General features: G+C 40.0%; 1 protein-coding gene across 3 annotated transcripts; it reads right to left on the bottom strand.

Annotated features, from left to right (window-relative positions):
* Nucleotides 1-31083: 31083 nt before the first annotated feature.
* Nucleotides 31084-69622, bottom strand: ATP6V0D2 (ATPase H+ transporting V0 subunit d2). 3 transcript variants are annotated; one of them, XM_070748007.1, is made up of 9 exons: nucleotides 58656-58706; nucleotides 52605-52772; nucleotides 51069-51240; nucleotides 40919-41097; nucleotides 39313-39392; nucleotides 37130-37207; nucleotides 36261-36437; nucleotides 33777-33854; nucleotides 31084-31671 (listed from the first exon to the last, which is right to left on the bottom strand). In XM_070748007.1, the coding sequence occupies exons 2-9, from the start codon at nucleotides 52645-52647 to the stop codon at nucleotides 31510-31512; spliced, it is 969 nt and encodes a 322-aa protein (XP_070604108.1). In that variant the 5' UTR covers nucleotides 52648-52772; nucleotides 58656-58706; the 3' UTR covers nucleotides 31084-31509. The 3 variants fall into 3 exon arrangements, with proteins under 3 accessions (XP_070604108.1, XP_070604109.1, XP_070604107.1); XM_070748008.1 differs by lacking the exons at nucleotides 52605-52772; nucleotides 58656-58706 and adding an exon at nucleotides 69558-69622; XM_070748006.1 differs by lacking the exon at nucleotides 52605-52772 and having other exon boundaries at nucleotides 58656-58844.
* Nucleotides 69623-128482: the final 58860 nt, after the last annotated feature.

Here is a 128482-nt window from a genome sequence, read left to right as displayed (position 1 = left end):
AGCTCTTATTGCTACAAGGAAATCCTTAGCTCTGAGTATTTAAATGATTGAATGGAGGCATAAAAATACAGTATGACGTAGGGAAAAAAATTATCTCTCCCACCTCCAATTTTTTTCAGTATTTTAAATTTTATCTCAGATTTATCTCTACTGGGATACTAATAATAATGTAGGGGGGAATCATCATGGGCATACAATGCAGTGAGAACAAAGAATAAAGGGAGATGAATATTCTGTCCCTGTACTTTTTCTCCACGGATTAGAAAAATCTTGGCCAGATTCTTAATGATAACACATCAAGTGTTTACACTTTCAGCAGGGATACAATAACCTTGGCAAACAGCCTCCAAGCGGTCAATTTGCAACACAGAATTTTTTATCCAATGGAATGCTAAAATCCAATATTTTCTCCAGTTGATAGAAATGTCCTTGATCTTGTTCTTTCTTTAGACTTTCTTCCAGGAGCTCAGTCCTGGTCATAACAATCCCTTCTCCAATTTTCTTCTATACTAATGCCCACATTTATCTGAGATAGAGTACTTGGCTCAAGGTTATCCAGTGGGCTTCCTTGGCAGAAAGTGGACTTGAAGTTTATGATCCTTATCCAATGTCTTCACCACTGCACTGCACCAGCTCTCTAAAAGGGCCCTCCGGATAAAAAGCTTGACAGTTCTTAAGGCTAACAATGGCTATGTCTGGTAATCTCACTTGATTATCTCCAGCATCAGTTTCCTTGGCAGGCCATAGGATTCACTTTTAGACTGACCAATAACTTTGAACAACAATTTGCTTGGGTAGTATTCCACTTCATTTGAGCCTTGCCACCGTTTTATTGTTATATTTTACATAAGGTGAATAGACCTTATGCGAATTAATTTATATTTCGGTATTTGTTACATTTTTATAAAATTTCACTATAAACTGTGTCATCCATTTCAAGCTTCAGTTCTGCTTGTCCCCTAAAAATGGTGCTTAAATAAATTTATTTTATTTATCATTTATTTATTTATTAGATTTGTATGCCACCCCTCTCCGGAGACTCGGAGCGGCTCACAAGAGGAATATAAAATACAAATCCAATGATTAAAAACAAAACAGTTAAAAAACCTTGATTAAAAACACTCAAACAAACCATACATAAAACAAAGCGGCCGAGAGGAATCAAAGGTGGGTTTTTAGAAGTTTGCGAGGAGGGTGGGGGCAGTCCTAATCTCTGGGGGGAGTTGATTCCAGAGGGTCGGGACCACCACAGAGAAGGCTCTTCCCTTGGGTCCCACCTGATGGCATTGTTTTGTCGACAGGACCCGGAGAAGGCCAACTCTGTGGGACCTAATCCGTCATTGAATTGTGAAATCAACCTCCTTAATCCCCTACCCCCTGAGCTAAATTGGGCTAAACCAGCTTGCCTGTTGGAACAATACTAATGATTATCCCAACATCAGACTAAAGGTATTTATTTTATTGCCTTCTTTTCTCTCAGCTTTCTTTAAAAAATGTTCAAGGCCTACAGACAATCCCACATTCACAGGCCACATTCCCCAACACTGGAAAGTAATCCACACAGTTTGCATCTTTAAAAAATCCTGAGCATCAGCACAATTTATTTGTGGATATCTGTTGTTATTACAATGATAAAAGATAACTGTGGTTTACTCCTAAAATGTTAGGGGGACAGGGTAAAGAAAATGTGTGGATGTGTGATGGAAAAAGGGGGAGGAGGAGAGAGACAGAGAGAGAGGAAGAGGCTGCTATCTTGCAAATTACCTGGACATAAAGAATGAATTCAATAATACAGTACTTACGCCTGGATAACCATGGCCCAAACTGAGTTGCTGGTGGTCATGCAGTATTTCATGATCTCTTCTGTAACATAGACAGTAAGTGGACATTCCCATCAAACCAGTATGACCAGTTCAAATACCAGTTTAGAAAGAGCAATAATGGGAGTAGAAGGAAGGATTCTGTTTCCAGTTTAGAAAACTAGAAGACTGTCACAAATTTTCTCTGTGTGTGTGTTTTAAAACTAAGGAAGTCTTTGCTACGAATTATATAATATTTATTGCAATATGCTGTTCAAGGGAAAAGAAAAGGAAGTGTGCCGATTAACAAAAAAACAAGAAGGAAAAATGCTGATGTCTAAACGAAATGGCTAATCGTTTCCTGTTTTATGAATGTTTCAGAATGTTCACATAACATAAATATTACTTTTGTCTACAGAGTCTGTATCAGTAGAAGTTAGGAAGACACACATGCCTCCTCAAAACAACAGACTGAAATGCTCAGGCACAACAGGGAGTTTGTGTCTTGCAGAGCCTCCAGTGAGTGTTGACAAAGCAATTATTCTGCCTTCTTTTTTTAAAGTGTCTCATTCCACTTGATGAAAATGGCCTTGCCTTAAAAATCTTGTCAGAGGAGAAGAACAGTTTAAATAAATGTGAATGGGTGGAGCATATTAATCCTACCCTTGTTTATGTAAGAAATAGGCCAAGGGATGTGTCAATGTCCTTTCATTATCCAGTCCTTTCCATTATTCTGTAAGCCACTGGGTTTCTTATCCTTCCAATAAAGTCTGAATCCTCAACTGCAGGAAAAATTATATCCTGTTTAGCATGGCAAGGTTGGGAACTGAAGAGCTCAGGTTGGCATACGTGTTGGTAGAACAGGTTTTTACTTATTTATATCCTGTCTTCATAATTTTTATAATTAAAACATATCTAACACAGGGTTGAGCTGAGAGAGAGTGACTGACCCAAAGTCATCCAGCTGGCTTCCATGGCTAAGGCAAGGCTATAACTCATGATCTCCTGCTTTCTAGCCTGATATCTTAATTACTAGACAAAACTGGCTCTTTTATAGGCCCCAGAACCTGCTGGATTTCACCCTTAGTAGTACAGTGATACCTCGTCTTACAAACGCCTCGTCATACAAACTTTTCAAGATACAAACCCGGGGTTTAAGATTTTTTTTGCCTCTTCTTACAAACTATTTTCACCTTACAAACCCACTGCTGCCTCTGGGATGCCCCGCCTCCAGACGTCCGTTGCCAGCGAAGCACCCGTTTTTATGCTGCTGGGATTCCCCTGAGGCTCCCCTCTATGGGAAACCCCACCTCGGGACTTCTGTGTTTTTGTGATGCTGCAGGGGAATCCCAGCAGGGGAATCCCAGCAGCGCAAAAACAGGTGCTTCGCTGGCAATGGAAGTCCAGAGGTGGGGTTTCCCATGGAGGGGAGCCTCAGGAGAATCCCAGCAGCGCAAAAACGGGCGCTTCGGCTGAATTTTGGGCTTGCACGCATTAATCACTTTTCCATTGATTCCTATGGAAAACATTGTTTCGTCTTACAAACTTTTCATCTTAAGAACCTCGTCCCGGAACCAATTAAGTTTGTAAGACAAGGTATCACTGTACTGCATTATGCAGCAACAAAGAAGATATACAGTGGTCCCTTGACTTTCGCAGGTCCGACTTTCATGGAAAGGCTATATCACGGGTTTTCAAAAAAAATAATAATAAAAAAATACTCCGCGGGTTTTTTGAACACCACGGGCTTTCCTGCGGCCACCTGATGTACAATCCTGTGCATTTTAACTCTCATCCTCCCCCCCACCACCTCAGCTATCCTACTTCTTTAAATAAAAGCTCTGCTTCTGCCCCAGACTGCCGATCCCTCTCCTTTAATTCTCGGAGCATTGGTAGGCTCCACTTGAATCCGAGCTTTACTGCCACATACCGCCACCGCCTCTTCTTTCCCCACCCACCTAAGCCTTCTCCCTTAGTGGTAGCGTCCGATCTCCCAGCTGACTGGCCTGGAATCCTGGCTTCGAGTCCTGGCCTGGATCCCTCTTGCCTTGAGCTTCCCTTTCGCCTGCCCTGACCCTGAGCACCGATGCTGCCGCTGCCACCATGGGAGACGCCGGCAGCGAGCACAGCAAAGCCTCCAGCTTGCTGCCCCATTGCCCCTGCGGGTTCTAGGGCTAAGTAAAACTAGGTATGGAGGAGGGAGGCGGAAGAAGGAAGGAAGGGAGCGTCTCTCCTTCACAGAACGTATCCCCCGCGAAAGTCAAGGGACCACTGTATATCTCTCTCACTTCACTAGGCAAACTCCCTCCCACTCATCACCAACTCAACTGCTAGTCAGTTGCTGTTCAGATTTACTGAGTTTCTGAAGCATAAATCATGAGTGTTGATTTACAACTGTACTCTCATGCTGCCTAAAGCCGAATTGTCCTAATTTACCTGTACCTACTTTGCTAATGTTTATGTTTATTTCAATATCTACTACCTTGTATATATTAGACAGACAGACAGACAAACAAACAAACAAACAAATAAATAATAAAATAATGTCAGTGCTCATGAAACAGAGATGAGTAGAATTTATCTTTCACCATTCTAAGGGAACTTATAAGGACCAGTCTGATCTCACTTTATGAACATTATCTGACTACATCGCAGACAGAATAGTTGGTGAAGTACGCTGATTATATCTATGGCAAAGTTGCATTGTTCTAAGCAGGGGAGGAGAAGAACTGTTTTAATGCAGACATGGCTTAGGTTGGCTTAAGGACACCTCAGATATGTTCAAGGGAATCAGATGAAAGCAACCTTATGGGGTTGTGGCAGTGAAAATAAGCTGGCAAAGCATTTTTGTACCACAGCTAGATGCAAGTGAGAAAACAAAACAGGTTTATCTTTTTTTCTGCAGTTACACGAATATTGATGCAACTTTTTAAACTTTCAACAATTGGTTGCAATTGAAAATGCACAGCAGAAATAAATTAGGGACATAGACTAAGCCAAGAGCAAAGAAAACCATAAGAGAAAAGAAGAATTTGAAGCCAAATCATTAAATGGTAAATATTCCTCTCCCTCTGTCTTTTTTACCATACACTCACCTATGAGCTGAAGTTCTAAGTTGTGGCGAGTTTTACTTTTAACCACTGAGGCAGCCAATCTTGTCTGAGAGGTATAATTATGATTGTGATCAGTTGGATATGTCTAATGTATTAACCATCTGCTAAAGATTTTTTTCTCTATCATTACAAGATTTACATTGTTTCTTGACTGTTCCCAAAAAAGAGGACCCTTTTATAAATAATAATTAATACTTTAAAATAATGATAAATATGGAAATACAAACAGCTGAAACATTAAAAAACTGAAAATGGTACTACAATTAAAAAATATTGCATATATTATAATAAATGAACTAAGTGCAACAAAGGAAAAAACACACATAACAAAAACAATCCTTATACAGTCATACCTCGTCTTACGAACCTAATTGGTTCCAGGGGGAGGTTCGTAAGACGAAAGGTTCGTAAGACGAAACATTGTTTCCCATAGAAAACAATGTAAAGTCAATTAATCCGTGCAACCAAACCCCCCCCCCCGCAAAAAAACGCTGCCGCCCGGTTGTCACCTTTTAAAACAGCCTGGGGGCTTCTCAGCGACCTCCCGAACGCCGAACGCCAAACCCGAACTTCCGGGTTCGGCGTTCGGGAGGCCGCCGAGAAGCCCCCAGGCTGTTTTAAAAGGTGACAGCCAGGCGGCGGGTCTTCCCAGCAGCCTCCGAACGCCGAACGCGGAAGTTCGGGTTTGGCGTTCGGCTTCGGGAGACGGCTGGGAAGCCGCCCGGCTGTTTTAAAAGGTCACAGTCGGGCTGGGGGGCTCCCCAGCAACCTCCCGAACCCCGAACTTTTGCCGGACTTCCGGGTTCAGGGTTCGGGAGGTTGCTGGGAAGCCCCCCAGCCCGGCTGTCACCTTTTAAAACAGACGTGCAGCTTCCCAGCAGCCTCCGAACGCCGAACGCGGAAGTTCGGGTTTGGCGTTCGGCTTCGGGAAGCTGCTGGGAAGCCGCCCGGCTGTTTTAAAAGGTCACAGCTGGGCTGGGGGGCTTCCCAGCAACCTCCCGAACCCTGAACTTTTGCCGAACTTATGTGACCTTTTAAAACAGCCGGGCGGCTTCCCAGCAGCTTCCCGAAGCCGAACGCCAAACCCGAACTTCCGCGTTCGGCGTTCGGAGGCTGCTGGAAAGCCGCGCGGCTGTTTTAAAAGGTGACAGCCAGGCTGGGAGGCATCCCAGCAACCTCCCAAACCCCGAACCCGGAAGTTCGGCAAAAGTTCGGGGTTCGGGAGGTTGCTGGGAAGCCCCCCAGCCCGGCTGTGACCTTCTAAAACAGCCGGGCGGCTTCCCAGCAGCTTCCCGAAGCCGAACGCCAAACCCGAATTTCCGTGTTCGGCGTTCGGAGGCTGCTGGAAAGCCGCACGGCTGTTTTAAAAGCTGACAGCCGGGCTGGGAGGCTTCCCAGCAACCTCCCGAACCCCGAACCCAGAAGTTTGGCAAAAGTTTGGGGTTCAGGAGGTTGCTGGGAAGCCCCCCAGCCCGGCTGTGACCTTTAAAAACAGCCGGGCGGCTTCCCAGCAGCTTCCCGAAGCCGAACGCCAAACCCGAATTTCCGTGTTCGGCGTTCGGAGGCTGCTGGAAAGCCGCACGGCTGTTTTAAAAGCTGACAGCCGGGCTGGGAGGCTTCCCAGCAACCTCCCGAACCCCGAACCCAGAGGTTTGGCAAAAGTTTGGGGTTCAGGAGGTTGCTGGGAAGCCCCCCAGCCCGGCTGTGACCTTTAAAAACAGCCGGGCGGCTTCCCAGCTGTCTCCCGAAGCCGAACGCCAAACCCGAACTTCCGCGTTCGGCGTTCGGAGGCTGCTGGGAAGCCCCGCCGCCCGGCTGTCACCTTTTAAAACAGCCAGGGGCTTCCCAGCAGCCTCCCGAACGCCGAACCCGGAAGTTCGGGTTTGGCGTTCGTAACACGAAAAAAGTTTGTAAGAAGAGGCAAATTTTTTCTGAACCCCGGGTTCGTATCTCGAGTTGTTCGTAAGACGAGGGGTTCGTATCTTGAGGTACCACTGTATCAGTTTAGTATCAACATGGGATTATTCATTCATTCTTTCATTCTTTCATTTGATTTATATGCTTCCCAGCTTCTCAGGAATAATTAATTCAGTTGTTTCAGTTCTTAAACTTGTCACTAAATCTACACCATATAAATATGTGTTGCTTTATCTCCTCATTTTTTAGAATATACAGTGATACCTCGTCTTACGAACCCCTTGTCATACAAACTTTTCGAGATACAAACCTGGGGTTTAAGATTTTTTTGCCTCTTCTTCCAAACTATTTTCACCTTACGAACCCACCACCACCGCTGGGATGTCCCACCTCCGGACTTCCGTTGCCAGCCAAAGCACCCATTTTCGCGCTGTTGGGATTCCCCTGAGGCTCCCCTACATGGGAAACTCCATCTCTGGATTTTGCGATAATGCAGGGGAAGCATCAGTAGGGGAATCCCAATAGTGCGAAAACGGGCGCTTTGGCTGGCAAAAGAAGTCCGGAGGTGGGGTTTCCCAGCAAGGGAAGCCTCAGCGAAATCGCAGCATTTGCCATGCTGCAATTTCGCTGAGGCTTTATTTATTTATTAATAGAGTTGAAAGGGACCGTTAGGTCATCGAGTCCAACCCCCTGCCTGAGCAGGAAACCCTACAGCACCCCAGCCAAATGGAAGTCCAATCTCCTCTTGAAGGTGTCCAGAGTTGGGGAGTTCACCACCTCCCCTGGCAGGCAGTTCCATGGGTTGATCGCTCTGACCGTCAGGAAGTTCTTCCTTATTTCCAGGTTGAATCTCTCCTTGGTCAGCTTCCAACCATTGTTCCTCATCCGGCCCTCTGGTGCCCTGGGGAATAAAGAGACCCCCTCCTCACCGTGGCAACCCCTCAAGTATCTGTAAACTGCTATCATGTCCCCTCTAGACCTTCTTTTTTCTAGGCTGTCCATGCCCAGTTCTCTCAATCTCTCTTCGTAAGTCTTGGTTTCGAGTCCCCTAACCATTTTGGTTGCTCTTTTTTGCACCTTCTCCAGAGTTTCGATGTCTTTTTTGTAGTGAGGTGACCAAAATTGGATGCAGTACTCCAGGTGGGGTCTGACCAGGGCATAGTAGAGTGGTATTAGTACAGTACTTCCCTGGGAAACCTCACCTCCAGATTTCCGTTGCCAGCGAAGCACCCGTTTTTGTGATGCTGGGATTCTCCTGCTGGGATTCTCCTGCAGCATCGCAAAAACTCAGAAGTCCGGAGGTGGGGTTTCCCATGGAGGGGAGCCTCAGGGGAATCCCACCAGTGCGAAAACGGGCGCTTCAGCTGCCAAAAGGGGTGAATTTTGGGCTTACACACATTAATCGCTTTTCCATTGATTCCTATGGGAAACATTGTATCGTCTTATGAACTTTTCACCTTACGAACCTGGAACCAATTAAGTTTGTAAGACAAGGTATCACTGTACTTTCCAAAAATGGAAAACAGACTTACATCTCTCAGCTACAGGCAGCCTTGGGTAAAGTGAACTTTTTCACTTAGGAATCAGGTCACGCTCTAGTATCAAGACAGCATTAGCTACACTTGTGGATAACATTTGGATATGGATGGTGTCCTGTTGCACCCTCAACTTTGACTGTTCTACAGGTCACCCAAGTAACAGCTTTGTTGCATAAGCTGCACTTCCAGTTGTTTTCTGAGGACCATTCAAGCTGCTTGTTAAATAGAGCCATGCATGGCACAGGGCCAGGTGTACTTGTGGGACTGCCGCTCCCTGAGGGTATTTGCCTATCTTATTAAGTTACTAGTGTGGGTGCAGTCCTTAAATGTTGCCATGTAGTGGAATCTCAGAAACATGTCTTCTCAGTGGCTGCCTCAGTTCTTTGGAACAGCTTCCTGCCAGTGATTAGAAGAACCTTTACTTTTCAATATCTCCCTAAAAAAAAAAAGACAGATAGAGAAGGCGGAGGCAGGGAGGAAGGTGGGAGGGACGGAGTGTCGCGGTTTGTAGAATTGATTAAAGTCCGTTAGAACCTTAACCCCGCGGAGTCGATGGATAAAAGCCTTAGTCATTTGTTCAAAAACAAGATATCTTTATTATAAAAACAGAAATAAAACATGTCTCGAGAGACAACTCAAAAATACGTCTTTACATAATGGAGGATAGAAAGAGAAGAGAGAAGAGGATTGATGAAGAAGGAAGTGAGCTGGCAGGATATTACATCATAATAGGAGGATCTTAGAAGGCACACACAGTTAACTCTTTCATTACTAAATGTCTCTGAGGGGCTGGCAAATATTCAGCATGACAGGGAAGGAAGGAAGGAGGAAAAAGAAAGAAAATAAATAAATAAATTTCCATTTTCTAGTTATTATTTTCTAGACCCATTTATTTTGTAAGGTTGGTTATTCCAGTTGTTCATTTCACAGGTTTGCAACTAATATTAACTTCCCCTTCACTTCCTTCTGCAATTGCTAAGGCATGAAACAAGAGACTCAAAAGAGATCCTCCCTAACTTCTCTGCAAAAGAGATGACAGGATAATTTGTACTATCACACTTGCAAAAGTCTGTCAAGTCATCACGTCATGTTTCCTAACTGGAAAGATCTACCTGGGAAGGCTGTGGCACTTACTCACAGAAGTTAAACATGTTCTGATTATTACATGATTATGACACTTTAATTGTGATACTGTTGTGGATAGCTCTGGCCCAGCTCCTGCCCCAAGGACTGTGGATGTGGGGAAGACATCCACTTGCTGCAGGCCTGTTTTGCCCCCGGTGGAATCTGCTGATGAAGGCTCCTCTGACCAAGAAGACATGAGTGACAGGGAGGAGGAGAGTGGGGCAGACAGCTCAGAAGGAGATCAAGTATCTCTCTCCTCCTTGGATTCAGAACAAGAGTTAATGATACAGCCACGCATGCAGAGAGCGATGCATAGGCAACAACAACTGAGAGATTATTATCAAAGAAAATGAGGCCACCTGTGGTTGGGTGGGGCTGTGGTAATTAGTGAGGCTGCTGTAAATAGTAGCCTGTGGGTTTGGCCATTGTGGAGGATTATCTGATCATTTTGTTTCTTGACTGCTTTACTGACTTTGACTTTTCGTGTGCTGATTTTTCCCCGCTTTGAAACTAAACCAGAGCAAAGTGTGTTTCACTTTGTGAAAGGACTGTGAATTGCCTCACAGCTGCAAGCTAAGTATCACAGAACTGATAAGGGACTTGTACAAATTACAAGTTTGTTTGGAGACCAGTGCTCTTTGCTATACCAAAAGAGGGCTTAGTTTAAGTGACTTTTCATTATAAAGAACATTATTTTGAATTTTCAAACGTGTGTGTGTCTGAAATTTGTACCTGTGAATTACTGGGAGAAGTCTACCAGAGAGACCGACAGAACAGATACCATCCAGCGTTCACGAGATTAACAGCTGTTCCCCAGACAAGAAGTACAAAATACATACTCTCTACTTACTCCCATTTTTGGAGGGGTCTTCCTGAAGATAAGTGCTTACTTTTGCCAAATGCAAGATGCCCCATATCCTTTCTTTCCAGGTGGGAAACTTTTGTTCTTTTGGAAACTGCAAGAAGGTTTCCAGTGGGTACAAGAGAAACATGAAGGAGCTGGTGGTCCAGGAGAAGAAAAAAGACAGCTAAGATCCTTTTCCAACCTTTGACTAAATATGGACTTTCCTGAAGAAAGTATTTCCATGTAACAAATGGGCACAGAGTCATATGCTTAGTCAAATAAGATAAAGCTAATTAAAAACTATGTTGACTTTATTTTCATTCTTTTTGTTCATTTCAAGATAATGGATTGTCTCTGGTGGCTATTACCTTCATATAAATTCTGTCCTTGTGTGTAAACTATAAAGATGCAAACTGACACCTTTATATATCATTGGTTTTAAGTAGAAGATAATTAGCATCATCTAAAGATCTGCTCAGACCTTTAGCTTTTACTTTTTATTATTGGAGGTTCTTATAAAATGCAGTGTGATTTACTAGCTATATATGTTTATTTATTCAATTATTGTTTTGTGTGTAAATCTTGAAGAAAATTGTCTGATACTTCATTGATTTTTTAAAAAAAACGATTCAGTTCTCTTTACTTCTTGTGTAACTATTCTATTTCCTCATAAAAGAGGAGACACTGATTTCACCAGTCAAATTTCTCAGTATTCCAGAACAAAAAATAGTGCTATAGAAATACATTAGATTTCCTTTCCATCGTATTTCCTTTTAGTTGCTAGTAAGTTGCACAAGTCTTAGGAGCCCTATTTTCTTTGAATATAGTTGGTGGAACCCAAACAACCATCTTCTCCTCTTTTTCCATCCCTGTCTCCTACCCCTTTGGGTGTGTGTGTGTATGTGAACTCTTGAACCATTTCCAATAACAGGTGAGGGCTATTGGAAATGGTTCAAGAGTTCACACACACACACACACACACACACACACACACACACACACACAAGGCTGGGGTTTTTTCTCTTTGTTATTATTTGGGTGCTTTTTACCATATGCTTTAAATCAAGAGTCATTTCTCTCTTTCTCTCTCCCCCTCTTGCTCTTTCTCTCTCTTTTTCTCACTTTCTCTCCCCCTCTCTCCCCCTCTCTTTCTATCTCGCTCTGTCTGTTGCTCTCTCTCTCACATACACACACACACACACTCTCTCTTGTTTTCTTTCTCTCTCTATTGCTTTCTTTCTCTCTCACTCTTTCTATCTCTCTTGCTTTCTTTCTCTCTCTTGCTATCTCTCTCCCCCCCTCTTTCTCTCTCTCTCTCTTTTCACTTACTTTCTCTCTCCCTCTTTCCATCTTGCTCTGTCTGTTGCTGTCTCTCTCTCTCTCTCTCTCTCTCTGTGTCAGCGAGGGGGCTACGAGAGTGCTTTCTCCAAGCGCTTCGGGAATGCCCGCCCTGCCTCTACTGCAGCCCCCTTGCTGAAAGCTCGGGACGAAAGCGCCCCCAGCAAAGGGGCTGCGAGAGGGGCCGGGTGGGCATTCCCGAAGTGCGTGGAGAAAACTCTCTCACAGCCCCCTGGCTGGGAGCGTGGAGGAGAAGGAGGAGAAGCCGCAACAGCCACCGCCACAGGAGATGTCGTGCCCCCAGGCGGGAGGCGGAGAAAGCTGGAGAGGGGGCAGATTGTATGGGTGGGGGGCAGCGGCGAGAGGCCAGGGGCGTGAGGGGGCCAGAGGCAGCATGGGGAGATGGGGGTGGCAACGGCTCCGCGGCTGGCAGGGGGATGGGGAGCACGTGCAGCACCTCCGCACTTTTGTCACTCCCCGTCCCCAGCTCCAAGGCCTGGCTCCTTGCGCACCCTTGGAAAGGCCTGGCCCCTGCGCGCAGCTTACAGGGAACAGTGGTCCCAGGATAATGTTTCAGGATCCAATCTGGGTCAGTCACCAGGACCAGAGGTTTTGTCTTCTAAGCTTTTGGGCTTGTGCTGGAGCCCATCCTCAACGTAACACATTCTGACGTGAGAGAAATTCCCTGAGGAAGGGCTCCAGCACAAGTCCCAAAACTCGAAAGACTAAACCTCTGGTCCCAGTGAGTTTGATTTGTAATAGGTGCATTACTTGGAGCCTGACACCTACCATATTTTTCGGAGTATAAAACACACCTTTTTCCTCCCTAAAAGAGGCTGAAAATTTAGGTATGTCTTACATGCTGAATGTAGCTTTTTCTGAAGCTTTCCCCCCCAGCCCTAACTAGGTGCTAATAATCTTCCCAGCTCTTACCTTGCAAGTTATTTCATTGTTACTCTTTGTGAAGAATATTTTCCAAGCCCTAAGTCTTTGCAGGGTTTTTCCATTGCTCTAACTTGCTCCAAATGTTCCTTTCCAGCCCTAACCAGGTGCTAACGATGTTCCCAGCTATTACCTACTTGCAAACTCTTTCAATGTTACTCTCTGCGAAGAATGTTTTCCAAGCCCTAAGTCTTTGTAGTTTTTTTCATTGCTCTACTTGCGCCAAATGTTTCTTTCCAGCACTAACCAGGTGCTTACAATGTTCCCAGCTCTTACCAGTCTGCAAACTCTTTTATTGTTACTCTTTGTAAAGAATGTTTTCCATGCCCTAAGTCTTTGCAGGGTTTTTTTTTCATTGCTCTACTTGGTCCAAATATTTATTTCCAGCCCTAGCCAGGTGCTAATGATGTTCCCAGCTATTACCCACTTGCAAGCTCTTTCAATGTTACTCTCTGCGAAGAATGTTTTCCAAGCCCCAAGTCGTTGCAGTGTTTTTTTTCATTGCTCTACTTGCTCGAAATATCTATTTCCAGCCCTAACCAGGTGCTAATGATTTTCCCAACTCTTACTGGCTTGCAAGCTCTTTCATTGTTACTCTCTCTCAATAAGTTTTTTTAAAGCCCTAACCAGGAATAAAATAATATGCTGAAGCTGACCAGACTAAGAATGCTAGCCAGACAAATATCTGATAAGCAGATTCTTTCCCCTATTTTCCTCCCCAAAAACTAAAATACGTCTTATACTCTGAAAAATACAGTACCTAGATTGGATCCTAAACCATCTCTTTGATATTTGTCATGTTTCTAACATCTCCCCTTTCTTTCCCAGATTCCAAAATTATCCTTACATAGACCTTTGGGGGGGGGGGGAACAATAGACCCCCCCAAAAAACCTCCATTTTATACAGTACCTGTCCTGAACCCATTTCTTCTCTTCACCTATAGATAAACAGAACTTGCAGGTTTCCAATGGAAATTTACTGAGCTATTGGAATTTCCCCATGTTAGGAGTTCTGGCTCAACCCACTTCCCAACTTCTGAATCCTTCTCCCAACCCAAAAACATATTAAGGTTTTGGAAAATTACTTTTTAGCAGTGATATGCTACTCTGCTGACTTTATAGCTAATCTTTTTACAGTTAGTTTTTTTACAAAGCCTCAAGAATCAAACAGGGCATGAATTGAGGAGAAGGAATGGTGTTTGCATGCCTTTTATTTTTGCAGCAGCCTATTTTATCAGTTGGAAGTAAACTCATCTTATTTGGAGTGATTTGAATTTTGAGGTTAGCAGAGAGATGAATGACTTTAAACTATAAATGATGGTGCTGAAGAGAATTGAGTTTGTTCAAATATTTGAAAACGTCATTTAAAGTACTCGTCCTATTCTTATATCCAAGTGCACTTTCCAATCAAGAGACACTCAAATGGCAAAGAACTGTAGGGTTTTTAAATCATTTTGAAAGCATGGAGCAAGAGAGAGCTTAGTCTTCAAAGAACAAAAAGCTTTGCAGTTGTTTTTTTTTCAAATGCTTTATTGTGAATCCTCCCGGAAAATAATTCTAAATTCCCAATACAATGTTTAATAAATTGTTGACAAGCTGAGCTAAATTTACTAACTTCAAAAAGCGGAGAGAGAAGATTTTCCCAACCTGACTTCCTCCAGATGTTTAAAATGCAATTCTTAGGATTCTCAGAATGTTCAATGGATCTTCTGAGAATTCTACTCAAACATCTGGAAGGTGTCAGATTGGAAAAATCTTCTATAATGATACTGAAATTTACTGAAAACAATTTTATATATATACATTTTCATTATCAGCAAAAATATATTACACTTATAGATTATAATTGTTGGCTATAAAAAGCTTATCTGCCTTGGAATATGGCCCCTGGCAAAAGGAAGCTGTGATGCTCCTTCCGTATACCTGGGTGGCTCGACAAAATATCACACATAACCCTTACCTGGTATAAGCTGATACAGGAGATGATCCTGTAGCCTAGAGACTAAGGCCACTGCCTTACAAGGCAGAACCCCAGTGTCAAAGTTCACAGGCTTTCATTAGAAATCAAGGTAAATATGAAGGGATTTGAAAGCATTATGAGAATCTGATGTAAACATTTCTTCTTCTTCTTCTTCTTCTTCTTATTATTATTATTATTTATTAGATTTGTATGCCGCTCCTCTCCGTAGACTCGTGGCGGCTCACAACAATAACAAAGACAATGTAACAAATCTAATAATTAAAAAAGCACTAAAAACCCCATTATTAAAAGCCAGCATACACACAAACATACCATGTATAAACTATATAGGCCCGGGGGAGATGTCTCAGTTCCCCCATGCCTGACGGCAGAGATGGGTCTTAAGAGCTTTACGAAAGGCAAGGAGGGTGGGGGCAGTTCTGATCTCTGGGGGGAGCTGGTTCCAGAGGGTCGGGGCCGCCGCAGAGAAGGCTCTTCCCCTGGGTCCCGCCAAACGACATTGTTTAGTCGACGGGACACGGAGAAGGCCAACTCTGTGGGATCTAATCGGTCGCTGGGATTCGTGCGGCAGAAGGCGGTCCCGGAGATATTCTGTATCTGTATCTTTAGTATCTTATTAAATTTATATAGTAATTGTTGAAATAGATTTTGGTCAAAATTAAAGCCAACTCAGTAAAAGATTGTATTTAATGCCAAGGAGAAAAGAGCTTGTAATTTCGAGTTATCGGATGAGCATAAAAACTGGGGACAAAACAAGCTTATTCAACTGACATTGAATGAACACTCAGTTGACATTTTCAGAAATAAGCTTATTTTTCAGCAGTAATGCTAAAACATTAAAACATAGTTCTAAGTAAGCCCTAAGAAGCCTTAGAGTAGGCGTAAAATATATCTAAAAGCTGTCTCCTGGGATATCTGACCAGCTGGTTTGAGCTGGTATTATTTATTTGTTTATTTGTTTGTTTATTTAGTTATTTAGTTATTTAGTTATTTAGTTATTTAGTTATTTAGTTATTTAGTTATTTAGTTATTTAGTTATTTAGTTATTTAGTTATTTAGTTATTTAGTTATTTAGTTATTTAGTTATTTAGTTATTTAGTTATTTAGTTATTTAGTTATTTAGTTATTTAGTTATTTAGTTATTTAGTTACTTAGTTACTTAGTTATTTAGTTATTTAGTTATATGCCGCCCGTCTCCATAGACTCGGGGCAGCTCACAGCAACAATAAAACAATGTACGACAAATCTAATAATTTAAAAACACTAAAAACCCCATTATTAAAAGCAAACATACACACAAACATACCATGCATAAACTGTATAGGCCTGGAGGGGATGTCTCAGTTCCCCCATGCCTGACGGCAGAGGTGGGTTTTAAGGAGTTTACGAAAGGCAAGGAGGGTGGGGGCAATTCTAATCTCCGGGGGGAGCTGGTTCCAGAGGGTCGGGGCCACCACAGAGAAGGCTCTTCCCCTGGATCCCGTCAAACGACATTGTTTAGTCAACGGGACCCAGATAAGGCCAACTTTGTGGGACCTAACCGGTCGCTGGGATGCGTGCAGCAGAAGCACCTGGTTCCTTCAATGAAGCAATTATGACTCAGGAGGTGTGCTTTCTCTAGAATGAGATTCTCTCTGAGTGTAGATGCAGTAGATATCTCCCAGTGAAGAGCTACCAAACTTTTTACTACCAGACTGTGGGCGTGGCTTACACAGGACGCCCTGCATTTTCTTTCAACTCTTTCAGTGCAAATTGGGTGCCCTGGGGTGGAGCTCCATTTTTGCTACACCACTTCATCCCCCTCATCCTGGCAGCAGCCCACCCCTGATATCTCCTTACTAAATGTCTTGCTTTATGATTTTTACCATCATTTTTTTCTCTGACTGTATATTTATTCTTTTTTTATGTTGTGAGCTGCCCAGAACAAATTATTACCTCCAACGGTACAATAGGATGTATGCCACTGCTAGTGCCTACTATTGTACAGAGTGATCCTAATGCTGCTGTTGCTTTAATGTTTCCAACAATAGAATTTAGAATCAAGTTTCTGCTTGGAAAAAAAAACTTGAGAAAAATCTCTGTTGATTAAAAGGGAAATGTGAAAGACAAGATTGAACATATGCCTTTCCTGAAAACACTAATATCTACAGGGCTCTGCGGCAGAATTGATCACAATGAAGAGTAAGCACAATGCTTAGGGAAAGAGAATGAAGGTTGTCCGTGGCCTTCAAAGAGGTATTGAATGGAAAGCAGAAACAGAGCAGGAAGAGTGAAGAAGAGAGATTATAAACCTTGTGGAGCAATGACTGTTATTCTCATTATCTTGTTTCAGAATCAACTCCTACCGGTTAAGCCCCTTAGATCCCACTGGAAGTCCTAGGGAATGTTAGGATTTATTTGATCTTGCGCTTAGAATGTTCCTCCCTTTATAGTGGAAGAAACTACGTTATAGTATTTATTTGTTTGTTTCTTTGTTTTGTCAACAATTGCAATGAAACAGGACACATGAAAAAAATGGCAGAAATAAATGGATACAAAGAAGCAAAACATAGCCGCAAACGCTCATAAAATGAGTACAGTGATACCTCATCTTACAAACGCCTCGTCATACAAACTTTTCGAGATACAAACCCGGGGTTTAAGATTTTTTTGCCTCTTCTTACAAACTATTTTCACCTTACAAACCCACCGCCACCGCTGGGATGACTCGCCTCCGGACTGTCATTGCCAGCGAAGCACCCGTTTTTGCACTGCTGGGATTCCTCTTCATGGGAAACCCCACCTCCGGACTTCCGTTGACAGCGAAGCATTGTTTTTGCGATGCTGGGATTCCCCTGCTGGGATTCCCCTGCAGAATTGCAAAAACACAGAAGTCCAGAGATGGGGTTTCCCATGGAGGGGAACCTCAAGGGAATCCCAGCAGCGCAAAAACGGGTGCTTTGGCTGGCAAAGGGGGTGAATTTTGGGTTGCACGCATTAATCGCTTTTCCATTGATTCCTATGGGAAACATTGTTTCGTCTTACAAACTTTTCACCTTAAGAACCTTGTCCCGGAACCAATTAAGTTTGTAAGACAAGGTATCACTGTACATACAAATGGGTACAGTAAGACAGGGAAAGCAGGCACGCTGGTGCACTTATGCGCGCCCCCTTAGTGACTTTTTAAGACATGTGTAACATCCATGGCAGACTGTTTAAGGTATGAAGGTTACAGAAACTAACAACAGGATCTGGTATAGTGTTCTAGACATTTATTATTCTACTGCAGAAGTTGTAGTTTCTGCAAATAAGATTAGAGAGGATTACATTTAGTTTGTATCTTTTGATAGCCCTAGTGTTATTGCAGTTGAAATTAAAGTAGTTGTTAACAGGTAAGACGTTAAGGTAGATACTCTTGTGTACTAAGCTTAGGTTGGAATGTAGATAGTGTACTTCAAGTTTATCCCAGCCTAAAATTTCAAGTCTACTGGAATAAGGAATTTTATTGTGAATAGAAGTGTTGAATACTCTTCTTGTAAAATACCTCTGGACATGTATTTTCAATGTATTAATGTTGAAATAAGTGTGGGTTCCAGGCAGGTCAGCAGTATTCAAGGATAGATCCAAAGTTTTCTGGTTGCTAAGATCCAAGAAATCCTTGACTTGTTTAACTATAATTTGTTAAATAAACCAAATTTTGCTAGATATAGTTTACAAAACAAAATGATTAGATTGGCAAAATCAAGCAAAACCAAATTGTAACTGTGTGATAATGCAATTGTGCTGTGTAGGCAAACATGTACTTTTTCCCAAGCGGTGACTCACACATTCAAAAAGTTATTTCCTTGTTTCAAAAGTTCGAAAGAAAGCATCCAAATCATGGTTCAAGGCTACAGCTGAGTAATTAATAATTCAGTCCTGCTTGAGAAAATGGACTGCCTGCCAGATCCTGACTAAACCGGTTATATAATCTAGCACAGGGGTCTCCAACTATGGCAACTTTAAGACTTATGGACTTCAAGTCCCAGGAATTCTGAGAGTTGAGGTCTACAAGTCTTAAAGTTGCTAAAATGGGAGACCCCTGTACTAGCATATCAGACTCTCCAGCCAGACGGTATTAAAATTAGTCTGCATCATCAGAAAGAATTATGGATTATATTGATTAATTGGCATATATTTCATTCTCAAGCCTGAGACAAGAAAGAAAACAGCTACTGGTAAAGAAAAAATCTAGGCCTCTGGCAGTGCAGGTCTGTTCATTCAGAGAAGAACCAAGACAACTTCACATTGTTTAATTGTGTCTGTGGAACAGTCTTCCTTTGGAGCTTCGGGTAGAGGAGAATTTTCTCTGCTTCTGCAACACACTAAAGACATTCCTCTTTGATTCGGCAGATTAAAACATCCTTGTTCTGGGGATCAGCAAGAGGGAAGAGATTGGAGAGATTGGGAATAGTTTTAACAAGGTTTGTGATTTTATTAGATGTGTTCTAGTTAATTGTATGTATTGTCTACTGTCTGTCTTTGTTAGTTGAATATGGTTTGCTGTTAAAAGGGCATTATAAATAAACATATTATTATTATTATTATTATTATTATTATTATTATTATTATTATTATGTCAATACAACACAGCAAACGAGATCACTATGCTGGATTTCGTATTTCATCACCAGTCGGGCGCTTCCCAAGCACCTAGGACTGCGTGATGTAGCCGCGAATTATGTTTGCCGATCCCAGTAAAGCGGCCTTTTGCAATTGACAGATGGAGATTTTGTCAATTCCGATGGTTTTCAAATGTCCGCTGAGATCCTTTGGCACTGCACCCAGCGTGCCAAGTACCACTGGGACCACTTTCACTGGTTTATGCCAGAGTCGTTGCAGCTCGATTTTTAGATCTTCGTATTTCACTAATTTCTCTAGCTGCTTCTCCTCAATTCTGCTGTCCCCTGGGATTGCGATGTTGATGATCCATGTTTTCTTTTTCTCCACAATCAGGATGTCTGGTGTGTTATGCTTCAGAATTCGGTCAGTCTGAAGTCAGAAGTCCCACAGTAGTTTTGCTTGTTCATTTTTGACCACTTTTTCGGGATTATTATTATTATTATTATTATTATTATTATTATTATTATTTATTAGATTTGTATGCCGCTCCTTTCCGTAGACTCGGGGCGGCTCACAGCACAATAAAAACAGTTTATAACAAATCTAATAATTTACAATTTAAAATATTAAAAAAAACCATTATTAAACAGACATACACACAAGCATACCATACATAAATTGTATAGGCCCGGGGGAGATATCTCTGTTCCCCCATGCCTGACGACAAAGGTGGGTTTTAAGGAGTTTGTGAAAGGCGAGGAGGGTAGGGGCAGTTCTAATCTCTAGGGGGAGCTGGTTCCAGAGAGTCGGGGACGCCACAGAGAAGGCTCTTCCCCTGGGGCTCGCCGACCGACATTGTTTAGTTGACGGGACCCGGAGAAGGCCCACTCTGTGGGACCTAATCAGTCGCTGGGATTCGTGTGGCAGAAGGCGGTCTCGGAGATATTCTGGTCCGATGCCATGAAGGGCTTTAAAGGTCATAACCAACACTTTGAATTGTGACCGGAAATTGATCGGCAACCAATGCAGACAATGATCCCACCAGTTCTTTGCCACTGGGAAATGGTAGTTCCGGCACAAGTTCCAGTGGATCATCTGTGCCACAGCATCATGTCTATGCTTGTAGTCAGTCTGTGCAATCTTTTTGCAGCAGCTGAGTATGTGATCGATTGTTTCATCTGTTTCTTTACAGAGTCTGCATTTTGGATCGTCTGTTGATTTTTCAATTCTGGCTTTGACAGCATTTGTTCTAATGGCCTGTTCTTGTGCCGCCAGTATTAGTCCTTCTGTCTCCTTTTTGAGTGTTCCACTTGTAAGCCATGACCAGGTCTTTTCTTTATCCACTTTGCCTTCAATCTTCTCCTAGAACTGGCCATGCAATGCTTTGTTCCGCCAACTAACTTGTTGTTGTTGTTGTTGTTGTTGTTATAAATTTTGTTTTCAGGCGGTGAATATTCCACACAATTTGTGAAGTGAATCTAAAGCATGTGTTGTTTAGCATGTTTCCCTTTGAGAGTGAGGAATTCTTGAAAAATAACATTCACTCCTACTGAAAGCTAGACTCACTCAGATTCATCCAGAAGACCATGGATTTCATCAAAGGCAATCTGAAAAAGAATTCCAAAGAATGTTCAGGTTTTCTGTCACGAACTCTCGAGCACGTTTTTCTCCATAATGCTTAGATTTCTGAATAAAAAGGCTTGGGTCACAACCCTTTTTCCAGCTCAGATTCTTCCTGTTGTCAGTGTTTTTGAAAACGGTATGGGAAGAAATTGATAGGGTCAGGCTAGGAAAACATTATCCCCTTCGGCCAGTTGTTTTGGAACTTCATGACATACCGGCATGTAATGCCAAGTGATCTCTTCAGCATATTTCCTATAGCACGAGGCATGCTGTAGGAAAACAACCCTTTTTGACAGCAGCACAGAAGGCCTGTCACTTCTCTTATTTCCAGGGTTGAGGCCACTTGGATGAGGATTTCTAACTGAGGTTGCCAAAATAGATTAGGGTGGAGAATAGCGAACGGGGAATTCCATAGTTTGCTATAGAAAGAACAAATGGAGATATACGGTATTCAAACTACATTCATGCTGTCGAATTGTGTACATTCAATGTCCGTAGAATGGTCATGATCTCTTACAGAAAGGAGGATTGGAATGGGATTGTTGAATTATTTTGTTCATTATACCTTCAGTTGAATATCACAACTGGACTGACTAGATGTTGATTCTGAAGTTTGGGGTCCTAACTAAGATTCTACAAATCATCGAGTTGCTATTATTATTATTATTATTGTAATGGTTGGTCATACAATCAGACACATATTTAGGCTTGATTTGTCCTTTTTATTTATTTGTTTATTTATTTATTTATTCATTCAGTTAGTTAGTTAGTTAGCTAGTTAGTTAGTTAGCTAGTTAGTTACTTTGTCCAATACACAATGAGATTTTGGTGGGTATATATATATATATATATATATATATTTTTTTTGCTGAATTTGAAAATTAAGGGAGACTAGGATAGATCTATTTCGGTCTTATTTTGGCCTCATCAGCTAGCCATACCCACTGGGACTTGATACACATAGTAAAATACATGATGAAGGTTATAGAGAAGATACTCATAGTAAAATATATCCATGAAAGAATAGAAAAGAAGATATAGTAATAGAACATATCAATGAAAGAATAGAAGAAGAGATATAGGAATAGAAGAAAGGTATAAGAGATATAGGATAGCAATAGGACAGGGGACGGAAGGCACTCTAGTGCACTTGTACTCGCCCCTTACTGACCTTTTACCCATTTGTTCTTTCTATAGCAAACTATGGAACTCCCCGTTCGCTGTTCTCCACTCTAATCTATTTTGGCAACCTAAGTTACAAATCCTCATCTTCCCAAGAACCTGGGATAAGCAGATTCTGTTGTTAAAGATGTTATAGGATGCAAGCTGTTCCAAGTAAAACTGTCTTTTGTGATAGTGATTTTGTCAATGCCAATGTTATTCAAGTGGCGTTCCAGATGCTTTGGCATTGCACCCAAGGCATCTATTATTACTATTTGTACTATCCTTGTTTTCTTTTGCCACACTTGTTCTATTTGCAGATCTATTCCTCCCACCCTGCCCCCAGTTCTTTCTCTTCTATTCTGCTGTATCCAGCTATTGCAATGTCCACTATACAGACTTTTTTTTTTTTGCCTTTCTTATTAACAGTTAATCTGGAGTGTTCGTGTGGCAGATGCTTGTCTGTTTTTTTAGCTTTTTTAGTTGTCTGTTACTTTGTCTGTTTTGTGGCCCCACCAGTTTTTGCTTAAAGGCAAGTGGCATTTCTTGAAGATATTCTATTGAATTATTGTTGCTACTATATCATGCTATTGTTTGCAATCAGCCTGTGCAATCTTCTTGCAGCAACTAACAAAGTGGTCCATTGTTTCTTCAGCTTCTTCGCAGAGGCAACTTTTGCTGTTGCTGTCTTTTCAACTCTAGTTTTATTTTATTTTAATTTATTTTATTTGTCCAGTATGTACTTGTAATATACAAAGATATATTTGTATGTATGCTCAAACTGCCCAAGGAGCTGCTGATACAGTTCTACAGAGGAATCATTGATTCTGTCATCTGCACCTCTATAACTGTCTGGTTTGGTGCTGCAACCCAACAGGACCGACACAGACTTCAGAGGATAATCAGAACTGCAGAAAAAACAATTGCTGCCAACCTGCCTTCCATTCAGGACCTGTATACTGCACGAGTCAAAAAGAGAGCGGGGAAAATATTTACTGACCCCTCACATCCTGGACACAAATTGTTTCAACTCCTACCCTCAAAATGTCTCTACAGAGCACTGCACACCAAGACACAAGAACAGTTTTTTTCTGAACGCCATCACTCTACTAAACAAATAATTCCCTCAACACCGTCAGACTTTCTACTAAATCTGCACTTCTATTCTACTAGTTTTTCTCATCATTCCTATCACCCATTTCCTCCCATGTTGACTGTAGGACTGTAACTTGTTGCTTATATCCTAAGATTTTTATTAATATTGCTTCTTCATTGCTTATTTGACCCCTATGACAATCATTAAGTGTCGTACCACATGATTCTTGACAAATGTATATTTTATTTTATGTACGCTGAGAGCATATGCACCAAGACAAATTCCTTGTGTGTCCAATCACACTTAGCCAATAAAATTCTATTCTATTCTATAGCATTGTTTATATACATAACATGGGTACTGATAAGAGGGAACAATTGGACAGGGACGATAGGCACGCTGCTGTGCTTATATGCGCTTTATATGCATCTGTTCTTAAGACCTGATGTTTAGCAGCCCTTCTCTCTCTTTCTTCAACTTTCCTTCTCTTCGCCACTGCCAGGTAAAAAAAAAAAATACAAGGGCCAAAAGCAGTGATGGGCTACCAAAAATTTTACTACCACACTATGGACGTGGCTTATGCATTTTGTTTCAACATCTTTCAGTGCAAATGAACCGGTCCATCTGGGATGGAGCTCCAAATTTTGCTGCCGGAACTGCATTCCTGACTGTTCCCATAGGAGCCCACCACTGTCCAAAAGTAACATATCCACAGACATATATTGAGGGGGAAAATAGTCTGTAGCCTGTAAAAGAATCTTCCCAAGTTCCAGGATATATCTTATACATATTGTATTTTTCACCTTATTTTCGTTGAGAGACACAACTGAAAAATTGTGTTGCTGAACATTTACTGGCTACTACCTAATTTTACTATGCCCATGAGGAGGGGTGGACTACGAGCAGAGAAATGGTGAACAGCTGCATGCAGCTGGCAGTGATGGGTTACCTACCAATTATATATACTATACTACCAGTATAATGGTATTTTCCCAGACATTGTACCTGTACTATTTGTGTGAGTGTGTGTGTGTGTATTTCAGTATTTCAAACAAGACTGATCATATTTAATTTGCACTTGTCTTTCCAAAGGGAAGTGAACAAACCAAATCTCATATCCCATCTGCCTAGAACATTAATTATGTAAATTAAGAAGCATAGAACTTACATTGTTAGCCCTTTAATTTTTGTACTCAGCAATTACATACCGATGGGAGATTTAAACTCTTCAATGTTTCCTTGCAAGACTGGTGCATATCCGCCCGGCCCCCCAATGATAAATGGAGCAGCCCACTGGTGTCCTGTTCTTTTTCTTTTCTTCCCTCCTCTCATATCACTGATGTCTAAGTTTGTAAACTTGTTCTTTGCTATGATGATGTCAGGAGTGTTAGGACTCTGTCCATAACAGTTGGATTGGCAATATATATTAACAAGCAGTATGTAAGCAGTATGTAAGCCCTTCATGGCACTGGACCGGATTATCTCAGGGACCGCCTTCTGCTGCACGAATCCCAGCGACCAGTCATGTCCCACAGAGTGGGTCTTCTCCGGGTCCCGTCAACTTAACAATGTCGCTTGGCGGGACCCGGGGAAGAGCCTTCTCTGTGGCGGCCCCGGCTCTCTGGAACCAACTCCCACCAGAGATTAGAATTGCCCCCACCCTCCTTGCCTTTCGTAAGCTGCTTAAAACCCACCTCTGCCGCCAGGCATGGGGGAATTGATATACTCTTTCCCCCTAGGCCTTTACAATTATATGCATGGTATGTCTGTACGTATGTTTGGTTTTATAATAAGGGTTTTTAACTGTTTTAGTGTTGGATTATTATTATATGCTGTTTTATTGCTGTTGTATGCCGCCCCGAGTCTGCGCAGAGGGGCGGCATACAAATCCTAATACTAATACTAATAATAATAATAATAATAATAATAATAATAATAATAATCAGTGTGGTCGGGCGGTAGGAAAAGCCAGTAGGATGCTTGGCTGCATAGCTAGAGGTATAACAAGCAGGAAGAGAGAGATTGTAATCCCGCTACATAGAGCGCTGGTGAGACCACATTTGGAATACTGTGTTCAGTTCTGGAGACCTCACCTACAAAAAGATATTGACAAAATTAAACGGGTCCAAAGACGGACTACAAGAATGGTGGAAGGTCTTAAGCATAAAACATATCAGGAAAGATTTATTGAACTCAATCTGTATAGTCTGGAGGACAGAAGGAAAAGCGGGGACATGATCGAAACATTTAAATATGTTAAAGGGTTAAATAAGGTTCAGGAGGGAAGTGTTTTTAATAGGAAAGTGAACACAAGAACAAGGGGGCACAATCTGAGGTTAGTTGGGAAAAAGATCAGAAGCAACGTGAGAAAATATTATTTTACTGAAAGAGTAGTAGATCCTTGGAACAAACTTCCAGCAGACTTGGTTGGTAAATCCACAGTAACTGAATTTAAACATGCCTGGGATAAACATAGATCCATCCTAAGATTAAAAAAAAATAGTATAAGGGCAGACTAGATGGACCATGAGGTCTTTTTCTGCCATCAGTCTTCTATGTTTCTATCTGAATATGTTATTTCTCAAAGTAAACCTTAATTCAAATTAGCATATATGTGTGGTTGAGTAGTTATTTACAACTAATTTCAAGATCGAGTTTCTGTATGCACAATCTTGGTAGACAAGGATTACATGTTCTCTAACCAAAGAGAGCAAACATACCTAATATTTCTTCCTCTAACTATTTCCCCCACCACAACAATCTCTTGAGGTATGTGGGTCTGAGAGAGTAAAGAAAGTCATCTGGCCAGCTTTCATGCCTAAGGTGGGAGCAAAACATATTGTCTCCTGGTTTCTAGATCAGTGCCTTGACTGAAATGAAGTGAGACCAGACAAGCACTCGGTAGACGGTTCCTTTATTAGCTCTTTTTGAAAGTGACATTCAGCATGGAACTCGTCTGAGCTGTCAGTGGAAAATACAGCTCTATTTATACTGTTTGTGGCTCGCGCCAAAAGGAACTGTCATGCGTCTGAGCCAATCAGACGCGACCTTGTTTTATTTTATTTGCCCGGAGACAGCATTTCTCCTCAGTTAGACTTATTTACATAGACTCAACATTGACCACCTTGCCAAATTAGCTGTCTTCCCCAGTCTGTCCTACCAACTCACCCCCAGGAAATTTCATGTGGGATAACTCAATATAATAAGTGTTATCCACCACTGTTTCTTCAATATTATTTCAATTGACAAAAAATGGGAATAATATAAATGAAACAGTAGCAGATAAGCTTTGTTACATTGAGTTAGACCACAGGGATTTGTCCCACAGCACGTTGACTCAGTGAGATAGCCTTGACAAGATGGCTGCAACGAATGGGCCATAGCGAGTTGTCCTAGCCCCCATGGTGAAAATATCAGAGTAGCATATCTGACTAACCATCTGTCTGGAACCCACACCACATCTCGAACATCAACACCCTAGAAAACGTCCAAAGATACTTCATCAGAAGAGCCCTTCACTCCTCCACTCGAAACAGAATGCCCTACAAAAACAGACTATCAATCCTAGGCCTAGAAAGCTTAGAACTACATCGCCTAAAACACGATCTAAGTATTGTCCACAAAATCATATGCTGCAACGTCCTGTCTGCTAATGACTACTTCAGCTTCAACCGCAACAACACAAGAGCACGCAACAAATACAAACTTAATATTAATCGCTCCAAGCTTGACTGTAAAAAATATGACTTTAGCAATCGAGTTGTCGAAGTGTGGAACTCATTACCTGACTCAGTAGTGTCAACCCCTAACCACCAACATTTCTCCCTTAGACTATCCACGATTGACCTCTCCAGGTTTCTAAGAGGTCAGTAAGGGGCGTACATAAGTGCACCAGTGTGCCTTTCGTCTCCTGTCCAATTTGTCTCCCCTTATCCCATATATCATATATCTTTCCTCCCTTTCATATATCTTCTCCTCTATTTTCATATCTTTTTCTTTATATGTAATACTTCATGCCTATTCTCCTCAATATGTACTGTGTATTGGACAAATAAATAAATAAATAAATAACCTCTGTTTCCCCCTTGTCCCACAGGAGGGGCTGGGGGGGGAGTTTAATTCTATCTCAAAGAATTGAGGCTTTCTCCCCACTGTTTTTGAACCTTTACATTGGAAGGAAGGAAAATGGAGGGCCTTCCATCTTGTCTATATTAAAAGAAGAATGTATGAAACATTTCATTTTCTTGAAGAGAAATAAAACATTAAAACAAGGAAACTCATAATTCACATTTGCAATGTAATCCAGCTTGTCCATTGAATCTATTAAAACATGTTTTATTTCATTAAATGAGGAGGAAAAAGAAGTTTTCTTATAGACTGGTGTATATATTTAAAATTTTGATTCTCTTTGAAGTCAAATTGGAATTCTGATAACTTAATGAACTCCCCAGTGTAGCCTACAGAATGGATGAATGGATGATGGTTTTTCAATGTATTTGTGTATACAGTATATGGGCATGGAGATTTTACACATACTCACAAATTTAAAACAGGCAAATCTTCACACAGAAGAAAAACTGAAACATTTGTGTAGAGGATATAGCACTGGATTTCTGAACAATTTATTTATTAGCTATTAATCGAGCAGCAACAAATATTTATAATTCAATTATGTTAAAATTATAACTATATTTTATACACATTGCAACTTTTTAAAACAGCAATTAAAACTCAAAAATAAGATTCAAAAATAGTATTAAGGAAGTTTAAACTTCTCTTGTGCGACATACAGCGCCTTGAAAGGCAAGCAAATGCCAAAGAATGGGGTTGATTTTGTCTTTGTGGTTTGCTATTGACTCTGATTCATAAATAGGGCATTATAAGAATCTTGACATTTAACTCAAAGCCTACAATATAATTTGATTCTTTTAATGAAATACAAGTGCTTTAAAAATATGTTTCTTTTCCTCTCTTTCCTTCATCTGTAATGGAGTAATGTCCTCCAGTAATGACATTTCTTAGAACCAGCTGTAATATTAAATGCATTTTGAGAAATGCAATACAACTTGTTGGAAGTACAGACTGTAATATTTATATGCAACTCATAAACAGTTAAACTTTTTTCTTGACTATTCGGATCCACAGGAAAATTGCAGCTCTGAAGCTGCTATTTGACTGGAAGGAAGTTCTTCATTATAATTTTGATAGTATTCGATATATCAGATTATGCTACTTTAAAAAGAAAGTTAGCTAAATCAAATCTCTCATATAGTTTAACCTTCAATACATAAAAGCCTTCAGTCTAGTTATTGCTTCATATTTCTATATAGAGAGGTTGTTGTTGTTGTTTTTAAAGAGAATAACTTAATACACAAAGATAAGAAATATTGCTTGGAGACCACACAGTAAATTCTGAATTATCTTTGGAATATGATTCACAATTGATAATTAATGATACTTGTAGCTTAATTAAACATAAAAGCCACTAGTTAATAATAGAAGGCTGGTAAGCCTAAGTATCCTTTCTCTTCCACAAGAGTCAAAATTAGAGGATAGCTTTCTTTATATGTATTCAAAAGGCTTTCTGGGTCAAATTGGGAGCATCTTTGTCAGAGAATCTACAATAATTATACTCCAAACATTTATTTAGGCTGGTGCTTTTGTCCTTGTGCTAGGGCAAACACAGCGTGACCTGAGCTGCCTTCCCTCTATAAATACTGGTGGGTGGGTGTGGAGTGCTGGCTCAGCATACATCAATTACATCAATGACCCCAGGTGTTACCCCACTGACTCACCAGGAAGTTTCAACACAGCTTACAGCTGCTGAGCCAGGACTCCACACCCACCCACCAGTATTTATAGAGGGAAGGCAGCTCAGGTCACGCTGTGTTCGCCCTAGTACAAGGACAAAAGCACCAGCCTGAAGATGACGAGTGGGAAAATCAGTTTGGCTGTTTAAAATTATTACATATTGCAGTTATTGCATTAAATGGATAATTTTTTGTGCTGCTCATTAAGGAGGTACCAAGTTTTCCACAGTGTTATCACAACTCTTGGGTGTCAACATGAATCCTCAAAAGGATCAAATTTGGCACAATGATGCATAAAATAAAGGCAGATTTTAAAATAATTACTGTGACATAATAGAAACAGCATCCATCTTGACAAAGTATGAAAGGCTGGTGACTGGTGTGCCTTTGCTTGCTCTACAACGGAGGGAATGTTCATGGAGTTGTAAATTTATTTATTTATTTTATTTATTTGTTTGTTTTTTCAAGTATGTATTGGTGGTATATAAAGATATAACAATGTTTATATACATGTGATACTAGTAAGAGGGAAACATTAGGACAGGGGATGGAAGGCACACTGGTGCACTTATGCATGCCCCTTACTGACCTCTTAAGAATCGGGAGAGGTCAACAGTGGATAGTCTAAGGGTAAAGTTTTGGAGGTTAGGTGATGATACTACAGAGTCAGGGAGTGAGTTCCATGTACAGTGTTCCCTCGATTTTCGTGGGGGATGCGTTCTGAGACTGCCCGCCAAAGTCAAATTTCCGCGAAGTAGAGATGCGGAAGTAAATACATTATTTTTGGCTATGAACAGTATCACAAACCTTCCCTTAACACTTTAAACCCCTGAATTGCAATTTCCCATTCCCTTAGCAACTATTTAGATTATTTCTCACCATGTTTATTTATTAAAGTTTATTTAAAAAAATATTTATTAAAGGCAGATGAAAGTTTGGCGATGACATATGGATGTCATCAGGCAGGAAAAACCGTGGTATAGGGAAAAAATCCGTGAAGTATTTTTTAATTAATATTTTTGAAAAACCGTGGTATAGACTTTCCGTGAAGTTCGAACCTGCGAAAATCGAGGGAACACTGTATCATCTACTCGGCTATTAAAGTCGTATTTCCTGCAGTCAAGTTTAGAGCGATTTACTTTACATTTGTATCTATTGTGTGCTCGTGTGTTGTTGTGGTTGAAGCTAAAGTAGCCGTTGACAGGAAGAACGTTGTAGCAGATAATTTTATAGGCTGGAAGTTTTTAAGAAGAGAGATTGGACAACCATTTATCTGAAATGGTAAAGGGTTTCCTGCCTGAGCAGGAAGACCTCCAAGGTCCCTTCCTATGCTGTTATTCTGTTCTGATCTGTTCTACTCTACTCTGAATTTGGAAATCTTGGTTTCTACTTAATCTATTGCTGAATAGATTCCAACATCATCTGGCAGTGCTTCTTGTAACAGCAACCCTAGAGGAGAACTCTTACCATTATGCAGAACTTCCATTGCACCACTCTGCCATCAGTTTCAATTTTCTGAGCATACCCGCAGAAACCTTTGCTCTAGCTGCTAATTATTCACAAGCATCTTCAGTTTAAAGTACAGTGATCCCTCGATTATCGCGAGGGTTACGTTCCAAGACCTCTTGCGATAATCGATTTTCCGCAGTATAGTGGTGCGGAAGTAAAAACACCATCTGCGCATGCGCGCCCTTTTTCCATGGCCGCGCATGCGCAGATGGTGGAGCCGGGGCAGCGATGAAAGTGCGGAAACCGACAAAGATTGCTTTGAATGTCGGCTGCCCCCGCCCCCCCAGCGCGTCCGGCACCCTTGCCGCTACCGCCCGCTCGCCGCTCGCCCCGCCCGCCCGATCCACCCCTCTCACCGGCTTTTGGACACGGGTCCTCCTGCAGCAGCGCTGCCGAGCAGATCAGCTGCTGGGCGGCCGAAGAAACCTTCCCTGGGTCTTCCCCTCTGCCCACACAAAGGGGAAACCCCGATCTTTGGCTCCTCACTGCTGCCCGCCCGCCGCTCGCCCGCCCGCCCGCCACTCGAGAGCAAGAGATAGAGAAAGAGAGAGAAGGAAAGAAAGAGATGAGAGAGGGAGGAAGAGAGTGTGAGAGAGGAAGAAGCAAGATAGAGAAAGAGAGAGAGAAAGAAAGATGAGAAAGGAAGGAAGAGAGTGACGTCATCAGGTGGGGAAAACCGCGGTATAGCAAAAAAAACGCGGACGTATTTTTAATTTATTATTTTTTGAAAAACCGTGGTGTAGCGTTTCGTGAAGATCAAGATCGCGAAAATCGAGGGATCACTGTACTACCTAAACTGATTCTTATTTATCTTTTCAAGTGGCGCTTGCCTTTATATGGGAAATCAACTTTGACAGCTCTTTAAATGGATGGCTGCCTTTTGTAAAGGAGGATATTTGAAACACCCTAATCACAAGCTTTTGTATTCACTTTACATTTGTTGTAATATAATAACTAAAATAAATGCATAAATCATGCCATGCATTGTTTCACCTGAGCAGATCTAACATTTGGGAACAACAGAATGCTACAATTTCTTCCTAATGGCCAAATATGTAAACAGGCTAATTTTTGAAGAATAATTTAGTAAACAACCCTTAATAAATGACAACAGGCATCATTAACAATCAATTTAGAATATAGGGATGTAGTTGTTGATCTTTGTTCTGTGCCTTTGAGAAATGCATTCAGCAATCCATACAACATTTCTGCTCTCTTGTTCCTTCAGTTTAACGTAGGAATAAAAAACTCCAAAATGAAATTGACTATTAAATGCCAGCACGTTCATCTTGACCTGTACAAAAGGAGAGAGAGAGAGAGAGAGAGAGAGGAGAGAGAGAGAGAGAGAGAGAGGGAGAGAGAGAGAGAGAAATAGAACTGGTTATCTGTAAATCATGTCTTTCCCTCTTCGGAATTCAAAAGAGATTTACAAATGGCAGTAAACCTAAATGTATTTTCCTTTTGATTTGCTTAGTAAAAGCTGACCTAAGATGTTCTGTTCGGGTCTGTGAAGCCCGGATTCAAACTTTGAGACCCTGTAAAAACTTTTCCCTGCATATCTGAAACTTGAAATTTCTTGGCTTTGCATCATGTCAGGGGTTCTCTCTATGATAATTTTTTTTGAGGGGTGGGGGGCTTATTTTTTGCTGGGAAAAAAAAGTCACCAATCTTCTGTTCCCAGGTCTCCCTGACCCAGACCAAAAATTCTTTATTTTAGGTGTTTATATTTGGTCAATTTGAAAACTTATTTCCCTTGGAAAGTAGTCTGAACATTTCTGCACATAAGAAAAATATAAATGAACTGAAAAAACTAATGCTTATTGTTTTATTTTGCACATAAAAGCCCGCCCCCCTTTTTTGTGATTTTTTTTTCAATTTATAGATAGTTTAGCCTGCAAAATGCATTCAATTTTACTAAAGTTGGTGGGGGGGACGGGCTTTTGTGACCAAAATAAAAATATAAGCATTAATTTTTTCATTTCAATTTTCATTTCATTGTGTGCAGCAATGTTCAAACTAGTTTCCAAGTGAAAAACGTTTTCAAAAAGACCAAATATAAGTACCTAAAATGAACAATTTGCGGTCCGGGTCAAATAGACCCGGGAACTGTACAAGTGTGAGTTTTATCAAACAGAACAGCAGGGTTAACTATATCTGAGCATATGTGGCAATGCTTCAAATAGCTCAGAGGATCATCAAAAACAGCAGCATTCACAGAAGGGGCAAGGAGGGCAAAACTGTCAAAAACAGCATTGTGGTATTGTACTACTTGCTCCAGCCCTTTTCTATGTGAACTGTGACATTATCCCTGCCTCCTAGAGATGTAATTTGTGACAAGACATTCTGATACTGCTTTCATCATTCTGATGAAGAATGACAAGTTGTATGCCACCTATCACAAAGATTAAATATATGTCTTTTTTAAAAAAAATATTAGAAGCAAGGAAGTTTGTGAACCTTAGAGCAAAGTTCACACCAAACTTTGAGTCCCATATCAGAAAGGCCCACACTGCAAAAGAGGGTGGGTGCACCAAAAGATATTTAAAGGATGGGTATTACATTTAGTAATTAATTAATAATAATTTATTAGATTTGTATGCTGCCCCTCTCGGAGGACTCAGAGCGGTTCACAACAAACAATGCAATATAAAAATCCAATATTAAAAACAATATTTAAAACCCTTATTAAGAACAATCATGCAATCCAAACAAATCATACATAAAGTGGAACAGCCGAGGGGCATATAAATTTCCCCATGCCTGGCGACATAGGTGCATTCTCAGGAGTTTACGAAAGGCAAGGAGGGTGGGGGCAGTCCTAATCTCCCGGGGGAGTTGATTCCAGAGTGCCGGGGCCACCACAGAGAAGGCTCTTCCCCTGCTTTTAATGTATTAACAATAGTGTTTATTTATTATTAATTTGATCTGTATGCTTCCCCTCTCTGAGGATTCATATACCGCTTCATAGTGCTTTTACAGCCCTCTCTAAGCGATTTACAGAATCAGCATATTACCCCCAACAATCTGGTTCCTCATTTTATCCACCTCGGAAGGACGGAAGGCTGAGTCAACCTTGAGCCAGTGGTGAGATTTGAACTGCTGAACTACAGCTACCAGTTAGCTGAAGTAACCTGCAGTGCTGCACTCTAACCACTGTGCCACACCGTCTCTTTAATTAAAACTAAAGTTAATTAAAATTAAAGACGTGAAATATTTACATTAAAGCTTTTCCAATGCCCCTTTTCCCAACCTACTAATCTTGGAAAACTTTTTAAAAGTCCTTTCCTAGTCTTGGGTACATCCACAGAACATGTATCTGTTGGGAGGACAAATGTCTCAGAGTACATTGAAAAGAAAGAGTTTGAGAAGACGGTGTTTGAAAGGTGGATCAGATCTTACCTCAAGCTCAAAAAAAGCATCTTCCAAGGTTTTATCACCTGTACCACCTCCAACCATTTCAAAACAAGCCTTGTACTCCTGAAAGCACAAACAGCCATTAAATACAGTATTCTGTAAAACATTCACAAATTGTTTCCTTTTGCTTATATGTGATCTTGGTAAATCAATTATTCAGTGCATAGTTCTACTTCACATATTTTACAAATTTCAAAGCATGTTCCTTCCCCCCCCCCTTTTCTCCCCTTTCCTAAAATACTCCTTCAGAGAAAGTTTATAGAGGTCAGCACTCAATGACAATGCATTTGTATGTATAAGTTCTTGGATTCAGTTCTAATACCTTCAAACACAACTGCTCTTCAGTCACCATAAACAGAATCCAGCTAGGTGGATTGCTGTCCTGATTCAGTTTAATGTGTGTTCAATGAATCTTTTATGGCAATATCATCATTACATGGACTGGGCTCACACATCATGCTAACCTATAGTGTGCTTGGTTTTGTTTTTTGTTTAATATATAGCATAAAGCCAGTCAACATGATGAACAAGCCATGCTTATAATCAGGGTGTTATTATTCTGATATTCAAATAATTCTGATTTATTCAAGACATTAAAATGAATAACCTAGCTTCGTGTCAGCATTCCTTATTGCACATACAATAACAGAAAAACACAGCTATGTGAAATAAATTTGTTTTGCAACTATATCTTTACTACATCATTTTATTAAATAATTTTGATAATTTATAATTTTACAAAAGAACATAAAAATAAAGCCTTACGGTAAAAAAATACTTTATCTATTCCAGAAAATAGAATTTCCTTTTCTTTGAAGCTAATATACGTAAGTATTCTTACATTATGTTCAAATAACTAGCTCTTATAATCAGGTTCTAAATGTTCAACAACTGGTTGAGATAGAAAGCAGTACATTTTTCCCCCTGAAAGCAGGATATCTATCCTCATATTTTTAAATTATCTACTGGCCTAGAATCCTAAAGTGACTGTTTATAGGATTTGGGGTTCATTCCTGTTTGCTTTGAAAACTTGAAAAGAAAAATAACCTGAGTGTTATTTTTCAACAAGAAAAAAAATAAGTTGATGAAGAACCTATCAGTGAGCCCCTCAAGGTGTCAGAGTTCTTAAAACTTTATCAGAATTACATCTTGCCTTTAACTTAATAATTTAAAGTGATGTATATAGCACTCCATTCTATTTTTCCTATTACCTGTACAGTTGATAGAAAACGTCAACAGCATCAAAATGCAGGTGATCAAAACCATGTCATTTTTAATGCACCGTACGTTAAGAAGAGGTGTGGCCACAATTACCCAGTTTCATCCGTTATTAAGACGCTCTTCTTCTCTGGATGTCTCCTCCCATAATCCTCCCCTCAATTATATATAATAATAATAGTAATAGCAATAATAATAGTAATAATAATAATAATTATTATTATTATTATTATTTATTGGATTTGTATGCCGCCCCTCTCCGCAGACTCGGGGCGGCTAACAACAATAATAAACACAACATGTACAATCCAATAATAAAAAACAACTAAAAACCCCTATTATAAAACCAAACATACACACAAACATACCATGCATAACTTGTAATGGCCTAGGGAAAGAGCTATCTCAACTCCCCCATGCCTGGCAGTATAAATGAGTCTTGAGTAGTTTACGAAAGACAGGGAGGGTGGGGGCAGTTCTAATCTCCGGGGAGAGTTGGTTCCAAAGGGCCGGAGCCACCACAGAGAAGGCTCTTCCCTTGGGGCCCGCCAAACAACATTGTTTAGTCGATGGGACCCGGAGAAGGCCAACTCTGTGGAACCTTATCGGTCGCTGGGATTCGTGCGGTAGCAGGCGGTTCCAGAGGTAATCTGGTCCATTGCCATATAGGGCTTTAAAGGTCATGACCAACACTTTGAATTGTGACTGGAAACTGATCGGCAGCCAATGCAAGCCACGGAGTGTTGAAGAAACATGGGCGAATCTTCCATTACTGTATTATAATATCCTTTACTATATTATAACACTAATTATAACATCACTGTTTTTATCAGCAGTCATTCTCCTAGAACAATAATATTTTGTATCTCAGAAAAGCAAGAACAGCAAATGGAAATAGCAATCCCCACCATTGGCCAGAGAGTTCCAGGCATTTGCTTTAATGAAGCAGGTTCAATGTTATTCATTTGCTTTGTTTAGAATCTGGTATAGCCAGTGAAGAGCTACCACAATTTTCACTACCACACTGTGGGCGTGGCTTGTGCAGGATGCCCTGCATTTTCTTTCATCTTTCAGTGCAAATTGGGTGCTCTGGGGTGGAGCTCCATTTTTGCTACCCCTGTTCCATCCCATCTGGGCAGCAGCCCACCCCTGGATATATCCAACATGTAAGATTTTTAAAATTTGCCAATATGTACCCTAAAGTGGTAGAGATAGAATGTTTTTATCAGGCACAATTTGGAAATTACATACAGCATAGTAGTCCGCCACACCCTTCACTTGCTCATAATCCTCAGTCTTGGCAAGCATATCTAAGCCTTCTGGATACAGTCTGCCACAAGTTGGATACAGCGTCTGTCTGTCTTCTTTACTTAGTTCTGTTCCAAATGAATTAATGGTGATAATAAATGCCCGCCGGTCAGCTTCAAACTGAATAAAGTAAAACATATGACAATTTTACATATATTAAAAGAATCATTCATAGATGCATAACTGTTACGCTTAGTATTAGCAATCTACTGAAATCCTCTCTGGCTTGGCAATATTGAGTTTTTAAAATTGTGGGGTTTTTTCACCTAGTTAAGCTTTCTGCCCTAACCCTAATACTTTGTCAATAATATAAAATTAGGTAAATACCTTTTCCACCCAACTGGGAACTCACATTATTTCTTAGTAATGTAACATATTCCAAAGGAAGAATTGAAAGAGCAGAAATAAAGTTAGTTCTGTGCAGAAATATCTATACTTTTATCAATGAAATATTTCAAACCTTACTTATTCAAAAGAAATGCAGTTCAGGAAGTGATAAGTGCCTTTTTGAGAAAGGTGATTGTGGGTGTGGACACTTGCATACGCGCATGCTCTTTCAGCACCCAAGGAAAAAAAGGTTCGACATCATTGGTATAGACCAGTGTTTCCCAACCTTGGCAACTTGAATTCTGAGAATTGAAGTCCAAATATCTTCAAGTTGCCAAGGTTGGAAAACACTGGTATAGACTCTCCTGCCATGGGCAGGGTGTTGGACAAGAATACCTCCAAGGCTCCTTCCAACCCTACTCTATGTTCTAGGATAGCTAAGGTGAGAGATGAGATCTGAAGAAGAAATATTAATTTTTTCTTACCTCTAAAATGGGACACATTATATCTGCTGTAGTGCCATCTTCTTTTTTGCAGAATGCATAAAAGGCCTCAAGATAGGACTAGGAAATAGAACAGAAAATTAACAATATCTTTGAAAAACACTCTTTGAAAGATTTCAAATATGATTTAACCGGAGTTTTTAATTTTGATGCAAGTCCGGGACAATGGGAAAACTATGAATGCGTTATATTGTTTACTGCAGAATGAAAGTAGGGTGAATGTGTTTCTCCTACCATTAAACTTATAACTCAAAAAGATTTTTGTAGAACAAGACACTGAAGAGAACTGGATGCATCTCTCTGGTCTACTTTCTATTTGATTTGATGTGATTGCTGCTAGCAATCTTGGATATGATTTGAGAAGCAAGACATAGGCAGGGGTGGGCTGCTGCCCGGACAGGATGGAACGCATTGGGGTAGCAAAAATGGAGCTCCACCCCAGACCACCCAATTTGCACTGAAAGATGAAAGAAAATTCATTTATTCATTCATTCATTCATTCATTCATTCATTCATTCATTCATTTGTATGCCGCCCCTCTCCGTAGACTCGGGGCGGCTCAGAGCATACAATGAAACAATTCATAACAAATCTAATAAATTTAAAAACTTTTAAAAACCCCATTATTGAAACAGACATACACACAAACATACCATACATAAATTGTATAGGCCTGGGGGGGAGGTGTGCCTCAATTCCCCCATGCCTGAAGGCAGAGGTGGGTTTTAAGGAGTTTACGAAAGACAAGGAGGGTGGGGGCGGTTCTAATCACTGGAGGGAGCTGGTTCCAGAGGGTCGGGGCCGCCACAGAGAAGGCTCTTCCCCTGGGACCCGCCAGACGACATTGTTTAGTCGACGGGACCTGGAGAAGGCCAACTCTGTGGGACTTAATAGGTCGCTGGGATTCGTGCAGCAGAAGGCGGTCCCGGTGATATTCTGGTCCGATGCCATGAAGGGCTTTATATGTCAAAACCAACACTTTGAATTGTGACCGGAAATTGATCGGCAACCAGTGCAGACTGCGGAGTGTTGGTGTGACATGGGCATCCTGCATAAGCCACTCCCACAGTGTGGTAGTAAAACCTTTGGTATAGGGATAAGAATAAGTTATTCTCAATCATCCAAGTCATGCTTGATGCAAAGGTGTTTGAGGGTTTTCTCCCCAAAAGGCAGCTGACATTCTTGGGTGTTTAAATGAAGTCAGAAAAATATGATATACATTAGACCAAAGACATACTCATTCTGTCTTCTCCACATGTCCTTGCCTAAATTCTATATGTTGGATCCTATTCTTGAACTGAATGGCTTTTTGTGTGACAGATAATGTCATAAAGTGGAACAGAAGTCACAAGGTGTTGTGGTTCCGTCTGAGGCCCCTCCGGGAACGGCTGACCTTCTGTCGGTTTCCAGCTCATAGGGAGAGGCTGAGGAACAGGAGGTGCAGACAGACGAGGAGGAGGAATCCCAGGCTGAAGAAGAGGGAGGACAGCCAGAGTCCCACCAGGGGGATCTCTCCCCAGCAAGCAGCCTGGATTCCTTAGAGGAAAGTGCACAAGCCATAATTGATCTGCGACAACGAAGAGCTACTCAGAGACGGAATCAATTGGCTAAATACTTTCAGCATTAAAGTGGCAACAGCTGGGTTTGGGTGTGGTGCTCTTGGGAAAGGCTAAAAGGCAGACCCACCCTTCCTGGCTTGTGGAGTTTTATCTTTGAGAGTCGTGGGACCTGACTGTGAACTTTGGCGTCTTGGAATCCTGGTTTGTGCCTTTGACTATTGAAACCTTGAGGGGGGGGGTGCCAGCAAGAAGCTTGCTGTATTGACTGGACATCAGGACCCTGTTGTACCGTATTATATCCTGTCTGTTGGGAAGAACAGGTTTTCCTCTGTGCTTATTTTTTCCAGTTATAAAATACTTTTGGCTTTTACCAGAGTGTCTGGCTGTTTTTTCCAGTTGGTGTTGAGGTCTGGGGGAACCCAGACAGAACACAAAGTATCTTTGGGTTTTTTTGCCAATGCCAGTAATATATACATCTATTTTATTTGTAATCTTTTACCTATATTTATATTATACCGGTGATAAATCTACCACTTATTTTAGTATTCTTAATTTGTATAGATTTCTCTTCGCAAGAGAATTCAACAGAATTCAAGTGGGGTTTACCTTGTATAGTTTGTTGCGCATGAGTTCAATATTCATTTCATCCAGGTCATTTTCAGATATGCAGTCTTGAAAAAAAGCAGCTGTAAAGAATAATATTTAAACTATAGACCAAATTTCAAAAAAAAGTTCCTTTATTACATTTTTAAAAACAGGTTCAAATGTTAAGCAGTTTTTCTAATTATGAAAAAATAGAAGAGAAAATAGAAAAGCGACATGATTATGGAGAAATGTTAATATTAAATTCCCAGAAGAATTGTGTCAAAATTAAAATTGCAAATGATAGCCATAGCTTCCTGGGATGCCTTTCTGAAATACTAGCTCACTATGGTTGGCTCTTGTTGTTGTTAATGATGACATTGATATAAGGAAAGTGATACATTTTATAGTGGCTAGGACAGTGATTGTGAACCTTTTCAGCACTCTGAGTGCCCAAAAGGGAGCATGCGCATGTGCATGCTCATCTGGGCCACAACCCAGAAGAGAAGCTGCCCAGGGCGTATATGCGTGCCTGAAAATGAACTTCTGGTTTCCGGCATGCACATGCAGCCAACTAGTCTTCTAGGTTTCTTAAAGACAACTATATTCAGACCCTGTTTCTGGAATTGGCAATGTGCTACAAACACCCAACCCTGTGATGGCAAACCTATGGCATGCATGCCTGAAATGGCACACATAGCCATGTTGCCTGGTACGCACGGCATTGCCCGTTCCTCTTCCAGGTTTCTGGCACGCATGCACAAACATCAATTATTTATTTATTCGATTTTTATGCCGCCCTTCTCCTTAGACTCAGGGCGGCTTACAACATGTTAGCAATAGCACTTTTTAACAGAGCCAGCCTATTGCCCCCACAATCCGGATCCTCATTTTACCCACCTCGAAAGGATGGAAGGCTGAGTCATCTTTGATTAGCTGGCCAGCATGTATGTTCACACAGCAAAAAGAAAGACCAGCTTTTCCAGTTTCCAGCACTGCCACACGCAGGAAGGCTAGCTGATCACTTCATATGCATGCTTGCCAGAAACCCTGAAAAGGAACGGGTGATGCCGCTTGTGGCAGGCAACATGGCTAAGTGTGCCACTTTGGGCACACATGCCATAGGTTCACCATCACAGAAACTAGGGTATTGGCAGCACATTGCCAATTCCAAAAACAGAATCTGAATATAGTTGTCTCTAAGAAACCTATATAATTCTCAAATTATGGATATTATTGCAGAACGGGTTAGGAAAAGTGATAGAAAAGTTTTCAAGTTCAAGTTCCGTGGCTGGTATATGTATATCAGATTTGAAATCTTGGATATTGTTTGTATTTTTCTCCTTTTAACTGATTTACTATAATAAAATAAATGCATAAAAAGCAAGTTTTCGTGCCAAGGGTTATACCGTGTGATCTACTTAGCTAAAGGATGTGTAAAAACTATTGAATATTTTTGCTTTCCCAGCACTAAAATGATATATGAGCAGTAATCACCAAGTAAATCAGAGCTTAATCAGTGATGTTCATTTTGATGTGCCACATTTTTTTTAAGGAAGAAGTTATAATAGGAAATGTTCTCTTCCGTGGGAACATACTTAGAAATCTATGACAAGATTGAGCGACGTACCTAATGGTGTGTCCACCAAGATTGCATTGAAGAGCTCTGCAGGGTTTGGAGCAATGCTGACAGCTTCCATTTGCTCGAAGTTGCCCAAAGGATGGCACTTAAGAACCAATTCATCTATGGGTCTTTGGCGCAAAGTACCAGTAATCAGGAGAATCACATTATCAATCATATAACTATACCTAGTATGATAAGATAAATCAGTCAAAAGGTTTTATTGCATTCTCTGAAAAATATTTTAAAATCCAAGAATCAAGTTAATGTTAAATCTAATATCTTGGGCTTTGTAGCAGAACGTTAATTTTCCTCTAAGCAGGGATCATATGATAAAATGGAAATAAAATTTTGTTCACAATGCATGCTACATTAAACAAAATGACAATATCATCTAAAAGAAATCTGTTTTGCAGAGCGTAGCACATTAAGAAGTGGGAAAAGTTCAACTCTTTTTACATTTCATTATCTACATGTGGATTTTGTAATCCTCATTCTTCCTCGTCTCTCTTATCAGCCATTCTGAAATTTACAACCTCCAAATATTTTGGACCACAACTCTTACCAATCCTGGTCCTACCGTGTTTCCCCGAAAATAAGACAGTGTCTTACTTTCTTTTTACCCCCAAAAGCCCCACTACGTCTTACTTTCGGGGTATGTCTTACATTGGAAAAAAATTGAAAGGGTCGCATTCCCGAAGGCATCTCCCCAGAGTCCAGAAGGGCAGCCACGGGACAGGAGCCTCGTGAGCCCTTTTCCAAGTTCAACCTCAGGGCTCCAAGCGGCGTACACGCGTGGAGCCACAGACGTGTGTCGGGGAAGCGTGTGTCTGGAGGGGAGGAGCCGCTCTGCGCAGTTGGGCAGCCCCACCTGCCTGCCGGAAAGGAGGCGGGCGAAGGAGGGCGCAGCTCCGGCCGCTCGCCTCGGAGCTGGTCGGCCTCGCTGGCCGCTTGCAGCCAAGCCTCGGCAGGACTCGGTTGCTGGGACGAGCGCCTTCGCTGCAAGCCGCCGCCCGCTTGGCTCGCTTCGGACCAGCGCCGTCCTTTGCTTTGCCAAGCCAGGGAAGAGGCGGTGGCGCCGCGGTGAGGCGAAGGCGAGGGGCGCGCGGGGAGCTTGGAAGCGACATCATCGGGCTCCCCCCCCGGCAATACCCCCGTGTTTCCCTGAAAGTAAGACATATGTCTTACTTTCAGGGTACGGCTTATATTAGCCGACCCCCCTGAAACCCCCGATACGTCTTACAATCGGGGGTGTCTTACTATTGGGGAAACAGGGTAGCAACTGGGATGACAGTACTTGGAATAGGTCTAGGAAAAGAATGTTACTTTATATTGATAAATAGGAGACACATGCTACTGACTCTTATTAATAAGTCACATAGCAATGTGTCTGAAGACACATCTCTGCCTTCTTCTTCTCTGGGTGCTAAGTCATTTGGGTTAAATATTTAATTTTTCCTCTTAAAGTTATTTATTTATTCATTCATTCATTCATTCATTCATTTAATTTTTATGTCGCCCTTCTCCTTAGACTCAGGGCGGCTTACAACATGTTAGCAATAGCACTTTTGAACAGAGCCAGCCTATTGCCCCCACAATCCGGGTCCTCATTTTACCCACCTTGGGAGGATAGAAGGCTGAGTCAACCTTGAGCCAGTGATAGGATTTGAACCGCTGACCTACAGATCTACAGTCAGCTTCAGTGGCCTGAAGTACAGCATTCTACCTGCTATGCCATCCCGGCTCTTAATTAATACATTTTATAAAGAAGATGTATGCAGACTTTCCCATTTTTACATAGGACAAGAAGGCTAGATTGGTGATGTTAGGGACTTATCATTACTAGTGATGGGCGAACCCAACGGTGTTCGGGTTCGGCAAGTTCGGACGAACTTTACGCAAAATTTGGCCAAACCCGAACCAAACCCGAACTCGAACCCGTACGGGGAATCCCTCCCACGAAGAGATTCCGGGGGCGGAGCTTTGACATCACCGGCAGGTTGCTAAGGACGCCAAGGTGATCACTTCCTGGATTCCATGGAATCCAGGAAGTGATCACCTTGGCGTCCTTAGCAACCTGCCGGTGACTTCAAAGCTCTGAACACTGAACACGACCCCGAACTTTGCCCGAAGTTTGAAAAAAATTCGTGTTCGTGTTCAGCATACCGAACACCGCAAAATTTGGTACGGACCCGAATTGTGCGGGTTCAGTTCGCCCATCACTAATCATTACATTCTAAGAAATGAATTATCAATTAAAATACATTTATTTAATTGCAGAACTATATATTGCTGACTCCCAAACACACACTCAGCAAGTTGCAAAAATACAATAAAATCTACTTCCACTAAAGCAGAATATCGAGTCCAAAATTACATTGGCATCCCAGCAAGCATATTAAAACACATGGAATATTTTAATTTATGCATCTCACTTTTTATGATATTATATTAACTCAAATTGGTGAATAAATCCAATACAACTTCCTCATCCTATTTTCTTCATAACAACAGCCCTGTGAGGTGGGTTGGACTGAGAGAAAGTGACTTGCCCAAGGTCACCCAACTGAATTTTATAGTGAATTTTATTTACTGCAAATCAGGAAAAAAAAATCAATTACTAACAAATGACTTGTCCGCGTGTTTTGAGGCTCCGCATTAGTGTATTAAACGATCCTATCAAGTAATTTATATTGTTTTTCTTTGAATGAGCATTACATCATTCTCTTTCACACAAAACACATATTTTTGGACAGCAGTCATTTATTTCAATGGAGCTTGAAAGTGCTTAACATGCTCCATTTCTATTTAAATTTATTCAAAAGGCATAGAATTTATTCACCACACAACAGCAGCAACAGCGGTGAACCTTTTTTGGCTCGGATGCGAAAGGAGTGCACGCACGCACCATAGCGTGTGCGCCAGTGCCCACATCCACAATGCAATGCCCTTCCTCACGCATGCACACAATCCCCATGCTCCCCCTTGAGCATGTTTTCTCAGACCTCATTGAAGCCTCTGGACTTCTGGTAGGCCCATTAGACTTTTTTTCGCTTTCCCCAGGGTTCATGTGAAAAATGGACCAAATGGAAGTTCATAAACTAACTTCTGGTTGGGCAGGTAGGCCCTTTTCCTGAAGCCTGGGGAGAGCGAAAATGTCCGAAAAAAAGCACAAAAAGCAGAGCTGACGTAGAGCAATGCCTCGCGTGCCCTTAGATATGGCTCTGTGCGCCACCTGTGGCATTTGTGTGCTATAGGTTCGTCACCACTGGACTATGGGAATCATTTGCTATAAATTTATTTCCTTAAAAGTATGCAAATGTTATCACATGAAATAACATGTTGTTTTTCTGTACACACAATTATCATTATTTTTTATTTATTTTGTCAAGTATGTATTTGTAATGTGCATATTTATTTATTTATTTATTTATTATTATTTATTTATTTATTTATTTATTTATTTATTTATTTATTTATTTATTTGATTTGTATGCCGCCCCTCTCCGAAGACTTGGGGTGGCTAACAACAATAAAAAAGACACTGTAAACAAATCTAATATTAAAAACAATCTAAAAAACCCCAATTTCAAGAACCAATCATACATACAAGCATACCATGTATAAATTCTATAAGCCTAGGGGGGAAGGAAAAAATTTCAATTCCCCCATGTCTGATGACAGAGGTGGGTTTTAAGGAGCTTGCAAAAGGCAAGGAGGGTGGGGGCAACTCTGATATCTGGGGGGAGCTGGTTCCAGAGAGTCGGGGCCGCCACAGAGAAGGCTCTTCCCCTGGGTCCTGCCAGACGACATTGTTTAGTCCAGGGGTCTCCAACCGCCGGTCCGCGGACCGGGACTGGGCCGTTGGGGGTTTTCAGCCGGTCCGCGGCGCCAGGGCCCCCTCGGCCTTTCCGCGCTGCCCACCGCCCGCCCGATTTGCCCCCTCTGCTCCTCTGCCACCTCCTGCCTTTCACCGCAGCTCCTCCCGCACCCGGAACGCACGCCCTGCCCGCCTCACATTTGCCGAGAGGACTTTCGCCCCGGGCTCTCAGCAAGGGGGCTGCATGAGAGGCGGGGCCGGCGGAAGGTGATATTCAATGTCGGGGGCGCACGGGTGGTTTTGCGCGCGCTCCCTATCTCCCTGCTAGCCCACTCGGAATACTGTATTCAAAATAAGAAAAGCCTTCGCCGGCAAAGGCTTTTCTTATTTTGAATACGTATTCCGAGTGGGCTAGCAGGGAGATAGGGAGCGCGCGCAAAACCACCCGTGCGCCCCCGACATTGAATATCACCTTCCGCCGGCCCCGCCTCTCATGCAAACCCCCTTGCTGGGAGCCCGGGGCGAAAGTCCTCTCGGCAAATGTGAGGCGGGCAGGGCGTGCGCGCGTCACCGCTGAGAAGAACGGAGAGAGAACGAGAGTGAGTGAAAGCAACAGACAGCAAGATAGAGAGAAAGTGAGAAACAGAGAGTGAGAGAAAGGGGGGGAGAGAAAGAGATAGCAAGAGAGAGAGAACAAGAGAGAGAAAGAGCGTGAGAAACAAAACAAGAGAGAAAGAGTGAGAGAGAGAGAAAGCAAAAGAGACAGAAAGAAAACAAGAGAGAGAAAGTGAGAAGAAGAGAGAGAAAGAGGGGGGGAGAGAGAGAGAAAGAGAGAGGGGGGAGAGAGAGAAAGAGAGGGAGAAAGAGGGAAAGGGGGGAGAGATAGCAAGAGAGGGAGAGAGAAAGAGAGAGGGAAAGGGGGAGAGAGGGGGGAGAGAAAGAGGAGATAAAGGAAGAGGAGAGAGAGAAAGGAAGAGAAAGAAAGAAAGAGGGATAGAAAGAGAGAGAGAGTGAGAGATGCTCAGTGAGCCTTTCTTTGAAGTTGCCTTTCTTTCTTTCTTTCTCTTTCTTTCTTTCTTGCTCTTTTTCTTTCTCTCTTTTACCTTTCCTTCCTCTATTTCTTTTCTTTCTCCTTCCTACCTTCTTCCCTCCCTCCCTCCAGTCCTTCCTCTCTTACTCTCCCCTTTCATAAGTTTCCTTGCTTCCTTCCTCTGTTCCTGTCCCTTCCCTCTTTCCTTCTTCCTTCCTTCCTTCCTTCCTTTCCTCCCTTCCTTTCCTCCCTCCATTTCTTGCTTTCCTTTTCCTTCCTCCCTTCTTTCCTCCCTCATTCCCTTCTTTCACTCCTTCCTCTCTTACTCTCCCCTTTCACACCTTTCTTTGCTTCTTTGCACCCTTCTTCTATTCCTGTACCTTCCCTCTTTCCTTCCTTCCTTCCCACCCTCCGTCCATTCATTCACCCATTCCTCTCTTGATCGCCCCTTTTACGGCGCCGCTGACAGCTAGCTCCCCCCCCCCACCGGGCCATGGAAAACTGGTCTAGCTGAAAGCCGGTCCCTGGTGCAAAAAAGGTTGGGGACCTCTGGTTTAGTCGATGGGACATGGAGAAGGCCAACTCTGTGGGACCTAACTGGTTGCTGGGATTTGTGCGGCAGAAGGCGGTCCTGGAGATATTCTGGTCCGATGCCATATATAACATTGTTTATATACATAAGAAGGGTACTGATAAGAGGAAACAATTGGACAGGGACGGTAAGCATGCTTATGAACGCCACTTGTTGATCTTGTAGGCTTGTTACAGATTTTACTTTGATAGAATCAGAAGGGAGTTAGGTTCTAAATCACTCTATCTCAATAGGCATTTTCAGCAAAGGAACCCAAAACATTGGTGGCAATTCAGAAGACAAAGTCATGTTGTTGCCTAAGATAATGACAGATGACTCCCAGTCTCCAGTCTAAGTGCATGTTACTCAAAGTCACTCAGTTACTCTGACATTTGAGGAGAACAAAAAACCTTCTATGCTGTGAAGATGTAGCAATAATGAACACAACTAACACATCATTGTTCTTTTTTAAGCATCAAAATTAGCTGCCTAAGGGGAATGTATATAAGCTAAAATCAGTCACACTGTTTTTCAAGGAAAGGTCTTTAGAAGACATTGTAGATCCATCTCTGCATCTGTTAATTAAAATAGATAAATAAGAAAACAGAGGCTTTAGAAATGTCTTCGCAGATTGCCATATCTCCCAGAATTCTTGTGGATGCATAGCATCATAATAAAAAATCTAGCATAAAGGCAATCTGATTTGAACTTGGTGGTGATTTGAATTTGGCAATGTTATAAAAATGTCTTTCCTTTGTCATAGCTTTTATTTATTTTCTGTCTATCAAATAGCTATGGAATTCCTAGATAGTTCTCCATTCAAGTAATTTATCAAGGTTGGCTCTACTTACCGTATTTTTCGGACTGTAAGACGCACCGGTGTATAAGGCGCACCAAGATTTCTAAGAGATAAGTAAGGGAGGGGGAGTTTTTGTCCTCCACTACCCCCAGGACCATTCTGCAAGCTTCCAAACCCTCTGTTTTTCACAAAAATGGGAGTGTTTTTGCCTTCGCCCAGCCCCCAGGAGCATTTTGCAGGCCTCTCAAACCCTCTGTATAGCCCGCTCTCTACATGGAGCTACCTTTGAAAAGTGTTCGGAAAGTTCAGATCGTGCAAAATGCAGCTGCGAGAGCAATCATGGGCTTCCCCAGGTATGCCCATGTCACACCAACACTCCGCAGTCTGCATTGGTTGCTGATCAGTTTCCGGTCATAATTCAATGTGTTGGTTATGACCTATAAAGCCCTTCATGGCATCGGACCAAAATATCTCCGAGGCCGCCTTCTGCTGCATGAATCCCAGTGACCGGTTAGGTCCCACAGAGTTGGCCTTCTCTGGATCCCGTCGACTAAACAATGTCGTTTAGCGGGAACCAGGGGAAGAGCCTTCTCTGTGGTGGCCCCGACCATCTGGAACCAGCTCCCCCCAGAGATTAGGATTGCCCCCATCCTCCTTGCCTTTCACAAACTTCTTAAAACTCACCTCTGCCATCAGGCATGGGAGAATTGATACATTTCCCCCAGGCTTATATAGTTTTATGTATGGTATGCTTGCGTTGAATGGTTTTAAATTAATGGGTTTTTAGATACTTTTTAAATATTAGATTTGTTTATTGTATACTGTTTTATTATTGTAGTGAGTCACCCCGAGTCTGTGGAGAGGGGCGGCATACAAATCTAATAAATAAATAAAACCGAACAGGTTTTTCACCCATGTTTGCAAAAAACAGGGCACACAGAGGGTTTGGGAAACCTACAGAGTACTCTTGTGGGTTGGGGGGGGGCAAAAACGTCCCATTTTTGCAAAAAATAGCCCATTTTTCACCTATTTTTTACAAAAATGGGGTGCACAGAGGGTTTGGGAGGCCTGAAGAGTGCTCTTGGGGTTTGGGGGAAAGCAAAAACACCACTGCTTTTGTGAATAATGGCCCATTTTCACCTTCTTTTTTTACAAAAATGGGGTCCGCAGAGGATTTGGGAGCCTGTAGAGTGCTCCTAGGGGCTGGGGGAAGGCACCTCCCCTTTTTGCAAAAATTGGGAATTGTAGGCGGGGCTTTTGGAGGCCAAAATGGCTGTATTCAGTGTATAAGATGCACAATTTCAACCGTCTTTTATGGGTGGTGGTGGTACATCTTATACTCCAAAAAATATAGTAGTTTCCAGAATGCTAGCATCTCGAAGCAACTTTGCCAAATGAAATACAGTGGAACCCCGACATAAGAGCTGCTCTACTTAAGAGCAACTCGAGATAAGAGCTGGGAGGGGAGAGATATTTTTGTTCTACTTACAAGCCCAAATTCGAGATACAAGCGCCAAGGAGCTGTCTCCTGAAGCCAAACGCTAACTTCCGCGTTCGGCTTCAGGAGACAGCTGCGAAGCGGCGCGCGTGTTTTAAAAGGTTGCAGCCGGCCTGGGGGGCTCGGGGGGGTGCTTGCAGCTTTCTTTCTTGCTCTTTTTCTTTCTCTGTTTTACCTTCCATTCCTCTATTTCTTCTTTTCTTTCTCCTTCCCACCTTCTTCCCTCCCTCCCTTCACTCATTCCTCTCTTACTCTCCCCTTTCATAAGTTTCCTTGCTTCCTTCCTCTGTTCCTGTCCCTTCCCCCTTTCTTTCTTTCTTTCTTTCTTTCTTTCTTTCTTTCTTTCTTTCTTTCTTTCTTTCTTTCTTGCTTGCTTGCTTGCTTGCTTGCTTGCTTGCTTGCTTGCTTGCTTGCTCTTTTTCTTTCTCTCTTTTACCTTCCCTTCCTCTATTTCTTCTTTTCTTTCTCCTTCCCACCTTCTTCCCTCCCTCCCTCCCTTCACTCATTCCTCTCTTACTCTCCCCTTTCATAAGTTTCCTTGCTTCCTTCCTCTGTTCCTGTCCCTTCCCTCTTTCCTTCCTTCCTTCCCACCCTCCGTCCATTCATTCACCCATTCCTCTCTTGATCGCTTAAAGCCGGTCCCTGGTGCAAAAAGGGTTGGGGACCTCTGTCCTATAGGATTGGGTGGCAGAGAAGTTGAACATATGTAAATTTAAAAGTTTAAGAAAGTTTACAAGTTAAGTGAAAGAAACTTCATTATTCATTTATATGTACATGTACATTTCTTCATTAAAAACATGTCTTTCTGCATAATTTAGACTAACTTTGTGAGTTTTTTGAGGGCTGGAACCAATTAAAATTATTTACATTAATTCCTATGGGGAAAAGTCGTTCGAGATAAGAGCTGCTCGACTTAAGAGCCCAGGTCCGGAACGAATTAAACTCGTATCTCGAGGTACCACTGTATGAACAAAGTCTCTTGGCCTAGCATTTGCATCTTTAACTTTTAGATGGAAACTATTAATTAATAGTTTATTATCTCATTTTTATAGCATTCAGAAGTGGTTACAGCAGTAATACAAAACAATGGTAACTAATTGTTATAAAAATTAATATGTGCATAATAATAACAATAACACATGATAAAACATTTTATCTCAATTTAAAGTGGAACAGCGAGTAGTAAATGTTAATAATGAAATACTACCATCCTTGCTTGGGCCCCAAACATATAAAATACTGGTCTACTTGGTTAGCTAAATGTTGTATTTCTTAATTGGGTCATCATCTTGTATTATCTAAAAGTGCCATATCAGGTACCCAGAACATTACAGTAATGCAGTGATCAAGTATCCCTAGCATGTCTACCTCAATCCATGGTGCCAATGCCTGGCATGAAAGAGGAGATTTGTTGGCCTTTAGCTCCTTTTGAGGTCTTGTTACAACTGCCAAGGCAAAGGCTAAGTCAACCGTGTGAATGCTTACAGGGCATAGTATAAGACTTGCTCACAATGCTTCCTAGCATGCTGTCTACGTGCTACAGGGTGGACGGTCATATCTCGGAGATATACTAGTAGATCCTGCATTGAACAGGATGAGTGCTAAGCTTTCTTCTACCTCTGTGATTTCTATGTTATGAAATTTCAATCAGTTTTTACCAAGAAAGGAAGGTCAACAAGGTTAAAAACTGTCTGGCGTTTTTTATGACTCATCTTTCCTACTTAGGGAAATATTGCTGTAATAACACACACACATAAATTCTAGTGGGGAAAAAATGTTGCAGTTCTGTTTCTGATTTTTAAATAAGGCTATCCAGCTTAGTATCAAGGTATCCAAAGACTAGTAGATGACAGCAAAGAGATACAGAAGGCTATCTAGCTGTTGTGTGGCAACATAAAAATGCTCTATTGCTAAATGTTTATTGATAATGTACTCTATATGTTAAACTGGAATATGAGTAAAACTACTAGTTTGGATGGAAACATTCTGTATTTTGCTTGACCATTCCAACAGTGTGATGCTACCTAGCTAAGAAGAAAACGTTTGTGAAGCGATTTGACTAAGAATAATATGGGGATTTTTATGGCTAATATTTAAACAGCAACAGTATATTTAAGAATATGTATGCATGAGATAGCTAGTTTTTAAAAAATAAATTCTAAAATAATTTTCCTTGGGCTAACTTCTGATGAATAGATTAACATGTTCTTGCTGGTTTCTGGGCAACAGACTGGAGGATTTTGCCATGATCTTTTGCAATGTTTTTCGAGTGTCCTACTCTAATCTACAACACCAGAATTTTCTAGTTGTTTTCCACCACATAGTCACCAGATCTGTTCATGTTTTTTAAAAAATGTCATACTTTTCAATATTATGACGATATAGATTTTAGCTGCTCTTCATAGCTCACCAGCACAATTTCAGGAAGTAACTTCACTTACGTAACGTAATTTAGAAAAGTTGAAAGCGGTTCAAAGGCATGATTTCTAAAATACTGAAACTCCGTCAGCAGTTTGAGTTTTAGTTTGTCATCAATTGTAGAGACAGTAAGAGGACCAGTTTCCTTGGCCAAGAAGTTTCCATAATCAGTGGTTTGTAAGTGTAACTTTAGATCTAAAATAGAATTGAAAAGATGATAACAATAAATGTATTGTTTTCAAAGAAATTAAGTAACAAATCATACTGATTTCCCATTTCAATTACTTGTATACAGTTGCACACATTTATTTTATTTTTTTTAAACATTTCCTAGATCTAAGCATCTCAAACCATTAATCATCATGATACCCTAAAATACTACATATTCAATAACAAATATAGCATATTCCTTACAAAACAGTGGGAAGGAATATTTTCACATTTTATATTGGGAAAGCTTTGGTGAAGAATATATTTTCAACAGATACTTTAAAGATCATATATTGTAGTAGGCATTTCGGGATAGAGGAGTGTTCCAGAGTGTAAATGTTCTATGTTTACTTTTAATCTCCATCTGGCTATCATCTAAATCATAATTTGTTTAGAGATTATAAATCTGGATTTGAAATCAAATCTAAATTTTGTAAATCACAATTGGCACAAATAGTTTCTGCTGAATTCAAAAGATAAAGTCAGTATTTATTAGGGATGTTATTCTCTTAAGAAGCCAAAACCTGAAAGCAAAATTTATTTATTTATTTATTTATTTATTGGATTTGTATGCCGCCCCTCTCCGGAGACTCGAAGCGGCTAACAGCAACAATAAAACAGTGTACAATAGTAATTTAATACTAAAAACGATTAAAAAACCCATTAATATAAAAACCAGACATACATACATACATACCATGCATAGAATTGTAAAGGCCTAGAGGGAAAGAGGATCTCAATTCCCCCATGCCTGACGGCAGAGGTGGGTTTTAAGTAGCTTACGAAAGGCAAGGAGGGTGGGGGCAATTCTAATATCTGGGGGGAGTTGGTTCCAGAGGGCCGGGGCCGCCACAGAGAAGGCTCTTCCCCTGGGTCCTGCCAAGCGGCATTGTTTAGTTGACGGGACCCGGAGAAGATCCACTCTGTGGGACCTAACTGGTCGCTGGGATTCGTGCAGCAGAAGGCGGTCCCTGAGATAATCTGGTCCGGTGCCATGAAGGGCTTTATAGGTCATAACCAACAAAATGTGTTCTTAGCCCCACATCCTGGTTTACAAAAGCCTGGATCCTAACTAGATAGAAATGTTATTCTTTGAATAAGTCAGCAAAACTTACTTCATATGGCAATTATAATTTCTCCTTAAAATTGCCACTAGATTGTAGTAATGAGAAAGTCTAACTCAGGTATCGTCTAATAATGGCTATCTGGAAGTATGCAGCTGACATCTACTATCCCAGATTATATATATAAGGGGCAATCATTATAACTTGAGTTTAAGCAATTTAATCATAGTTGACATTGAATTCAATTTCAGTTCACTGCAATTTATTTACCATCCACTTACTTACCTTGATTCAACTCCCTTTTGGTATAGCAGCCCTTGCATGCCATAAAATGATCCAGTTCAAATTTCTAGACGGTTCCTAGAGGTTGGACTCTAGGGACTATATGCATTCATTGTTCCCAATACTCCAAATTGGAATTATTATATGGGATTGCCATTTGTCACTAAAGTGCTAACCAATATAAATCCAGATATTAGATATGGAACAATTGTTTATATTTTATAAAATTGTTATTATTATTATCATCATCATCATCAACAACAACAACAACAACAACAACAACAACATGGCACAGTAAATGAGATCACTATGTTGGATTTCATATTTCATCACCAGTCGGGCACTTCCCAAGCACCTAGGACTGTGTGATGTAACGGTGAATTATGTGTGCTGATCCCAGTAAAGCGGACTTCTGCAATTGACAGATGGAGATTTTGTCAATTCCGATGGTTTTCAAATGTCCACTGAGATCTTTTGGCACTGCACCTAGCGTGCCAAGGACCACTGGGACCACTTTCACTAGTTTATGCCAGAGTCGTTGCAGCTCAATATTTAGATCTTTGTATTTTGCAAATTTCTCTAACTGCTTTTCCTCAATTCTGCTGTCTCTTCAGATTGCAATGTCGATGATCCATACTTTCTGTTTCTCCACAATCAGGATGTCTGGTGTGTTATGCTTCAGAATTCAGTCAGTCGGAAGTCCCACAGTAGTTTTGCTTGCTCATTTTGACCACTTTTTCAGGCTTAGGATCCCACCAGTTCTTTGCCACTGGTAGATGGTAGTTCTGGCATAAGTTCCAGTGGATCATCTGTGCCACAGCATCGTGTCTATGCTGTGTGATCTTTTTGCAGCAGCTGAGTATGTGATCGATTGTTTTGTCTATTTCTTTACAGAGCCTGCACTTTGGATCATCTGTGGACTTTTCAATTCTGGCTTTGATAGCATTCGTTCTAATGGCCTGTTCTTGTGCAGCCAGTATGAGTCCTTCTGTCTCCTTTTTGAGTGTTCCACTTTTAAGCCATGACCAAGTTTTTTCTTTATCCACTTTGCCTTCAGTCTTCTCCAAGAACTAGCCATGCAATGCTTTGTTCCACCAGCTGTCCATACAACATTAAGTTACAGTTTTTCGGTACTGGTCCTTAGTTTGCTTCACCTTGAGAAGCTTCCTATTGTTGACCTCTATCAATGCTGCCTCTTTGCTCTCCTTCACATAGTCAGCTAATGCATGCTTCTCTTCTTCCACTGTCTGCCTCACTTGTAAAAGTCCTCTGCCACCTATTTTCCTTGGTAAATATAGCCTGTCAATGTCACTGCAGGGATGCAGTGCATGATGGATTGTCATTAATTTTCTGGTTTTCCTGTCAAAGTTGTCCAGCACTGCTTGAGTCCAGTTCACTATGCCAGCTGTGTACCTAATGACAGGTATGGCCCAAGTGTTTATAACCTTGATAGTGTTGCCACCATTCAGTTTACTCTTCAGATCTTTCTGGTCCTCTGGATGTACTCTTTGCTGATCACAGTTTTCATATGACCATGCTTGATATTATTCAATTGCAAGATGCCCAAGTATCTGTAGGCTTCTGACTGATGGTTTGACCATTTGGCATTTCAATGCCCTCACTTTCAGTGATTTTCCCCTTTTTCAGTGCCACTCTGGCACACTTATCCAGACCAAATTCTATGCTGATGTCATTGCCGAAGATTTGCACAGTGTTGATTAGTGACTGTATCTCATTTTCTGATTTTCCGTACAACTTCAGGTCATCCATATACAACAGGTGTGAAATTTTTGGTGAATTCCTAGCAGTTTGGTAGCCTAGGTTTGTTTTCTATAGGGATTATAGCAATGATGAATAGCAATGGGGACAAAGAGTCCCCCTGGAAGATACCCCTTCTGATGTTGATCAGTCCATAGCTTTCATTCCCAACAAAAAGCTCAAGTCTTCCAATATTTCATCGCCTTTTTCTATGAATTTCCAGGCATTTTATGATCCAGCTGTGTGGCAGTGAGTCAAAGGCTTTCTTGTAGTCAGTCCAGGTCATGTATAGGTTTGTTTTCCTTTTCTTACAATTCTTCAAAATCATTTTATCACTTAGGAGCTGGTCTTTCGTACCTCTGCTTCATCTTTTATTGCTCTTTTGCTCCACTGGCATGATGTCATTTTCTTCCTGAATTCTGTCAGCTATGATATCTGTCAGCAGTTTGAGCATAGTCAGCAGGCATGTTATTGGTCTGTAGTTTCCTGGTATGGCTCCTTTCGCTGCGTCTTTCAATATTAAATATGTTCTGCCAGTTGTAAGCCATTCACTGATATTTCCTGTCTGCAGCATTTTGTTATTGTTGTTGTTGTTGTTGTTATTTGTTATTATTATTATTATTTGTTGTTATTATTATTATTATTATTATTAATTATTAAAACATGAAACTCAATCAACTGAACATTTAAAGATGTATCATGAATACCATTGAGTGGTGCTAATACGGGTTACTGCCAGCATCCTAGGTATCAACCAAATGTTTTATATTTCTTCTTCTTCTTCTTCTTCTTCTTCTTCTTCTTCTTCTTCTTCTTCTTCTTCTTCTTCTTCTCCTTCTCCTCCTCCTCCTCCTCCTCCTCCTCCTCCTCTTCCACATCCACCTTATTTTTATTTTATTTTATTTTTATTATTTCATTACTCATTTATTCCCCAAGCAGTAAAAAATTTATAGCAGCTTTTCAAAAAGAAAACTATGTACATCTTGTTTTTCTTTTTTTTTCATTAAAAAAATGCTTCAATCCAAGCTTTACATGTAACAAGATCAGAGCAAAGTACTGCAAAGCTGCTGTCATGTTGAGACACACAACCTATTGTATCATGTCAGTACACCATAGTTTATAAGTGAAGATTTATTGCAGAGCCCACTATGAGTGTGAGCTTAATTAATAGGTTTCAAAATATTTAGGCTTTAGGAACACAGTAGGCAATAATAATTTTGCATGCCTCCTTTTATTTCTATCAATTTCTACACAATTTCTGGAGACTAATTTCTTCAATTCTAGGACCAGTAATTTCCTCTTTCCATTACAATGAGAGTGAACACTCCAGTTCATTAGTATTATTCTCATAATGATGGTTGTTGTTTGGCTGGATCAGTTTTCCTAAGAAAAATCAAAACTTTTGGAACTTCATTCTAGTAGGGAGGAAGAGAGAGAGAATAATTTTACGCTAAATAAATCAGAAAAATGTATCAGAATGTATCAGAAAAAAGGTGATGTTGGAAATGTGTGAAGAAATTGGGTTACTAGATTGGTGCCGTAAATATCCAGACAGCTGTGAATGACAGCAACACATTTTCTGTATGTCTTTATTGATATCTAGCATCATACAGTCTTTCAAGGTTAAATCTAGCTGTCACTTTATGTCCGCTAGGCTAAAGCCTGCCAATATAAACTAATCAGGATTGTATGCTAAACAAAGGGCTGCAGAATTAAAAACAGTGCTTTGTTGGTAAAACATTGTGAAGATTATAGCCTTATCTGCAGAAAAAGGGTGAGACGTGAAATAATCAGAGGCATAGGCCCTCCATATTTGCTCCCTAATTTATTTATTTTCTTTCTTTTCTTTTTTTTAGATCAAAACAGTAAATAGATGAAACTCTAAATGCAAGATTCACCTGGAGTTAATCACCTCTCAGACTGCCCTGAAGAATTCAGAAAGATCAGGATCCAGAAATAACCTATAATGACCTCAAAACATGAGCCTGTTGCTGTATTCAAATGACTCTAATTGCATTGGAAATTTAAAATACCATAAATATAACACGCACAATGCATATCTAGTAATTTTTAGTCATGCACATGATCACATGAAATAAATTAGTAGGCATTCCCGCATATGTGACTTCTTGTTTTAAGTTATTACATTTGTATTAATTATTCTAGAATTGCTTTAGATCCATCTATAGATTATATGGAACCTATATTCCAGTTTTCTTTGGAAGTATTGAATGGAGCCCACCCATAGTTTAATATAGTCATACTGTATATTAGATTTTTATTTGTTTGTTTGTTTGTTTGCTTATTTATTTATTTATTTATTTATTTATTTATTTATTTAGTCAAGTACACCTTTGTAATATACACAGATATAACATTGTTTATATACATAAGATGAGTACTGATAAGAGAAAACAATTGGACAGGCATGGTAGGCGCGCTGGTGCGCTTATTTATTTATCTTAAAAATCTAACCCTAACTCTATAAATCTGTTGCAGCTTCAAGACATCCTAAAGTATAGCCAAAAATGTTAACAGATAAATGTTTATGCTTGTGAATTCAAAAAAATAGTTGTAACATTTTAGTTCTACTTAATGTAGATAACACTGGTCAACACAAAAAAAATCATCAGCAAAAGTATTATGTCTGTTTTATGGAGTTTGATGTGCTGATTCCAAAAGTATGCTTAGTTTTGCTCTATCACATAAAGCATCTGATAGAAAAGCATTTTTGTTATTATGTTATTTCTGGTAAGTAGTTTACTGTTTTCTTAATGTCGCCAGTATATTTCTTATACCTTATAATAATGATGCTGCTCCGTGGAAACTTTTCCTGCTACAGAAAAACTATATATATATTTGAAATCAGAACAAAAAATGATTCAGAAAAATACAAGATCAACTGCGATGATTACAAAAAGTATTTTTTTGTAGACCTGTGTAATGGACTTGCCTACTAGTATGATTAAATATTAGACTATAGAAGTGCATATCCTCATTATTATTATTATTATTATTACAACTGCATAATAGCAGCACAACCTAGTAGAATTCATAATGTAACCCAAAAAGTTTACCAACTTTTTTCTCAAAGTGATTTCTGCCTACATCTTAGCTGTGACCTATTTATTGGGCAAAATAAATAAATAAATAAATAAAATAAATAAAGATCTGTGACCCAGGTTTTAATTTTGCTAATTTCAGTGATATATCCAACATTTTTAAAATCAAAGTTTAATCTAATGCCAAAATAAAGATGTTTTCCTTGCTTTAAGATAGATAATATAATTTTGCATGGCACGGGGTCAGGTTATTTACAGAACCATCTTCGTCCCATTACATCAGCGCAGCATCCCACCTAATCGGGCAGGAAAGTTATGTTGCAGACCCCATATATTAAAGAACTCCAACTGGTGGGATCCAGGAAGAGGGCCTCCTCTGCCATTGCCCCCATGCTATGGAATATTCTCTCCCCAGAGGTGAGGTAGTCCCCCACTGTCCTGGCCTTCCAAAAAGGAAGAGAAGAGACAAGGCTCTATGGTTTCTGAGGCACACCCAAAGAAGCATGCAGCTTTCAGGTCAGTCCTCCCACCCTTTGCTTTTTACCTAATTTTAATCTCTTGCCTATCTATCTATGATAGATAGATAGATGATAGATAGATAGATAGATAGATAGATAGATAGATAGATAGATGGATGAAATAGAAAATGATAGGTAGGTAGGTAGGTAGGTAGGTAGGTAGGTAGATAGATAGATAGATAGATAGATAGATAGATAGATAGATAGATGAAATAGAAAATGATAGATAGATGGATGGATGGATGGATGGATGGATAGATGGATGGATGGATAGATAAGATAGATAGATAGATAGATAGATAGATAGATAGATAGATAGATAGATAGATAGATAGATAGATTAGGTAGGTAGGTAGACAGACAGACAGACAGACAGATGAAATAGAAAATGATAGATAGGTAGGTTGCCCTAGTCGTATGTGCCAGCCGGCTGATAGATAGATAGATAGATAGATAGATAGATAGATAGATAGATAGATAGATAGATAGATAGATAGATAGATAGATAGATAGATGAAATAGAAAATGATAGATAGATGGATAGATGGATGGATAGATAAGATAGATAGGTAGGTAGGTAGGTATATAGGTAGATAGATAGGTAGATAGATAGGTAGATACAGTAGATAGGTAGGTAGGTAGGGAGAGAGAGAGACAGACAGACAAACAAATGTCCCCAAAGCCACAACACTGAACTTCAACGTAACGCAACTCACCTTCCAGGGTTTCGCACTGCACTAAGTTAACATAATCAGAAGCTCTCAAGATCCCAGCTTTAAAGCCTCGGACCAGTCCTTCTAGATAGCCATGATCCACATTGAAGAAAAATTCTGAGTTGCCTGGCATAATGGAAATCTCTCCGTGTGTAGAAGCTTCTGAGTTCTGTGTTTCTCTTCAGTAGACGATCACCAGAAGGAGCTAGAACTGGTTGGGTTCAAAGTGAATTATTTCTTCCTGCTTCATTGTTTCCAATACAAACTAGCTGTGGTTTTCAGTGCTTACACAACATGAACCTACCAGACAGCACCCTAAATTTTTCCTAGAGGAACTGGACATTTTCCTGTATAAGGGATATCTGTGCAAGGCTAACAAAGAGTAGAGACAAAGCAAGGAAGCTATACATTTTTTAAAAGTAGCTTGGATTTATCTAACAAGAGATCTAAAAATTGTGCACAATGTGGTGCTTAAAAATATAACTAAATCGGTATATCAGTGCCATAGGTGGCAAGCAGAGCCATATCTGCGGGTAGGCAAGCTGTTGCCCTAGTCGTACATGTGTGTGCCAGCCAGCTGATTTTTAGCTTGCAGAGGCTCTAGGAGGGCATTTTTGGCTTTCAGAGAGACCCCTTAGGGATGGAGGAGGGTGTTTTTACCCTCCCCCAGCTCCAGGGAAGTCTTTGGAGCCTGGGGAGGGCGAAACATGAGCTATTGGGCCCACCAGAAGTTGGGAAACAGGCTGTTTCCAGCCTCCAGAAGGACTCAGAGGGATGGGGGAAGCTGTTTTCGCCTCCCCCCGGCATTGAATTATGGGTGTGGGCACTCGTGCACGTGCAATAGTGTGTGCACAGTCTTTCGGCACCCAAGGAAAAAAAGGTTCGCCATCACTGCTGTATATTATTTCTCCTACTTAAATTCTTGTGTATGTAACCTTTAATTCGTGAAATGGTGTATCATAGGGGAAAACTTTGTCAACAAAGGTATCTCAAATGGCCCAGGAGGGAAAGAAGAGAAAGAACAAGGAACAAGGAAAAAGAAAGGCCCACACACCAGCAGTGGGTTCTAAAACCCTTTACTACTTGTATTTATTTATTTATTTATTTATTTATTTATTTATTTATTTATTCATTCATTCATTCATTCATTCATTCATTCATTCATTCATTCATTTCAATAGACAACAATACACAATGAAGGTTACAGAGGTTATACTCGAGTAAAATATATTAGAGAAAGAAGTGAAAATTTTCACAAACTCCTAGCATTCCCATGACCTCTTCAGCCCAGTTGGCATGTCTTACACATACCCATTTACAACTGGGTTTCAAAAATTTAACATGTAAGAGAATCATCACAAATATTATTTGATTTCATAATTGTAACAATTAATGTAATGTGTACTCATGAGCAAATTACAGGTGTTTAGTTAAATTTATTTTATTTTTGTGTTTCTATGGACTGAATTCAAAACGATCCAAAAATAGGGAGGAAATTTGTCTTGTTGACATTAAGATCTGTTTTATGGAATATACTGTACTTACTATCACTTTTTGGATGTTGTTCTTACATTGTGAATCTCGCCAATATTGTATGTAAGGCATGATTTATGACATAAATTACTATATGAATTCACTTAATCATGTTTTTAACATAAATTATGGTTAAGCCAACTATGGATTGAATGAAAATCTGCATTTGATCTTGTAACTGCAAGATTCTGCCCAAACTATCTCCCTACTCTACAGATCTTGATAGGTCCTAATAAAAATTCAATTAGAGAGCAAAAGAAAACAATCAATATAAGATTTATTCTTTTTATGTTATTTTAATATTTAAAAATACCCACTTTTGATTCAAACCTAGCATGTGTGATTAGTTGTTTCTGTTTTTTCCTATGATGTTATGAACATTCATATCTATGTTGCCATTTGTCCTACTTGGGAAAAATTAGATAACATAGTTTATAGTTTATAGTTTCTTATAGTTTAATCAGATTTGTATGCCGCCCCTCTCCGCAGACTCGGGGCGGCTCACAGCAACAGCAATACAAGACAAATCCAATATTAAATTAATTTTAAGAACACCACAAGTTAAAAACCAATCATACACACTAGCATACCATACACAAATTTTATAAGCCTAGGGGGAAGGAACATGTCAATTCCCCCATGCCTGACGACAGAGGTGGGTTTTAAGGAGCTTACGAAAGGCTAGGAGGGTGGGGGCAACTCTGATATCTGGGGGAAGTTGATTCCAAAGGGTCGGGGCCGCCACAGAGAAGGCTCTTCCCCTGGGTCCCGCCAAACGACATTGTTTAGTTGACGGGACCCGGAGAAGGCCAACTCTGTGGGACCTAACTGGTCGCTGGGATTCGTGCGGCAGAAGGCGGTCCCGGAGATATTCTGGTCCGGTGCCATGAAGGGCTTTATAGGTCATAACCAACACTTTGAATTGTGACCGGAAACTGATCGGCAACCAATGCAGACTGCGGAGTGTTGGTGTGACATGGGCAAATTTAGGAAAGCCCATGATAGCTCTCGCAGCTGCATTCTGCACGATCTGAAGTTTCCGAACACTTTTCAAAGGTAGCCCCATGTAGAGAGCGTTACAGTAGTCGAGCCTCGAGGTGATGAGGGCATGAGTGACTGTGAGCAGTGACTCCCGGTCCAAATAGGGCCGCAACTGGTGCACCAGACGAACCTGGGCAAACGCCCCCCTCGCCACAGCTGAAAGATGTTTCTCTAATGTGAGCTGTGGATCGAGGAGGACGCCCAAGTTGCGGACCCTCTCTGAGGGGGTTAGTGACTCCCCCCCCAGGGTGATGGATGGACAGATGGAATTGTCCTTGGGAGGCAAAACCCACAGCCACTCCGTCTTATCCGGGTTGAGTTTGAGTCTGTTGACACCCATCCAGACCCCAACAGCCTCCAAGCACCGGCACATCACTTCCACTGCTTCGCCGACTGGACAAGGGGTGGAGATGTAAAGCTGGGTATCATCTGCATACTGATGATACCTCACCCCATGCCCTTGGATGATCTCACCCAGCGGTTTCATGTAGATATTAAATAGTAGGGGGGAGAGGACCGACCCCTGAGGCACCCCACAAGGGAGTAACCTAGAGGTCGACCTCTGACCCCCCACTAACACCGACTGCGACCGGCCAGAGAGGTAGGAAGAGAACCACTGAAGGACAGTGCCTCCCACTCCCAACCCCTCCAGCCGGTGCAGAAGGATACCATGGTCGATGGTATCGAAAGCCGCTGAGAGGTCAAGAAGCACCAGGACAGAGGATAAACCCCTGTCCCGGGCCCGCCAGAGATCATCCATCAGCGCGACCAAAGCAGTTTCCGTGCTGTAGCCGGGCCTGAATCCTGACTGCTGAGGACCTAGATAGGACCTGTTTTTCATAATGTGTGAACACCAGTTTGGAGGACAAAGTAGATTAAAAAAAATAAAATTGTGAAAAGAAGCAATTCTGTTAATAAAAGAGAATATTTGTAGCCCATGCTTGAATGTGAAGTCCCTGGTGTTCTCTGAGCTCGGTTGTTTTCTTGGAGACATTTAATTACTCATCTAGATAACATCTCCAGCACTGAAGATGTTACTTAGTTGGGTAATGAAACGTCTTCAAGAAAATAACTACACTCAGAATACATCAAGGACTCCACACTAATGTTATTCTCTCAGCACAGATCCAACCTATTTCTCATTGCAACCATTTCCCCCATCTCAAAACCCCCACTTACCTAATTATTCATATATACATTGTTCAAAAAAGTAAAGGGAACACTCCTATAACATATCCTAGATCTGAATGAATGAAATATTTCTATTGAATACTTTGTTCTGTACAAAGTTGAATGTGCACAACAGCATGTGAAATTCATTGTCAATCAGTGTTGCTTCCTAAGTGGACAGTTTGATTTCACAGAACTTTGATTTACCTGGAGTTATATTGTGTTGTTTAAATGTTCCCTTAATTTTTTTGAACTGTGTATAAACCCGAAATAGATTTATAATAGTCTCCCTTCCTTTTCATTATCAGCAAAAATATGTTACACAGACACAGACACACGCACAGACACACACGATATGTGTGTGTGAGTATGTGTGTGTGTGTAACATGTATGTGTGTGTCTGCGTGAATTTATATTACAAAACATACACACACGTATGTGTGAATGTATTATATATATATATATATATATATATATATATATATATATATATATATATTCTAATTTTTAATATTTCTATTGTATCACCCTGGTATATTGAAGGAAGGTCACAGCTCCTTCCTTCAATATACCAGCGTGATCCAACAGAAAAAAACATATAGCCCCTCCCTGGTACAAAGCTGAAGGGATCAGATCCTCTAATAATTTTTTTCTCAAGTAAAATCACTACTACAGTATACAATAAACTGAATTTTACTTTTTCCATATGACCAGTAGGGGTCTCCCCAACACCGTGACAAAACCTCACAAAACACTGGATGGAAGTAATGAGGAAGAGTTTTAAAATCTGAGCTGTTTCTAATCAAGAAGCAACTTGCTTTGATTTTATATATATTTCTCTGTTTCCTTATAACGTATTCATTCCCCGACCTCCCACCCCCATCACAGTGTTTTCTGTCTGGGGAAAATGGTGTTGGCAAAGAGCAGGTGACAAAATGATCTCTGAGTAATCGGTGCTTCCCACACAAATATATGTGGTTTGAATCAGGAGAATCAAATGGAAAATGAGGGTTTTTTTTTTTTAAAAAAAGCATGTTTCCGTGGGACCTATTTATTCATCATAACTGAAAAAGATGCTTACACTAATTTCTTTTTGAAAGAGAACAGATTATGAATTGTTTTAAGGAATCAATAAAATAGATAACTTGCTTGTTATTAAACAAGGTTACACCATGTGTTGGTGTAGGCTGCTTTAACATTTTTCCTTAGCATGTTTTCAGTCAGAATAAGGGAGAGAAGACCTTGCTAAATGAAGATTTTGCTCATTGCACCAATATTTTTCTAAGCTCTGCAAAACTAACATGCAAAGTCACCCCCTGACGCCTAACAGGATAATGGAAATACTTCAGGCAGCACCTTAAGGAGGGAAAGCAGGTGGGTATAAAGTTTAACTATACAGTGTTCCCTCAATTTTCGCGGGTTCGAACTTCGTGAATAGTCTATACCACGGTTCTTAAAAAAATATTAATCTAAAAATACTTCGCTGGTTTTTTTCTATACCACGGTTTTCCCCCCCTGATGACATCATACGTCATCGCCAAACTAATAATTTTTCCAAATAAATAACAAAAAAAATTAATTATTGTTAATAAATAATTATATTTACAAATATCAGGATCACTAAGTGTCTTATTCAATGGTGAGTACCAGTAATAATGGTGAGTAAATTATTGTTAAGGGAATGGGAAATGGTAATTTAGGAATTTAAAGTGTGATACTGTCCATAGCCAAAAATGGTGTATTTACTTCCGCATCTCTACTTTGCGGAAATTCGACTTTCACGGGCAGTCTCGGAACGCATCTCCCGCGAAAATCGAGGGAACAGTGTATTATTAAAATGTGCAGTGGATAATTATTAAAAAGCATGTTGGGTTGAGATGTTCTGCAGTCTTTCAAAGTAGCCACTGCAATATGAAACCTCTACTTGCTGACCGGCCCACACTTTCACTTATTGCAAAGGCATGCAACTCTGCCAATAAACTATTAGACATGGTTAAAAGAAAAGAATAGGACAAAGCCCGAAAGAAAAAAAGCAACCACAAAGAAGGAGGGAGGATCATGCTTGGCGGAGGGGTGCTCAGTCTGCTTCCCTCACCCTGGCCCAGCAGCTCAGCCGTCCAGGCTCGGTGGAGAGCGATGAGAGCAGTCTGCATTGGTTGCCGATCAGTTTCCGGTCACAATTCAAAGTGTTGGTTATGACCTATAAACCCCTTCATGGCACCAGGCCAGGTTATCTGCGAGACCGCCTTCTACCGCACGAATCCCAGCGACCGGTTAGATCCCACAGAGTTAGTCTTCTCCGGGTCCCGTCAACTAAACAATGCCGTCTGGCGGGACCCAGGGGACAAGCCTTCTCTGTGGTGGCTCCGACCCTCTGGAATCAGCTCCCCCCGGAGATTAGAACTGCCCCCACCCTCCTTGCCTTTCCTAAACTCCTCAAAACCCATCTCTGTCGTCAAGCTTGGGGGAACTGATGCACTTTCCCCTTGCCTATGTAATCTCTGCATAATATGACTGTATATGTTTTATATACTGGGATTTCTTTTTAGATTTTTATAATATATAATTGTTATTTTAGATTCTAATTATTAGATTTGTCATTATGTATTGTTTTTATCACTGTTGTGAGCCACCCCGAGTCTGCGGAGAGGGGCGGCATACAAATCTAATTAATAATAATAATAATAATAATAATAATAATAATAATAATAATAATAATAATACTGTGCTCCTGAAGGCCACGACTCGTTCGGGGCAGCCACCATTGACTCTCTGAGAGATGCTTGTGGCACAGGAGGGCACAGCAGGCCATGCGGCCAGAGCGCAGGGGCACTATTGCTGCTGTACATGTGCTGAAGCTGAATCTTGCCTGAACATCCCTCACACAGCAAGATTTCAGTGAAAATCGCCAATTTCTCTGCTTCCACGCATGCCTGGAGTGTGCATGGCCAGCTGTGATGCAGCTCCATTTCCACCGGTGGAACGGTGTACCACCCCATCCTGCCTACTGCCCACCACTGACTATTGCTATAAATTTGCAGGACACTAGTTTGCAGAAAACATTTTTTAATACAAGCAATGCAATTAAATATAACGTAGGTGGCTTTCAGAAACTGTTGGTTTTCTGCCCCATCACATACAAGTAGCCCTCGACTCCCAACCATTCATAGTGACTTTTTGAAATTTTACAATGGCAGTGACAAAACCGCTTACAACTGATCCTCCTAATGTTATAGCATTAGCCTGATCATTTGATCAAAATTCAGGCGCTCGGCAACCAACATGTACTTATGATAGTTGTAACGTCCTGGAGTCATGTGATCACCAATTGTAACCAAGCAAAATCAATGGGAGAGGGAAGCCAAATTCACTTAAGCCTGCATAGTTGGCTAAGAAACCATGGCAATTAAGGTCATAATATTCGGCATGATTCACTTAACAACCACCTTGCTTTGTAGTAGAAATTCTGGTTCAATTGTCATTGTAAGTTGAGGACTACCTGTATGCAGTAGCAGATTGCACCTGGATCAGGGTTCCGGTAGCGGAAATTGAAACGTGCATGCACCTCCATGCCCCTGACCCGCATGCCTGTGTGCCTATGTGAGAGTTTGCTTCTGCGCATGTGCAACAAGTAAAATATTGCGCAAGAACATTCTCACGCAAGAGGTTTTGCTAATTTTTTTTGCTTTTTTTTGCTTCTGCGCATGTGCGGAAGCAAAGAAATTGCCAAAAATTGGCAAAATCATGTACTTGAGAGCATCATTGTGCAATAGTTCGCTTACGGCACATGCACAGAAGACAAATCTCATGCTGACGGGTGTACGTGAGCCCACCAGACCCTTGCATGCCCACGACAGTCCCAAAATGCAACCTCTACCTGCCTGTATGCCATAATACTGCAAATGACAACCTTCATCGAGAACTATCCAGCACTGTAGTGATGCTACTAATCCTGGATTGTGCTAACCAGAAAGGACTTACCTGCCCAGGTGAGTTTTTCTGAACTTCAGTATTTGCTTGTTGACTTTTAGCCCTTTCTTGGTTTGTTCTCCATGTTTAACTTTTTATTTTATTTATTTATTTATTTTGTCCAATACACAATGAGGGTTTTAGTGGGTATATATCTATATACACGTAGTAAAATACATGATGAAAGTTATAGAGGAGATACTCATAGTAAAATATATCTAAGAAAGAATAGAAAAGAAGATATAGTAATAGAACATATCAATGAAAGAATAGAAGAAGAGATATAGGAATAGAAGAAAGGTATAGGAGATATAGGAGAGCAATAGGACAGGGGACGGAAGGCACTCTAGTGCACTTGTACTCACCCCTTACTGACCTCTTAGGAATCTGGATAGGTCAACCGTAGATAATCTATATCTCTGTCTTCCTACTTCTCCCTGTCATGTATGCTGATAATATTTCATCCAACTTATTTGCTGATGCTTTGCATTAGATGTAGTCCTGCTTAGCCAATCCATCAATGAGCCAATTAACAATTATTATCTTATTATCTTGCAGGGTTGGGGATTATATCAATTGAAATCCACTACATCTGGATGAGCTCTAGGCTGTTTAATGATCTCTAAAATATTATGTCCTGGAGTCATTAGCTGAGCTAGGAAATGTAAACACTATCCATGTTAATATTCTCAGGAGTATGATAGTGATTTTGAAGTCTCCATTGTGATATTTTTAGTGGTGTGAAGAACGGTGTTCCCTCTAATTTTTTTGGGGTGGTGGTGGTGGAAAAGTATAGTGTCTGAGCGGCAGTCCCTTCGGGACTGGGCGGCACAGAAATAATAAATAAATAAATAAATAAACAAACAAACAAACAAATAAATAAATAAAAAACCCCACCCTGTTTTGCCTCAGAGAATTTCAAAATAAAATACTGTACTGTGTGTCTATAACAGTGAGCTCATAATACGGCAACTCTATCAATATCAAAATGCCACTTAAATAGTTGAGCTAGTTTCAAACTAGATTTTGATTTTCTTTCTCTCTTCCTTACTCCCATTCTTTTTCTTTCTCTTTTCCTTCCTCTCTTTTTTCTATCTGTTTCTCTCTCTTCCTTCCCTCTCACTCTTTCCCTCTCGACTTCTGGGCAGGTTTGAAAAGCTCTGAGTTGATGATGATTTTTAAGTGAGCGATTGCTCACTGCTCAGCTTAGAGGGAACTATGGTGAAGAACAGTTAATACTAATCTGCTCGCTACCCTATACCATCCCAGCCCAACCTTTTCAGCTTTACATAAACAAAGACAATTTGTAAAGTTGATATCATGTCAAGGTTGACCTAAATTGTAGCACTATTGTGACTATGGGACTTTAAAAGTTTATTACTCTTTTATAAAGTAAAACGGTACTTATTCCCTAAGCAGTGAGTTTATTTTTACATTTGGACAAAAGAAACAAACCTTTAAAGTCCCCTATTAAAGTCCCCTATTAAAGTTAAATTAAGTTTCTTCCCCAATTTCAGGATTGGACTGTCTTTAAATTCAACAGTAGCCATCCTGCTATATTCTTCTCTGCCTGTTACTTTTAAAATACAGACAGTTTCTTCTCAGTTTTAATTTACAATGCAGTCTTTTTACTTCTGGACCTATAATCTGTTCCATTGTACCTAGCAAAATAAATTAGAACTGCATTTTGCTGATGCAAATAACCTTTTATAAGCATAACAAAAAGATTTCTAAAACACCACGTTCTTTCACCTTATGCAGTCATCTTAGATCAGTGATAAATTGCTCCTGGTTTGGCCTGGTTCTGTGAACTGGTAGCACTGATTCAATCAATAAGTTGCCTTTAATCAAAAAATGCTGTTCACTCATGGAATTTTTCCCCACCAAAGTTAATTCATCTTCTAAGTTGAAAGGGCATAAGCAAATTAATATTTCAGACTGTTGACTTGAATAGGCGTACCAATGCTTACCCAGGTCTACAACTGAAGGGATATAGATTCAGTAATAAAGAAGTAGCTATAAATCAATGTTGAAATAAGGTTGATCAGAGGCATCACTTAATGAAACATAATGTTGTTAATTTACAAGGCACATATGAAAATGTCTAATGTACTTTCATGCTCATGTACACTTGTCCACATAAATAAGAGAAGTAAGCATATTCTCTGGTTGACTGCAAATGCAAAGCAAGCAATTAGGAATGCAAGCAAATTATAGAAAAACAATTAAAGGAAGCAAAGATTATCTAGCTATTTTGCTTTCTGTGTATAGACTTGGAAAATATATGGTCTTTGGGGAGCTGTTTTGTTGACAGAAACAAATAATCGGCAAATTAATGAACAGCACCTGGAAAATGAAATTACTTGCTCTGTTTATGAACTGCCCATTAGAATTTAACACCAGTGGCTTCACAGACAAATCAATGTAGTTTCCTTGACTGCGATACACAAGTTGGTTTGTCACAGTTTTTTTCAAATCAGAAGTTACAAAATTGTTTTTAAATTTTGTAGAATTTATCTTCAGGATAAATGTTATATTAAATAAAACACATTTAAAGATTTTGGACATTAGTTTGAAAGACTGAATATTAAGTAGCTTAATTTAAACATTCAGACATTTTTCTTTCATGGTTCATTCAGTTGTGGAATATCCCCAATACAGTTTCAACTATATAATCAGAATCAAAATACAACATTTGTAACTCTCTTTGTTTACTTCTCACTTCTTGACATTTCCCCCCTTATCCTAAAAAAGAAAGACTTGTTAAAGAGCAAGCCAATTGCACCATGGTCTTAAACAGGTAATGCTAGTCAGTTTGCTACTTCTATGTATGGGGAACTCTATTGAAAAAGAACTCTTGATTGGCAGGAGATTGAAACAAGAGGACCTATGACTACAGGTAGTCTTTCATTTATTGGCTTCCTTGTTTAATGACCATTTACAACTTCTGCAGGTTTGTAAAGCAAAGGAAATCTGAAGCCTCAATGGTAGGTGCTAAATGATTACCTATGCAACTCCCCACCACACATATTGATAATCTTCTGTTATAGAATATCTGCTTGAAATTAATGCTGGGGTGGGAAACCATATCTCACTTGTTAATTTTATGCAGGGCCTTAAAGTTTAGTCTATACCAGAGGTATCAAACTGCCAACCTGTGAGCCAGATGTGTCATGCACAGGCCACACTTACCCAATTCCATGAAGGGAGAAATGTTGTGATACAACACATGATGGCATGGCAAGTTTGTCACCTGTGGTCTATACCAGGAGTAGGCAAAGTCCTCTCTTCTATGACTTGTGGACTTCAACTCCCAGAAGTCCTGGGCCAATTATGCTAGCTCAGGAATTCTGGGAGTTGAACTCCACATGTCATAGAAGACCCAACTTTGCCTACCTCTGGTTTATACTATAACCTTTTTGAAGATTAGCTTGAATATTCAAGGTCTTGACAGAATGAAGCCTTGCAGGTGATCTTCCTTCCACTGTTTCCAACATCCATCCATTCCTCCAGCAAATTTGGACAATGGTATTCTCATTTGTTTGAAGACCATGCAGCCTGCCAGGTAATTGAGATTCTAACAAAGAAGGTTGAAGTGACTAGGGAAGCACTATCCTATCCAATGAAGTCAAGAGTGGAATTGAGTTGTGCTTACATTGTGGCTCGTGTATTTATATATTTATTAGCATAAAATAGTGGGAAACTTTGGCCCATGGTTTATGGCATTTGTGGGTCAGATTGTATTCTACAAAAGGGTAATTGTGGTCTACAAAACTGAGGCTGGGAAGATCCTATGAAGCTCCTAAGGCTTCAAATTGGCTCTCCCAGGCTACTTCTATCCAACCTCTCAGGTGTAAATAAATCTTTAATGTCCATTTTAGTGATTTGTACCTTCTGTCTGAGATACATGATTTTATTTGTAATGGTAATTTCATTTTCCTAAGCCTACATTCTATAAAGCATGGGACTAGAAAAATCCATCTTGCCGTAGATCCACATTCACTTAATACTGAATTTGACAAATTTCTTCATTGCCTTCTTTTCATTATTTCTGGATAATTATGCTTCATTTTTTATATTGCATACAAAAGGGGGGTGGAATTTTCTTTTAGCTTTTTGTAATTTTTGTGCTGTTGACCACCTGTCTAGCAGCATGGTATGAAGATGTTGCTCAACAGTGTCACTTAGGCAGCAATTTTCTCTTGGTAATAAAGATTAACCTTGCAGAAAAACATTTCCAATGAAGCAATCTCTTTTTCTTATTTGGAGTCCCTTGGTACCACCACTTGCTGTTACTTGCCTATCAAGGTCTCCTGTGAGGTATCCTGAGCATATTGTAATATGCTAGCTCAAGCAGAGAAGAACAGAATGATTTCTTGCTATGAATCATAGGGAAAAATGACAGCTGTGTTTGGCAATGCTGATCAACCTGTCTGTGAATAGGAGTGCTAGTTTTTAATCTTGATTCTGTCCGGCAGCATGTAGACCAGTGGTGGGTTGTAAAATATAATGATGATGATGATGATGATGATGATGATGATAATGATAATAATGATAATAATAATAATAATAATAATAATAATAATAATAATATTTTCAATTATAATTTATTTTTATATTTTTATATTTTTAATTATAATTATATTATTATTATTGTTGTTGTTGTTATTATTATTATTATTATTATTATTATTATTATTATTATTATTATTATCAATACAACACAGCAAATGAGATCACTATGCTGAATTTCGTATTTCATCACCAGTCGGGCGCTTCCCAAGCACCTAGGACTGCGTGATGTAGCGGTGAATTATGTTTGCCGATCCCAATTTTTTGCAATTGACAGGTGGAGATTTTGTCAATTCCGATGGTTTTCAAATGTCCGCTGAGATTCTTTGGCACTGCGCCCAGCGTGCAAAGGACCACTGGGACCACTTTCACTGGCTTATGCCAGAGTCGTTGCAGCTCGATTTTTAGATCTTCGTATTTCACTCATTTCTCTAGCTGCTTCTCCTCAATTCTGCTGTCCACTGGGATTGAGATGTCGATGACCCATACTTTCTTTTTCTCCACAATCAGGATGTCTGGTGTGTTATGCTTCAGAATTCGGTCAGTCTGAAGTCGGAAGTCCCACAGTAGTTTTGCTTGCTCATTTTCGACCACTTTTTAAAAAAATATTATTATTATTATTATTATTATTATTATTATTATTATTATTATTATTGGAACAACAGCAACAGAGTTGGAAGGGACCTTGGAGGTTGTTTCTCTCCTTGATTAGTTTCCATCCATTGCTTCTTGTTTCACCCTCAGGTGCTTTGGAGATAACAGAGTTGGAAGGGACCTTGGAGGTCTTCTAGTCCAACCCCCTGCTTAGACAGGAAACACTACACTACTTCAGACAGATGGTTATCCAAAATCTTCTTAAAAACTTCCAGTGTTGGAACATTCACAACTTCTGGAGGCAAGCTGTTCCACTGATTAATTGTTCTAACTGGCAGGAAAGTTTTACCACTGGTTTGGTATGTGTAGGAACATCCTGGGTGGGTGGGCAGAGCCTCTTGTTGCCAGCGCTACTGGTTCTAAGAACCGGTCTGAACCAGGAGCAAAAGATTGCTGATGTAGACTCTAGATCAGAGGTGTCCAATCTTAGCAACTTGTGGACTTCAATTCCCATAATTGCCCAATTATTCTGTGAATTAAAGCCCACAGGTCTTAATGTTTTTAAGCTTGGGCATCTCTACTCTAGACAGAAAATACATCCTGTATTTTCTCTTTTCAGGCTCGTAAAAAAAAAATAGAAGGTGCCCCTCCTTTAATTACACAACCTCTATTTTATAAACCTGCAAAGTTACATAAGTTTATGGAACTCTTATGACTGGTATGAGCCGGGGTGGCGCAGCAGGTAGAGTGCTGTACTGCAGGCCACTGAAGCTAACTTGTAGATCTGAAGGTCAGCGGTTCAAATCTCATCACCGGCTCAAGGTTGACTCAGCCTTCCATCCTTCCGAGGTGGGTAAAATGAGGACCCGGATTGTGGGGGTAATAGCCTAGCTCTGTTAAAAAAGTGCTATTGCTAACATGTTGTAAGCCGCCCTGAGTCTAAGGAGAAGGGCGGCATAAAAATCAATCCAACAAACAAACAAACAAACAAATAATAGTTATAACTCCCATGCTTTCAGGTATTTTTACCTGAAAAGGGAAGAAAGAATTTAATAAACTTAAGTGTATATATTACTGCTCGAAGGTGCTAACAACAACCAGAACAACCTCCCATCCACCCCCAACATACACACAAACACACACATACACCAACTTTTTTAGAATGAAGTTCAGAAACAAATATAGAAAGAGAACTGATATTCTGGTATTAAAATATATAGTAATGTCAGTGCATCTTAGCTACTGCTGCAAGTAATATTCTGAGATAATCTCTGTTAGATGTGGACTCAAATAAGAAGGTCAGAACTCTCTTAAAGGCATAGACATTCCATCTCCTAAAGTTTCTTCTTTCGTGATGTACTGTATTTGCATCACCACCTTACACAGCAATATTTATTTATTTATAAAAGTTACTGGCAGCCCATCTTACCATAAGGTAACTCTAAAAATAAATATAGGTAAATATATGTGGGTGCATTAAGTTGATATTTCATGTTACATACTTTCAAGGCTACAGCCAGATAGCATAATAGATGCCAAAGATTGTCTCTACGGTGATTTATTTATGTAATCTATGATAGATGTGACCTTCATTTGTCGAATAGGTTTTAGACATGTGCAAACAGCTGAGCAATTTGGCAATGCCCTCACTTCCTATTTTTAGGAAAAATTACCCAGCATTGTGCAGATCAAATGATTTCAGGTTGTTATATTTTCCCATGAAGTAGATCTCCTTTATAGTGAAAAACTCTTCATTTAATTTACATTAAGATATTTACTGCGCAAAATTGTTACAAATTCATATTTGTATTTGTTGTATTTAAATTTCTTTAAACATGTTGATAAATTGCATTGCATTTAGCATCACTTTCTCCCTCAAAATATGTTTAGAAAATGCAGTTTTTCCATGACATTTTTTCTTATGACACTTTATTGTATAGTTCCAATGGTGAGTTTCCCTATACAGTGATACCTTGTCTTACAAACCCCTCATCATACAAACTTTTCAAGATACAAACCTGGGGTTTAAGATTTTTTTGCCTCTTCTTCCAAACTATTTTCACCTTACAAACCCAAGCCGTTGCCACTGGGATGCCCCGCCTCCGGACTTCTGTTGACAGCGAAGCGCCCGTTTTTGCACTGCTGGGATTCCCCTGAGGCTCCCCTCCATGGGAATCCCAGCAGCACAAAAACAGGTGCTTTGCTGGCAACGGAAGTCAGGAGGTGGGGTTTCCCAGCGAGGGAGCCTCAGCGAAATCGCAGCATCACAAAAACACAGAGGTCTGGAGGTGGGGTTTCGAGGACCTCCATGTTTTTGTGATGCTGCAATTTCGCTGAGGCTCCCCTCGCTGGGAAACCCCACCTCCGGACTTCTGTTGGCAGTGAAGCACCCATTATTGTGCAAGCCCAAAACTCACCCCTTTTGCCAGCCGAAGTGCCCATTTTTGTGCTGCTGGGATTTCCAGAGGTGGGGTTTTCCATGGAGGGGAGCCTCAGGGGAATCCCAGCAGTGCAAAAATGGGCACTTCGGCTGGCAAAAGGGGTGAGTTTTGGGCTTGCACGCATTAATCGCTTTTCCATTGATTCCTATGGGAAACATTGTTTTGTCTTACAAACTTTTCACCTTACAAACCTCATCCCGGAACCAATTAAGTTCATAAGATGAGGTATCACTGTATGTGTAGCCAAACTGCCATCGCCTGCATAAAAGTGGTGAGAATCAGGACAACAGAATGATAATCTTCCCCAACATGAAGTTAAAGATGTCACATTGCAATTCCCAAAATTCCCCATGCAAGGTGGACTATTTCTGAAAATCAAGGGTTATCCAGCGACCGATAAGGTCCCACAGAGTTGGCCTTCTCCGGGTCCCGTCGACTAAACAATGTCATTTGGCGGGCCCCAGGGGAAGAGCCTTCTCTGTGGCGGCCCCGGCCCTCTGGAATCAACTCCCCCCCGGAGATTAGAACTGCCCCACCCTTCTTGTCTTCCGTAAATTACTCAAGACCCATCTATACCACCAGGTATGGGGGGTTGAGGAAGGCTTGCAGAAATGAAAAATAAAAAATGTACACCATATCTCGCCTTTTTATTTTTAGAACACCAGCAGAAATTTTGAGGAATGAGCAGACGCAATACAGAAAAAAGCAAATGGAGAAAGGCAGTGATGATGATTTCAGCAATCAAAACCATTTCCCATTGAGAGGTTTTGAAAATTAGGATTCTGGCAAATTCAATTCAATTCAATTTATTAGATTTGTATGCCGCCCCTCTCCGAAGACTCGGGGCGGCTCACAACAGTAATAAAACAATATTATAGCAAAACAAATCTAATATTAAAAGAAGCATATAAAACTCTATCATATTAAAAAGCAAACAGCACATACTTTATTTTTTATTTATTATTTGGATTTGTATGCCGCCCCTCTCTGAAGATAACATAAACATAAATATAAAAAAGCCTGGGGGAAAAGGTGTCTCAACTCCCCCATGCCTGGTGGTATAGATGGGTCTTGAGTAATTTACGGAAGACAAGAAGGGTGGGGCAGTTCTAATCTCCGGGAGGGGAGTTGATTCCAGAGGGCCGGGGCCGCCACAGAGAAGGCTCTTCCCCTGGGGCCCGCCAAATGACATTGTTTAGTCGACGGGACCCGGAGAAGACCAACTCTGTGGGACCTTATCGGTCGCTGGGATTCGTGAGGTAGCAGGCGGTTCTGACATTAAGACAGTGATGGCGAACCTTTTTTTCCTCAGGTGCCGAAAGAGTGTGTGTGTGTGCATTATCACACATGCACGAGTGCCCAGACCCATAGTTTAATGCTTGGGGAAGATGAAAACAGCTTACCCCATTCCCCAGAGGGACTCTGGATGCTGTTTCCCAAATTCTGGTGGGTACAGTAGGCTTGTGTTCTGCCTTCCCCAGGCTCCAAAGGCTTCCCTGGAGCCAAAAAACACCCTCCTCCACCCCCCTGGATGCTATCTGTAAGCCAAAAATGCCAACCCAGAGCCTCTGTGAGCAAAAATCAGCTGGCCGGCATACACATGCTCATTGGAGCTGAGCTAGGGCAACAGCTTGTGTGCCAGCAGATATGGCTCTGTGTGCCACCTGTGGCACCTGTGCCATAGGTTCACCATCACTGCATTAAGACATGGATGACTAGAGATGGCAGTATTGTCAAAAGTTCTAATGAAATTACTACTGACTGTAAAAAATATGACTTCAGTAACCGAGTTGTCGAAGCGTGGAACTCATTACCATACTCCATAGTGTCATCCCCAAACCCCCAACACTTTACCCTTAGATTATCTATGGTTGACCTATCCAGATTCCTAAGAGGTCAGTAAGGGGCGAGTACAAGTGCACTAGAGTGCCTTCCATCCCCTGTCCTATTGCTCTCCTATATCTCCTGTACCTTTCTTCTATTCCTATATCTCTTCTTCTATTCTTTCATTGATATGTTCTATTACTTTATCTTCTTTTCTATTCTTTCTTAGATATATTTTACTATGAGTATCTACTCTATAACCTTCATCATGTATTTTACTATGTGTATATTGATATATACCCACTAAAGCCCTCATTGTGTGTTGGACAAAATAAATGAATAAATAATAAGTAAAATAAATTTAAGGCTCTGCTTTAAAGTTTAAACCAGAGGTGACTTCCTCCTGGTTCGGACCAGTTCAGCTGAACTGGTAGCAAGCAGCTGGTGGTGTCATGATGATATCACCAAACCAGTTCTGTCAGTGCCGGTCTGTGGACGCTGCCATTTTTTTTGCAGGGGGGGGGGGATTTGGAGGCGGGATTTTTTTCTGATTTTTTTTCTTCTGCACTTGAACAGAAGCCAAGTTTCCACCACTGTGCATATACCACCATTTTGGTTTTGGCTTTTTAAGGGGGGATTTTTTGTGGATTTTTAGCAGTCTGCATGCATGAGTGCATGAAGCATGCACGCGCCCATGAGGTGCAGCCGTTCAGCACAGGAGGGAGCAAGCCAGCAGCAAGATTAGTTAGAACCCACCCCTAGTTTAAACCTCAAGAGAGAAGCCTCTCTGCAGACCGGTATGTACAGCTTATTATCTCCTTAAGTATCAGCACATATTTAAACAGAAACACCTGTTTGGTTGTTGTTGTTTTCATTATAAATTAAAGCATAATTCAAATAAGTATTATTTATTTATTTATTTATTTATTTATTTATTTATTTATTTATTTATTTATTTATTTATTTATTTATTTATTTATTTATTTATTTATTTATTTGATTTGATTTGATTTGATTTGATTTGATTTGATTTGTATGCCGCTCCTCTCCGTAGACTCGGGGCGGCTAACAACAGTAATAAAAACAGCATATAACAATCCAATATTAAAACAGTTAAAAACCCTTATTATAAAACCAAACATACATACAGACATACCATGCATAAAATTGTAAAGGCCTAGGGGGAAAGAGTATCTCAGTGGGTTTTAAGAAGCTTACGAAAGGCAAGGAGGGTGGGGGCAATTCTAATCTCTGGGGGGAGTTGGTTCCAGAGGGCCGGGGCTGCCACAGAGAAGGCTCTTCACCTGGGTCCTGCCAAGCAACATTGTTTAGTTGATGTGACCCGGAGAAAACCCACTCTGTGGGACCTAATTGGTTGCTGGGATTTGTGCAGCAGAAGGCGGTCCCTGAAATAATCTGGTCCGGTGCCATGAAGGGCTTTATAGGTCATAACCAACACTTTGAATTGTGACCGGAAACTGATCGGCAACCAATTAATATGACACACAGACTGATCACTTTGTATTAGACCTCTATTCTCACCCAGATCTTCTGTTTCATTGTCATTGGCAATGGGGCCAGTCAGATATAGGAAACGGACACCCAAGAAGAGAGTCAGCCACACAATACGTTAGCACTATTATATTCATTCATTAAGCACTCATTCATTCATTCTATTTAATCTATTAGCAGAATTCTTGGTACCACCTATTCCATTCATAGAACAACACTGGGAGCCTAGGAAATAGTAACCTGTTCATAATGATGATGATGTTTGTCCATCATGCTCGAAGAGGACCTTGACATCTAATGGATTGTGGGCTGTCCACAATGTGTCTGCAGGTGGCTGATAAGGCCTATATGGGCACAAAATGTTCTGCCAAATGTTGGGCAGATGTGTGGGCACCATTGTATTTTGCATCTGGATTTGCAGAATGCTCGCTTCTCTTCTGCTGTAATTGCTCTTCGATCCTCAGAGGTCTGGCAGCCTTGGTGGATCAGCAAGCACCACGTTGATGGATCTTGTGCCAGGATTTCCCAGAAAGTGATGTCAATATTGAGGGACTTGAAGGAGGTTTCAATGTGTCTTTGTATCATTTCCTATGTCCCTTAAACAGCTCACCCTAGAGGAGCTGTTTAGGGATGCGTTGATCTGGCATTCTTGCAACATGGTCTGCCCAGAGTTTCTGGGCTTTTATCAGCAGGTGTGAATTGATGACAGGCCTGCTCTGGAGAAGACCTCAGTATCTGGCATCTTATCCTGCCACCAGATTCTCAGAATTCTACAGAGGCAGGATAAGGAACCTGCACACAATCACCAAATAAGGAACCTGCACATAGTCAACAATGGCTGGGAGGCCACTTGAATTTGCATTGTGTGGTCCTAGTTCAACATACTGTATATTGTCTACTTAATATATTGACTTGTGTAGAAGAGGAACATGGAAGCCAAACATTATTTAGAAACATAGAAACATAGAAGACTGACGGCAGAAAAAGACCTCATGGTCCATCTAGTCTGCCCTCATACTATTTCCTGTGTTTTATCTTAGGATGGATATATGTTTATCCCAGGCATGTTTAAATTCAGTTACTGTGGATTTACCAACCACGTCTGCTGGAAGTTTGTTCCAAGGATCTACTACTCTTTCAGTGAAATAATATTTCCTCACGTTGCTTTCTTGTATCATAACAGAATTACTACTTCTGTAAAAGCTCTTCCATAATTGCATACTTACTGATGCTTGCTTTATCTGTCCTTTTTTTTCCTGCTACCAAATTTCATAGAAACGTAGAAAAATAGAAGACTGAAGGCAGAAAAAGACCTCATGATTCATCTAGTCTGCCCTTATACTATTTTCTGTATTTTATCTTAGGATGGATTTATGTTTATCCCAGGCATCTTTAAATTCAGTTTCTGTGGATTTATCAACCACGTCTGCTGGAAGTTTGTTCCAAGGATCTACAACTCTTTCAGTCAAATAATATTTTCTCATGTTGCTTTTGATCTTTCCCCCAACTAACTTCAGATTGTGTCCCCTTGTTCTTGTGTTCACTTTCCTATTAAAAACACTTCCATCCTGAACCTTATTTAACCCTTTAACATATTTAAATGTTTCGATCATGTTCCCCCTTTTCCTTCTGTCCTCCACACTATACAGATTGAGTTCATGAAGTCTTTCCTGATACGTTTTATACTTAAGACCTTCCACCATTCTTGTAGCCCGTCTTTGGACCCGTTCAATTTTGTCAATATCTTTTTGTAGGTTCATTCTCTAGCTTGTCTTCTCCTGGGAAAAATATATGTATGGCTATATCGCATTTTAATTAAACTAAAAGAAAATTACTCTCACTGCTAAAAAGACATAGGCTTGCTAATCAGGAGACTGTCCTTCAGTTGAAGAAGAATATCAAAAACAGGTCTAGGAGGAGCATCTACCAAAAACCTGAAACTATACTGAAGAGATGTTTCTATGATTGCTTTATGTAATGTCTACAAGCATTTAACTGTATGGAGAAATTCTCACTTTGTGTTATGAATTAATAATTGCTCAGTAGCCAAGGTTATTGTGACGCATCAGCAATGCCCAAGAGAATCAAAATCCCAGAACTACACTTGACAAGAAATATGTCGGCTAGGTAACCTCTCAATAATAAACGGCATCAAACAGTATCTAACACTATTCATCATTAATTTGTATCATAAAAACTTTAGAATATTTTTATGAGAAGCAACTTGATATTGTACAACTTTCAGTTTTTTTATCACTTCCTTAAAATGTCTACATCATATTGCCCATCAGGGTGAGTATAAAATCTTTCTTGAGCTGAATTCAATTTCTGGTGTCCATTTATTTATATGCTACACACCAACACTTAAGTAATATGCAGGACTACATATTATTTATTTATTTATTTATTATTTATTTATTATTTAGATTTGTATGCCGCCCCTCTCCGCAGACTCGGGGCGGCTCACAGCAAGATACAGCAAATCATGACAAATCCAAATAAATTTAAAATATTTAAAAAGATTTAAAAAGAACCCCATTTACTAACAAACACACACACAAACATACCATGCATAAATTGAACATGCCCGGGGGAGGTGTTTCAGTTCCCCCATGCCTGACGGCAAAGGTGGGTTTTAAGGAGTTTACGGAAGGCAGGGAGAGTAGGGGCAGTTCTAATCTCAGGGGGGAGTTGGTTCCAGAGAGTCGGGGCCACCACAGAGAAGGCTCTTCCCCTGGGGCCCGCCAACCGACATTGTTTAGTTGACGGGACCCGGAGAAGGCCCACTCTGTGGGACCTAATCGGTCGCTGGGATTCGTGCGGCAGAAGGCGGTCTCGGAGATATTCTGGTCCAGTGCCATGAAGGGCTTTAAAGGTCATAACCAACACTTTGAATTGTGACCGGAAATTGATTGGCAACCAATGCAGACTGTGGAGTGGTGGTGAAACATGGGCATACCTAGGTTATGAAACTTGTGTCCTTCTATCCATAATTATCCTGTATTTGGAAACAAAATTAAGCATTGCAGCAAATGCCAACAACATCTTGTGATTATCTTTCAATGATATTAGAACTTGTGTAAGGACTGCATACTTAGAATTTTTCCAAGCCTGAAAAATTAAAATTGGTTGAAGAATATTAAGGATAATTGAAGAATTGAGGAAATTTTCAATAGTAAATATCTGGGTCTACTAGACTTTGTAAAGCAGCAACATGAGAGAAGCACTGTTGTGCACATCTCATTAAGTTCCTTCAAAAGCATTGGCTTCTTCTCTTCCTGAAGTAACAATAAAGTTTATGAAACAAGCTAGATATCAAGGCACAAATATAATTTTCTCCCAAGAGTTCATATTTTCTTTCTATAGGCACAAGAAGAAACTAGGGAGCTGATGGCTTACACAAGTGAGTTACTTTAACTAGCAATTAATCGGATAGGTATTACATGTATCTAGGCAATTTCTCTACACAATGCCATATATATTGTTGTTAACCAACTGGTTGTTACCTATTTGTCAATGATGCCCTAAGCCATATTTGGACTTAATTTTATTTGATAGGATAATTAACAGTCAGCTCAACAGAGTTATTGTGCAATCCTTCCATTCCCTGCCAAGTTGATAATTATTATTCTCAGTGATGGGCTGCCAAAATGTTTACTACCACACTGTGGGCGTGGCTTATGCAGGACGCTCTGCATTTTCTTTCAACATCTTTCAGTGCAAATTGGGTGCTCTGGGATGGAGCTCCATTTTCACTATGCCACTGCCCCCCCCTCGGTCTGGGCAGTAGCCCACCCCTGATTATTCTCCTCCCCTTGTTATTTTCTTCTTCCTTCACTTAGACTTTTTTCTAAAGACTATACTATGCAATTCAGACTGATAGAGAAGAGATGCCAGAATTGTTTGCTTATCCATCTATCTCAAATATATTTCAGATAGAAATATATTTGGGAAAAGAATTATACCATCATCAGATGTTAATTATTGGAAGCCACTTCTTTTTCAAACAGGTATAAACTTCTTCTTTACATTTTATATTGTCATGCTACAGACTCCAATAAAGAGAAATATTCACGTCCATTTTTATTTTTCTTTCGAAGAATAAACTAAGGCAGGCCAAAACAAAACAAAAACACAATACACCACAATTCACAGTTCACATGGCCCCTTGCTGTTGTTCGTGTTGGTTGGAAGTGATAAGAATTGCTCTAAAAATATCCAAAAGCGTATGGTAGACTGACTTTGCTGAAGCAGATTTGTTAAAACAAAACAAATGGAAATAAATATTGAAAAGTCAGGACTCCGGTAGTTAAATCAAACTGGTTTATTCATTGCAAGAGAGGTTACAACAAACTGGAACGGTAGATTTGCCGGAATGAGGGCAACGGCTAACCCGTTGCCCTTTTATACTCTTTTAAAACGCGGGCTTTTTCCAACTGACACACATTTAACTTTCGCGGCTATTTTCTGAATAGCCGCGTCTTAACCAATCGCAGATTTTCTGCGAATATTTTTAAACAAACACAACACCCCTCCCTCTTTGGCTGAGACCATGATTACGTGTTAATCCACGTCACATAGTCCTGCAAGCGGATTGGTGGCTTTACAGATCTCTGGGACCTGCGCAGTTCATTTTGCTGGGAGCTGCTTGCCTGGACGGCTGGCTCCGTTGCTCCGCTAAGGCTAGTCTCTGACGGGCCTGGTTGCGATGATGCATTTTGATCTTCGCCGGCCGCCAGGGGCAACAAGCAGCCATCGCTGGAGTCTCGAGGTGGTTCTGGTAAGTCCTCTATTGGTTTGTCTACAGTAGGCAAAATGTCTGGGTTAGTCTTCATTCTCTTGCGTAGTTGGTCGACATGCCGATGCCAACTGCGCCCATCTGTTAATATTACGATGTATGTTTTTAATCCTGTTTTATCTAGTACTGTTCCATCTTTCCATTTATCGTTGGAATCAAAGTCTTTTGCATAAACTAAATCCCCGATGTTAAACTGTCTCTCACTTTGTACTTTTATTTCTTTTTGGTCATTTTGGTAATTTGGGTGAATTCTGTCTAATTTAGAACGGAGGTTTCTGCCCATTAAAAGTTCTGCCGGGCTTTTGTTTGTGGACGCTGACGGCGTAATGTGCTGAATGGTTAAAAATTCATCAATTTGTTGTTGCCAATCTCCTAATGGTGCTTTGTTTAATGCTTCCTTTGTGGTTCTAACCATTCGTTCTGCTTGCCCATTAGCTTGGGGAAAATGAGGTGGAGTGAGCACATGCTTTATGCCCTGGTCTGCAAGAAATATTTCCATTTGACGGGCTGTTAACTGAGGCCCGTTGTCAGATACCAAAATATCTGGAATACCATGTGTGGCAAACATTTTCCTTAATGCCTTTATAGTTGCGCTAGTAGTTGTGGATGCCATGAGTTCAATTTCCAGCCACTTGGAGTATGCATCCACAACCAGTAAAAAGGATTGGCCCCTGATTGGTCCTGCAAAGTCAATATGTATTCTAGACCAGGGCCCTCTTGGTGTTGGCCACTCTGATGGTGTGACTTTTGGTGGGTTGGGTCTTGTTCTCTGGCAGGGTACACAACCACCCACCCATGACTCTATGTCCTTGTCCAAACCTGGCCACCATAAATGACTTCTGGCAATAGTCTTCATTTTGACTATTCCTGGGTGACCTATATGCAATAACTGCAATGCTTGCTTCTGTAAGGATTTAGGAATAACAACCCTGTCTCCCCATAATATACAATCTTTTAACACATTTAATTCAAACTGTCTATTCTTAAAAGGTTGAAATTGGTTTGGTTGTTGTTCAATTGGCCATCCTTTTAATATCCATTGTTTAATGTATTTCAAAATTGGATCTACTTGTGTCTGATTGGCTATTTCTGTTGCTGTTAATAACGTTTGTTTACTAGTTTCAATTAATAAAACGCTTGAGGCAGGGGCTGGATCACTGACTAATTCTGTTTGGGGGCACCTGCTTAATGCATCAGCATTTCCTATCTCTTTCCCCCCCCTGTGGATTAATGTATAATTGTAAGCGGCTAAAAAAATAGTCCAACGAGTCATGCGAGGGGAAAGAAAGGCGGGAGTTTGTTTGTTTCCCGCCAAAATACCTAAAAGCGGCTTATGGTCGGTGATTAACGTAAAGGGCCGACCACAAAGGTAATAATGAAATCGTTTAACTCCAGCGACAAGGGCTAACGCCTCCTTGTCGAGCTGGGAGTAATTCCTTTCAGCTGCCGAAAGAGTTTTAGAATAATAGGCTATTGGGGCTTCTGTGCCGTCCGGAAAGTTATGGCTGAGAACGGCTCCTATGCCGAACGGTGAAGCGTCGCATGTTAGGGACAAGGGCATAGCTACATTATATTGTACTAAGACACTGTTGGAGGAAAGTAAATTTTTTACTGCTGTGAAAGCGGCTTGTTCTTTTGGTCCCCACGTCCAGGCAGAGTCTTTCTTTAGGAGGTTATGAAGCGGTTCTGCCACCGTCGCTTTCTGTTTAAGAAAGACGGAATAAAAGTTAAGGAGTCCTAGGAATGCTTGTAAGTCTGTCTTATCTGAGGGGGTGGGGGCATTCCTTATGGCATCAACTTTGTCATTTGTGGGGTGAATTCCAAAACGATCTATGGTAAAACCCAAAAATTCAACTTTGGGCACAGCCCAAGAACATTTGTCTGCTTTTAAATGGAGTCCTGTTTCTTTAAATTTAGTTAAAACGCGCCTGATTCTGTCCCATAACTCAGATTTGGATGTGGCTGATATTAATACGTCGTCGAAATATGGAACGACCCCAGGAATATTATTTAAAATGCGTTCCATCAGACCCTGAAAGATACCTGGGGCGGTAGAGACTCCAAACTGGAGCCGGGTGCATTTAAAGGCACCTCTATGAGTTACGATTGTCTGGGCTTCAGAGGTGTCCTGATCTACGGTGAGCTGTTGATATGCCTGTGCCAGGTCCAACTTCGCGAAGATGGACCCATTACCTAAGGTGTGCAAGAGTTGTTGCACTACTGGGATTGGATAGGCATTATGCTGTAGTGCTTTATTAATCGTGGCTTTATAATCTGCGCAAATTCTAATAGAGCCGTCCGGCTTAACAGGCGTTACAATAGGGGTTTCCCATTTGGCATGATCAGTGGGAATTAAAATGCCCTGAGCTATCAATTTGTCCAATTGTTCATCCACTTTAGGCAAAAGTGGAATGGGAATTCTGCGGGGCTTTAATCGAATAGGCGAAATATTTGGGTCCAGATTAAACGATATGGGGCTGCCTGTATATTTACCCAGAGTGCTAGAAAAAACTTCGGGAAATTCTTTCAACAAATCATTTGGGTCAAAAGAGTCACATACATTGTTAACCCCTGAAATTTCAATGCCTAAAGGTCGTAACCATCTAAGTCCCAGTAACGTGTGTTTAGGACCGTCAACCACTAACAGAGGTAAAAACCCTTGAAATTTTTTAAACGCAATAGGAACATTTAAACATCCTAATACTGGAATTGAATGGCCCTGAAAATCACTCAAACCCGGTTCCCAAGGTTGCAAGTCAGTTTGTTTTACACGAGGTAAATATAATCTAAGTTTTTCCCAAGGCATTATGGAATGTCTGGAACCGGTGTCTAATTCCATTTGGCAGGGGTGGCCGTTGAGGAAAAGAGAAACAAATAGTTTGTTTTCCGCAGCGGGGAAATTGCAGTTTACGGAAGAAGGGGAGTTACCTCGTTGGGTAGAAGAGGGCGAGTTGTCAGCCGGGCGGGAAACGTTGCGTGAAAACGGTGGTCGTCGATTCCTCGGTGAAAAATAGGGTCGTTGGTTCTGCTGAGTTGCTGGAGTTGGGTTGGCGGCACGGCAGACTTCAGCGATGTGGCCGCGGCGCTGGCAACGGCGGCAATAGGCGTCCTTGAAATGGCAGCGAAAACGAGGGTGATTTCCGTTGCAGCCGGCACATCTGTCTACACGGGCGGCGTCTTTGGCGTCATGGTCGGAGGCTCTTCGGATTTGGAGACAGGTGTCGTCTGGAGTAGCGGATTCCGAGTGTTTTTCATCAGGAGAGCAGGCGTGCCAAGGTGATTCATCAGGAATGTGATGAACGGTTGAGGTTGCGCGTTTAATTTCGGCAACAGATGTTTCAGATACCTCGGAGGCTTTTGCTGCCTTAAGAATGTCTTGGAGAGAGGCATCCTCATCAACTAAGTATTTCTTCTGGAGCGTGATATTGGTTAGACCGAAAATTAGGCGGTCAATCAATTGTTCCTCTGGATCCTTGTATTTGCACTTCGGAAGGAGTGCGCGTAGCCGAGTTATAAAATCGTTGGTGGATTCTCCGTCCGCTTGCCTCATCTGAGCAAATTGATGGCGGTATACGCGGACAGGAGTCGTCGGCTGGTAATGAGCGGCAAGTTTTGCTTGTAGAGTTGACCATGCGACAGTTTCCAGGGTGTCTGGGTCAACGAGTGTAGAGGCTAGGCTGTAGACTTCTGTGCCGCAATAAGCGAGGAATATAGCTTTCTTCCTCTCGTCATCGGCGTCATGTAGATTGCTCGCTTTCAGGAAAAATGTGAATTTGGACATATACGAGGTCCAAGCTTCCGTCTCGGAGTTGAATACAGGCGGCGGTGGAGCCATGGCCGAGTTCATGGCTGCGTTAGCGGGAGTTCGACCTCCTCGTCGCCACTGAAAAGTCAGGACTCCGGTAGTTAAATCAAACTGGTTTATTCATTGCAAGAGAGGTTACAACAAACTGGAACGGTAGATTTGCCGGAATGAGGGCAACGGCTAACCCGTTGCCCTTTTATACTCTTTTAAAACGCGGGCTTTTTCCAACTGACACACATTTAACTTTCGCGGCTATTTTCTGAATAGCCGCGTCTTAACCAATCGCAGATTTTCTGCGAATATTTTTAAACAAACACAACAAATATTATGTAAACCACATTGTGGAATTGGCTCAAAACACTTTATTTTATGGCAGAAGACAAGGAACACTTGCTATTCATTCTATGTCCTGGAATGGTACTAGCATTTAAATCTTATCTCATCATTGGCAAGAAGGCAGTACTCCATCACTTTTGTGTGTGTGTGCCTTTACTCATGGCAACTGCCTGCAGTTTTCTTGGCAAGATTTCAGAAGTGGCTTGCCATTGTCTGTTTCCTAGGGCTGAGACAGAGTAACTGGCCCAAGATCACACATCTGTCTTTGTACCTAAGACGGAGATTAGAACTCACAAGCTCTTGTCTTCTAAATTGATGGCTGGATTATTATATATAGTTCTTTTAGCCAACAAAGAACAGCTGGAAGAACATCTAGCCAGAGCATCTGCCCTTTAAACATCTTTCAGCCAAATTCTTTTTCTCCCTCTGCTGATTGATAGGATGAGTCCTCCCAATTTAAGATTTGTCATGGAAGAAAAATGGGAAGCATATATTAAGCAAAAATAAGTGAAGAAGATGTCAGCCATTCTTTAAAAAACTTTCCCAGTTTTCATTTGCTAGAAGAAAATGCCAGATTGTTTTAGACAAAAATAGATCGAGCCAGATTCCAAGTTACCCTTCTGTAATGGAAGATCTCTTTCCATTTGCAGAAAGGCTGCAGTCTAGTGGCTCCAGGTGACTTTTGCTAGTACCTGTTTGCCAGCAACCCTCTTTCAAGTTGTTCCAGAAAGTAATCCAACCCCCCAGAACAGATTTATAGGGGAACATAAATAGAAGACAGTATTAGTAAAATCCTCCCCGCATGCATACTTCACTTCCAAGAAGAGTAGAGCGCTATTCATGACAAATCTGGAATCAAGTCATTATAATAACTTTTGTTTATAATACTTTATGGTTATTAGCTTGTTTTTAAATCTGTTGAGGGGGGGCAATCCTGGAGGGACTGAGAGCATTAAATTAATTCTTTCTCTATATACAGCCACTGAATAAAGGCATGGCAGCCACTGAGCTCCTATGAAACATAGGATGGCTTTAACCATATTAAGTTACTGGATGAAGCACTATTATGATCATTTGTTGCCAAGGTTAATGAAAGCCAATGGAAAAAAATACGTTATTTTAGTATAGATGAGACACAGGTAATGGAAATTTGTTCTGTGGAGCCGTTTTATGTCCTATTGTCATTTTGAGATTGTATCTCCTTATCTTATTTTTCTTTCTTTTCTGCTATTATTGGCAGAAATGAGCTGATGGTAAAACTAATTGATAAAAACATCCCTTTTATAGCCTGTATAATACGCTGTGACAGATTCAGAAACCTATATTTATCTCTTAGCTTCCTCAATTTCAGGAACAGAACTTCCTCATTTTGGTAAACTTCACGCCTAAAAGCTGAACCATTCTACTATCTTTCTTAGAGTTGTGATTAACAATGCTGGGGTTTTTTTCCCTTCAAATAAAAATCAGGGAAGTATTCTAAAGTTCATTTAAGGAAGAGGAGCAATAAAAACAGAATCACAAATGCACTTAAATAAACCTGTTTCAATATAAATAATGCAGAATCCCTCACTCTGTAAAAGGCCTTAGAATACTCATATCAAATGACCTAAGTGCCAAAGCCCACTGCAACAGCATCGCAAAAAAGGTTTCAAGAATTGTTAACCTAATCTTATGTAGCTTTTTCTCCAGTAATATTACGCTACTAACCAGACCATATAAAACTTTCACCAGACCAATCCTTGAATACAACTCATCTGTCTGAAACCCATACTGCATTTTGGACATAAATACATTAGAAAGTGTCCAGAGATACTTTATGAGAAGAGCCCTCCACTCCTCAACTCACAACAGAATATCTTATGCAACCAGACTTGAAGTCCTAGGCTTAGAAAGCTTAGAACTACATCACCTTCAACATGATCTAAGCATAGCTCATAAAATCACCTGCTACTACATCCTTCCTGTCAACAACTACTTCAGCTTCAACCACAACAATATATGAGCACACAGCGGATACAAACTCAAAGTAAACCACTCCAAACTTGACTGCGGAAAATACATCTTCAGCAACCAAGTAGTTAATGCCTGGAACTCACTACCTGACTCTGTAATTTTGTCACCAAATGCCTAAAACTTTACCCTTAGACTATCCACTGTTGACCTCACCCGATTCCTAAGAGAGCAGTAAGGGGCGTGCATAAGTGCACCAGCTTGCCTACTATCCTTGTCCTAATGTTTCCCTCTTATTAGTACCCATCTCATGTATATAAACAGTGTTATATCTATATATGCTACCAATACGTATGTATGTACGTACGTAAACCAAAAAAAAAATCAATGCTATTTTCTTCTTTACAGCCTTGGTCCTTCTCTAGAGTGACTTCTGCAGATAGGGAAGATGAAGCAGTCCTTTCTTTGAAGTTGGAAGCCATTGTCTTCATTGTGAAGGAATACTTTCTGAAGCAAATTTTTTTTTGGGGGGGGGGGTGCTATTTGCTTGATTTTTTTTTCCTTCTAAACCAAGGGTGAAAATATGACACTTAAACTCACATTTCCATATGTTGCCTTTTCCCAAGAGTTTAAGGTACCTTGGCCATTAGGGGCTAAAACAAAGCAGTATTGTTCTCAGAAGTTTCATCTTTAAGGCTGTGATTTATCATAAGGATCCACACAGGAGCCTACCAGGAAGAGCCACTATGGTTCTATCATTAGAGGAAAAATACTGTCATCTTAAACAGCAGGTCTCTAAAATTTGTACTGAGAAGTAATTAATTCTGGTTATTGCTTAGGATCATTGGTTGTTGACTTCTGGTTTTTTAAAAATAATTTTTTAATTGATTTTTAGTTCCAAGACAAGACAAAGACACATACAAAAACACACAACATAAAAAAGGAGCCCAAACTGCTCCATACTTTTCAGAAGTCTAAGAAATTTAAATACGAGTCTTATAGATCATATTAAGAAAAGGTAATAAAAAGAAATAATGAAAGAAAGAAAAAAGTATAAACTATCACTAATTACTATTTACATAAGTTTGTGTCATTTTGTACCATCTGATATACGTTACATTATTTACAGTAGCATTCTTTTATCCAGCCACTCATAAAACTTATACCAAATTTTATAATAGTCAGATTCTTCTTGTTGACTTCTATTTCAATGCAACAATTTTAGTGTTTACAAACTGTAGGCAGATGTCAGTTTTATGTCTATATGTATATATACATTTTACCTAAATTATCATTTGTCAGAGCAAACTAACATCACATACCAGCATAATATAAAGTGTTTCTAGAATGCTTCCATGTAGCAAACATTTTCTATGCAGCCATAAGATGGTGCAGTTTGGCTATTTGTTTCAAACAGAGATTCTAAACCACTGAAAGCATCATTATATATTCTCAGATACATTTTTAGTTCACTTTGCTTTCTAGATGTAGAGTTCTAACTTCTGCATAATACGAAGAAGACATTGTGAAGCTCCCATCCTGCAGCTTGCCTAGTTTTAAATGGTGACTTTAAAAATTCCCAATAATTTTTATTTTCAAAGAAAGTAAATGATACATACAAATTTGCTTTGTCTCCTGTCTGCTTCTAAATTTGCTTTGTCTCCTCTCAGTTATTTTGTTCTATTTTCTAATATCTTAATAGTTCTAGTTCTAGTAGTAATCTGATTCTTGTCCATTTGCAATATTTCTTGGATCGCACTGGAAAGCAGTAAATGCAGTCCAGAGAAAAAAAATCTTCAAATTGTACTGGTTTGCACAGCAATGATGAGCATGAATTGAGTATGGAAAAGTAAGGCCATCAGCCAGGCAACTAGACGTAGATTATCTCCACTCTCCTGCATCCCATAGCTTCCTATGATTGTGAAGGATGGACCATTACAAAATTAGACCAGAGGAAAATTGATTAATTTGAGCTGTGTTCTGGAGAAGATTTCTGGCATTCCTTGGACAGTAAAGATGACAAACAGATAGGTATTGGGGCATATAAATAGAATATAATAACAGAGTTGGAAGGGACCCCGGAGGCCTTCTAGTCCAACCCCTTGCTTAGGCAGGAAACTCTATACCATTTCAGACAAATGGTTATCCAAAACTTCTAGTGTTGGCACATTCACAACTTCTGGAGGCAACTTGTTCCACTGATTAATTGGTCTAACTGTCAAGAAATTTCTCCTTATTTCTATGTTGTTTCTCTCCTTGATTAATTTCTACCCATTGTTTCTTGTCAGGTGCTTTGGAGAATAGCTTGACTTAATAAAACCAGACAATATCCCTGGAAGGCAAAAATCTTAAAAGCTCACCTTAATTATTTTGACCATTTCATCCCCTAACTCCCAACATTTTACCCTTAGACTTTCCACGGTTGACCTCTCCAGATTCCTAAGAGGTCAGTAAAGGGCGTGCATAAGTGCACTAGAGTGCCTTCCGACCCCTGTCCTCTTGTCTCTCCTATATCCCATATATCTTCTCTTCTATCCCTATATCTTTCTTCTATTCATTTATTGATTTATTTTATCCTATATTCTGTCTTCTATTCTTTCTATAATTATATTTCCTTGAAGGTGTCCTCTATTACCTTCATTGTGTATTATTGTGTATTGGACAAAATAGATAGATAGACAGACAGACAGACAGACAGACAGACAGACAGACAGACAGACAGACAGACAGACAGACAGACAGACAGACAAATAAATAAATAAGGCCACCATAACTCGTAGTAATATACACCATCAAAGCCAACACCAACCAGAACATAAAACTGAAAGAAGCTATACAAGAATGGAAAATGTGGAAAGAATGAATTCTTAGAATTGTTAAAATAAGACATGATTGAACATGATGATGATTTAATCATCGTCATTATCAGTCAGACTGGAGAGAATATTTTTGAGCAGAAATAACCAGTCAAAAAAACTACATTCCCAAAACTGTGGGTTATGAGACATAAAAGTTTTTAATGAATTAGAAAGAAATGCAAGTAGATGCTGAATTTCCAATAATGTGAAATGACATGGTATAAAATAATTTCCCTGGGAGATTAATTCTGAACACTCCACACACAGATAAACAAACAGAAGCATTTATTAGCTTTGAAGTTCATTAATCTAACTAGATTTGATATCTGCACTGCAAAATTCCATCATGACATTCTAAAAACACACTCAGATGCTTTTGTATGTAAAAATAAGATCTCAATAGGTTTCCTGATTTCCCCTTAGAATCCAAACTTATTTTCCCATTTGTGGCTGAGATCTATAAAACATCAGCAATTGTATTGCTGCATCAACTTGGTAGTGGAACAGGCTAGCAAGCCCTCTTGAGGGATTTAGTAATTTCCTGAAGAAAGTCAGCAGAAGGACTCTACCTTGAGTTTCTCCAGTCCTTATGTTACTATTATATATCACGTTCAGTCTTTCAGCTGGCTCAAATCCCACCTTTTAGCCCAAGAATCTATCAGTTCTGGAGATCTGTGTGTATATGTGGGATAGCTGAGAATAAGAAACTTGATTTATTATTGCCAGTGCAACAAGAATGCTAACTGATTGCAGAAATGCAAAGAGGTATAAAAAGAAGAAAATTTGAAGTAATGAACAAAAGGTCATTAAAATTTTGGGGCATGTTGTTAATTCAGTGAAGAATTTTTTACTGTATATATGGATATAAGGATGTATGCATGTATACATACATACATATGTATACACACAGCCAGCCAGCCAGACAGACAGACAGCCAGCCAGCCAGACAGCCAGACAGACAGACAGACAGATAGATACACATACACATACGCATACACATACATACCCTGTTTCCCCGAAAATAAGTCACCTCCGAAAGTAAGACATAGGAGAGGTTTCGTAGAATTGCCTAATATAAGGCATCCCCTGAAAGTAAGACATAGGAGATGTTTTGTTTCTCAGAATTCCCGAACAGAACAAATATAACATATATTTGAAGAAAGTATAATTGTTGTATATGGAAATAATGGTATGGTAGTAGTAAGAAATTCTTGATAGGAGTCACAGTTTGACTGGTTATGCTGGTTTGTGATGATAACTACTGTACAATATATAATAAATGCTCATTTTTTTTGTTCAGCAATAAATGTGAATTATTATTATTATTATTATTATTAATAATAATAATAATAATAATTTATTAGATTTGTATGCTGCCCCTCTCCAAAGACTCGGGGTGGCTCACAACATAACATCAATACAATATAAATACAAATCTAATGTTAAAAAAATTAAAAAACTAATTTAAAACACATTGTTATAAAAATTGAAAAAAAGTAAGACATCCCCTGAAAAATAAGACGTAGCACATCTTTGGGAACAAAAATTAATGTAAGACATTGTCTTATTTTCACGGAAACAGGGTACATACATGATGTTCGTCCATCATTTTCAAAGAGGACCTTGACATTTTGGGGGGGGGATATTAAGATTTGTGTTTGAATTGGATTAAAGTGAGGAAGAGGTGTGTATAGTCAGCCTCATCCTCTTCCTAGATTCCATCTGGCTCCAATAGCAGGACAAGAGTCAAGACAGCTGGAGATATTCTGGGTGCAGTGATTGACCAGAGCGCCTTTCATCTCTTGCTGTGCATTTAGTGTACGACATCACTTGCAGAGATCGCCTTCATGACCGTTGTCCTAATCTAGTAGATTTCATCTGCTCAGTCTGCTGGAATTTGTCTTCATATGCTCGGAATAGACAAGTCCCTATCTCACTGAAGGTCAATGACCCAACCGTTACTCTCAACTTGGTTTTGTCTGCCTGTCAGAGCTGTTGCCCAGGGTGTGGCTGCTGCTCATGCTACAGCTACTGGGAGCCACAGGTGAGAGCTGAGTGACAGGTGGGGACCATAGGTAAGCGACCTGCCCTAAAAGCTGCCCTAAAATGAGTGTCGTAAAGGATACAACATGCTGTTACACCAGAGGTGCTACCCCTCCCTGAACACTCCCATATATCTATCTATCTATCGATCGATCGATCGATAAATGTCACATGTTTTTGTTGAATTTTAAAATTAAGGGAGACTAGGATATATCTATTTCGGCCTTATTTTGGCCTCATCAGCTAGCCATACCCTCACTGAGACTTGAACTTGCAACCTTTGCCTTGTATGGCAGAGAATTAACCTCTAGGCTACAGTATCCAATCCCTTCAGTTCTGTACCAGGGAAGGGTTACATACACACACACACACCCTGTGTGTGTGTGTGTGTACAGATACATACATACATACATTGACTCTCTATAATCAGAGAATGCCCAAATAAACAGATTAATGTTTAATATTTGGAATAAATAAAACTTAAACAAAAAGTAACCCACATGGGTTTTTAATATGCTTTCAGCAAGCAGCCTCCTGCCATTACTGAAACGTGAAACCTAAATGTAGAATGGAAATTGGACACTTTGGAATTTAAAAAACTGTTTAATGAGATTAATCATCTCATACAACTGACATTTAAATAATTACGTTTCTCATATTACTGTGCACCTAATATAATTTGGCCACGGATGTTTTTTTAAGTGTAGCTGTATTTTATGATTAGCTAAGTGTAGTCATGAAAAATGGCATGAAAATTGACGAGGTGACTTTGGATCTCTCTCTCTCTATCTCTCTTTCTTTCTTTCTCTCTCTCTCTCACCCTCCCTCCTTACCTCCCTCCCTCCCGTCTTCTCCTTAAAGAGTTCTTATTGGGGGGGAAATAGAAGGAAGGAGAATTAAGAATCTTCACTGCCTTAAGTTACTTATAAAGGAATGAAAATGGCATAAACATCCATTAAATGACTAAAATAAATAAGATGTATTTTGTCCTTTTTGACCATTTATCTACCTTTACATTAGTAGATGACAACTTCATTTCTGTTTCCTCAACCCCCCCCTCCTCCCAGAAAATGTAATGTAAACTTCTCGTGGAGTTTGTGTGCGCTCCTTGCATTTGTCACAGTGATGATAAGGTTGTTGAAGTATTTGTGTGAGTGTCCTGTCCTCTGCTGTGTAATAATTCTTCTAGCCAGGTTCTGCAATTAAAGCCCAAGGAGAAGAAATTGAAAAAGGCCTTTCAGTGATAGCAGCATGAGCAGAAGCAAAAAAGGGGGCAAAAATTGCCAAAAACTCACCCACGTGTGATATTTCGCTTCGGGCGCATGCACAGAAGCAAAATCTCACATGTGGGGTGCGCGCACATATGTTGGGGAAGCACACGGCTGCACCAGTCTCTGGAACCCACTAAAAAGTGTTACTGGATCATCGATCCCATTCATACTGGGTGGGGCTCATTACTGGCCTTCCCAATCCAAGGTACAAGTAATGTTTGGCTTCCAACATTTTAAACTATGATAATATAAGAGGCCCATGAAAAAGTAACACAGCATAATTTGTAAGAAAATTCAGGAAATACAGGAAATACAGTGATCCCTCGATTTTTGCGGGGATTGTGTTCCCAGACTGCCCACGAAAGTCAAATTTCCGCAAAGTAGAGATGCAGAAGTAAAAACACCATTTTTGGCTATGGACAGCCAAAAACTACCCCTGCACACCCTTTTCCAAGGCCGCGCAAGGAGCCGGGTTTGAAGTTGGGGGTGGGGAGCGACGAAAGTGCGGAGGCCAGCAAAGATTGTTTTGAATGTCGGCTGCCCCCCCCAGCACCTCCGGCCCCCTCGCCGCCAGCCCCTGCCCGCCCGATCCGCCCCTGTCACCGCCTTTCTTGGGGCACGGGTCCTCCTGCAGCAGCGCTGGTGGCTATGGCTTCTCGTCCTCATTCGGCCGCTAGCCGCTCTGAGCGCTTTGAGAATGCCCGCCCCACCCCTCTTGCAGTCCCTTAGCTGAGGGCGCTTTCATCCCAGCTGTCAGCGAGGGGGCTGCAGGAGAGGTGGGGCAGGCTTTCTCACAGAGAGAGAGCAACAGACAGAGCGAGATAGAAAGGAGAGAGTGAGAGAGAGAGTGAGAAAGAGATAGAGAGCAAGAGGGGGGGAGTGGAAGGTAGAGAGAGAGAGAGAAATGATAGAAAAAAGGGGAGAAAAAAAGAGAAATGAGAAAATGATTGAAGCAGAGAATGACAGGAAAGAGAGAGAAAGAGAGAGAGAAGTGACTCTTGGTGATGACGTATGATGTCATCGGGTGGGAAAAACTCCGGTATAGAAAAAAACCCGCAGAGTATTTTTTAATTAATATTTTTTGAAAAACCGTGGTATAGCCATTTCGCGAAGTTTGAACCCGCGAAAATCGAGGGATCACTGTAACTTTAATTTAATTTCCACATTTCAGTGAAATTCAAATCTATGTGAAAGGGATTCAGCTATAGTCAAAAGCTTGAAACAGCTAATATATCATCACATTTTGCATAAATTCCCAAGAGTTCGCATCAATAAAGCAATTTGTATCATAGCAGTAGGCTAATGAGAGTTTCTGTCCTGTGGAAAAGCTCAATTTTTGCAACCTTTTGAAGGTAATCAGGGCAGATGCTAACCTGATTGCAGAGGAATCTGAAGATTCTGTTTTCTTCTGTTTTCGTAGAATAGGGGCTAGAGTCCAAAGATATCCTCAATAAACTGCTAGCTCCTCAACATCTCAAAAGGGAGCAGATTTTTCCTAGGGATCATGCGACATATTTATATAACTGCAAAAAAGGAAAGGAAAGAAACACAGCATAAAAATACAAAGAGACAAAGAGAGGAAAATAAAAATAAACTAAAACACAGCAAGGCTGATATATATATATATATATAAATAATGCATTGTTTTAACTCAGAAAATTGTATGTTGCTCACATAGATTCTTACTGTTAGGATTATCTGGATGTAACCTTGAACTGGCTTCTTTGAAGGGTGGATTAGTTCTATATAAAGAAAATAGCTTTAAACTTGTTTAGGAGCCAAGCTACGTACAGCTTCGTAACTTAAGATTTGAATTGCACTTGAAAACTGGTGGGTTTTGCTAGCAGATGCCACATAGCTGTCATCTCATTTCACACTAACTTCAGTACCTGCAGTTTTGAAATATATGCCCATGTACAGCACATTGCAACTGTCCAGTCATGTGGATGCCTGTCAGCCTTGCAAGGTGGTCCAACAGCAAGAATGACCAGACGAACCAATATTGCTTTATTGTAAGATTATATTAACAGTGTCTTCAAATCTGAAGATTCTGTTTCTTCCTGTCAGCTTTACACTCCCCTTCCACCCCAAATAGCAAAGGTCCTTTCTAAGATTTTTGCCATTTCCAATTTTCTCCTGTGGGCTAAGCTGCCTCTGATCTGATCATTCTCCTGGCTGGTAGGTGGAAATCATCTTAAGACACGTTCCCACTTTGTTCAAAAGTCAAATGCACATACCATTCACTGCACCTCTCTTTTATGATTAAGCTCACAAGTAACTTTATCAAAGTTAGAAAAAGTGAGTCAGATCTTTGTTTCCATTATTTGAACTGGGCATCTGAAAGTGTCTCTCTATCTTGTTAGAAGTATGACAGTACAGTGGTACCTCTACTTACGAACTTAATTTGTTCTGTGACCAGGAATCAGATAAGAAGCAACTTTTCCCATAGGAATCAATGTAAAATGAAATAATGTGTGCAATTGGGGAAATCACAGGGAGGGTGGAAGACCCTGTTTCCTCCCAGGAGATTCCTAGAGAGGCCCCACAGAGGTTTCTCCCTGCCTTTTCCGGCCCTGTTTCCTCCCAGGAGATTCCTAAAGAGGCCCCACAGAGGCTTCTCCCCGTCTTTTCTGGCCCTGTTTCCTCCCAGGAGATTCCTAGAGAGGCCCCACAGAGGCTTCTCCTTGCCTTTTCCGGCCCTGTTTCCTCCCAGGAAATTCCTAGAGAGGCCCCACGAAGGCTTCTCCCCATCTTTTCTGGTCCTGTTTCCTCCCAGGAGATTCCTAGAGAGGCCCCATGGAGGCTTCTCCCTGCCTTTTCCGACCCTGTTTCCTCCCAGGAGATTCCCCACAGAGGCTTTTCCCTGCCTTTTCCGGTGACAGTTTCGGAGGCTCAGGTTTGTAAGTGAAAAATAGTTCTTGCAAAGAGGCAAAAAAATCTTGAACATCTGGTTCTTATCTAGAACAGTTCGTAAGTAGAGGCGTTCATAAGTAGAGGTACCACTGTATGACAGTACTTTTGAATATGTGCAGAATTCTGCTTCCAACTGAATAATTAATTACAGTAGATTTTATCCATTGGGAACAGAGCAGGTGTGAAATGCTCCTGGTTCAATTGTGCCTGTCAGTCATCGGAGAGCCAGTCGCAAAGGAAGTGCAAGGCTCCACCCACTTGCCCAGACACCGCCATCTTTTACCCTGTGTGCATGCACAAAACGACTGACAGCCACGAGCGAACTGGGAGCATTTCACCTCTGGAACAAAGGGAACAGCTTAATCATAATGATCTATTATGCTTGAACTCTAACATCTTCTACCTACTAGAACTGTGAACATACAAGAAACTACCAGCAGTAGCTAGTACTGATAACAAACTGCCCTGTTCCCTGACTTGTTGTTCAGTAAATCAAAATCTAATGTATGCTGTTCCTTATTATTTTGACAACAAATGCAGAGTGGTGATTTTTTCCCCTCCCTATTATGGCAAGTTTCTTTGAGCTGTTTCTGGAAATGCTTTGGTGGAAACAAATTTTCTACTCGCTGAGCAGCAAATATCCCCAATATCCACAGGGGAAACTGGATGTAACCTGCTCTCTGCTCAACCTGATTTTCTACATTAGATAAAGGCAAATATAAATATTAATTGTAGCTCTATGACACCTGCTTGTTTGAATCAGATGTGTTCACCATAAAGAAAATTTTATTAATTTTATTAAAATAGACATGGAACAACTAAAATATGTAGACTCAACATGAGAGATATGAATAATATAGAAATGGAATTAGAAATTAATGTAATAATTAAATGAACAAAATTAAACCTGTGACTAAAATGCAAAAATAACGGAACATTTCAAGAAAACTGGATTTAAGATGTTGAATGAGCCAAGTTCATTTCGGGACAAAGATTCGAAGTACACTTTTATAATTGAAAGAACGATGTGAGGTACAAGAGAATGGTGATTCAATTCATTTTGAAGATGAACTTTATTTTTTGATGGAATCCAAATTTATTTATTTATTTCTTTATTGGATTTGTATGCCGCCCCTCTCCGCAGACTCGGGGCGGCTAACAACAATGATAAAAAAACAACATGTAACAATCCAATTTAATAAAACAACTAAAAACCCTTATTATAAAAACCAAACATACACACAAACATACCATACATAACTTGTAATGGCCTAGGGGAAGGAATATCCTGACTCCCCCATGCCTGGCGACAAAGGTGGGTCTTGAGTAATTTGCGAAAGACAAGGAGGGTGGGGGCCGTTCTAATCTCTGGGGAGAGTTGATTCCAGAGGGCCGGGGCCGCCACAGAGAAGGCTCTTCCCCTGGGGCCCGCCAAACGACATTGTTTGGTCGACGGGACTCGGAGAAAGCCAATTCTGTGGGATCTTATCGGCCGCTGGGATTCGTGCGGTAGAAGGTGGTTCCGGATACTACTTTGGATTCCAAAAGCAAAATCAATGGGGAAGCCAGCAGAAAGTTAGAAGTTGTTCTCACTCCCGTTTGTCGTTCTATGGTCATGTTATTGAAATTTATTTATCACTTAGAAAATTTCATTTAAAATGTCCAGTTTAGTTCAATGAGATTGGCTTTTTTCTCAAAAGCTGATTGCATGGGCCATCAAGTTATATCTAGGAATAAAGCAAATACATTCAAAATTTAAGGTTAAAGGTGGATGGAACTAAAATTAAAGGTGGATGGAAGAAAGTGAAAGAAATGAAGACTCTCTCCTTCTTCTTCCCCTCCTGTGGAAAGATCCCACCCTCCCCGTCATCATGGTGCAGAATGTCAGCTTCCATTACTGTCTAACTTTATACATAAATGGCAAACTTTTTTTTCAGTGCTTTCTGGTCACTTCATTTTTCTAAGAAGCCCTGGAGAAAAAGATTTGCAAGAAATCCATTGCTGCTGTAAGCAAAGCAGTATTTGTAAAAGTTAAAAACAAGGTGAATGAGAGCCTCTGGCTATTCCTAACATTATGAAAACTAACTACTATGTTGTATAATTCTACTATGGATTTTTTTTTAATGGCAGGAGGGAAGGTTATAGGTTTATATTCCTCCCTTTACCAAGTATCAGGTGCAAAACTCAATTTATTCCCAATAACAACGTTGATTGGATTCTTTTCAATGCTTACTGCATTTCATAATCTGTGGATGGGAAGCATGCTTTAAAGTTTTTTAAGTTACAAAGTTGTGCAGTTTCATTTTTCATACAGTTAAGGAAGCAGCTTAATTAATGATTAAGAGAAATGTCTTTTAACTAGGTCCAGGTGATCTTCAAGCCATAGTGAGTGAAGACAAATCCTGTACCACATGATATAAAACTGCAAAGCAGAACTAATCTGTTAATATTTTCCTAAAAACAAGATGAATGCAAGTCAAAGAGCTGTTTATAATAAGGGCCATGAATAATTATTTGCCACAGCAATTATCCCAAATTGAAGCTTTTTCCGAGGTCTGCTTTCCATCTAAGTGACTGCATTTTTCATATTATTAACAGCAATGAGATTAACATTTACTTGAAAAGAGACTAAGTCATCCTCCTGTACCAAGGGATGGAAAGATTAAAGGATGACCTATGTCAAGACTATTAACACAGCTGCAATACATTTTTTTTTTTTAAAAATTGAACTTTGAAATAATATTCACAGGCACTTATAATGGACTCCCCATGTGTTCTTTTTAGCAATTTAAAGTGCTACTAGGAAATGTTAATGAGATTGCTGCGGTTCAGGTTATAGCCAAAACAACTTGTGGCAAACCAGTTTTTTCAGAGTAAAAAAAATTCAAAGTAATGAAAAATGTGTGCCTTTTATAGAAAGTGATCTTTGAGGTTCTATAAATAAGTAATAAGCAACCTTCAGATAACTTGCAGTTCATCTCTCAGCTCTACGAAACAGAACAAATGACAAAAAATTGTGAAAATTACAGTTCAACACATTTGCAACAGTGACATTTCTTCCTTCCAATTTAGAATTGAGTCTCTCCTATATCTCTAAGTTACCATGATAAATTTTCAGATTTCTATTTTGTTTAACTAGCATAAAGGTTTAAGATGTACCTGTTACAGAGATATCAAGATATTCAATGATGGATGCTTAAATATTAATATATGAATTAGTAGTACATATCATTGTGATAAAAAACAAGCAAAGCGGCAAGATTTGTCATCAAAATGTGATTATCTGGTTATCACATCACATTAAGTATTATTTCTTTTAATCTTGGTTAATGAAATACCCAAAGGTGTCCCTATTTATTCAGGTTGTTAATTCATAAAATATGGTTTACACATAAAGTTAGATTCACATTTTGCAATAAGCTGTTTTTCTCCCTATTTATTAAACTAAAAAGTTTACAATAATGAATCTTTTTAAACTGGAGAAATATTCCAGCCTCTTTATATTTCTAACTATTTTCTCCAGTTGTATAATATCTTTTTTGAAGATACAATGACAAAAGCTTTAGAGATTGTGTCAATATATGGTCATTCTATAAAGACATTAATGATCCTGGTTGTTGTATTTTTTATTTTTTTATCTAAAGATCACCAGTATGTCAATGTTGCATAATAATTAAAGAGGAATTTGATTTAGTATTCAGATATATATTAAGGTATACAGTAGTCCCTCACCTATCGCTGGTGTTACGTTCCAGACCCGGCCGCGATAGGTGAAATCCGCGATGGGGAATTTATCGACTGATAGTACTTATTTAAATATTTATATTGTAATTGTTTGGTAAGTTTTCATTGTTTTAAGTGTTTATAAACCATTCCCACACAGTATTTATTTTAGATACAGTATTTAAATACAGTATTTACAATTTTATATATATATATATTTTTAAAAACCTGCCGATCGAGTTCGGCGGGCTGTTTAAATCTGCCGATCGACTTCCTCAGAAACCCGCGATGAAGTGAAGCCGCAGTAGGTGAAGCGCGGTATAGCGAGGGACTACTGTATATTAAGGAAAAAAAACAGGTGGGATTTCTGTAAAATGGGCACAAACTACTTTGTAAATGCTGATGATGTTGGACATATTTTCTATATATTAGTCTTATTTTGATCCAAGCCTAAATCAGATTTAGCTGAAAATTGGATTTCTAGTGAAATACCTGTAGTTTGATTTTTATCTTCTTTTCTTGACAACGTTGCAATGCATTATTTTGACTATGGAGATTCTAAGTCATCCTGGTCTTGATTGTCCCAAATCTGCTTTTTCAAAAGGGAATTGAACTTTCTGGTTTTCCTTTGAAGATGTTTCGCTTCTCATCCAAGAAACTTCCTCAGCTCTGGCTGGATGGTGGGGAATGGAAGGATTTGTACTTCTTGCAAACAGCTTGTCATTTGAAAATGACTTTTGGGAATGCATTCTTTTATGTTACAATGCATTCAACTTTGCAACTACTATGACTGTTGGACGGGCAGGTACAAAAACAGCCATGGAAGTGGTTGAAGCCTGGGACACAAATCCCTGGACAGTTAACAGGAGTGCTGATTTATCACCAGCCTATCAAATACTTAGGACTGGGCATCCCAAGCAAACAACAGCTAATGACTTCAAAGCCAGCCATCAACACACCCCAGTCAACATTAAAAAAGCCACAAAATAAATACCAGACACAGAATAGCAAACTCTCTGCTAAAGAGAGAAATTCCCTGAAAATGGGCTTCAGCACAAGTCCAAAAACTCAGAAGATCAAACTCTGGTTCTGTGACTGACAGAGACTGGATCCTGCAGCATTATCCTGGGACACATATATTCACCCTCATTTGCATTCTTTTATATACACAAATATATATTATTTTGTCACCTCAAGATGGTGCTATTTCTCTCTTCATTTCTCACATTTAATGAATTTACTGTAATAGAATATTAAGTATAGAAAAGCAAAATATGGTTTGCTACATATTTTAATAAAGTTCTTAAGCTTAGACTATTATTTTCTCACAGTTCATTTAATGGCTATTTCCAACACGGGAAAGAAACATTATTTATATTACTTACTGCATAACAGTATTCAGTTTGTATAAAAAGCCAGGCCATTAAAAATCTCTATTAATGTTGCTTTTATTTATTAAATGCATCACTTGTTTTGTAGAGACTATTCAAAGTATTTTATTAAGAAATGTGTAATGAATCTGAATCTTTGAAGAAATTTGAGAAAAAGAAGCAAAGGTCTTGATATAAAAAAATCAAGAAGACACTTTATCTAATAGTGAGAACTTTGAAATACACATTGGGACATTTATAAGTATGCATAGTTAAGAAGGATCCTTAGTGACTCTGCTACTCATTTTATTACAGGAAATGTATTCAGTTATTGCACAGACTATAATCTACATTATGCTCATATTTGTGTAATTAATGACAAATATGGATTGTCGTTTATTTTAAAAATCCATCCTTTGTGCTCTTTCAATCCCAGTGGCTACTTTTGCCAACCTCTAATTGCACTTCTAAATCTGAATTAAAGATACAAATACAGTGATACCTTGTCTTACAAACTTAATTGGTTCCGGGACGAGGTTCTTAAGGTGAAAAGTTTGTAAGACGAAACAATGTTCCCCATAGGAATCAATGGAAAAGCGATTAATGTGTGCAAGCCCAAAATTCACCCCTTTTGCAAGCCGAAGCATGCGTTTTTGCGCTGCTGGGATTCTCCTGAGGCTCCCCTTCATGGGAAACCCCATCTCCGGACTTCTGTGTTTTTGCGATGCTGCAGGGGAATCCCAGCACTGCAAAAACAAGCGCTTCGCTGGCAACAGAAGTCCCAGCGAAGGGAGCATCAGTGAAATTACAGCATCGCAAAAACACTGAAGTCCTCGAAACCGCACCTAAGGACCTCTGTGTTTTTGTGATGCTGAGATTTCACTGAGGCTCCCCTCGCTGGGAAACCCCACTTCCAGACTTCCGTTGCCAGTGAAGCGCCCATTTTTGCACTGCTGGGATTCCCCTGAAGCATCGCAAAAATACGGAAGACCAGAGGTGGGGTTTCCCATGGAGGGGAGCCTCAGGGGAATCCCAGTAGCACAAAAATGGGTGCTTCACTGGCAATGGAAGTCCGGAGGCGGGGCATCCCAGCAGCGGCAGTGGGTTTGTAAGGTGAAAATAGTTTGTAAGAAGAGACCAAAAAATCTTAAACCCAGGGTTTGTATCTTGAAAAGTTTGTATGACGAGGCGTTTGTAAGACGAGGTATCACTGTACATCATATTAGCTATATGTCCATGTATCTATGTTTGTAGATGTGTTTGTGTGAATAAGAGAACGGTGTTACTTTGAAACTGGACAGAATGGAAATGTAAAGTTAAAAATCTTTATTTACTCTTGTTTTTCTTCAATCCTTTTGATAAAACAATTTCTCCACATTTATAATTAGTGATCGGTAAAGTTAAAGAACTCTGTTCTGTGTCTTACCCGCTCTTTATTTGCACTATTGAATATATATCTTATTGTTTTTCTGTTTATGTCTGCAATTAGACAGAGATGGCTCTAGATCAGTGGTTCTCAACTTGTGGTCAGCAGATCACTGTGTCCCATGATGTCATCACAAGAGGGGCCACAAAGGTTTGAACTAACGTTATGATTTAAATCTTGAGTTGTCTTAGCCACAAAAGGGGCCCATGTTGAAGAGAAGGTTGAGAATCTCTGTTCTAGAGCAACCATAAAGAACTTGCTATCCTCTTAAAATTACTGAACCACTATTCCCACCACTGCTGACCATGCTGGTTTGGATGCTTGGAGATGTAGTTCAGGTACTTCTGTTAACCTATTATGTGAATGGCCTCATATCCCCCAATGACCATAGTTGGAAGTGAGAATTTTCTTTCAGATCCCTAGGCAATGCACCATTGCACCATCATATCTGTTCTCCTAATCAAATGGACGTTACCCATGCCATATTAACCACTAGATTAGATTAGCTTTGAGCTCTATATAGAGTGATGTTCAGTTATCTACCATCTTTTTAAAATTGGTAAAAAGGACAGCACAAAGGCAGTTACAAAGAATCCATTAGACAAATCATTTCTGGACTTTGACCATTTAATAACTTTACATATGTCTACTCATAAATTAAATCCCACTATTCAGCTTCCTTAAATGAATAAAGAAACACAAAAAAGCCTACATTTCTTAGGTATGACATGACCTTCCTGAGGTTCTTGTTGACATACAAACTAGAATGGATGAGATTTGGAGTGTAATGATATTTGGAAGACCATGTGTTTCTTACCTCCTAGCTAAGTTCTTGTTTAACTAACCTCATGTAACCTGCTACGCCATCATGTGAACTGTTTGATTTTAACTTAGGGTGCTATGTGAAGAGAACAAATTATGTTCTTCAAAAGTTTAGTGAAACAAACCCAAATCTACCTGTAAAACATTTCTGGCATTCCTCTTTGCACAGAGATAAGCTAAAGCCAAGTGTTTTCAAACTGTGTTCCAGTTTCTAAGGATTCTGTAATGAAAGACTAAGGAAAACATGTTCACTCAGGCACAAAGAATGTTCTATCACTAGAGCTTTGCCTATTAATCAGCTGTTCTGGGGTGTGTGTGAATTTATGGTAGAAAGTAGAAGGGGGAGAAAAGATGGATGGAGGGAATGAAGAAAGAGGAGGAGAGGAGGTGTAAGAAAGTAGGAAGAGGAAAGAAAGATAGAAGTGGGGAGTGTAAAAGACAGACTGATGAAAAGGACTGAAAAATTGGTGCAAAATAGGATACTCGTTTATGATTGATTGATTTAAAATGTACAGTATGTATATGTATATTATTGACCATTTTAAGGTATGTGTGTATTGATGTGTAGATGGAGTTTGTGGAGAAAATTAAAAAAAACTTTAAAAAAATAAAAATTAATTAATTTATTATTTATTTATTAATCAGATTTGTATGCCGCCCCTCTCCGCAGACAGCAATAATAATACAATGTAAACAAATATAATATTTAAGTTAATTTAAAACCCCAATTTAGAAAAAAATCATACATACTGACATACCATGCATAAATTTTATAAGCCTAGGGGAGGGAAAGTCTCAATTCCCCCATGCCTGACGACAGAGGTGGGTTTTAAGGAGCTTACGAAAGGCAAGGAGGGTGGGGGCAACTCTGATATCTGGGGAGAGGTGGTTCCAAAGGGTCGGGGCCGCTACAGAGAAGGCTCTTCCCCTGGGTCCCGCTAAACGACATTGTTTAGTTGACGGGACACGGAGAAGGCCAACTCTGTGGGACCTAACCGGTCGCTGGGATTCGTACGGCAGAAGGCGGTCCCGGAGATATTCTGGTCCGGTGCCATGAAGGGCTTTATAGGTCATAACCAACACTTTGAATTGTGACCGGAAACTGATCGGCAACCAATGCAGACTGCGGATTGTTGGTGTGACATGGGCGTATTTAGGGAAGCCCATGATAGCTCTCGCAGCTGAATTCTGCACGATCTGAAGTTTCCGAACACTTTTCAAAGGTAGCCCCATGTAGAGAGCATTTATAAAAAAATGATGGTGTTAAAGTTTTGAGAAACTCTGATTTAAACATCCTGATTTTTCAACAGTCAGAACTTTCCCCTGACTAATGAAAGTACACTGAATGATTTCTCAAACCATCCTTTTGCTTCCTCACCCCCTTTATTTTTGAAGAAACCGGGTTTGTGCCTTCATCTTTGAGGGAGGTATAGTTTGTGGTTTTAACTGCAAATATTCACATATTTTTCTTACATTAAAAATACAGTGTAAAACCACAACTGTTTCAGTTGCTGCTAAATCAAAGTATTAAAGCTACTTCACGTTTTCAAACAATGCTTCTAACATACAAACCAGTAATGTTTGGAAGAAGGTTGTGGCAAACCAATATATCATTCTTGCCAAGAAACTACACAGAAAAGTCAATTTGATACTGGAAGTTAAGCTCAAGGGAGGTTTTGCTATTTTATATAAATACCGCATATGTCTGTGATGGCGAACCAATGGAACGTGTGCCACAGCTGGCATATTTGAAGGTACACGAGACGTTGCCCTATGTCTGAATTCCCTACGAAACTAGACTTACAATCCTGGGTCTTGAAAGCTTAGAACTACAACGCCTTAAACATGATCTAAGTATTGCCCACAAGATCATATGCTGCAATGTCCTGCCTATCAGCTTCAGCCACAACAACACAAAAGCACACAACAGATTCAAGCTTAATATTAACCCTGCTGTTCTGTTCGGGTCGTATGTGACCCGAAGCCAAGTTTGAGTCCCTGTAAAAAATTTTCCCTGCATATCTGAAACTTGAAATTTCATGACTATTTATCATTTCAGGGGTTCTCTCTATGAGAATTTTTTTGGGGGGGTGGGGGGCTTAGTTTTTGCTGGGCAAAAAAAGTTACAAATCTTATGTTCGGGTCACATACGACCCGGACCGAAAACTCTTCATTTGAAGTGCTTATGTTTGGTCTTTTTGAAAGCTTTTTTCACTTGGAAAGTAGTCTGAACATTTCTGCACACAATGATATGAAAATTGAAATGAAAAAAGTAAATCTTATTGGTTTATTTTGCGGATATAATGCACGCCCCCCCCGTTTTTGTGAAATTTTTTTCAATTTATGGATAGTTTTGCTTGCAAAATGCATTCTATTTTACTAAAGTTGGTGTGAGATTGGTAGCTTGAACATTTCTGAATATAAGAAAAATATAAAGGAACTGAAAAAAATGATTCTTATTGGTTTTTTAACATCAGAAATAAGGCCTCCCCCCCCCCTTGGCTGCTTGCAACCATTTTCACTTTTTATTTTTTTATGCTCCAAATCCGAAATATTCTTTAAAATCTTAGGCATTCATTTACTCAATTTAACAATGCTGATCATCAAAAAATATTTTTGGGGTGGTGGCTAATTGTTTTCTGGGCAAAAAAAAATCATAACTTTGAATCTGTTTCTGTTTGTATGTGACCGGACCAAAAATAATTTTTTTAGGTACTTGAATTTGATCTTTTTGAAAACTTTTTCAACTGGAAAACTAGTTTGAACATTTATGAACATAATGATATGAAAATTGAACTGGAAAAATTGAGACTTATATTTTTATTTTGATCAAAAAGCCCCTCCCCCCATCCTTTTTTAATTTCGTGTCAATTTCTATTTTTTAAGGCTACAAATCCCTAAGGAATTTTCCCCCAAGAGGTTTGATATACTAAATTGAACATTTCTGAATATAAGAAAAATATAAATGAACTGAAAAAAATGGTTCTTATTGGTTTATTTTTGCCACAAAAGGGCCACCCCCCCCTCGGCCTTGCTGTGTGCCATTATTGTCACTGTTTATACATATTTGTCTAGAAATATTTGGAATATCCTTTTGAAAATCAACCACATTGTAGCCAGAGAACTAATTTTATGAAACAAATCCATTTTACTAAAAAAAAGTATGTAAGTTTGAAATTAACAGCATAATTTTTATATAAATTGAAATAATTGAGGCATACTTTATGTGCAAAATAAACCAATATGCATCAATTTTTCCAGTTCAATTTTCATATCATTATGTTCAGAAATGTTCAAGCTACCAATCCCATAGCAACTTTAGTAAAATAGAATGCATTTTGCAAGCAAAACTATCCATAAATTGAAAAAAATTTCACAAAAACAGGGGGGGCGTGCATTATATCCGCAAAATAAACCAATAAGATTTACTTTTTTCATTTCAATTTTCATATCATTGTGTGCAGAAATGTTCAGACTACTTTCCAAGTGAAAAAAGCTTTCAAAAAGACCAAACATAAGCACTGCAAATGAAGAGTTTTCGGTCCGGGTCGTATGTGACCCGAACAGAAGATTTGTTATTTTTCTTAAACAGAACAGCAGGGTTTTAACCGCTTATTGATACCATAACATTCTAATATAACTACTCATTCAACCTTACACCAAACTTCTTCCTTTCATATATATTATAGTCTACATATACACCCACTATTCTACTACTTTACTTTGTCGTATCTCCTGAAAACGTCTGCGATCACGCAGATTTCCCCTTCTCATCCCCCACTTACCCAACCCTTTTCTATTTATATTTCCCCTTCCTCCAAATTCCTCCTCCTACTTTTAAATTCTCTCGCTTTTCCTTTCCTTTCTATAAATCAATCTTACTTACCTATTATCAGGCAGTATGTATATATACCTTAATGCATATGTTATGAAATGTAATTCGAACAATAAGATACTTATCTCAATGGCAAAGACGACCTTTTGTACAGTTCAAGACATACAGTATCATTATGCATTGTTATGTAACAATATTTTTATTTTTCCACATCCTCTCGACTTTATGTATCCCCCTTCCCCATTTTACCATTTGGCACTTAATAAACTTTATTTAAAAAAAAATATTAACTGCTCCAAACTTGACTGTAAAAAATACGACTTTAGTAATCGAGTTGTTGAAGCGTGGAAACCATTACCGGACTCTGTAGTGTCATCCCCTAACCCCCAACACTTTATCCTTAGACTTTCCACAGTTGACCTCTCCAGATTCCTAAGAGGTCAGTAAGGGGCATACATAAGTGCACTAGAGTGCTTTCTGTCCCCTCTCCTATAGTCTCTCCTATATCTCCTATATATTCTCTATTATATCTCTATAAGCTTCTGTTCTGCTGGCGTGTTTCAACCGCCTGTAATTACAGGGTAATTAGTCCAGGAAGACACACACCACATGATAAAAGGAAAACCCAAAAGGTTTTATAAACAGAAAAACAGAAACAGCTCCCTTTTTAAATGTCAAAGGGATTTTCTGGTACACACAAGGCACAGGTTAAATGCAGTCCAATTTCTCACCCAATAACTGGGAACTTGAGTCCAGAGAGTCCACACACAATCTTGAACAGCACAAAAACCACAATCTTGACAAAACAATGAATCAGATAAACCTCCATGAGGCTAAAACACCAGGTTGCACTTTTATCTGTAGCACTAATTACAGCAGCCCCACCCAATCACAGGTGGCCTCATTTTCTCTTGTAATAATCCTTTAGTTGTTGTCTCCTATGCGTCACTCTATGCATGCGTGGATGTGTCATCAATTCTTGTTCAGAATCCAAGGATGATACAGATGATTGATCTCCTCCTGGGCTGTCTGCCAAACTCCCCTCTTCCCTATCACTCACACTTCCTTGGTCAGAGGAGGCTTCGTCAGCAGATTCCATCGGGAGCAAAACAGGCCTGCGGCATGTGGATGTTTTCCCCCACATCCACCTGCACATTCCTTGGGGCAGGAGCTGGGCCAGAGCTAACCGCAACAAGCTTCATTGTGTATTATTGCGTATTGGACTAACTAACTAACTAACTAACTAACTAACTAACTAACTAACTAAATAAATGAATGAATGAATAAATGAATACATGCATACATGCATGCATACATACATACATACATACATACATACATACATACATACATACATAAATAAATGTCAGCTCCAGCTGATTTTCAGCCTGGGGGAAAGCCGTTTCGCCATTCAGACGCTTCAGGGAATCTTCCCTGAAGCCCTGGAGTACTAAAAAAATGCCCAACGGCAAACCGGAAGTTTGGAAAAAATACTTCCAGTTTGCTCATTGTATTGTTTTTTTGCACTTCAGAGGATTCAGGGAAGCTTCCTGAAACCCCTGAGTGCAAAAAACAGGCAAACAGGCAAACCGGAAATCCATTTTGTTTTTTCATGTCCCAGGCTTCAGTGAGGCCTGTTGCAGGCACAAGGACAGAGGTAATTGTGTGCATGTGTAGGAGCAGCCCATGGGGGAAGGGGGTTGTGCATGCTTGGGAGGGAAGTTGTGTGGACAGGTGCACACATGCTAGCACACACACACTCTTTTGGCCCATGAACCAAAACAGGTTCTCCATCCCTGGCATATATAATTTTAAATACAACATCTTAAAGCAAAAATAACTTTGATTGACTTGCTCCAGATAGTCTTTTGATTAAATGATTGATTAACTATCATCAAATTGGTTTTGTCTGGTAGTGATCAAAAATAGATTTCTCCAGGATGATCTGTCCTCAACATTGGGTCTTCCAATGGTGCAGTGATTGCTACTGTAATTGAGTCGTTCTATCTTGATTCTAGTTGTCCTCCTTCCATTTTTGCAAAAGGTATCCCTTATGAATTTGAACCTGGTCATTTGTGCCTCCAGTGAGCAATCACTAGGGCTTGATTTGTTGCATGACACATTTCCCCTCTCCCTTGGCTTTCCATGTTATTCTCAGAGGTCTTCTCCAATGCCAATCTTCAAAAGTGTCAATATTTCTATCTAACTTCTGCAAAGTCTAACTTTCACTTTTTAAGAATGACCTTTTTGCCTTATTGGATGTTGTGGTTAGCTCTGGCCCAGCTCCTGCCCCAAGGAATGTGCAGGTGGATGTGGGGGAGACATCCACATGCCGCAGGCCTGTTTTGCTCCTGATGGAATCTGCCGATGAAGCCTCCTCTGACCAAGGCAGCATGAGTGACAGGGAAGAGGGGAATTTGGCAGACAGCCCAGGAGGAGATCAATCATCTATATCATCTTTGGATTCCGAACAATAATTAATCACACATCCATGCATGCGTAGAGTGATGCATAGGAGACAACAACTAAAGGATTATTACAAGAGAAAATGAGGCCACCTGTGGTTGGGTGGGGCTCCAGCAATTAGGCTGCTGCTATAAATAGCAGCGTGTGGGTTTGGCCGTTGTGAAAGAGTATCTGATTGCAGTTTGTCAGGAATCCTGGGTTGCTGATTTCTGGACTTTGCTTGTTGATTTTTCACGCCTTTGAAAACAAAGCAGAGCAACGTGTGTGTGTGTGTGTGTGTGTGTGTGTGTCTCACTTCATGGGAAGAAGAAGGGGTGTGAAGTTTCTTCACAGCTGCTAGCTAACTACTTAATGACTGCTTAAGGTTAATTGTACAGACTACCCGGTTGTTTTGGGAGGAGTGCTCTTTGCAATACAAAAAGAGTGCTTAGTTTATTTTGACATTTAGGTTAAAGAACATTGTTTTGAATTTTCAAACGTTTGTGTGCCTGAAATTTGTACCCTTAAATTTTTGGGAGGCTCCTACCAGAGGGCCCGGCAGAACATTGTAGCACAGAGGAAATTTTACTATTTTTTTGGGGGGGGGGGGGAAGAATTTTGTCATTTTCAGTTGGCAGAAGAGACTTTCAATTGTTTCCAAAGTTTCATGGTAGTAATGGTGTATCTTGCTTCACAAAGCATTAATTAAGTGAAGTATCCCTTTGAAGCTTTTCACAGTGCTAATCTGCATGTGCCAAATAAAAGCCAAGTAAGTGATTATAATCTGATGCCTCATGAAAAGGAAATATTGAGAATTGTACTGTACTCTTTCCTCTTTTCACTACCCTGCTCACCTAAGGCTATGTATGCAAGTCATGATAAACTCTTATTACTTAAACTTAGTTTGTGGACTGATCCGATTTTCAATTTTGCTATGATACTCTATCATAAAGTAACCACAGCTACCACGTGGATTTGGGGACACACTGGGCTGAAATTTCATTCTTTCTTGTTTAGTGTTTCATGTGAACAAACTTTAGAATCTTATGCCTGGTCATGGTTTTCTAGCTCTGTAAATGGAAATACAAAGGCAATCACAAACAGTACTATTGGATCCTGCAGTAGTATATATTTGTCAAGCAACACTTACAAAAGAAAATATAATGGTGGCACATTTTATAATTTTTCTTACGTATGGAAAATTAGACATCAATGTTTATGGTGCTTGATTGTCCCTCCTCTGATAATAGGGCATCCTTAGAACAGATAGGGGAAAATCCTTTTAGAGCAAGAGTGTCAAACTCCTGGGCCAGATAGCAGTAGCAATAACATTTAGATTTATATATTGCTTCACAGTGCTTTACAGCCCTCTCTAAGCTGTTTACAGAGAGTCAGCATGTTGCCCCCAACAATCTGGGTCCTTATTTCACTGACCTTGGAAGGCTGAGTCAACCTTGAGCCTACTGAGATTAGATCTGCCAAACTGCTGGCAGCTGGTGATCAGCAGAAGTAGCTTGCAGTACTGCACTCTAACCAGTGTACCACCAAGCCTCTTATTATTATTATCTCTTAATGTGATAGTTATGGGCCAGATTTGTCACATACTGTCCATGCCCACCCCCAGTTTAGCAAAGGGGAGACACCACAAATTTTACACCCCCTGTTCCAAAGTAGTACTTGTAGCACATCTTAAAGTTGCTAAACTTTACTCTAAAATTATTGTGGTTTATGGAATTCTTTCTTGAATCAAAATGCCATCTATTGCAGGATTTTGATGTACAAAAGAATCTTGCAGCACTTAAAAGTCATTACTAAACCTCAGTACACTACAGGCTCCAAAAGGAAGAAAAAATCAATTAAAATTCTGGGAGAAAGAAAAAGAAACCATTGCACACTCCATCCTGCAGTCATGAATGTAATGCCACAATATTAGAAATGAAAAGAATCTAGAAAGCCACTAGATAGCAACAAACAGTAATTGTCTAGGTCCGTTTGATGCCACCGAATGGTTGTCTGTGTCAGGCTGAAGCCATTGTTTTGAGTTGGAGACTTTGGCCTGCCAAAATTAGTATAATACTGTGGGAATTGGGGAGGTGTGGTTTTATTTATTTATTATTTATTTATTCAATTTTTATGCCGCCTTTCTCCTTAGACTCAGGTCGGCTTACAACAAGTTATAACTTTTTAACAGAGCCAGCCTATTGCCCCCACAATCCGGGTCCTCTTTTTACCCACCTTGGAAGGATGGAAGACTGAGTCAACCTTGAGCCGGTGATGATATTTGAACCGCTGACCTACAGATCTACAGTCAGCTTCAGCGGCCTGCAGTACAGCACTCTACCTGCAGCGCCACCCCAGCCTCATGGTTGCATGAGGAGAGAGAAAAATACTATCCGCCACAAATTCTTTCCAGAGATTCAAGGTCATCTTTTGTTCAGCACCAGCAGGAAGTACACGGGAGGATTATGGATGTTGGGAGAACCGGAGTGGTCCATGTGATGAACTTGGGGGTGTGGGGACAAGGGATGAACCTTAATCTGGGTGGAGAATTACAGGAAAAGTTAGTTTCGGCTTGCCTACAGTTCATGCCAATATGACTCTGTTAATAAATTGGAACTTGGAAGAAGGCCAAGGTTTGGACTCTGATTTATGTCTCAGATGTTAATTGGAATGCTAACAATCTGGGTTTCTGCACCTCTGATATACATTGTAGCCCATGTCAAATAGAAATACATAAATGAAAGATTGATAACTAGCTTCAAGTGAGTTTTCTCTATGAACAAATATATGACAAATACTTCAATCCACTTTACAGAATTTACTACTTTCTTGCAGCAGAATTCCATTTCTAGTCTACAGCAGGTAGCCAGGTCTAATGAATTCCCTGTTAATGATTAAAATTCTACAGTCAGTTAGGATTAGTATATAAATAGCTTGCAATTCTTCTACCTATATGAATATTTGCCACTTTCTCCTTGGCAGATGTATGTCTTCTTATCTTGGAGTTAATTAAAAACTCAGGTGAACTCAGGTGCTTTTAAATTCTTGCTGCTGGTTGACAGAACACAATAAGTTCTGCATTTGCCAGGAATTCTATCCTGCCAAAACTCTACCTATTAAATTGGCACCAGCTGCCTTTTTGTGAAAAGATCCTTCATATAGTATATACATGTCACAATAGCATGAGTTTTTCCTGTATGCACAATCCATATAGATAGAAGTAATTATGAAATTTATATGTATTTCATCATGTCTCATCTGACTAACCTCATTCATTTTGTTCATTTTTCTTTACTGACACAATGTAAGACAATATGCGTATAAATGGACGTAGTTTCAGTTTCTTCACCATTTTCTTTCTCAGTTAATAAGACTTTATATAACAAGCTTCAAAAAACGGTTCGATGTGGGATAAGATTTTAGTCCAATTCTTTGCATTCTACTCCCATGTTGTAAGTATTGATAGTACGGAACGCAGCTGATATTACTGTTTTGTTTAATTTTCTCTCTTGTCAAATGATTAAGCCCTTCCTATAGGAAAGCAATTAATATAACCATCATTTAGGCCAGTTTTTCTTAAATTTTTCAACTTTAAGAAGTGTGGAGCTCAACTCCCAGCATTCCACAGCAGTGTAGCTATAGGCCAAGGGTTTCAAACTGATGGACTGTGAGCATCAAGTGCAGGCCATGCCTGTCTCAGTTCTACAAAGGGAAAAAACGTCGTGATATGTCATATGACAGCAACGTGATATGATAAGTTTGATGCGTGCTTTAGGCTATCATTAGTCTATTAGGCTATCATTCTCTGTGGAGATGTTCTCAGAACATTCAATCTGTAAATTAAAATATGAATTAAGTCGATTTAAAAACGGGAAAAGTTTTTAAATGGGAAAAGAGTTGTCTGAAGATCTGAGGCCAGCATCTATCAACAGTTACGTTACACTATTTTTATTTTTTATTTTATTTTATTATTTTGTCCAATACACAATGAGGGTTTTAGTGGGTATGTATCTATATACACATAGTAAAATACATGATGAAGGTTATAGAGGAGATATTCATAGTAAAATATATCTAAGAAAGAATAGAAAAGAAGATATAGTAATATAACCTATCAATGAAAGAATAGAAGAAGAGATATAGGAATAGAAGAAAGGTATAGGAGATATAGGAGAGCAATAGGACGGGGGACGGAAGGCACTCTAGTGCACTTGTATTCACCCCTTACTGAACTCTTAGGAATCTGGATAGGTCAACTGTAGATAATCTAAGGGTAAAGTGTTGGGGGTTTGGGGATGACACTATGGAGTCCGGTAATGAGTTCCACGCTTCGACAACTCAGTTACTGAAGTCATATTTTTTACATTCAAGTTTGGAGCGGTTAATATTAAGTTTAAATCTGTTGTGTGCTCTTGTGTTGTTGTGGTTGAAGCTGAAGTAGTCACCAACAGGCAGGACGTTGCAGCATATGATCTTGTGGGCAATACTTAGATCTTGTTTAAGGCGTCTTAGTTCTAAACTTTCTAGGCCCAGGACTGAAAGTCTAGTCTCACAGGGTATTCTATTTCAAGTGGAGGAGTGAAGGGCTCTTCTGGTGAAGTATCTTTGGACATTTTCAAGGGTGTTAATGTCTGAGATGCGATATGGGTTCCAAACAGATGAGCTGTATTCGAGGATGGGTCTGGCAAAAGTTTTGTAAGCTCTGGTAAGTAGTGTGAGATTGCCCAAGCAGAAGCTACGTAGGATTAGGTGTACAACTCTTGAAGCCTTCTTGGCTATATTGTTGCAGTGGGCAGAAGCTACGTAGGATTAGGTTTACAACTCTTGAAGCCTTCTTGGCTATATTGTTGCAGTGGGCATTGGCAGTTAAATCTTTTGTTATTAGTATACCAAGGTCTTTAACCGAGTGGGGATTATCTGTGATAATTTGATTATTCAGTTCGTATTTGGAGTTCAGATTCTTCTTCCCAATGTGTAGGACAGAGCATTTGCTAGTTGAGATTTGGAGTTGCCATGTGTTAGACCACTCAGAAACAGCGTCAAGGTCTTTTTGGAGAGTAGTTGTGTTATCGGTGGTGTTGAAGAGTTTTATATTGCAGCATTGAAATTGTAGGGCAAGAATTAATTTTGGACTATAAACCAGAGCCTTGAAATCTTGCTGCTCATGTCACTTATCAGAGTAAGCAAGTGCCAAGGACTTTTAATAAGAGTGAGTCAGCTAGAACTGTTCTTTGAAGGTTTTGAATTACTGTGACCTCCATTTTTGCTGAATGCATTGCCGAACAGCTGCAAAATTGGATAACAAAGGTGATTGATTGAAATAAGCCATTCCTTTACAGCAGTGTTTCCCAACCTTGGCAACTTGAAGCTATCTGGACTTCAACTCCCAGAATTCTCCAGCCAGCATTCGCTGGCTGGGGAATTCTGGGAGTTGAAGTCCAAATAGCTTCAAGTTGCCAAGGTTGGGAAACACTGCTTTACAGTATGTATTTGATATTAATGTGCCAAAAATTATGGTATGTGCTTAAAAGTCATTTTCAATTCCTGGTGACCCCTTAGAAGAAATATGTTTGGTATATAGTTTGTTTTTATTTATGTATTTATTTAAACATTTCAATAGCTGCCCAATTTATTCTGAGTTGCTACCAATCAAGATTATGGTATGGACACTATAATAATATGTTGTACGGCAGTCAACAATGAACAAGTGCTCATTCAGTGACTCTTTGAACTTGTGACAATGCTGAATGAAGAGAACATTTGGACGAAATCCCAGAGTTGTGCCTGTCAGGGACTCTGTCTCTGTGGTCACATGATTAAGATTGACCTCTCCAGGTTCCTAAGAGGCCAGTAAGGGGCATACATAAGTGCACTGGTGTGCCTTTCGTCCCCTGTCCAATTGTCTTTCCTTTCTTTCACCTATCTTATATATTCTCTTCCTTTCATATATCCTCTCCTCTAAGTTAACTTTCACCCTCATATATATTAACACATGTCTATTTTTCTTCCTATGTATTTGTGTATTGGACAAATGAATAAATAAAAATAAATAAAGAAATAAATAAATTTGCACACTTGGCAACCTGCTTGCATTTACAACATTGCAACATCCTGCAGTCAAATGATCAGCATCTGTGACCTTAATTGCTGACCTTTGACAAGCAAAGTCAATGAGGAAGCCAGCAGGAGATCACAAGTGGTGATTTCATGATCATGCAACACAATGACTGTAAGGGATTCATCTAATTGCAACAACTTGGACTTCCACAACTGCCATTGTAAGTTGGCACAGAAATGTGTCATTGCATTCTACAAACATATCAGTTATTGATGGAGATCCTGGTCCATTGGCAAGTAGAAAATCTATAAATGCAGCCTACATTTATCGCATGATTTCTTTAAGATGGGTTAGTTAATAATATGTATTGCCCCCCAAATGAGTTAGGACAGCTGAATAATTTAGACTTTCCAATGAAGGAAATTGCTAACACTTTGAAAGGCTGACTCAAGAATCAGAAGGATCTTGACAGACTTGATCGTTGGGACCTATCTAACAAAATGCAATTCAGTGCCAAATACAGTTGCTTTTTCTATATTTTCAATTTTTCCCTTGTTTTCTCTTTTTTGTTCATTTTTTCTTTCTGCATCTTTTACTTTTTTTTAGTTTGCCTTAGATATTTTTATCATTATAAATGTAATTTTTAATAAAATTACCGTACTGTTAAAAAAAATCCAACTACTTGTTCTAACCTAGGCTTCACCAAATCATGAAATAGACTCCTTGTCCTGAAAAAAAACAAACCCTTTTTATTTGGTTAATGTGAATTCTTAACATTCACATTCAACAAAGTCCCGGCAATCAGTCTTTCAAGGGTGAGTTGCAAACATAGGTCTTATCAGTCCTTGGATAGTTGCCAGGCGAATAATTTTTTGATGCAATGCTGAACAAGGAAATAGTTGGCAAGGAGTCGCTGTTTGGCACAATTCACATAAGCCTATCTTCACATAAATAATGATCTAATTGTCTCCTGCAAACACCACTCTCCTTTCACTCCTATTTATTTCCTATGGGAGAGGCCATTCAGCATCCCCTTGAGCTTTTACTCATGAATTGACCTCTGTTCCTTAATTGTTCCCTTTTTGAGGCAGCTCTGTGCATGCGCACATCAGGAACAGGCTCCAGCTGTTCTTCAGCTCTACTTATCTCTGACTCCGAAGGTAGCTGATAACTGTCAGACAGCCCTGGCCCCATCTCTGCCTCCAATGCATAGCACTAATTGGAGCCTTCCCCAGATTTCAGGACTGGCCCATGTTCCTCCCCAACCTCCTCACTATCACAGCACTGTTTTCCTGGCAGCTGGCAGACCACAATACTACTTTCCTCATGATTATACGGAGAGTTATGAAAGGCAGGAGAGCAGAATGGACAACTGCTAACCATTCATACATTCAGTTCCCCTTCACTTTTATAAACTATTCAGATAAATGCAATCAATCAAATTGTACATTCTCCGTGCAGTTATGTTGCCGATGTTTCTGTTTGAATGCTTTTCTTAGTGTGTCAGTGGGAAAATTTTCTGCTTCAAAAGTTTTGTTTCTCTCAGTTTCCCATGCCCGGTACCTAAAAATAAGCATGTTGCCTGTTCTTCCACAGATGATTGAGTAGCAATGAGTCCCTTCTCAGATGTGTAGAGATTTAATCATATTTATTCTGTCTTAATCTTCTATCCTAATCTAAGATCAGATTTAACCATACACTTGCATAAACTTTAATTAGTTAGCTATTCCTAAGCATAATGTCAGAATGATTGCAAAAATTATTGCCACAGAGGCTTGCATCTGTAAAATATGACAACTGTATTTTAATAATTGCCTCATTTTCCCCTCCTATTTGTTTGAATGAACATCAGTCACCATATGCATGTAGGCAAAATACAGAAAGACCTATACAGATTAACACTATGGGCCCACACTAACAACATGAAGTTCAACGTCGACAAGAGCAAAGTACTTCACCTTGGTAAAAAAAAAAAAAAACCTAGACACACGTACAGCCTGGGAGAAACCCCACTTAGCAGTAGTGACTGTGAAAGAGATCTTGGAGCCTTGGTGGATAATCAACTAAACATGAGCCAGCAAAGTGCAGCAGCGGCCAAAAAAGCCAACACCATCCTAAGCTGCATCAACAGGGGGATATACTCCAAGACCAGGGAAGTATTAATACCACTCTACTACACCCTTGTCAGACCACATCTGGAGTACTGCATCCAGTTCTGGTCACCACACTTCAAAAGAGACACTGAAACTCTGGAGAAGGTGCAGAAAAGAGCAACCAAAATGATTAGGAGACTTGAAACCAAGACTTACGATGAGAGATTGCGGGAACTGGGCATGGATAGCCTAGAGAAAAGGAGGGTCAGAGGGGACATGATAGCTGTATACAGGTATATGAGGGGTTGCCATAGAGAGGAGGGGATCACTCTATTCTCCAGAGCACCAGAGGATCGGACGAGGAACAACATCTGGAAGCTGACCAAGGAGAGATTCAACCTAGAAGTAAGGAAGAACTTCCTGATGGTCAGAGCAATCAACCAGTGGAACAACCTGCCTGCGGAGGTGGTGAACCCCCCAACTCTGGACACTTTCAAGAGGAGATTGGACAGCCACTTGGCTGGGGTGCTTTAGGATTCCTGCTCAGACAGGTGGTTGGACTTGATGACGTGCATGGTTCCTTTCAACTCTAACAATAAATAAATAAATAAATAAATAAATAAATAAATGAATGAATGAATGAATGAATGAATGGATGGATGGATGGATGAATGAATGAATGAATAAATGAATAAATAAATAAATAAATGTCATACTGGCAGTTTGGGGGCTAGATGTGTCATGCACAGGTCACATACACCCCAGCTCCGTGAATGGGGAAAACATTGCAAAAGATCACATGACAGCAATGTGACGGCGCGAGTTTGACACTTGTACCATATAGCATAGGTCTTCGGGCTGATAGATAGCTGAAAAAAATTAAATGAATAAGGAGACAAAATGTATTCTATTATATATTGAATATGGACAATGATCAATATATGTATTTATATATATAAGAGTATAAACACAGGTATGTATATAGCATGTCTATATGTGTGTTATATACCCTTTTGAGAGCAGGCAACTGAATTTCATTTTTAATATGTGCCAGTGGGCCTGCAGTAAAAAATGACAATAAAGGTGATCTTTAATCTTAAAATAATGAAAAGAACATGGTATAGTAAGTTAATATATTAAGTGCACCTTCACATGAGGTCCCTGCACTAGTTTCAAAGTGGCACTGAATCTCTCTCATCTTACAATATTGGCAGTTTTCAAGAGCTGAACTGATTTATTTCCACTTCACATAGATTGCATCTGAAATTTCTGGGACACTAGATTGATCTAGTTTTAAAGCAACAGGGTAGGACACAGGCAACTAATAGAATTGGAAGGGGCCTTGGAGGTCTTCCAGTCTGTTCTGTCTGGGTCACTCCGGAAGCCAGACACACCGGTAGAATCCAAACACAGTTTTATAATGGTAAAGAGAAAAGAAGCCAACAGAAAATGTCCTTACAAATCAGGAAAACACTGGAACTCCAAATGGATACATGAAGGCAATTGTTCATACAAAAACACAGGATCCTTGATGCCAAGACGAGGCTGTAGATAACAGACATACACCCCCCACGGGTCTTCCAGACTGCTGGGCCACGAGCCAGGAACAGAAACGCTTATAGACAATGCAGATTACAGCAACTCCACTCTGATAACACGCCACACTGTCAAAAGAGTTTGCCTGCCTTTTAAACCCTTCCCTGCTAATGAAGGCCCCCCCCCCCCACCCCTGGTGTTCCTCATTCACCGGTGATAATATTTCTGCAATTGATCCCTCCTTTGATCTATACGTCTCTGTCTCATACTAATGCCAGCTTGTGCTTCGTCACCTAATGACTCCAGAGACTCCAAGCTACTGGCTTGAGAGAGCCCCTCCCCAGGGCTCCCAGGCCGTTCTTCCTTGTCACTTTCCTCTTCGCTCTCATCCTCCCCCGGGCATGAAGCCAGCAGAGATGCAGCTGGTCTTTCATCTGACTCAGGCTGAACCACAACACAGTCCAACCACCCTGCTCTAGCAGGAGACCCTATACCCATGATGGCAGACCTATGGCACATGTGCACAGGTGGCACATGGATCCATATGGCAGGGCACATGAGATTTTTCTATGTTTCAGCTCCAGCACGCATGGCCAGTGGATTTTCAGCCTTTGGAAAGGTAGTTTCGTCCTCCGGATACTTCAGGCAAAAAAAAATCCCCTAACAGACAAACCGGAAGTTTGGAAAAATGTACTTCCAGTTTGCCAGTTTGGGCATTTTTTTCAGTAGTGAGTTCATACCAATGTGGTCTGGACAGCCTCACTGGTATGAACCTTGATTTTTGCTGATTTTTTTCCCAGCATCTCTGTGTGGAAGAAGCCCTCAGATGTGCTTTGGAGGAAGGATAAAGGTCAGCATTAAGGTACAAGTGGAGGCAGGAGGGCTTCTTCTGACATGTAGACGCCAGAAAAAAAAATCACCAAAAAATTAATAGGTTCATACCAGTACAACTTTCTGGACCACACTGGAATGAACCCACCATTGCCTACCAGGCTTCAGAAAGGCCTGTGCTCAGTGGTGGGCTACGAGCCAGAATGCTAAATTGTGTTTGCTGCCACAGCTCGTAAGTTCTTGCGGGACCAGCGCAATTTTGCTGCTGCACCTGTTGCACCTGTGTTTTGGTGAGGTTTCTTTGCTTCCATGCATGCCAAAACATGGGCACACCTGTGGCAGCAAAATCGTGCTGGTCTGCAAGAACTTATGAGCCATGGTGGCAAGCACAATTTAGCGTTCCAGCTTGTAGCGCACCGCTGCCTGTGCACATGTTTTTAGTTCATGTGCCAAATGGGTGGGTGTAGGTGTGCTAGCATGCATGCACGTAGCCATGTTCCTTCTCTCCCACCTCATGCATGCAACCCTGTGCTACCCCTGTGCATGCGTACAATCCCCACACATATGCACAGGCCTCACTGAAGCCTGGAACATGAACAAAATGGGTGAATGGGCAATCCAGAGGTTCAGAAAAACGGACTTCCGGTTGGCCCATTGTGCTCTTTTTTTGCACTCTTGAGGGTTCAGGGAAGCTTCTGAAGCATAAACAGCCCAATGGGAAAACCAGAAGTTCAGAAAATACACTTTAAGTTTGTCCGTTGTGTTGTTTTTTGCATTCTGGAGGGTTCAGAGAAGCTTCCTGAAGCCCCAGAGGGCAAAAAACAGCACAAAGGGCAAACTGGAAGTGCATTTTCTGAACTTCCGATTTGTCCATTGGGCTGTTTATGCTTCAGAAGCTTCCCTGAACCCTCAAGAGTGCAAAAAAAGAGCACAATGGGCAAACTGGAAGTCTGTTTTTCTGAACCTCTGGTTTGCCCATTCGTCCATGTGTGACAGTGGGGCAAAGCACACACGCACAAAGCATGCACTTCCCAAACAGTAGGGAAGGTAAGTAGATTTCATCGCTGGTTTAATTCCTTTTTTATAGCTCAATGCAGCAAAGATGGGTCCAAGCCAAAGTTACTTCAAAATATTTGGGGAATAGAAAGAGTGGCAGCACAGGAAAAGTGGAATATTTTTTTCTGAAGAACCCAATATTTGGGAAGAACAACGCAGGAGGAGCTGGAGTGGCGCAGCAGGTAGAGTGCTGTACTGCAGGCCACTGAAGCTGAGTATAGATCTGAAGGTCAGCGGTTCAAATCTCATCACCGGCTCAAGGTTGACTCAGCCTTCCATCCTTCCGAAGTGGGTAAAATGAGGACCCGGATTGTGGGGGCAATACGCTGGCTCTGTTAAAAAGTGCTATTGCTAACATGTGGTAAGCCGCCCTGAGTCTAAGGAGAAGGGCGGCATAAAAATTGAATAAATAAATAAACACTGAAATATTTTCCAAGCATGTAAGGACAGTTGAAAATCTTGTGCTTGATTTTCCAATGTGCATTGGAAATCAAGAAATATTTCCTTGCATTCACTAGGTCCTACTTATAACCTTTATGATTTCTGGCATGCGTCGAGCGAGAAATGTATTTATTTGTTTGTTTGTTTGTTTTATTTGTCAAACATGTGTATGATAGTAGTTTGAATAAACATAAGTAAAAAGTAATGATAAAAAAGGGCAATAGGACAGTAGGACAGGGACGGTAGGCACAACGGTGCACTTATGCACAACCCTTACAGACCTCTTGGAAAGGGGAGAGTCAATTGTAGACAATCTAAGGTTACAGTTTTGGGGGTTTGGGGAATAAACCATAGAGTCAGGTAGTGCATTCCAGGCATTGATCACTTTGTTGCTGAAATCGTATTTTCTGCAGTCGAGTTTAGAGAGGTTTACATTTATTTTGAATCTATTATGTGCTTGTCAGTGAAGGGCTACCAAAATTTTTACTACCACACTTTGTGCATGACTCATGCAAGACACTCTGCATTTTATTTCAACATCTTTCAGTGCAAACTGGGTGCTCTGGGGTGGAGCTCCATTTTTGCTACCCCACTGCGTCTGTCCCCCCCCCCCCCCCCCGGTCTGGGCAGCAACCCATCCCTGGTGCTCATGTATTTCTGCGGTTGAATTCTGTGAATACACTCTTTTCAAACATTGGCTTATATTGTAGAAGACTAATCAATAGTCACAAACATACGTAGGCTATTTGTAGAGATTGCAGTAAGGCAGACAAACAAACAAAAATCATTTTAGTTGACTCTAGTAAAGGTACTTTATTAGAATGACCCCAGAGGGTACAAGTTCTTTTAAATTACTTATCAATGAAGATGTTATATGAAGCAGAAAATAGTGAAGATATTAGGAAGTGAAACATTTGCTGGGCATTATTTCACTCAGAATCTGAACCAGTTAAATAGATGCTACTCCTGCTACTGAATTTATTCCTTCATTTTTAATTCCTGGCAACTATATTGACAAATCCTTGTAGTTTCTTTAGCAACGTTTTTCAGAATGTACCTGCTATTGCCTTCCTGGTACTGAGATAGAATGATTAGCCCAAAGTCACCCAGCTGTCTTCATGTCTAAGGCAAGGGCCTGGAACATATGGTCTTTTGGTTTTATATAGTGTTTTTAATAAATACAACAATCTGGTTTTAAGGCCTGATTTAATATAGTACTAAATCTAACTTATAGCATAAATAGATCATTTGCTTGTTTTAAAAAAAGATAAAATATGGATTTACTGAGTAAAAATGCATTTTAGCAGTTCAAATATTTATCAAATCAGGACAAAAATCAATTTATATTTAAGATTTTTTTCTAATAAGAAAGAATAACAAATTTTTCTTGCTTATAAAGAATTTTACTAAAGAGTTCCCAAACAATCAAATCCCTATAGAAAGGAAAGTCAAAGACTGTTAATTTCCCATCCACTGAAGAGAACTGTTATTTGAAATGGAAAATAAACAGTTTACATAGGGAAATCTACTGAAATCCCTGTGAATTCCAGAGCCAAAGAAGGCAGTAAAGGAGGAGGAGGAAAATTACAAATGTACAGTATTCTAGAAATTATGTCATGTCATGCCATGCCATGCAACAATTATTTATTGTCTACAGCTTCGCACTGACAAAAAGACATTTCTTTCTGCCTTTTCAACAGAAACAACATTACTATGTCTGCAAATAGCAGTCTGCTAAGATTGCTTGCTTTTTTGCACCACTGAGAATGGATTAGAAACAATCAGGAAATGCCAGCAGCAAGCTGTGCTTCAGTGAAGTGTATGGTGACTGAAATATGATGTAACAAATCTTTGGCTTTTTCCCTCCACCCCAACTCCTGTTCATATGATATACTTACAGCTGTGCTGATCAAAGAGGTATTGCAATGGAAGCGGAATAACAACGCGGACACAGAGCTGGATTTAAACTGGGTCATTTTTATTAATTAAATAAACTTTATTCAATTCAAAACTAAAATGGGACCCGCAGACGTCAACTAAGAACATTTGGGGCAGAAATGACGTAACAAAAACTTCCTGGGCAACTCTGGGCATAGCTCCATGCTGATCCAGGTGAATGGGACCACGCCCCCACCTGGATCCCAGCCATGCAATCCCTGAAAGGCAATTGAAATGGGCGAGACCCAGAGACAACCTCTCCCCAATTGCTCAGGCTGGTTTAAAAGCCACCATGAACCCTTGGAGAGAGTCTGCCAATCATCCCCAAGGATGCCCAACGGAGAACACGCAGTTGCTAACCACCTCCCAATTTCCGCCCCTAACCTGCCAACCCAATGACCAAAGGTGAGCCAATTTATTTATTTATTTATTTATTTTATTAAATTTGTATGCCTCCCCTCTCCGTAGACTCGGGGCGGCTCACAGCAGTGATAGAAACAATGTACAATACAAATCTAATAATACGAAGTTAAAAACCCATAATTTAAAAAAACATGCACAAAACACACCATACATAAGTTTGAACTACTCCATAACAAGACACCCCCTAACCAACCATCCCGCACTGCAGTTTGGAATAGGTGAAAAAACAGTCCCAGGTAAAATGCCAAGACCGCAAAAAATCCCTAGTCAGCCCCCTAAGGGCAACCCCTGCAGCACACTGAAAGATAGGGAGGGAGGGCTGGTGTTCGCCTGCTCGAACCTGGGGCGAAAAGGAGCCCCCAAGCCTGCACAGCCCTTTATAAAAATATCATGAGATTCCAGGCCACAAAATGGTGGCTTCGCCGGGGACCGCATTTCCCCACGTTTCCGGCGATTCCAGCGTCGCAGCAAAACCCGCCGGTGGTAAGTTGTCGGCTCGGTATTACAGTATTGACCTGGGCCTTTCCCTACATCAACCCTCTTACAAACATCCCTTGGTAACATTTTTGTCCTTGTCACATCCCAGGATGTTGCCTCCATTTCATATCAAACCCATGAGCAAGTCAATCCATAGTTAGACAGACACTTGTATAGAATGGTTTAGGAACTCCTGCTTGAACAGAGGTTGGACTAGAAAACCTTCAAGTTTCCTTCGAACTCTGATATTCTGTTATCCTTTGTTGCACTGGGTACCATTTTCTCCCTTCTACTCATGCTGACTTCTCTGAAGCCTGAAATGTACAAAACCTGACAGACTTTATCATCCTTATAGGAAAATCAGCCAGGTGACTGTGATGGTTTCAAACAGAGGCATTAAAGACAAGGTACAGCAATAGAGAGAACAACTTCAGGATTGCTCAATTTTCCCACCTATTAAAAAATGGGTTAGCATTTTGGCTTAGCAGTGGAGGGAGGCTCAATGTCTTTAAGCATCCTTCTCTCTCCACAGCTATTTGAGATTCATCTATCTAACCTACAAACTCTAAATTGGAGTGGAGAATATGCATCTCTCCTAACTGTATCTGTAATTCCCAGTAGTCCTGACTAGCCTAATTTGTAGTGACAAATGTTTGGAGTACTCATTCAGGAATAGCTGGAAGACTACAATTCACCCATCTCTGTAGCTATGTCATCCTTTATTACTATTCAAAGGGTTGACAATGATCAAGATTCTGCAACGTTGACTGTCAAAAGTGATTCAAATATCATCTCTCTTGCATACTTTACACAGCTTTCATATCTTAACACCCAAAAAGTCTTATCTGTGATTCTTCCTCTTCCTTCTAGTAGTTGAGTTGTAAGCAAAATACCTTCCTGGACAAGGATTTCCTTTCCTTTTCTTAATCAAGTCATGTGAAAAAAGACAGAAATGTTTTCAGTAAACTCTAACAAAAATCTAAAGGCAACCGTTTGAAAATCCAAATTCAAAAGAAGGGGTGTATGAGAGAAGGTGTGTGTGTGTGTGTTTGTGTGTGTGTATGTGTGTGTGAGAGAGGAGGTGTAATTAAACTATTTTTCATGCAATGAGAAAAAATTGTATTCCTTTTTCTTAGAATAAACTTAATTGAATTTCAATTCAGTTAATTTTCTTTAAAATAACAGTTACAATAAATTTTTGAGCATTCTACATTGTCACAGCATTCTATATTTGTTAAAACATTAATGCACTACATTTAATCTTATTTCATTCATCATAGTTATATCTATATTTATATTTACATATTTACAATTTTTCATGCTTTGTTAGTTATCCCTTTTCCCTTTCCTTCCTCATATCAGTCCACTGATACAATTTTTCATATAAGTTATAAAAAATTGAGTCTTTTTGCCCCCCTCATTCTATTCTAAGTCTGTCCATTTCAGTGCAGTCATACTTTCTACAGGTATTTCTGAGTTTTTCCAAAACTGTTCAAACGCTATTCTGGCTGCAGTAGTTACATGTAAAATTAAATATTTAATATTTTTGTTACAGTTATTTTTAAATATTCCCAAAGGAAGGAGCTCTGGTGTGAATTGTATTGTTACTTTAGTTATGTTCTGTAACCATTTATGTATTTTGGACCAATATCTTTTAGTTTGTTTAGATTGACACAATCCCTTATCCATGCTAGTGATGTTACCATATGATATAGTTTCCAGTCAGGGAATCCAAGGCTACCTCTATTTTTGCTGTGTTGCAGGTCTATTTTTTTAAAATTCTTGGGTTTTTTTTTATTTTGCGAAATAAATTTTGTCAAAATTTTATTTAAATTTTTAAAGAAAAAATGGTATTCCTAATTAACATATTTTTTTCTATTTATATAGCAGTTACATTAGTTATTTAATTATGTCATACTTTGTTTATCTTCTATTTTTGCTTTCTTACATACCTTAAGGGCCTTTGTTCTCCTTTCTGTTGTATTTTTCATTAGATGAATCCTAATTTTCATCCATGGAATATCATTCCATGGATCATGGTTAGAGTATCATTCTTACAATAAAAGTTTAAATATGATCCAGGGTTATCCTTGAAGTATTCTTGGTTTAGGCAAATTTTTAATGCATTATTTCAGACAATACAAAACAATGAAATTATAATGGCTATCCAGAGCCAGGGAGGGAGAGTAATCTACCTTTTAAGTCCACCTTCTTATACATTATATAATATTAATTTCTGTATTAAATTTCTATTTGATATTTATCCTTAAAATATCTTCTAAAATTATCCAGTATGCAGGAACATAAGCACATCTCCATCACATTTAATTTCATGCCTGAATAGAGCCACAGATCTACCAACTGCTTTGGATAAACAATCACTAATCTGAAGTAGATTTTCCTCCACTCATTTTGAAACCTGATTTTCCAAATTTATTCTGCATGGCCACATGATGTGATGACAGCTCCTAATTTAGATGTGCTTTAAAATAAGACACCAAAATGTGGGGGAACTATTTAATTGTATATTTTATTTATTAATCAAATTTGTACAGGCTCTCATCTCACTAAAAGTGTCTCTGGGTGATGCACAACATTTGATTTGTTAATTTTTGTGGGGAATGTGTTTGTAATTTTATTCCTTGTTGACAACATATTGACTATATACCATCATATGAAGGTAGAGTTAGCCGGGGATGGTGAGAATGCCAAACATGAAATTGATC

The sequence above is a fragment of the Erythrolamprus reginae genome, chromosome 3, assembly GCF_031021105.1.
Source record: "Erythrolamprus reginae isolate rEryReg1 chromosome 3, rEryReg1.hap1, whole genome shotgun sequence".
Taxonomy (NCBI): domain Eukaryota; kingdom Metazoa; phylum Chordata; class Lepidosauria; order Squamata; family Dipsadidae; genus Erythrolamprus; species Erythrolamprus reginae.
Note: the sequence above shows the minus strand (reverse complement) of the source record. Positions and strands in the feature narration are given on the sequence as shown.

Coding starts and splice junctions, on each gene's coding strand:
- ATP6V0D2 (XM_070748006.1), bottom strand. CDS start 58,785: ATGCCAGGCAACTCAGAATTTTTCTTCAATGTGGATCATGGCTATCTA. Junction 51,241..58,655: donor GCAGTGCGAAACCCTGGAAG/GTGAGTTGCGTT, acceptor ATTCTATTTTAG/ATCTAAAGTTACACTTACAA. Junction 41,098..51,068: donor ACTTTTCTAAATTACGTTAC/GTAAGTGAAGTT, acceptor TTATCATACTAG/GTATAGTTATATGATTGATA.